At 43.6% G+C, this 144,179-nt stretch overlaps 3 protein-coding genes across 3 annotated transcripts; 1 reads left to right on the top strand and 2 right to left on the bottom strand.

Moving 5' to 3' along the window:
* Positions 1–26,260: 26,260 nt before the first annotated feature.
* On the top strand, positions 26,261–42,755 carry ATP6AP2 (ATPase H+ transporting accessory protein 2). Its single transcript, XM_048493281.1, has 9 exons — positions 26,261–26,415; positions 31,247–31,377; positions 32,083–32,211; positions 33,237–33,332; positions 33,512–33,649; positions 34,166–34,219; positions 35,428–35,577; positions 39,873–39,989; positions 40,947–42,755. The coding sequence occupies exons 1-9, from the start codon at positions 26,358–26,360 to the stop codon at positions 41,139–41,141; spliced, it is 1,068 nt and encodes a 355-aa protein (XP_048349238.1). The 5' UTR covers positions 26,261–26,357; the 3' UTR covers positions 41,142–42,755.
* Positions 42,756–46,774: 4,019 nt separating this feature from the next.
* LG04HXorf38 (linkage group 04 CXorf38 homolog) lies at positions 46,775–66,593 on the bottom strand. Its single transcript, XM_048492303.1, has 7 exons — positions 66,319–66,593; positions 63,612–63,746; positions 62,466–62,588; positions 55,652–55,801; positions 51,113–51,280; positions 47,828–47,996; positions 46,775–47,247 (listed from the first exon to the last, which is right to left on the bottom strand). The coding sequence occupies exons 1-7, from the start codon at positions 66,532–66,534 to the stop codon at positions 47,213–47,215; spliced, it is 996 nt and encodes a 331-aa protein (XP_048348260.1). The 5' UTR covers positions 66,535–66,593; the 3' UTR covers positions 46,775–47,212.
* A 12,597-nt stretch (positions 66,594–79,190) lies between these two features.
* MED14 (mediator complex subunit 14) lies at positions 79,191–141,103 on the bottom strand. Its single transcript, XM_048493573.1, has 31 exons — positions 140,729–141,103; positions 139,176–139,202; positions 127,516–127,621; positions 125,263–125,436; positions 124,137–124,266; positions 122,390–122,518; positions 121,070–121,177; positions 119,645–119,777; positions 115,073–115,223; positions 114,659–114,770; positions 113,358–113,483; positions 112,476–112,554; positions 110,523–110,682; positions 108,683–108,877; positions 106,921–107,055; positions 99,813–99,889; positions 97,279–97,439; positions 97,041–97,187; positions 96,843–96,934; positions 94,601–94,753; positions 92,529–92,798; positions 90,893–91,027; positions 90,258–90,369; positions 89,424–89,555; positions 85,505–85,690; positions 84,913–85,148; positions 84,395–84,574; positions 83,696–83,803; positions 83,472–83,597; positions 82,336–82,525; positions 79,191–79,775 (listed from the first exon to the last, which is right to left on the bottom strand). Exons 1-31 carry the CDS (start codon positions 140,908–140,910, stop codon positions 79,702–79,704), a joined length of 4,326 nt encoding a protein of 1,441 aa, XP_048349530.1. The 5' UTR covers positions 140,911–141,103; the 3' UTR covers positions 79,191–79,701.
* Between the last annotated feature and the right edge of the window lie 3,076 nt (positions 141,104–144,179).

Below are 144,179 nucleotides of genomic sequence, written 5' to 3'. Positions count from 1 at the left end.
GAGAGCTCTGAGTGCCACCTCTGGCACCAGTGCCATAGGTTCATCACCACTGTTGTAGCACAACCAATTGTCCCCTACAGGAATTTATGAGGCAGTAGCTGGAGCCCTTTGAGCCTAAATGTATGTTGAATCAAACAGAATTCAGCTGCTTCAGATGAGACTGATGTTTTTTTTCCCCTGGGAAGCTGGAGAAGAGCTCATTACACCATGAATCATGTCAAAGCTATAATAAGGGATTGTTGTTGTTGTTTGCTATCAAGTCACCGTTGACTTTTGGTAACTCCTGGTAAGGCTTCCAAGGCAAGATATGTTTGGAATTGATTTGCCATTGCTTGCCTCCAGAGAGCAACTCTGGTATGCCTTAGAGATCTCCCACCCAAATACTAGTCAGGGTCAGGGCTGTGTGACTGGTCCAGGGGGATTTGAACCTTGGCTTCCCAGGTCCTAGTCTAACATCTTAACCCCTACACTACTTTGGCTCTCATTTTCATCCTTCTCATTATCTTATTTCAGGAAAAATATGCATATGAATATTTTTCAATGTACTGCAGGTACATTGCTATAAAGCGTTTTTTAAACTGCCAGCATCCTAGAAGTATGAGCACACTTAGTAATGATTGTGCCAAGGTACATCAGTCAGTTAAACATGAAAGAGGCCAAAATTAACAAACGAGTAGCAAGGATATAGTGGAAGAGGAATTCAAGAAAATCATCACTAAGGAAGCAAACCTCGATCAGGAGCAAGAGATGATCTATAGGTGCTTCATCCCTTTGATAAGTTGCTTTAGCAATAGCATCAAGAGAAGATTGCCAGAGGGATCCTCCAGGTTGTGTGGAGGATTTCTGTGCCAACAACAGCAACCTACAGAACATCTAAAACCAGTGATGGAATGGAAATATGCCATGTGATTGGGAAAATCCTAAAAGCAAGCCACACGAATGTAACAGCAATAGAAGTACACATGTAGACCACTCCCTTCAAAGCAGCGAAAGCAGTGAATTGAAATGCATACAGAATTCTAGGCTACAGGATAGGAATGCCAGCCTCCAGAGGCAACCCGCGGATCCCTTGGAATTATAGTTCATCTCCAGACTACTTTACAGGGTAGACTCCATGCCACTGTATCCCACTAGGGTCCCAGTTCTCCCCAGGCTCTATCCCCAAATCCTCAGGCGTTTCCCAATCTGGATCTGGCAACCCAACCCCCTCATCCCCCACCAGTGGCCAGAGGGAACCTGGAAACACTAACACAAGAGCAGTTCGGAGATGAGAAGTTAGAGGACAAAAGTGAGAGAGGGATAGATGATGGATTACTATTGATCATTTATATAGTCATTTCCATCATAGTCCAGGAGTGCTTTAAAATTTAATATTTGTCTATGTCTGCAATAATGTAGGGTATTCGATAAAAAGAGATACTTAATAGCAGAAATGCAAAGTAGCCTCCTGTGGAAAGAGAGCCAGAGATACCTTGAGTTGTTTTTTTTATAAATGAAGTTTACTAAACTTAAAATGGTAGGGTTACATGGAATAAAACAAATAAACGCTGTACTGCTCTGTTACATATTTACAGTACTAACTATACACTCAGAACTGCATCTTCCTGCTTTTCTCTGACCATGCGGTCATCTCCTCGTGAACTGTTGAAACAAAGAAAACTAGTTAACTCTATAACCTCTAATATACGTGTTCACTAACATGTAAGTAATGGCAATTTACTGACCAATCATTAGACCAAGTCATAAACAGTGACCTCAGCAACTTGTTCACATAGTTAACCCTTTTGTAACTGAATTGTGACAGACACTTGCAAATACCAACAAACTCCTTCTCAAGTGTCAGTCACACAAATCATGCAAACACAATTTATCACGAAGATTCTCAAACACAGCAGTGGCGTAGTGGTTAAGAGAAGGTGTACTCTAATCTGGAGGAACCGGGTTTGATTCCCCACTCTGCCGCCTAAGATGTGGAGGCTTATCTGGGGAATTCAGATTAGCCTGTACATTCCAACACACGCCAGCTGGGTGAACTTGAGCTAGTCACAGTTCTTCTGAGCTCTCTCAGCCCCACCTACCTCACAGGGTGTTTGTTGTGAGCGGGGAAGGGTAAGGAGCTTGTAAGCCCCTTTGAGTCTCCTATAGGAGAGAACAGGGGATATAAATCCAACTCTTATTCTTCTTCTTCATCTTGGTTAGTGGCCTAGTAAAAATGTCAGCCACCATCTCTTCTGAAGGACAGTACTGGATATCAATGAGTTCATTCTGCAACATGTCTCTCACAGAAGCAATCTTGATCACAATGTGCTTGTTTCCTTTGTTGATGCTTCACTAAAGCGATGCAGGCTTGATTGTCCTCAAACAGGGTGAATAGTGGTTCGGGTTATCTATGCCAAACTCCTTCAGTAAATAAATGATCCACTCCATCTCTTTGCATGCATTACAAGCAGATATGCACTCAGACTTTGTTGTTGATCTGGCAACCACAGTCTGCTTTTGACTAGTCCATTGGTTCTCAACCTTCCTAACTCCGCGACCCTTTAATACAATTCCTCATGTTGTGGTGACCCCCAATCCTAACATTTATCCATTTTACAGATGGAGAACACTGATGCAGAGAGTCTTAGGTGACCCCTGTGAAATGATCGTTCGACCCCCAAAGGGGTCGCAACCCACAGGTTGAGAACCACTAGACTAGTCCAACTTATTAAGTTGTCTCCATAAAAGAAAACATGTCCACTTGTAGACTTGTAATCCAACTTGTCTTCACCCCAATCTGCATCCATATATCCCATCAGTTGTGGTCTGTCAGAGAGTGAAATCTTTAGTTTTAAGTCCATAGTTTTAATGAGATATCTGGCCACACTTTTTACAGCATTCCAATCATGGTGATTGGGTGAATTCAACTTTCTGCTTAGAATTCCAACAGCTGCAGATATGTCTGGCCTTGTGACTGTACTCAGGTACAGAAGCTTTCCAATTGCTTGATTGTCTTTCAGTGGTTCTCCATCTTGGAGATTCAGGTATGCAGGGTCCATTGTTATGCTTTAGCATCCATCATATTCACAGACTCCACAAAGTCCACAATCTACTGAGAAGAAAACCTCCATCTTGGGTTCTCTCCATTTGTATTCCCAAATACTGCAGTGCTTCTCCCAGATGCTTGACTTCCACAAACTGGTTCAAAGTATTGGCAATTTTTACTGCATCCTTTTTATTCTGGCAACACAAAAGCAGATTGTCTACAAAGGTAAGCACATACTGATATTGTCCATCTTTCATCCTTGAGAACAAGCATGGCTCAGCTTGTCCTTGCTGAAATCCTTGATTCTTTAGTAGTGCTGTTAGCGTTTCGTCCCATGATCTGGCCGCTTGCTTTAAGCCATACAGACTTTTCTGAATTGTCCATTCTTGGCTTGTGGAATCCTGTGGTAATTTCATGTAGATTTCCTCTGATAGTTCTCCACTGAGAAAAGCATATCTAGATGCTCCACATATCTAGATGCTCCACGTGCATCCCTCTTGACGCTGCAATGCACAACAGTGTTCTGATAGCTGTGTAGCTCACAACTGGTACAAATGTTTCAGAATAATCATATCCATACTTCTGAGTAAATCCTTTGGCTACCAGATGCACTTTGTATTTTTCTACACTTCCATCAGCATTGCGCTTAACCTTGAACACCCATTTGCATCCCACTGCTTTCCTGCCAGGTGGAAACTTGGTGAGTGTCCAAGTCTGATTCTGCTTCAAGGAATCTAATTTATCTTTCAGTGCTGCCATCCACCTGTATCTCTCAGGTGTGGGTAACTGCATCATTTTCTCCCAGCTCATAGGCTCAGACTCAGTTTTCAAATTCACATAACAAACATAGTCACTGTATTTCTTGGGCATAACTCCTTTGTTAGCCATCTGTGATTTTCTCACAGTAGATGAGATCTCTCCTTCATTTGGCCTGTCCTGCTGCCCCTTCTGACTGGGTATCCTCCAGCTGACCTGCAGTTACAAGTGACTCACTGACCCATTCTGTGAAGGTGATTTCCTTAGTCTCTTGGCCGGCTTCTTGCACTGCACAACCTTGGTCAGAGACCTTTAGGATATTGCTATCATCCACAAAAGCAACATTGAACACTTTTACTTCATAGGTTTCAGGATTCATAATGCGATAACCCTTTGAATTTTGGTTGTAGCCAACAAGTATTCCAAGCTTTGCTCTTGGGTCTAGCTTTCCCTTTCTTTCTTTGGAAACGTGTGCCTAGGCTTTTGCCCTAAAAGCTTTCAGGTGTTTTAAACAAGGTATTTTATTGTGCCACATTTCAAAAGGGCTCTTTTCAATGGCTTTGCACAGACGTCTATTGTGCAGATAAACAGCTGTATTTACTGCTTCTATCCAGCAGGGGTCAGGCAACTCTGCCTGCATTAATAGACAGCGGACAGCCGCCATTAAAGTTCTGCTGAACAGCTCTGCAAGGCCGTTGAGCTTTGGAGTATATTTTACTGGTCAGGCATTCTGTCTGCCTTCATTCTCCAAGTACCTTTGGAACTCACTGCTACTATTTTCAGTTCCATTGTCTATATACAAAAATCTGTGGAGCTTTGCCAAATTTGTTTCTCATAGCAGCCACATAACTTTAACATTTTTCTGGAACTTGGTCTTTAGACCTGATGAGGTACACATTTGCATAATGACTTACACTATCAATAAAACTCAATGCATATTTAGCACCACCAAATGAGGGGACTAATAGCGCAATAAAGTCACTGTGCACCTTTTCCAGAATTTCAGTCTCTACTGCCTCACATTGGCTGGAGTGTTTCGGTGCTGTAGACTTTTCCTTTACATAAACCTCACATTTCTGATTACTTTTATTACATTCAATCAACTTTAAGCCACAGTTCAAAATGTGATTTTTCACAGACTCAAAATTTTTGTGCCCCAATTTCAGATGCCAGGCACAAAGGCAGTTTGTATGAGAACAGTCTCTTTTATGCACAGTAAAAACTTATTTTTGGTTCCCAACATCTTTCAAGTAGAAACAACTTCCACATTTTTCAGCCAGATATTTAACTTCATGACCATTATCAAAAATCTCACAACATTCCTTTATCCATGAAAATTTCATGTCCTCCATTTAAGAGTCTGGGCACAGAAGTGAGATTTTCTGGAGCATTTGGGACCAGTAGTGTATTTAGCATTGTATGTTCAATTCCTCATTATTAACATGACAAGCTGCTCCAGTGTCTAACAAGAAAATGGTTTTCTTTGCTTTAAAACTCTTATTCGTAATAACATAAGCTGGAGTTGAACCATGCCTCTCTTGGTTTCTGGGTGAGGGGGAATTCCTCCCACTCCCTCTAGCCAAGGTGGAAGTTTACTAAACTTAAAAGGTTAGAATTACATGGCCTTTGTTATTCAGATACATCCTTTTATCATGATCACTCTTTCTGGCACTTCGGTTAGTCCCTGCCCATTCTTGCTTGCAAAATCTAGCAATGTGACCCGTCTTTCCACAGACAAAGCATCTCACACTTTTCCATTTGGCAAAATTACCAAGCTTTAACACAGACATTCTAACAGAAATAGCATTTTCTGGTCTCTTTTCAAATTCATCTCTTAAGAAGGTCAATGTGTAATCTACATCCACAGAATCTCTCGTCACCAAAACAAAAACTTCATTCGCATATGATCTTGACAAGCTATACAGAATTATGGCATTGACATCATCATCTGCAATCTGAAATCCTGCAGACTTCAGCAAATTCACATGGTGCATGATCTTGTCTAAATGCTCACATAAATTCTCAGATTCATAGTCAACACATATATGGCTCCCTTTTTAAGATGTGTGCCTGTTTAGAACTTTTAGCATAGTATTTATTTTCAAGTTTCTGCCACAAGCTTTTGGCAGTCTTGCAATCACTCACTAGATAGCATTCAGAGTCACTGATTGAACACAGAATCATAATCCATGCCTTGCAGTTTGCTTTCATAAATGTTTTCTTTTCTGGGTCTGATTGGGGCATCTCTTGTGTAAAAATATTTAATACTTCATGCATTTCCAAGAGACACAGAACTCTGCTTCACCACATTAAATAGTTCTCAGAAGTTAATTTGGGAAGTTGCGGGGCAGATGGGATTAGATTCACGGACTTTGAATGTGATGTCTGTTTCATCTCATGGGATTCCTGCAGGCTCTTTGTTTGAAGACATGTCTCCGTTTCTCTGGAATTCCTTTTCAGCAGCTCGCAGCAAAAGATTAATCCACACAGGAACAAAAAAGCTTTCTTCTTCCCTAGCTAAAATTTAGCAACTTACTTGTTCAAAAAAGGCTCATCTGCTCTTTTCCGCAGCAGAGGCTATCTGGGCCAGCATAACCTTTGTAGGGTATTTGATAAAAAGGGATACTTAATAGCAGAGATGCAAAGCAGCTTCCTGAGGAAAGAGAGCCAAAGATACCTTTAGTTGCTTTTTATACGTGCTCACTAACATGTAAGCAATGGCGATTTACTGACCAATAGCTAATCAGTAGACCAGGTCATGAACAAGGAGTTTAAGCAGAGATTTAGATTGAGGTCTTGAATGTTTAACATTACCCACCGGACAAGACTGACTCTTAGTTGGTATTTCACAGTGTAACAAAGCAGTTTTTTAATACTGGCTTCATTCACAGACGTCCATGATGAGAATAACAAAATCTAGCCACAATGTTATCATGATATGCAGAGTTGACACTAACTCTACATCCATACTATAAGGCAGCGATTCCCAACCAGGGTTCCGTGGTGCCCTGGAGTGCCGTGAGCATGTCCCAGGGGTACTGCGGCAATGCTACTGGTCCCCCTCACTTTTGCAGTGTCTCACCAGCAAGGATATGGAGCTGGCCCAGGGGGCAGGGCCTGCTTCAAGGTCAGCAACCACTTCCCACCCACCCCCACCCCCCGTGCCTCCCTTCATCCTGGGGGAGGGGAAGTGGGGGTGGCAAGCAGGGGAACTGGGAGGCGAAGGTGGGGGTGGCAGGGATACCGTGAGATATGAAGAGTGAGGTCAAGGGTACCGTGACGTTGAAAAGGTTGGAAAACACTGCTGTAAGGACTGGTTACATCAGTGAAAAATAATAACATATATGAATGCTATTCATTTAGGACTAAGTAGGAAGCAACAAACACATAATTTACAATACTGATTTATTTAGGCCACAATGCTACAATTAGTATTCTTGAGAAGGTAAGTATGACATGGAAACTTATATGAAACCAAAAATGTACTTTAGTTATGGTTAAAAATATATATCGCCAGTTAATATCAGAAAGGGAGGTATATGTAGTTTAATCATTATGTTTACTTGTTTTTGTAGCATTTCTTTTTCAAAATGTGTTTAGAGTCAAGTTTCACGTTCATTTTACAATGATTTAGTACTGGTGGTTTTGTGCCAAAAAGCATGGGGTCTAAATTACTAAGAGGTAATGTAAAACCAGCATGGTATAGAGTGCTGGATTAGGATCTAGGAATTCCCAGCTTTGCCACAGATACTTGATGGGTCTCCTTGGGTTAGTCACACATTTTCAGCCTAACCTGAAGGACAAGTGCTTTCATCTTGAGGGATCAATTGTCTGATTCAGTACAGGGCAATTTTACATATAATTCAAACCCTATTTCTTTTAGTGGAGTTTAACTTTTGCTGGATTGAGCCTTGGTCTTTTGTAATGCACTGTAAGAAATATATTTGAGCACATTTTTAAAAATCCACATTAAAAATGAAAGAAAACAGCAAAAGACAGATGTGCATGCCATGCTGAAATGCTAGTACACAAGCACAAAACAAAGGAACTGTGGATAAAGTTGCTAAGAAAGGGAGAACACAGGCACAGAGGAACATGGCTTCTCTCCTGTCACCCTTCATTCCTACAGTTGCCAAAGTGAGCAAAGGCAATCTCTAAGGAAGCCAAAGTAGGTGAAAGGTGATAAGTGTTAAGGGCAAGGATAGGAAGATGAGAGAACTGCTGCTGAACAAAGTGGCTGATTGATATAAAGTAGAGCAAAGGAGGCAAAGATAGCCAGGATTGCAGTAGCTGCCATGTCTCAGAGGACAAGACAAGCATAAGCATGGCATATCCTGCCACATACAATGACCAGTAGACTTCTTTGCCTTGAAGTAGGGAGGAGAACAGGAAGGAAGGGCTTCAACTCGTCACAGATTTATATATAAAATCCAACTCACATGTTGCAGGGCAAAAGTGAAAAAAGAAATTCTTTTTTAAAAACCCTGAACATTACTTCAGATTTTAAACTGGACATTGCTGCAATGAAGGTTTAAAACACAACAAATGAAACATCAAAACTCAACTATAAAATTTAATCAGATGTAAATTCCCAGAGCAAACACACACACACACACAACTTGTGACATTTACGAAGACCTGGAACAACCAACTGTCACACCCATGACTGTTCAACAACAAGACTCTGGTTTCAATTGATTTCTTTAATATGAAACAGCATCAGGAATGAGCAAGCCAATATTGCAATCACCATTGTACCCCACGTCATCCCCTATGTCCTGTCACCCTGCCATACCCAACCAATTTCTTGAGGGGGAGGGATGGCACCCCTCCAGTCCCATGGTCTGCTGGAGGAAGGAACCACCTTTCCCCACTGGGTGAAAACCTACATTCCACACTACTGGGAGGGGCTGCAATAACAGGTGGCTAATGAGCTGATAAAGAGCCTGAGAAAAAGTAAAGCAGTTTAACTGAAGCAAGGGGTGTCTGAACAAAACCAGGTTCCCAGGTCCCAACCAGGAGGTGAAACATGGCAGGATCAAACAGAGGCTGATCATGACACCAAGGTTTTTTCATATTTCTCTGGATGAGCTATAAAATAATTATTATTATTATTGTTGTTGTTGTTGTTGTTGTTGTTGTTGTTGTTATTTGTAGCTGGGCACTGAGAAGACTGTTGCTTGGGTCCCTGTGAAACAATTTTTTGAAAGAACGGGAGCCTACAACAAAGCTCTCCTGGATGGTATCAGCACTGACTAGGATCAACACATCATTGCATGATGTGCTATTGAATTTTTTATTTATTTAGAAAATTTCTATGCCACTTCTCCAGGAAACCTGGAGATCAATTATTTACCTAGTGAATTTTCCTGTCTGGATAGGAAACTTTAGGAGGTGAATGATTATAATAGCACAATATCCAAAGATCTGTGGATCTGGTGTTGAGCTAGTTTGTACAGATGGGAGGCAACCTTTCAGATACTTTGGATCCAAAACATTCAAGGCTGTAAAGTTTATAACCAGCAAATTCCAGGAACAGAGAACCAATACATAGTTGCTAAAAATCCCTGGAATTATAGGTTCACTGAAGTGGTTGTTAGGACTCTAAGAACATAAGAACATAAGAACTAGCCTGCTGGATCAGACCAGAGTTCATCTAGTCCAGCACTCTGCTGCTCGCAGTGGCCCACCAGATACCTTTGAGAGCTAACATGCAGGATGTGAAAGCAATGGCCTTCTGCTGCTGCTGTTCCCAAGCACCTGGTCTGTTAAGGCATTTGCAATCTCAGATCAAGGAGGATCAAGATTGGTAGCCATAGATCGACTTCTCCTCCATCAATCTGTCCAAGTCCCTTTTAAAGCTACCCAGGTTAGTGGCCATCACCACTTCTTGTGGCAGCATATTCCAAACACCAACCATGCATTGCAGGAAGAAATGTTTCCTTTTATTTGTCCTAATTCTTCCCCCCAGCATTCCCCCCAGGAAGCCACATCGGCCCTCCAGGTCCAACAGGGCATAGCCCCCTGGCACAGAAATGGATCCCAAACAGGGGTATATATTTGAGTGTGTGTGTGCCCATACACACAGACACCCTTTCCCGCAATAAGATAAGTTTCACCTCAACTCTTACACCTGCCAATCTCCACAACAAGGTTGCTGATTTTTACTTTTAGATTACAGAGGTCTCTTCACTAGCCCCTTTTTATCATAAATGCTTCAGCCTGCCAGAAGTGGTAACTGGGGAAACAGCAGAGAGGAGGAGGGAAGAAGTGGTGTGCATGAAACTGCTACTGATGGACTTTGGAAGGGGGGAGTTTTTGCCCAGTTAAACTTTGGCGGGAGCGGGGGGCACTCTGCCCAACCAACAAGCCCCAGGAAGCAAGTCAAGATGGCTCCAGAGATACAGGAAGGAAGGATGGGAGCTGGAGGGTTGAAGAATGGAGGGGCTTCTGCGAAAGATACTGGAACAGAGGAGGGGATAGGTGTGTGATCCTTAATTGTGATCAGGACATGCTTCACAATAGTGCCAGTTAGGCCACAGGGGCCCTTACATAGATGAGGGTGGCACTGCAGGAAGAGAGAGAAGAAGAGCAGAAGAGGGGCGGCGGGGGGGGAGAGAGTAGGAAGGTTCTGAAGCACCGAAACCTAGCAGCCAACTATCAATTATTGATGTGTGGGAGTAATTTATCAGTCAACACAGATGAACGCACACATGCACTTCCCACAGGAAGAGAAAGAAACCCTCCACATATATTCACACATGCACAAACGTTTACTTATATACAGTGTGTGAAGAAGTGTTTCCTTTTACTAGTCCTAATTCTTCCCCCCAGCATTTTCAATGAATGCCCCCTGGTTCTAGTATTGTGAGAAAGAGAGAAAAATTTCTCTCAACATATTCTACCCCATGCATAATTTTATAGACTTCAATCATATCCCCCCTCAGACACCTCCTCTCCAAACTAAAGAGTCCCAAACGCTGCAGCCTCTCCTCATAAGGAAGGTGCTCCAATCCTTTTAGCTCTAGCTGACAATCTGAACCAGTGGACATCTTTAAATGTACCTCACAGAGTTTATTATCCTACATCTAATGCTGAACCTGACTTCTCTGCAAACAGACCAATAGAATCTGCTCAGGTTTGGGGGGGGGGGGGCATTCTTCTGAAGATTCAGGTGTCTATTACTTTGTGGGAAATTTGAGCCTCCCCCAAATGAAGGACTGTACTTATACAGTCAATTTAATAGAGCAGTGGTTCTCAACCTTCCTAATGCTGCGACCCTTTAATACAGTTCCCCATGTTGTGGTGACCCCCAACCATAAAATTATTTGCGTCTCGGTTCCTAAGACCATAGGAAATATGTGTTTTCCGATGGTCTTAGGCAACCCTGTGAAAGGGTCATTCAACCCCTACAGGGGTCACAACCCACAGGTTGAGAACTGCTGTAATAGATTATCCTACTGTGGGCGGCTAGGGGCAAGCAAATGAGCAGGAACCACTATATAAACCGGGTGAGGGAGATGCTGCAGCTTATGCCAGGGGGACAGGAAGAGGGAAAAGCTGGAGCCACCACAAATTCCAGGCAAGCAGAGGTGGCAATAATGAGTACAGCTGGAGGGAGGAGCTGCTCCCATGACACATGAGTTAAGTAGCCATGTGCTTTGGAGGCAGGTGGGCTAGCCAGCAAGCAGGCAACCCAGCAAAGGAGAGGACAAAAAAGATGCAGATTCCCACTTATAGTAGTCTAATCTGGATGTTATCCAGCAGACAACTTTCTCCCAGAATAGGTAATAACCACCATAAGCTGGCAGAAAGCTTCCCTAACGAGCTCCATGATCTATTTATTGAGAAGCTCTGGAGCACCTCCAGGCAACTTGACCTTTCCAATGGGAATGCAACTGTGTCCAGAAAAGACTGGATTTCTCTACTCGCTTTGTTCCTGAATAACATGACTGACACCTTATCATTTTTGCTCAGTCTGTCTCATTTCCACCACCTCCCTAGAATCTGATGCGGGGTGGGGGGGGGAGAGAGAGAGAGAGCTGCATATTGAATCAAAGAACACAGAGAGCCCAAGACATGATGTGTTACAAGAGGAAGGAATCGCGGCGGGGCTCGGGCCCAAAAAGAGACACCTAAGCCGCCTTTAGCCCGAGGGCCCTAAGCCTCCGTTGCTGGGCGCCCCTTAAAAATGTGGCCGATCAGGTTCCGCAGCTGACCGGAGGGCCCCCTGCGGCCGCTCGGAGGCACGCGGCGAGTCTCGGCGCTCCTAAGACTCCGTTGCCGGCTTCCGTTTAAAAATGAGGTTCGGCCGAGGTCTGCGGAGCCCAGGCAGTTGCCGGTGCCAAAGGATGGGCCGCGACTGAAAGCCACCTGGCGAGGGCTCTCTCCCCCTCCCTGCGAGGGAAGATCCTTACCTAAACTCGCCGAGCCTCACGCTGCAAAGAAAAAGGCACAGCAAGACCTTATAGGCTCCTGGCCGGCCCTTCTTGTTGACATCACAACATTGCGCTGGCGTTCTGACGTTTCTACTCTTTTCAGGCATGGCTGCCGCCAGTTTTCCGCCCTTCCAAGGGCAGGTGGAGCGGGGTCTCTCTGCTGTGCCATTCCCGGCCAGCAATGGTGGGCGTGGTGACTCGCGGCTTTCTTTATGTTTTTTTTTTAATAGTCTTGTTAAAATTTAAGACAGCTTACAAAATTGTAAAAAGGGCAATAAGGCCAGTATAAGATATACAACAATGTACTAAAACTGGATTACAGATTAGATAATGCACTGCCCCTCAATACCACAGTTTGTGTTTGATGATACATGTTCCCAGTAAGAGCTAGTGGACAGGGAGGAACAAACAGCAACAGCACAACCCCAAGCAGCTTTCCCCTGCCACAGCCTGGGAACAGGTGGGGGGAACAGGACATTCACCCCTTCCCTAGCAAGGACCTGACTGGCAGCACAGTGCTGCCCAAACATGAAACAAACAGCCATGTATGGAAATGAACAGCCATGCAAAGGGAGAAACCAAGATACAAACACCCGATATGTATGATCCCAGTTCTACCTCAGGGTAATTGTGACGTGCAGAAAACGCCCAGGGCATCAATAGGCATGGCTCTATGAAAAGGCACTAGGATAGCATGACCGGAACTTTTGGGTTGTTTCTCACATGGAGAGGCCCATGGCAACAAAAACTTGAGGCCTGATATTTTACCTTGCAAACTGCAACAGGTGGAACAGGATGGTCTAGCTAGCCCAGGGGTCGGGAACCCGCGGCTCGCGAGCCGCATGCGGCTCTTCTGCCGCTGTTCTGCGGCTCCATGAGCCGAGCCGCTGGGCCCATCTTTCACTCCGCACTTCAGTAGCGGAGCAGGGCGGGCGATCACTCGCCTCGCTGGCCGGCCAGGCCGAGTCCTCCAGACCTCTTCAACTCCGCCTCTGCAAGGGAGCAGTGGGCGGAGCGTGACATCACTTGCCCGCGGCCGGCCAGGCCGAGCCGCCGGGCCCCTCTTCAACCCGCCCTGCAAGGAGCAGGGCGGGCGCATCACTCGCCCACGGCCGGCCAGGCCGCGCCGCGGGCTTTGTCTCCTGCCCTTCCGGCGGCCGGTCAGGCCGAGCTGCTGGGCCCATCTACGCCTGCCCTGCAGGTGGGAGGTGTGAGCGGGCGGGGGGGTGCAAGCAAGCAAGTGGGCGGGGGAGCAGAGGGGGGGGTGAGCGAGCGAGTTGGGGGTGGGGGGGTGAGCGGGGGGAGGGTGAGCCAAATAGCTCTTTGAGGGGAAAAGGTTCCCGACCCCTGATCTAGCCTACAGAGCACCCTAGACATCCATCATTTTGGAAGGGATGCCATTGCAAAACCCCTCTATGCTGAACCCATGGTAGCAGCTCCCTTGTGTCTATCTTGGATCCTCTGCACATATATCACCCAACTGCATGGATTATCAGATGTCAACACTGCTGGGGTGGGGGTGGGGGAACCCAAGACTACCTCCCATGTTCTGGAGCAGCCAGACATCCCCTCAGACCACCCACCAGCCTGTTCTCCGTGCAAGCTGCACATTGATTGATTGATTGATTGTTTAATTTTCTATACGACCCTATCCCCGGAGGGGATCTGCAGAACATATGTGTGGGCAGGAGGTGGGAATATGTAAAGTCAGCCTTCAAGGTGTCACTGGACTTCTGCAACTGAACAAAACAGAAGTGCAGTGGCACCAGAAAGATCAATAACAGCGAACCAAGCATGAGTATCCTTGAGTCAGAGATCACCTTCTTGGACATGTGAAGTGGCAGCCCTCAGGAACATACACCATATTGACAGAAAACTCTCTTTTTTACAGGACTGTTAAATGCTTCAAACATGTATAGAGAAAGACTCTATGCAGAAGCAGCCTCTCAAATGCATACTAGATGAATATTTGGTGCTGAAACCATCAGGGAGCAAAAATGAGACCAAAGACTGTGTGCAAGCAGTCTTTCGGCCACTTTCTCAGGCACACTGAGCACGGTTGTGCTAAGAAACTATAAAAACATCTTAGCTGCTAATGGAGTAAACAAAAAAGGAAGAACGACTTAGGGATGTCCTGCCAGGGCTCCACACTTTTCAGAAGATCAGGAAAAGGGTACAAAAATGTGAGTAAGCAAGACTACAATTTTTATGTTTTGTCTGCTATGCCAAATTGCCAGGAGATCAGTCACACCTTGTAATTATCAGAGATTCTGAAACAGTCCAACTTTGCTGAATGAAAATCTGTTATGAGAGAGTCTGAGATGAGCAGAAGCAAATTCAAAAGGGAAAATAGTATAAACAAAATTCACATTTTGAAATGGCTGCAGAAAAATAAATTGTATCACTGGAAAATGGCATGGTCCACAGCCATCTTTAAAACAACCAATTTCTATTTTTATATAAAGCAGAAGTAATGACGTCCTTTTTCTATATTTAGCATCTCTGTTCTTATGCAGGAAATCAATAATGACAAGGTTGAAACAAAATGCAGAATAGGTATGGCAATACATCATCGGCTTTACTAGAGCTTGCACTTCTAAGTTAGTTGGAGTTTAATCTGGGACATCAGACAGAGTAAAATTTGATCCTAATATATGTAGTGTTGGGGCCTAAATAGTCCATTATAAAGTAAGAATAATCTAAAATGTAAATTTAGATCTAAATGTAAAAAATCAAGAAAATCCAGGCTGAATAATTCTCAGTCCCAATGGCCGGAACAGTAGTCTAAATGCTACACAGAGGACTGTGAAAGTAGATGAAATCAAAGCTACATCTAGGCCTAATTACCTATTACCTGGATGCCACATTTAACAGTCAGAAAGTACTCAATAAAATATTGATAAAATATTGATTTCAAAGCTTGGGATTTTCCCCTGAACTTTCCCCACAAAATATTAACTGCATGGAGTTTAGCTTAATTAAATATTCCTATCTATTTTAATATTTCTATACATTGTTATTAAGAACAAGCCTTCTCATAATTTTGCAGGAGACTTGATTGCTGAAGACATGACAAGAAGCCATCATTTACTACACACATTTATAATATGTAAAATAAATTTACACATTCATGTTTTCACTATGAGGGGACTGCACTGTGAGTCTCACTGAAAAGCACCTTAACACTAAATATCTGCAGTCATATATTTGGACTACCTGTTAACAAACCCCAACATCAGCATCTACATGACTGTAGAGCGAGATTCAAATCCAGTAGCACCTTAGAGAACAACAAGATTTGGGGGGGGGGGGGTATAATAAACTTCCAAAAATCAAAGCTCCTCCCCTCCTCCTCCTTCACCCCAAAATCTTGTGGGTCTCTGGGATGCTACTGGACTTAAATATAGCTGTTCTAATGAATACCAACATGACTCCAAAGTCACTTTTGAATCAGTTAAAAGAGACATTTGTGTTTCAGACTCTAAGTAAACCTTGTGTTATTTATTAAAATCTAATCAACACAATTAACACTGTGTTAAATCTCATATTTCCCTGGACTGATTTGGTTCCTTAATTTGGCCTGGTTTGGGGCTCAGGTAGAAAAAGAACCATTGGGGCATCAGAGATATACATTATTTGTCCTGGAATTACGAAAATACACGACTGAGGTGCACAGGAACAGGCAGTGGAGTGGGAAGCAAGGATAAAATTCCAGGGGACCTGGAGGAACTGGGACAGACATGTGACTTGCTTTTATATGATGCTTGAGTTGGGTGATGTGAGGGGTGTCCCAAGGGAATCTTTACGTGTGAGGCTGTGGTGGCTGCTGATAGACCTCCTCCTAGAGCAGGGGTAGGGAAACTCCAGGGCTCGAGAGTCGCGATGCTGCTCTTTCTGCCTTCTGCACCGCGGCTCCACCAGAAGCTTGCCCGCTGGCCCCATCCTTGCCCGCCCTGCACGCAGCAGGGCGGGTGCACCAACTGCCCGCAGTCGGCTGGGCCGCGCCGCGGGCTTCCCCTCTCGCCCGCCCCGTTGGAGCGGGGCGGGTGCTTTCCCGGTGGCCGGCGAGGCCGAGCCGCCGGCTTCATCCTTGCCCGCCCTGCAGGCAGCAGGGCGGGCGCATCCATGCGCTTCTCAGTATGAGTGGAGTAAAAGGTAAACCCTCCCCCCCAATATATACAGTGTTATCTTTATTTTAAATGTCAAAAATTATTTGCGGATCCAAGTGTTTTCTTTTCCCGTGGAAAACGGGTCCAAATGGCTCTTTGAGTGTTAAAGGTTCCCTACCCCTGTCCTAGAGTATGGAGCTTCCTTTAAACTTAGAAGCTGATTGGAATAATCATAATGAATGGGCAACCTGTGTATGATCAGTTTCCTGGAATGTACGATGTCAAACTGACTTATAGGATGGAACTCGTGGGGAAAGGCTGAACATTTTTGAAGAAACTGTACTTATGTTGCTATAAATTAGACATTACTTGTGTATTTGCATTTGTGTCCACTCAACCTGTAAATGTGCAAATAAATAATTATATGAAAAAAGTCCTGTGTTCGATCCACCAAACCTCGAAAAGGCTGCACTATGTAAGGAGGAAAATTAAACAATGAACATTTTTCTGCAGTATGTATAAACAAATATATTTCTTTTGAAAGCAAGTAGCAGAAAATCTCCAGTTTGCATAAGGTGATTTTGCACAATGGAATCATTTCTCATTACAATACAAAAAAGTATATACTCGTTTTATAGAATTTTTTGAGTGCTGCCCCTCCCTTCACTCAAAACTGATGCTTATTCTAACAGATTTTGGGTACAAAAACTGGCATTAGTGACGCTCATTTGCAATGCGTTTTTCTTTGCCTGTTTCCACATGGATATTTTGCTCTGCTTTGGCTTCATTAACACAAAACTATTTTCGGGAGCATCCATATGACATCTTCTCCTATTCATCCTGCTTCTGTGTTTTCTACATCTTTGCTATTATTTTTCTCAAACCTGGCTTAGTATGATCTTTGTCAAACGAATGCAGCCAAAGCACCTTTGGACTCCATTTAAATGGAAATATGCACATTTTTAGAGATCCCGCCCACACCAGCACCATATTCTTTTCCTTGGACCCCATGCCTGCCATTTCCCCCATCAGGGTTACCTACACTGCTTCCCCAAAAGAAGAAGAAGAGTTTGGATTTATATCCCCCCTTTCTCTCCTACAGGAGACTCAAAGGGGCTTACAAACTCATTTCCCTTCCTCCCTCACAACAAACACTCTGTGAGGTGGGTGGGGTTGAGAGCTCCGAGAAGCTGTGACTAGCCCAAGGTCACCCAGCTGGCGTGTGTGGGAGTGTACAGGCTAATCTGAATTCCCCAGATAAGCCTCCACAGCTCAGGCGGCAGAGCTGGGAATCAAACCCAGTTCCTCCAGATTAGATATATGAGCTCTTAACCTCCTATGCCACTGCTGCTCCTAGGTCTTAGGTTTAATGCTAGGTCTTAGGTTTAATGCCAATAATCTCCCTGAAATAAATACAGTATTATCACACTGGGGGCCTGGCGAGGGAAGGGGGAGGGGTATGGGGGCAGAGGGAAGTAAAACTTTCATTTTCTGAAACCCAATAAACCTCCCACCACAAAACAGAAGTAAAAAAAGCAGTCAAGGGGATGAACAAACAAAATGTGTTCCTTTCCAAACACCGAGGAAATACTCAGACCCAAGTTTTTTGCCGATCGCCTGGGCAGATCAAGCCTAGGGGGGAGGAACTGAGATGCATTTAGGATTTTTTAAGCACGAAGGTCTTTCCTTCAGGGGCTGCTTTTTATTTTTCTGTTCCCTGGCATTTTTTGTAGGAAGTCAGAGTGCTGGCAACGCCATATGAAGGAAGAAACTGAAGGTCGGAACGAAACACCACCAATTTGGCACCACAGAGTTATTTCACCCCTCGCACTTTGCTTGCATTGTTTGGGAAAGGGGCACATTTCATTTTTGCTCATCCCACGCCCGGGCAGCAGCCTCCAGCCCCAGCCAGCCCTCCACAGCAGGTCCTAAAAACGCTCCCGCCACGTGCCCACAGAGAGGGCTCTGAGTGCCACCTCTGGCACACGTGCCATAGGTTCGCCACCACTGTCATGAGGTTTTCCAAGCAAGAGACAAAGGTGGTTCTGCCTTGGACTTCTTGGAAGTCTCCCATCCAGGGACTAAACCAGGGTTGACCCTGCTTAGCAGCCAAAATCTGAGGACATCTGAGTAGCCTAGGCCATCCATGTCAGAGCAAAAAGCAAGGGTTTTGTGAGTTAGATTCAGGAGCCATTGGGAGAAGCAGCCCATCTGAATTTCCTGATTGCCAAGGATTCTATCTGGGACCTTCTGCATGAATAGCATGCCATGCATAGCAGATGCTCTATTACACCACTATGCCCTATGATTATCTATATATATATAAAAATCTAACAGTGTGTTTGTCTCTGATGGTCTCCCTCAGAAGCTGCTGGACGGATCGCCCCCAAATTTTCACAGGACATCCCTCCCTGTTGCGGGCAGGTACTCGGACCTTCAAACCGCCGACAGTCCATACCTGAGCCAGGTAAAATGTCTTTTTCCTGGCTCACCAGGCACTGGCGTAATGCCCATTGGGCAAGGTGGGCAGCTGCCCAGGGCATCACCTTGTGGGGGGGCATCAAAATGCAGGGTTCGTTTTTGGGTATTTTAGTGGTTTTCCATTTTTTTTTATGCAGGGGGCGGCGTAAAGTTCTTAGGCTAGCTTGAAGCACCAAAGGAATTTCAGCATATCATCAGGAGACTGTTCTTTGCTATGATACCCCACAAAGTTTGGTGAGGAAGTTTGGTTCCAGGAGTCCCAAAGTTGCTTTGTGGACTCCCAAAGGGGGTGCAGCACTATCCCTCGATTGACTTTCCAATGGATGCTAATAGGGAGATGGGGGCTACAGTTTCGAGGGTCCATGGCACTTTGGCACCCCCTAGAACCAAACTGCACGTATTCAAACCTAGGAGGTATCGTGATAGGAGCAGTCCTCCTTATGGCGACCTCCGAAAGTTATGAGACTGTGCCTTCAGAAATGCTGCCCCCCCGCTGTGCCTGCAACCCCATTGACATCAATGCAGAGAAACTCAGTACAGAACAAAGATTCTTGGGCAAATTTCAGGATGTTCTTGCAGGGAGGGCATTCTTAGATCATATCAGCACACCAAGGAACTTTCAGGGTATCATCAGTTTAGTTCCAGGGGGTCCAAAGTTATGGACCCTCAAAAGAGCAACCTCCATCTCCTTAGCAAAGAGAATGCGGGATGGGGCATTCCCTTCTGAGGGTCCATAACTTTGCAGACCCCCTAAATCAAACCGTAACTGGGAACTTTTGGGGAGTTACCATGGGACAGTTTCCAGATGATACCCTGAAATTTTGGTGCTGATATGTCTAAAAATACACCCCCTGCAGGCACCAATGTCCTGGTGCAAAAAAATTGGTCGTGGTGGAGTGGCCACCCATGGCGGTGCGACATCCAACTCTCAGGTTTTGCCCAGTGGCCTGCCAGCCGTTGCCCAGGAGCTGCCGTGCTTTTAACGCCCCTGGCAACTGCAGGCCAGGGGAAGCTGTTTGTGTTTAACCGTCCACCCCTTAGAATGTCTTCATGCAGCATATGCTCCGGCAATCGAGTGGAGGAAACATTGTTATGAGGGAGCTTAGAGATGTTTCGGTGCAAGATGGGCAGAGATGAAAGCAGGTAGAAAACAGTAAATAGAATTAATACTGTTGTGCAGAGTAATGACGAGTGGAAGTGAAACACATTTCAGGCTCCATCCCTGGGTTGTGAGCACATAGAAAATTAGCCATGTTGCAACCAAAGCAAAAGTTTGGTCTCAAAGCACTGCTTTATGATTGTCAGGAACCTCTTTAATTTTACATTTCTAGTCTTATAAGCTAAGTCAGATCCAAAGGCCTAAAAAGAATCAAGCATCATGTTTAGGGAAAAACCAGTAAGTATGTAGGGCTATTCATTTGTACTATGGCCTTGTTTTATGGCGTTCCTGGATGAGACTTCTGCACTTAACTCTTCCCAGTCTGGCCTCAGGCCTGGTTTTGAGGCTGAAACAGCACTTACTGCTGTGGTAGATGACCTCGAATTGGATCAACCATCATAAAAAAATGGGGCTCAAGGAAGTTACATGCTGATGATTTTAGCAGATCTGTTGGCAGCATTTGTCATGGTTGACTATTTGGTCTCATTTGTTGAGGGAGGAATGGGGTATAAATGTGATAAATAAATAAAAAATAAAGTAGGCAAGCATTTTCTAAAACCTAATGTAATGCTGTTTCCTTAATTTGGTTGAGCTAAAACCCAGAAAGTGAATCCATACGTAGATACACATGAACAGAGCATGCAAGAAACAGCCATTCCATTATTAATCATTTGCACAGCCCTTGTTAAACGGATAACTATTTCCCAGTCCTTAAACGACTCATCTTCACAAGCCCTAACAGATTTCAGAAATTGTTTGCTCTAGTTCATTTTTTAAAATACATTTTTATTGTATAGTTTGAAATTTCAGTACATTTATACAATATATGCATTCATATTGACATATTCCAAATCATATTTTCCCCCCTTTTCCCCCTTTCCCCTCTTTCTCATTTATTTAAGCAGCAGTAAGTTCATTCTTTGTATTCTCTTCTCCCATATGTCTTCTTTGACTCCGATATCTTTCATCCAGTCCATAAAGATGTTGTCCAGATCTTCCAAAATGTCTCTTCGTTTCCACTTCTTCTTTGCCATAAATTATTTCTTTGCCATTATTTCAAAAAATGCTCCAAAGTTGTATTTGTTCCCCATATATAGCTACCTGAAGCCATTTCAAAGATGGGTCCATTTCTTATCTTTCCATGCCAATGCTATTATTGCCACGTAGGGTACGAAAACTCTTATCATCCTTTTATACATTAAACCCATATTTTAATCCTATTTTATTCTCTCCTCAATTATTCCTGTAAACAGCAAACGCGCTTATTTAATGCTATTTTACGATACTTCACGGTTTCTCTATATGCTTACAATAATGGCTTTTTTCCCGTAAAATCTTTTTAACCTCTTTACATTCAATCCACATATGAGTGTAATATGCCCCCGGTTCTCGGCAGTGCCAACATTTTGGACTGTCCTCTAATCATATGAGCTAGTTGTATTGGAGTTCTATACCATTTAAGTATTATTTTTCTTTCCATCTCTGCATACTTTTCTATTTTTATATTATTTATACTTTCCAGTATGCGCTCTATTTTTTCATCGTCTAACACTTCTCCCTTCTCCCATTTTTGTTTTAAAACTCTTTTCATGAATTCTTTATCCTCTATCATACAATTGTATATAAAACTTAGGATCTTTGTTTTGTCTTTCTCATAGGCTCATTCCGCACATGCAGAATAATGCACTTTCAAACTGCTTTCAGGTGTACATTTGTAGAAGGCTTCCACGGCCCGGAATCACGCCGGTCATATGTGGTTTCAGGGCTGTATGGCCGTGTTACTAGCGGCATTCTCTGGCGTTTCGCCTGCATCTGGCTGGCATCTTCAGGGGAAGATGCCAGCCACAGATGGTGGCGAAACGGTATCAGGAGAGTATCGCTACTGTGAATTTCATCGCCATATGGGCTTGAAACCACAACTTCATAACTCAAAGTGCTACTTCAGTGCTCTTTGAAGCTGTCGCCGGAATGGCAAAAATCCACTTGCAAAACAAGTTGTGAAAGTGGTTTGAAAATGTCACATTATTTTTCGCGCGTGCAGAAGGGGCCATAGTTTTCAGATCATTGAAATGCCCGATTATACATATTCTCCTTTTATTCTTGGAAATTGCCTTTATTCTTTCCCCAAGTCCCTCTTAGCACTAACCAATTCTCTGTACCATCTATTTGCTATGATAATATTCCTTGTAATGTCATCAAATCCACCTTCCTTCCCTCTATTAGAATTTGCTACTGTATGTGTATTCCCCTGTTCTGTCAATTTCCTTACATCCCACGCTTTTACACCTTCTTTTCCCCTCCCATGCTTGCCAGTGGTGCGTAGCCGTAGATCCAGTGGATGCCAGACGTCCATTTTTTTCTTCATTTCCCCCATATTTCCGACATCGCCTTTCGGTGTCAAATTACTCTTTGTTTTTCTTTATTCCTTATCAATCTATAAATATTCCACCTACCTACCCATCCAACCATTTATTTCATTCTCAAATTTAAACCGAACAATATTTTGTACCAGCAATTTCCGCATCAGAACTCTTAGGCTGATTCCGCGTAGGCCAGAAGCAGGCCAGGTGTGAAAATCCGATTTGCCAAAAGGGTTTGAAACGGTGTAAAAGGGTTTATAATGTTTTCACACCGCTGTTTTTGGCCCAAGCGGAATCAGCCTTAATCTGAAATGCTTCATAATATTCTTGCATCTTCGGAATGCCCCAGCCTAGAAGTTTTTTTTTTGTCATATATATAACTTTATTCATTAGTCTTACTGTTTTTTGGTTGAATACCCATACTTTTAAGTTTGTCCCATTCCTCAAAACATTTATTTTTAATGTCTAGCGGAAGCGTTCTTAAAAGATAGAACATTTTTGGCATTATGCACATCTTTAATGCCTTTATTTTTCCGGTTATAGATAGAATCTTTGTCTCCCAATCCTTTATTTATTGTTTCAAAAAAAATTTCCAACCTTTTCTCATAATTATAATTTTATCATTTTTTCCATTTCTGTAATGTTACATTTATTTATTCCCAGCGATATTTTGATCTTTTTCTTAACTAGCTTTTTATCTAACTGCTTTTTTTCAATGTTTACTCCTAATATTTCTGTTTTTTTTCCAAATTAACTTTTAATCCTGAATATTTCTGGAAATCTTCTAAAATTATTTTCAATTCATTCATAGTGTCTACTGGATTGGTTTTTATGATTAGTATGTCATCTACCAGAAATGAAATTCAATCTCATTTTATTCCTGCTTTAATTACCATAACCTTTTATTCTTTCCATTATTTTTAATCTCTTATCTTCGTCAAAAAATTCCAAAACACTGCACATGTCCCCAGACAGAGTATCGGAAAGCAGTGGGCGAAAGCCTTTGCAATTTTACCCCTCTTTCAATTTTCACCACTCCTGTCCATCCTTCATTTATTCTAATTTTCGATTTTCCATCCTTATATAACCCTCTTAATATTCCTATAAAACCCTTACCAAATCCAAATTTAGTTAGTGTTTGAAATAAAAAGTCATGTGCCACTATATCAAATGCGTTGTATACATCTAGTTTTATCATTGCATATTTCTTGTTTCTCCCATGTTCTATTACATTTAATACATTTCTTAGTGGATGACTTATATCCCGCCCTTTAACAAATCCATATTGATCTTGTTCTATTATTTTAGGTAATATACTTTTTATTCTATTTGATAAATTTTTTGCAAAAATTTTGTCGTCATCATCAATTGTTCTGCGTGATGATACGATCATGTATTACGATTTTAGCAGACTACTATTGGCTCCTATATAACCTCACTTTGTTTTGCTAGGTTCACATTCTTTGGTTTTTTAATATAGTTATTATCTCCGCCTCCCTCCATGGCTTCCCCAGAACTCTCTAGCCCTATTTTTTCACATACCCTCACCCATTGAGACAATGTATTTGCAGTTCCTAGGTAATCAATAGCTTCGCGTCATTTCTTTATAAAGGTTCTGCAGTATATATCCGGTCTACTTCTAGGGATTTCCCATTTTTCAATTCCTTTATCACTAATGCTATTTCTTCCTGTGTTATTAGTTCTTCCATGCGAGTTCTCTCTTCCTGTGAAATGGTCTTATGTGATTTTTCATCACATTTTTCATTTTGTTCATAACAACTTTTTATAAGTTTGCTCTAGTTCACACACAAACACATACACATTCTAGTCAACACTTGATTCAGACATTGGCTCATTCTGGTATTAACCTTTACTTCCTTTTTCTTGCCCATAAAATAAAAACAATATATACAGTTTTAATGTCATATAAGATTCAGTATTTCTGAGCGTTGACCAAGTTTATGTAATATGCTGTTACTTGATTTCATTTTTTTGTTGAACACCTGGAAACACCTTTCCCCAATTTTCACTTACCTTTATATGACAATTGTTTACCTCAGGGACTTTTGCATCACATAGACTTGCATTTCTTTTGAAGTATTACAAATTCAACTGTATAATGATTTGCTGTTTAGATCATATACCATTTACTGGTTTGCTAAGCTATATCATTAGATGTTAATGACACAAAAATTATTTCTTAATGTTTTGTTGCTGCTCAGCAAACTACTGCTCTCGGTCTGTGCATTTTAGAGCTCGTCATTGACAGATGTATAAAAAGTTATCAGATTGTGATTCATGTTTTACAAGCTCTCCCTTTTTTCAGAGCACAAACTTTTTAGATTAACTACATGTTCTTTTTGTGTTGTCTAAAGCTGTACTATTATCCAGTTTTTAACTATTTTTAAAAAGAATAGCTGTTTTATTTAATTGTATTTTACTTCACTTTTCAGCAAAATGTTGGTTACAGTGATAAACATGCCCAGCACAACAGTTGCAGATCTGTGACAATATCACCATGTAGTATCCTTTACTACCTAATTCCTGTCTCCAGGTGTCCTCAATAGAAAGTTAAGCCTCAAATAGCTGTTTCCAAACATATGCTCAGAGCCTTTGCAGTTGCTCCTACTCCAGTGAGGTGGAGGAAACTCAGGAAAGCCACAATGGGTTGTCTGCTTTTAGGGATGAAGCAAATGGCAACTCAGAAACACACTGATGGACCATACTAGGAATCACTGGCTCAGACTGTATCGTCAGAAACACCCACGAGTTAGTTCAAACAGTTCAGGAACTGTAATGACTGCCAGCCCACTTGTGCCTCTGAGATCTACACAAGAAAATCCAAGAAGAGAATTAGCCCACTGTCCAATAATCTGTGGTACCAAACACAATTTGTAGTCATAGCAACACTTTTCAGGGCCACAGCACTCTAGTAGACGTACATGATATTCACCACTCATACAAATCATGCCTCCGATCGGTCTGCATAGTCCAGTGCAAATGTTGTGTAAGCTTTCCAAGTCCGGACCAAGCTAACCAACTCATTGGTTCAATCCAGTGAAGAACTGGGATTTTATTGATATGCAAACAAATATATCCGCAGTGGCCAACAGAACCAGGTAATTTAGCAGCAATTCTTTAGGAAGAGGCTCCCTTTTTAGCAATTTAAATGTTACATTTTAAAACATCAGAAAAAATAACGCATTTTACAAATTAATAAATCCGGTCTGTCTGGATGAATCTGCTATCAGGTCTTTACGAAACCATCCATGTTCCTCACCGCTGAAATCTGCAGCCTTTCCTCAAAATGAAACAATCCATAACCTGCGCATGCGCGGACACCCAAAAGCAAATAATTCATCAGACAGACCCTCCCACCGTTGTCAGTCCCCAAGCCGTCCCCCTCCCTTTGTCAAGTACATGTCAAGCTCTCTAATTGCATTGGAACACAGAGGAGATCCTTCAGACTTTCATTAGTCCCTCCCTTGTCAATCTGACAGCAGAACCCGCCTATCTCTTTATGTACGGCCTGTGGAAAAATATTTAAGCGCGCGAGGGGGGTGAGAAGGGGGGATCCCTCCCTGGTGTTTCGATTGGTAAAGTTTTCTGCTACTGTGTGAGAACAGCCCCATCTCCGGCCGTCGACCACTTTTCATCTGCGCATGCTTGATACTCTCTCGCCAAAGAGAGCGTTTCGAAGACAACAGATCGTTTAGTTTTTGAATGGCTAATGTGGCCATCACTCAAATTCGAAGTCCTGCCTTCTACGAGGGCAACCTTCTTTCAAGTGAGTCCCATGACCCACCTTAGGACGTATAGACGGTAGGAGCACGTGGGATTGTCTTTGCTGGCGTTATCATTGGTCCGAGGGCTTTCTTACGTAGTAGGCCCGCCTTTTCCCCCAGTTCCTCATTATATGTGAATGGGTAGTTGTCTTGTCAATCAGAGCCAGAGGCCGGCTGAAGTTGAAGGCTGGGAGCAGCATACTTCCTTTTTCGCCTGATTTTGGCTAGGTTGCCAGTAGCAGTGATGTCGGGGCTGAGGGGCACCGGGCTGGCGCTTTGTGCGGTAGCGGCGCTTGTGGCAGGTAAAGCTCTCGATCTGCCGGGGTGCTCCACAGCGATTACCGCAGGCTCAGTCGGTAGTGATCCTTGTCCGTTAGACCTTTCGCGGGTGAATGAAGGAGGGGATAGGGGTAATCTAGTCGCGGGCGGTCAAGGCGCGGAGCTCGGGGTGGAGGCTGTGATGTGGATCCCCCCCTCAGTGGAAACCCACAGGTGAGGGGAGTGGGGCTGCATCCCTGTTGGTAGTAATAGGTTGGGAGGTCAATAGGCAGAGGCTTAAATGCTGGGGGTGGGGAGGAATACGGGAAGTTCTGGCATCTGGTGAAACCGTTTTGCAGTTATGGTCTGTCATCGTTCATTTGTTTCGGTTGTAATTTGTCTTCAGTTTTTGTTTCTCATGGCGGTATTAGAAATTGTAACGTGAGCCATTTTGGGTTCTTCCGATTATCTTGGCAACCAGTATGGCATCTCTAAGAGTAAAAATAAAGGGAGCTGTTAAGTATATAACAACTTAGGGTATATAACCACTTAATAGCAGCTTAAAAGCAGCGTTAAAAGCAGAACAGGCATTGAATTTACAGTAAGTAAAGCTGTTTGGTGCCTGTGCATTCCAGTCTTTTACTCCATGTAGGTTCTCCAGTATACTGCTTGCACTAATGTGAAATGTGGTATCGGTTAGCCAAGATAGCTGCTATGGGGCAGTTTTGTATAAATAATCACCTTTAAAAAATGGAAGGGACCTATGGATGGCTGCAAAATTTTACTGAAAAGGAGGGAGAGGCTGCTTGCTTTGGGCTATTTTTCTGGTAACATCATACCATATCCTTGCTGCTGCTGCTGCAGGTACGAGGAAAAATACTTACTGGTATGTTGTTGAAGGCTTTCGCGGCCGGAATCATTAGGATGCTGTGGGTTTTTTGGACTGTATGGCGGTGTTCCAGTAATATTTTCTCCTGACGTTTTGCCTGCATTTGTGGCTGGCCACCGGCAAAACGTTAGGAGAAAATACTACTGGAATACATACAACCCAGAAAACCCACAACATCCTACTTACCAGTATACTCCCTCCCCCACCCTTAGTGCAAAAGCAGCAAAAGAGTTGAACAGCTCATTCAGCTTGCCCTCCTTTAATTCAAATTGGCATTCTCTTAATCTGCTTTTTCTCACTGTTGAGAAGATATAAAACTTTTAGGTTACCCCTTAGTCTCTCAGTAGTAGAGGAACCATTATGGAGAATAGCAGTGACTGCAACCAGTCCTAGCTTGCACTTTTTGAGTTCTGCTTCTGCTAGTGTAGTGTATTTTCATATGTGCAGACCGTTAAGAGCAGAACTGTTGAATTGGAAGGAGGCTGTCTTGTATGTGGTGAAGATTGTTGTCTAAGTGAGAACAAGTTCCCTTTTAAATTCTTGGATTAATTCATTCCTATGATCTACACAACAAGCTGGTTTAGCCATATTCTGGCTGCTATCAATCTCATGGTACTGCACAAGAAATTATCTCTGTTTCTTTCCATTGTTATCAGTATTGTAAAAGTTAATAGATATACATTTCCAATGTGGTGGCTCCTACCTCTATCCTATGACATCTCTGAGCAAAAAAAAATTAGTACTTCACCTTTCCTTTTAAAGGCTCAAGTTTGAAGACTTCCTTTTGTCAGTGCCACTGAGGTCAGAGGGAGTCTCCTTATGCTGGGGGAGGGCTATCTGGAGGAGTTGGATCCATGCCATTGTCTTTCCATTAAGAGAATGACTATGAAAAGTCTGTAAAGGATGTTATCACCTGATAATTGGTCAAGATGGCAGCTGCTGGAACAGAGTGCTCTAAAGATTAAAGTAGCAAGTGCTGCTTTTCTTACCATAAATTGTTGGGTAGATGTTGCTGTCTTGAGTTTAGTGATGAGGAAGCACATTCTGCTTTGGTTTCTCTGTTTTAGGTTGATATTGCATCAAATATTTGGATGGAATTACACTGGGAAAATTGTCTGGTTCTTTTACAGCCTGCTGCAAATATAAGTTTTCTCTATCAGGGAGAAAATATGATAAGCTTCAGATTATATATACAAAGATCCCAAGACTAGTGGAGTAGTTTAATTAAGTTTCACTTTAATTTTTACAGCTTGCACCTCCTTCCTTACACTTAGCTCCTTGTGCAGATCTATTCCACTCCAAACAATATTTTTTATTGAACTTCTCAAAACTTAGCACTTAAGAGGTAAGGGGCTGAGTTTATGTACAAAGATTTGCAAAGGAGCAATGGGATTAAGATCTTTTCTCAGCTCTGTATGTTTAATTTATAGTATTTTTGCCATGAAGAAGAGGCATCTTGTCTCTGCAGACACAAATTCACAGTTTTGAGAAGTGCAAAACCAAGCATCTATGATAATATTTTCTAGGTTGAAAAAATTGCCATAAATAATCTTACAGAAACCTCTGGAAGAGTATAATGCAATTCATTTAGCAAAAACTTTTTAAACATTGCCTGAATATATAGGCTCATGCTACATAATTAAAAAAACTAATCTATGTGTCATGATGAATAACCTTTGGACTAAACAGAAAAAAGTGTCTTTAAATTGATTCCCCCCCCCCCTCAAAAATCATTTTATTTAAAGTCTGAGTAAAATTTTAAAAATCTAATTTAAAAAAATCATTTATTTTTATCCACCCTGTTTATTTGTATCTGTTGAACATTCATCTGTCTTAAGCTGTATAAAGATTTTTAAAAGTCTCGTCTTTGAGGGTAAGTACAGCTACCATAATCTACCCTATTAACATGATAAGATTCACCTTAAATGCTGTACTTGAGCTACTCTATCCTGAGTCAGCTGCAGTTCAATAGTTTGAAAGTGGATTTTGCTATTCTGCACAGTAAAATTCAGCTTCAAAGTGCATTGAAAGTGCATTATTCTGCGTGTGCGGAAGGGGCCATAGCTCCCAAGCTGTTAATCTGGTGATTGGCGAGTATGTCCCCACTCCCCTTTTACTGGTACAGAGAAGCTGCACCGAAACAAGATTGCAGTTTTAGGAAAGTAATCTTGAATCACTTCCTTCATCTATATTCTAATGACCTGAGGGGTAGAAAATATTTACAGATGCCATACTGGTGATGTAAATGTAGAAGGGCACATGTTTACAGTCAATATCTGCTTTGTTTTTATATAATCTTACTACTTTCAAGGTTAACTTGCTTAGAACAAATGAAGGAGACTGTGGTAGCTGGAGAACTGAGCCTACTGGAAGTTCTTGGTGTCAGTCTGATAGTATAATTCTGTTGTCAGAATCCTGGGCCAAATACAAACCTATCAGAGTTGCTAGCTACCAGTTTCCAGAGTCAGAGGTAATGAGGTGTATACGGATCCCCAGCATGGTGCCATGGTGCCTGCAGAAACACTTTTTTTAGGAAGTAGGTGAGGCCAAGTAGAGCTTTTACCCAGCAGGACTTCTGATTGACTGTTGGATATTTCATTGGCTGCACACATTTTTTAATTTGCCTTGGCAGCAGCTACAACTGCAGCACAAGAATCTACACTGTGTTCGTGAAGTTAAGCTGTGGCGGTCATTTTATGGCTGGCTTTATGGCAGGGGCCATTTTGTTGCTGCTCCCACCATGCCATGTTAGAATTCCAAATGTCCCTGCAGCCTCAAAAGGGTTGGAGACCCCAGGTATGGGGGATAGCAGTAGAACTGGACATGCCAAGTTGTGGTTGTTACTGGGTTTTTTTTAAGTTGTGATTCAAGTGCTAGCTTGCTGATCTGACATTAAATTCCCTGGATGGGAATGGAGGGAGCCTTCCCTAACATCCAATCCATGCAGTATGTGCAAGGTGCCCTTTCAGTATCCTTGTGCCAGTGCTTCCTTTCTAGTTTCTGTGCAGGACAGCTTTGCTAGGAAAGAGCCTGAAAATTGCTTGAAACTGGATTGATCTGCTTCCATATTTAGTCATCCGTTCTGGTATCTTTCCATTCCATTAGTGCCTGCTTTAGTAGTGACATAGTATAATCTTGTAGGTAAAAGAGAACTCAAGTTCAAATGATGTTTTCTGTAAATGTTGTCTAACCATGCATCAGAATGGTATAGTAGAATGTCAAGTACTAGAATGGGCTGGAGGTAAGAAAGTGTTTTTTTTAAAAAAAATATGTTCCTGTATTTGAACCTTACTATAAATAGAAAATAAGCATAACAGGCAACATGTAGGGGTGAGCCCGCGAACCCAGCAGAACCGTAGAAAGAGCGCCTGGAATGCCGGTGCCAGCTACGGCCTTCTGGGCGCACACGCTCCCCCAACCCCCGCTCCCCCGTGAGTCATGGGTCATGAACTGCCTGACTCGCGGTCACCAGGTGTCCCATACAAAGGGACAAAAGGGCCCTTGCCCTCAGGTGAGGATTAGACCCAGACGCGGATGCTTCCTCCTGCACGTAGCAGCCTGATGAGATCATGCATCACATGATGATCTCCCGCTCTCCCGACCTCCCGCCTGTCCGACCCCTTTACACGCCCCTAGTGAAACCCTAATAAAAGGTGCAAGGGACGAGCACACGGCAGAGTTGCCAGGATCACGGGATCCCGCGCTTCCTGTTGCTGGCTCTCTCCACCAGATGATATCTCCGCGTCTCGTCTCGTCCTTGCGGCTTTGCGGGCACGACTTCAGCAACAGACATTTTAGTCTGATAAAGTTGTTTTCACTGTGCAGACAGATTAATTTTTACATACAGGAATGTTGAAAATTAGATTTCCCTCGCCTGTAATCTGAAGTGATAGTCTTATTCTGCAGCTTGCTGAAGATCAGCAAAAGGATTCTGTGCATGTTATTTCTTAAAAAGTAATTTTACCAGGCTTTTCTTTCTATTTCAGGTGTTTTTGCTAATGAATTTAATGTATTACGATCTCCTGAGTCAGTCATTTTCCGTCAGGGAAGCTGGCCGATACCTGGAGAACGAATTCCAGACCTGGCTGCATTATCCATGGGCTTCTCTATTGAGGAAGTATGTAGTTCATTGTGTCTCTCTTCAGTCACAGTAATCGTCACTACTTTTTATGATTAAAGTTGTGTATCTCATCACACTGTGCTGTTTGGGGAGTGGATTTTGCTTATGTGAAACATGTTTAGCCAAATCATATTTATTACAGTTTTATCTTTTGTTGCCCCTGCAACTGAAATTGGTCTCCACTGGGTATCATATTTGCTATATGTAGGATTACATATATTTTTATTCTCAAAACAACCCTTTGAGAATGGGTGAGTCACACACTCTAAGGAGCAGCAGTGGCATAATGGTTAAGAGCAGGTGCACTCCAATCTGGAGAACCGGGTTTGATTCCCTGCTCTGCCACTTGAGCTATGGAGGCTTATCTGGGGAACTAGATTAGCCTGTGTACTCCAACACACACCAGCTGGGTGACCTTGGGCTTGTCACAGCTTCTCAGAGCTCTCTCAGCCCCACCTAACTCACAGGGTGTTTGTTGTGAGGGGGGAAGGGCAAGGAGATTGTAAGCCCCTTTGAGTCTCCTACAGGAGAGAAAGGGAAGCTATCAATCAAAACTCTTCTTCCTCTTCTTCTTCTCCTCCTCCTTCATTATTATAGATTGGAAATAGGTTTTTCATTTGAGCCTAACTTGCATTGTTCCTTTTTCTTCTGCCATTTCTTTTTAAAAGCTTAATGTGAAGCACAACCTCTGTTTGATTATAGGACCTAGCCTGGCCTGGCCTTGCAGTGGGTAATCTCTTCCGACGTCCTCGAGCTACGGTTCTGGTCACAGTAACAGGGATAGATAAGTTGACGCTACCTGAGAATAGTATCTCTTACCCAGTTGAGAATGTAAGTACTAAAATGCTGCAGATGAAGTTGTTTTTCTGTTTGCTTCTATCTGTGTACACATATAAAAGAGTTTTTATAAAGCAATACTTGTTCACTTCTTTTGCACTGAATGCTTCAATTCTGTGTGCCAATTTATAGCTAAGTTGCAAACTTTGGTGGAAAACCACAAGGCACTGAGATCTATGTATTGACTTTTGAAAAGCTTGGGTTTTTTTGTAAATCTGTACTGAAGCCTCTTATCTTCTGTGTGAAAAGGCACTGTGAGGCTTCATTGTTGATACCTCCTGTTCTTGCAAGTTTGTAAAAACTGCTTGGGTTAGAAAGTACATTAAATTTCCCTCTGTGACCAGTCACCTCTACAGGATCCCCAGAAGAAATATTGGTTCATATTTCCATAAATATCATCTGCTTGTCTCTTGCAGAGGTAATCCTGTTTGGCAAGGCAAAGAAAATCTATAATCCCCCCAATTCTTTATAAGTATCAGAATTCTTAAAAACGACTGGAGCAATCCAGTCTCGTCCATATGTATTGCTGCATTTAGTGGATTATTTTGGCCCACTGCTAGTCCTGCCCCCCACCCTCCCCCTGCCCCAAACACCAAGCCCCAAACACCAAATGGTAGCCCAGCTTTACCATCTTCAAAACAAAACTGCTGTCAGTTAAGACTTCCTAAAGCAAAAAAAGTTGGGACAGCCCATTAAAAAGAAACCAACATGTAGTCAGGAGGCAGGAAGTCCAAAGTCTTCATTGAAGAAAAGTGCTAAAATGATGCTAAAAATACACGTTGATGCATCTTCATCTTTAATGCAGTTCTTTTAACCGTAACTGTAGAATTACATGTTTCTGTAACTTTCGGGGAACTAGCTAGTGTAGTTTTTGCATATAGATACCCTTACTACAATTAAAGCAGAATTGGTTTTTCAGAAGTGGCTGATGACTGAATATGGTTGTATATAATGCATAAACAATTAGGCAGATGTACAATGTTCTCATTTCCATAAACTGGCATTTTATATTGTTCTAGACAGTTCCTTTCAACCTGGATAGTGTTGCAAATACCATTCATACCTTGTTTTCTGAGGAAACCCCTGTAGTAGTGCAGCTTGCTCCTAGTGAAGAGGTAAGTACCAATTCCTTTCTGAAAGCACTTGACCCAAGTTAAAATGTTAAATCATTCTGCATAACTTTAAAAAAATCCTATAAAAGTTATATTGTTTGAAATGAGTTGCTTGTTCTGAATGTCTGTTCTCAAAGCCATTTAGTATGAATGCACTGTTGTATTGTACAATTTTTTTTCAGAGAGTATACATGGTAGGAAAGGCAAACTCTGTGTTTGAGGACCTTTCGGTCACACAGCGACAGCTTCGGAATAGATTATTCCAGGATAATTCCATTCTGGCTTCTCTACCCCTCAATTCTCTGAGCAGAAACAATGAAGTAAGATATGACTACATATTGGACGTGAATTTTCTTTTAAAATCCACACGTGTTCTTTATTTAAAATTCTTACCTCTGTTCTCATTTTGCAGAATGAAATTTTCAGAGGGTGGGGGTTTCTTCTGCACCATCTGTCACTGTTTTATCCATTGTCAAGTATTAGGTATATATGACTAATGTTTCTGTCTTCATTGTGAGGACCCGTTGGCATTATTAGCAAGGATAGTTGCTTAACTTCCAGCTATGCACAGTGCAGAGCGTTCCCACTGATTTAATTCAGTCATATCAGTCAGACATGAACATTTCAAGGTATGATTTAATCGTAACTGAAATCCATTTGTCACTGACTTAGTAATTAAATGATTAGTTGGTAAACAGAAGTGTGATGATGTTGGCTCCAATGCCAGATGTGAGAATTAATTTACTAACAGAACATATAAACTTACTTGGACTCTTCACCGTGAATTAAAAGTTGTCATTTGATTCCTGTGAAAAATAAGTATATTCTTTCCTTAGGTGGATCTGCTATTTCTGTCAGAATTACAAATCCTGCAAGATATCACAAGCTTGGTAAGCAAAGGCTCTGTTTAAAAAAAAACAAAACCATTTAATTTGACTGTGGGATTGACAGCTGGCACCCCACTGGCAGAATCTGGACAAAAGAAGGCTGCCATTTGGCCCCAGGCTCAGTAGCAGTAGATGCTATGTAATTTTCCAAACGTGTTAACTTTTCAGGCCAGCTGGCTGAGAAAACTTTGAACTGGAAAGAAGAAACAACATGTATAGTTTCTGAATAAATGATATTTCCAAATGAACAGCTGTAGAATACAGACATCCTGGTAGATACTAGTTTGGCTGTCAAGCAGCAAGATTATTTTATTTGTTAATCATAATCCACCTTTTTTACTGGGATGCAAGGTAGATTGCACAGGGTAAATTAATACAATCAATAGGATGATTCATCTAGTAAGCAATGTAAATAGGACTAGGAAGTGCAGAAACCTGAAGCGGAGCTGCAGTTTAAAAGTTCATATTTATGCTTTATTTAAATAATGCAGAATGTGGTATGTCAGAAGAAACAGTGCATTTTCCTGGACTGACTGTTACCATGCAACCTTATTATCTTTATAACAATGCCCTCCTGAACAATTCTGTTTTATGCAGCTTGCTTTCGTAGGAGCGGGAAGGCTTTCCTGGCCTCCTCAGGCAGGCTATTGCATAGAGTGGGGCCACTACAAAGATGGCGCATGTATGGACAATTGTACAGATTTTGTCCATCTGCAGATTTTTCTGCAAAACAGCTTTTCCTCAGATCCATACACATCTGTTTCAGCTGTTCATAATCCCACTCTCCTGATTTAAGTATCCACAGATGGGGCTATGTTGAGGATCAGAGACATTAATGATAGTAAGTTCTGGCACTCTCTTCAACATCCCCTACAACCTACAATAGGGTTCTAACATGCAAATCTGTCAATTAAGAGCACAACTAATAATTTAACCAGTTGGCAGGCCTAATTAAAAGTGGTAATTTCCCCCACCAGTGCCCCAAAACGGGTCATATCGTCCCTTTCATATTAGTATGCCAAAAAGTGCACACCATGTTACAGTTTGAAATATATTCATACTTTAAATTTTCCATTCGCAAATTTGTCTGTGAATTAGACAAATGAATACATTTCTCCAGAATGTAAAAAAGGTTTTTTAATTGAAAATATGCTTTTCATTTTGACATTTTTCTCATTCCCCCTCCTTATTTTTCCCACTCCTGTCTCAAGCTTTCCAGGCACAAGCATTTAGCAAAGGATCATTCACCAGACCTGTACTCCTTGGAACTTTCTGGGTTGGAAGAAATTGGTAAGCGGTATGGAGAGGACTCTCAGCAGTTTAAGGATGCCTCTCAAATTCTTGCAGACTCACTGCAAAAGGTAAATGGAAATGGTTAAATGAAGGATTTGCTGGGTAACAGAAGCACTGGTCAAGCAAGGGAATGTTTTCCTTTTCCCACGACCTGACTGAATGCTTCCTCCTTCATTAACAGATTGTGTAATAGTAGGTTGGGTCTAACCATCTTTTTTTTGTTGGTGACAAGGAAGGAAGCATTCTTTGACTACCCACTAGATCTGAGTATGTAAAAACCAGGTGAGAGGATGTGGTAAATAGGGATAGATATCAGTGGATGAAAGGTCAAATCAAAATCTGTAGTCCTGGTGGACCTTAATAATGCATTTGTAAGTGACTGGTAGATCACCGTTACTTGAGGAAGAAGTATACACAATGTTGGAAGAATCTGTTTTGTCTGTTCTGTCTGGTTGGGTATTTATAAATTAACAACTGCAAACAACAGAAGACAATCAGATTACTCTGGGCACATGTTTTTGAAGGAATTCCAGGCTTTCCGACGCCATCGAGGTGATTGCTCCCCGGCATCCTCTACACTGCCGCGCTAGGCTCTCTCCATGGTACACCGAGGAGCTACGCCGTATGAAACGGGAGCTTAGACGACTAGAGCGAATGTGGAGGAAGTCTCGTGACAAAGCTGCGCGAACATCTTATAGGACGTTTATGAAGGCCTATGAGATGGCGACGAAGGGGGCAAAGAGAGATTACTTTTCCTCCTCTCTTGCATCTGCTAGCTCTCGCCCAGCCCAATTGTTTCGCATTATTCGATCTTTGTCCTCGTTAAATGAGGGCTCTAAACATCCCCAGTTGGCTCTTGGCTGTGAGGGCTTTATGAGCATCTTTGCGGATAAAGTCACGTCGCTCCACCATGACCTTCCTGCCACCCTTGATACAATTAGCGAACTGGAGTGTAGGGATGGAGCCCGCGAACCCAGCAGAACCGTAGATAGAGCGCTTGGAATGCCAGTGCCAGCTACGGCCTTCTGGGCGCACACGCTCCCCCACCCCCCAGTCCCCCGTGAGTCACAGGTCATGAGATGCCTGACTCACGGTCACCAGGTGTCCCAGACAAAGGGACAAAGGGGCTCTTGCCCCCAGGTGTGGATTGGACCCAGACACGGACGCTTCCTCCCGCACGTAGGCAGCCCCATGATGTTATGTGTCATATGATATTCTCCCGCCTATGGGTCCGCCCATATTGCCTCCCCTATTGTAAACCCTAATAAAAGGTGCCAGGGCCCAGCACACGGGAGAGTTGCTAGGATCACGGAATCCCGCGCTTCCTGCTGCTGGCGCTCTCCACCAGATGATATCTCCGCGTCTCGCCTCTCCCTGGTGATCCTCGCGGGCATGTCTTCACTGGAGGCTCCGTGGCCGTCTTCAGGTCCTTATTTGGACCAGTTTTCCCTGCTCGCCAAGGCCAGTGTTGACAGGGTCCTGGCTGCTTTTAGACCTACTACCTTCCCTCTGGATCCGTGCCCCTCGTGGCTGATTAAAACCTGCCGTGAGGAGTTATGGCCTCACCTGTTGAATATCATCAATTGCTCCCGTGAGCAAGGAGTGTTTCCTGGTGGGCTGAAGGAGGCAGTGGTCCGCCCACTCTTGAAAAGACCATCCTTAGATCCTAGTGATCTGGCCAATTACCGCCCCGTTTCGAATCTTTCGTTTCTGGGGAAGGTAATTGAGAGAGTGGTGTTGGAGCAGCTTCAGGGCTTCCTGGAGGACACATCGGCCCTTGATCCCTTCCAGTCCAGCTTCTGTGCTGGGCATGGGACAGAGATTGTCCTTGTTGCCGTCACAGATACGCTCCGTGCTCAGCTTGACCGAGGCGGATCGGCGCTGCTGGTGCTCTTGGATCTTACCACAGCGTTTGATGTGGTCAATCACAATCTTTTGTGCGGGGTGCGGGGCACTGCCCTTCAGTGGCTTGCCTCGTTTCTCCGGGAGCGAAGTCAGCAAGTGTGGTGCGGGGACCAGGCCTCCCTGCGGCGCCCACTTACTTGTGGTGTGCCTCAGGGAGCTTTGTTGTCCCCGCTGTTAATTAACATCTATATGCAACCCCTTGCTCGGCTGGTACAGAGCTTTGTGCTGATCTGTCATCAATATGCTGATGACACTCAGCTCATTCTGTTGATGGAGGCGGGGACGGCCGCCGCCCCTGCAGCTCTACAGCATTGTCTGGAGGCGGTTGCTGGTTGGTTGAATCAGAGCAGGTTAAAACTTAATCCAATGAAGACGGAGGTCCTTTGGCTGGGCCGTGAAGGGGGGGCTGGGGGTTTTCAGCCATGGGTGCTGGAGGGGGTCTCTTTGACATCAACCCCTTCCGTTCGCAACCTGGGCATCCACCTGGATTTGTCTCTTTCCATGGAGACCCAGGTGGCACATATAACCCGGGTTGCTTTCTTCCATCTCCGCCAAGCCTGGCGACTGGCCCCCTATCTCTCCCAGACCGACCTGGCCACGGTGATCCATGCAACAGTCACCTCCAGGCTGGATTATTATAATTCGCTCTACGCGGGCCTTCCCTTGCGGCTGATCCAGAAACTGAAGCTGGTCCAAAATGCGGCAGCTCGCCTTCTCACAGGGGTCTCAGTCAGAGACCATATCACCCCCATGTTGTGCCGCCTGCATTGGCTCCCAGTGGAATTCCAGATCGTCTTCAAGGTGTTGGTTTTGACCTTTAAGTCCCTTTACTGCCAGGGGCCCTCATATCTACGGGACCGTCTCACCCCATATGTCCCGAGTCGCGTCCTCTGATCAGCGGAGGCGAATCGGTTGGTGGTTCCCGGGCCCTCCATGATGCGGCTGGCCTCCACGCGGGCCAGGGCATTTACTGCCCTGGCCCCTGCCTGGTGGAACACTCTTCCTCCAGCAGTTAGGGCCCTAAGGGACTTCAGAGAGTTCCGCAGGGCCTGCAAAATTGTGTTGTTCCATCGGGCTTTTGGGGGGGCCGGCCACTGAGCCCACCCCTCTTTTGTTGCCCACGCACTGGCTATATATCTGACCATCTGCCTACCCCCGCCCACCCAGGGTTTGTCCACTGGGGTTTGAGCCCAGACGCCTTTTATTATCATTCTTTTTTGTAGGTTACTGCTGCTATAGTTTTAATAGTTTTAAGGTTTTGTATGGTTTTAATTGGGGCTATTCTATTTGTTTTATTGTCTTGTTATTTGCTATTGTACACCGCCCTGAGCCCTTTGGGGGTAGGGCGGTTTATCAAATCGAATTTAAAAAATATATTGTAGCCACATACGCTGAAGAAGTGAAGAGGGTTGCAGTAACACCTTATAAGCAAGATCCCTTGTAAAAATCTTACAATGAAAGAAGAAGAAGAAGAGTTTGGATTTATATCCCCCCCTTTCTCTCCTGTAGGAGACTCAAAGGGGCTTACAATCTCCTTGCCCTTCCCCCCTCACAACAAACACCCTGTGAGGTAGGTGGGGCTGAGAGAGCTCCGAGAAGCTGTGACTTGCCCAAGGTCACCCAGCTGGCGTGTGTGGGAGTGCACAGGCTAATCTGAATTCCCCAGATAAGCCTCCACAGCTCAGGCGGCAGAGCTGGGAATCAAACCTGGTTCCTCCAGATTAGATACATGAGCTCTTAACCTCCTACGCCACTGCTGCTCCTTGAATCATTTCCTTAAAAATACTGTGCTCCTTGTCACCTAACAGTGTTAAAATGTTTTTAAGAAAGCCTCACGATTTACAGTTCTCTTTTCTTTGCTTAGGAGAAACTCACTGTGCTTCACTGGTGCTTTTGTAGCAGCACTTTTTCATGTTGCACAAGACTTCTATGAGAGGAAAACCAAACTGGGAAACTTCTCTGCACTTTCTTGCTTAAAGTCCAGCGTCACCAATCCTGAACTGAGAATAGGGGGCCTGGAGACATGCAGAATAATGCACATTCGATCCACTTCCACAATTGTTTGAAAGTGGATTTTGCTATTCCGCACAGTAAAATCTAGCTTCAAAGTGGATTGAAAGTGCATTATTCTGCAGGTGCGGAAGGGATCAATGTGATAATCCCACACTACCTCTTAAAATTGTAGCTTAGAGACAGTTTTCCTGATTGTTCATTTTTTCTTCAAGTATTTTCCAGATTGTATTTGTGGCCTGTCTCATTGTAATGGAGGCAGGGCTTCAGTCCTGATGGGCAGACTATTCTATCTACAGATTGCTGAGGCACATTAACAGATCTAGAAATGAACAGAGCTTAAGAGGGTCCCACACTGCTCTTGTCAGTTGCAACTAAATGGTACACCTTCTGTCACATGATCTGTCTTCTCTTAATGCCATACTTCATAGAGTTTTAAACTTTTCAGTTTGCAGATAAGATGTACAATCTCTATGGTGGCAGTGCAGTGGTGGAAGTTATGACTGTGAAGACCTATGACACACCTTTTGTGAGGAAGTCACGATCTATCTTGGAAACCTCAAAGGTTCGTATAACCGTTTAATCTTAATGCAGCTTTCCACTTCAGTCCAGAATTCTATTCTGCATTTTAGAGGCATATCCAAGTAAGTTATTCAAAATGCAGTATGGCAATAATAAAGTATCTACATCATTCCTTGAGCTTCCTTGGTCTCTTCCCTTTCCCAGCCTTCCTTTTAAGAACTTTTAAGTTATTTTTAAAGTTATTTTGAAGATATCTGAGTGTGGTTGCTTCAGTTTTAATGTGAAGCAAGGTTTATTCAGCAGAAATTTCATAAAATAACAGGCTCTTACATCTAATCTACTTACCTGTTTTCTAAAATTTTAATCTACAGGCACACAATTGCAATACATGCACTTGCTGTGCAACTTTTTCTGAAGTGATTTTCAAATCAGAATGAGCCAACTGTCATTCTCTAAAATTAAAATATTTGGGCTAGTCTAACTTTCAAACTCTTTTGCCACTGTAGTTTTAAACTTCTCCTATGAATACTAGAAATGTCATTAAGAAGTCATAAATTTCAGAATAGTAATTCCTGAAGTACGTTGTCCACTGCCAGTGTTGAAGGGAGGGGAAAAAGTGCTCAGCACACAAACTGCCTGCACTCCCCCCAACACGTCCACACACACACACACACACACACACACACACACACACACACACACACACACACACACACACACACACACACACACACACACACACACACACACACACACACCCCCCGTGCCTGCAATGGCGGCGCCCTGGGTGAGCCGCCCCAGATGTCCCCATTGCAGCTCCACCTCTGCCCACTGCTGATGGGGAAGAGTCGTTTCATTAGAAATGTACACTGGTTGCAACTGTAAACTTGGACAAAGCGCAGTTTGTATTTACCCAGAACATTTTGTGTATTTCTTGGGGGCAATCTGTATTTTTCTGTCTGAATATTAAATAATAGTTTTTTTTCTTCTCTTGCCATAGACCATCCCTGAAAATCAATATAACATAGGATATCCATACAACTTTAACTATGCTGTGGTCTTCAACATATGTCTGTGGATCATGATAGCCCTGATCATAGCTGTGATTGTCATTTCCTACAACCTCTGGAATATGGATCCAGGCTACGACAGCATCATTTACAGGATGACCAACCAGAAGATCAGGATGGATTAAGCACCAGCTAATTGAAATCTAAGGAAGACTAACAGTGCAACCCAGAACAGAATTACTTCAGTCTAGGCCACTGACTTCAATTGACTTAAGAGTGGAGTAACTCTTTTCTGGATTGCACTAGAAGTCTCCTTTCAATTCAACCATCTCTGTGAAGTTTTGTTAATTTGAACAGTCAGTTGGCAAAGCTGGGAAGTGCAATGGTTGTGAAAGTATGATCTACTTGCAATGCACTGAAAGTAAGTTAGCAACTTGTTTCATGTTAAATTCCTTACACCGAGAGTTTAGGATGTTGAGCCAATGTTAGGTACTGAATTAATTGTGAATGTTCAGTGTAAATACTTTGGACTGCGTGTATGAATCTTTACTATATAAGGTCCTTTGGTGGAATGCCTTGTTTTAAAATCTGGGTTCTGTGTTTATACTTGTGAGCTACCGTATACAAACTTTGAATAAAGTGAACATTTATGTGAAAATTTCATGCAGAAGTTACCCAGAATAAGGAAAAACATAAGCAGTGATACAAGTTACTGCCTAGTTGCAATGGGATGAATTATTTTAGAGAAGATTTCATTAGTAAGCTTAGCTTTATTAATATCTTATTCTATGCAGAGGACAATTTGAGAGTGACTATGGACTGTCAAAAAGACACTGCCATCCTGTTAAGTGTTCATCTAGTCTAAACCTGTTGAAATAGGCTTGAAGTAGATGAACTCGGTCTACAATTGCAATGAGGCGCAGATGTGAACTTGATTGCACATTTGTTAAGGTGCATGGTGCTTGTAGCAGTCATGTGTCAGATATCCACAAATGTTGTAGTGTGGAAAGTAAGCTGTTTTGTGAAAGTAAGCAAACATAGTTTCTCAATGCAAATTGAAGGTTGTATATACTTGCAGAATTGAGTGCATATGCAAGTCACTCAGTCATTTTTCGTATACTGATAAATATCCAGAGCTGGATAGCCTCAGCTAGCTGATATGAGAAGCCAAGCAGGGGCAGCCATGGTTTGTTTGAGGATGGGAGATCACTAAGGCAATGGCAAACCACTGCTGAAGTCTGTTGCCTTGAAAAGTCCCTGTGAGGTCACTATGGTAGCTGTGACTTACACACTTCACAGACACAGGCTAATACCACCAGTAGTCCCTGAATGAATAAATTTTAAAGTAGATCCACCTCAGGGTTCTGAAGCAACGTAGTTTCTTCCAAGAAAGTTAAGTATTGTAAACTGCACAGCAACCCTGTGCATTACTTTTTATCTAACGGTGTGATATTTCCTATGTCCCTCAGCATGTTGCAACACAGTCCATGTCATGTTGACCTTGACAATTAAAAGCTGCTTCAATATGAAACACTGAATGGGTAACCTAGAACTATCATTGTTAATTTAATATATATTTCATATTGTAGAGCGATAGGTGTAAACTTTGTTACATATACAACTTGGGCTTTGGCTTGATACAGACTATCAACACTACTAAAAGAAGGGATTTTTTGATTTAACAAAAATGTCACCTTTACTCAACCATTGTCTGATATTGTGTTCTTGCAGAAATATGAGATTTGCTCCCCACTGCTAATTTAATGACATACAATAAATACATGATTATCTCCTGGTTATAGTGGGGCTATTATGGTATTCATGTTCTCAAAGCAAACATCATTTATTTTGTAAGCCCGTTCTAGTATGCTTAAACTCTTATTTTCATAGAGAAACAGGAACTTTATTTCTGAATTGCTTAGTGTAACAACAAAACATGGGACACCCAGCAGAAAAACTCCTCTGCCATTAAGCTGGTGTGGCCCTCAGATGAGAGGGAAGAAAGTGTGAGAACTGAGGAAGAATGCACAAAAACCTAGGAATAATTTATTACCTACATTGAAAAGATCTATAGAAAATTGTGTGAGAGTGTAATAATGGAATGAGCACATGTGTAAGATGACTCTGAACCATTTAGTCCAATTGAAATTAATGCACTAACTGTTATCTCTGAATTGTGGAAGACCAAATACTGTTAGGATAGGTCAGGTGGTGGGTTTGCTAAACTTGAGTCTTAAGCATCAGCAATAGTAGAATGAAGTAAAGATCTGACCACATTAGGCTTTGTAGCACCATTGTGACATAGACCACTTGTCACTGATCAGCTATGCTGCTGGAAATTTTAAAATTTGGGCATATTAAGAGCTTGCTTATCCTGTGTCTTTTAGGGTCCATATTTTTGTGTGCCTGTTCCCATTTACAATGCATTATAAAATGTCTTCAAATTGATGTGAAATAATCTTTGTTACCTGTATCTGATGGCTATTCTCAGTTACTGCTTTTAGTCCCTCATTTATTAGAATGGTTCGATTCCTAAATAATTTAAAATAGTGGCTTATTAGGAAATATATTCTTGTATAGTAATAGTGAAAACAGCATAAGCTCTAAATAGAGCAAGACCCCATCCCACCTTTGTTATGGCCTTTGGTGACAATGAGGAACAGCTGAGGTATTCCAGCACTTCCCTGAAATGAGCCGGAGGTTCAGTTCTTAATCCTGTTATGTTCTTCAGACAGTGAAAGAACACCCTAATGCACAATTGTCAGTACAAGGCCACTTTCTGCACGTTAGCCATTGTGCTGTAGGAAGGACTAAGGAGACAAGGATTCATTTGTTCTGTCAAGAAATTTGATGGATGATTGGACCAGCCTCCCTCTAACATACCTCATGGCAGTTGCAAAGGCTGAAGGGAAAAAGGTGAGAAAAAACGTTCACTATAAGCTCAAAACCAATATGCAAAGATTTGTATTTGCATACTTCCAATATGCAGAGCAATTCCAATAGTTTATTGCTTATTTCCTGTAACAGATGTGTTCCACTTTCCAACTGCCAAGGCCAAGCAGGTACAAAAAAAAATTGTGTGCCTGCCTGTTTCTTACTTAGAGCTGCAGTAAGCAATCCTGAAAGTGTAATTATCAAATAAGCAAGCCTCATTATCAAATAAATAATCCAGAGACATGTAACTGCTATGACAGTAAATTAGACTGACAGCCAGCTCCCTCGGTGTTCTTCATTCTTAAAGGAAATTTTGGACAAGTCCTGAGGTAACAGTTCACTTTTGCATTTGGCTGTCCCTGAGCCCCTCCTCAGTGGGACAGAGCAAGGCTTAGTGCTGCGGGTGTATGGGGCAACTATAGCATTAGAACTCATTTGATGGAAGAGGCGGCAATATCTTGAAGCACTCAAAGCAGTACTTCAGAACAGCTTAGTTCACAAGACATTTTATATAGAAATCAAACATGAATAAAACAGAAAAAGGTAAGTCATGGACTAAACAGACAAGTAGATTGGGGTGCTATGTGGTTTCCGGGCTGTATGGCCTTGTTCTAGCAGCATTTTCTCCTGATGTTTTGCCTGTGTCTGTGGCTGGCATCTTCAGAGGATCTGATAGTTGGAAAGGAAAGCAAGTGGAGTATATATACCTGTGAGTAAAGGTCAATAGGTGAGGGCATCTGAATAGGAGTGGCCTGGCAAGAGAGTAACAATGAAGTGTAGCATGTGAGTAACAATGGAGATAGCAAAGTCAATAGGTGAGGCATCTGAATAGAAGTAGTCTGGCCTTTGTTCCCTTTGATTGTCTATAGTTATCCTGTGTCTTTGTGGAGCTGATTAGTCACTGTCTTGACTCTAGTGTTTTTCATTAAGAGAACCACTGACCACATAGGAAAACTGATGAAGAAGCATAACCTACAAACAATCTACAGACCCACTAAGAAAATTCAACAAATGCTACGTTCAGCAAAGGATAGGAAGGATCCTCTAGCTACTGCAGGAGTCTACCGCATACCATGTAGCTGTGGACAAATCTACATAGGAACCACCAAATGCAGTGCTCAGACACAAATCAAAGAACACGAAAGGCACTGCAGACTATTTCAGCCAGAAAAATCAGCAATAGCAGAACACACAATAAACCAACCTGGACACAGAATATTATTTGAAAACACAGAAATTCTGGACCACTCTGACAACCACTACGTCAGACTACACAGAGAAGCCATTGAAATCCACAAGCACATGGACAATTTCAACAGAAAGGAAGAAACCATGAAAATGAACAGAATTTGGCTGCCAGTTTTGAAAAACACTAGAGTCAAGACCAGGGGTAGGGAACCTGCGGCTCTCCAGATGTTCAGGAACTACAATTCCCATCAGCCTCTGTCAGCATGGCCAATTGGCCATGCTGGTGAACTGATGGGAATATGGATTCCTGGTATCGGAAAACATTCTAGTCAAATTTAGTGACTAATCAGCTCCACAAAGACATAAGATAACTATAGACAATCAAAGGGAACAAAGGTCAGACTACTTCTATTCAGATGCCTCACCTATTGACCTTGCTATCTCCATTGTTACTCACATGCTACACTTCATTGTTACTCTCTTGCCAGGCCACTCCTATTCAGATGCCCTCACCTGTTGACCTTTACTCACAGGTATATATACTCCACTTGCTTTCCTTTCCAACTATCAGACCCTCTGAAGATGCCAGCTGCAGATGCAGGAGAAACGTCAGGAGAAAATGCTGCTAGAACACGGCCATACAGCCCGGAAACCACACAGCACCCCAGTGATTCCAGCCGTGAAAGCCTTCGACAAGACAAGTAGATTGTAGATCAGGTCAAGCCTGAACTCTCTACAAGCTAAAATGATTTTAAAAAATGATACTTCAGTCACATTATGAGAAGAGTCACTGGAGAAGACAAGGATCATTCTAGGAAAAGCTGAAGGCAGCAGAAAAAGGAAGACACAACATGAGATGGACTGACTCAATCAAGGAAGCCAGAGCCCTCAGTCTGCATGACCTGAGCAAGGCTGCTAATAATAGGATGTTTGGAGTACACTGAATCATAGGCTGACCATAAGTCAGCAGCAACTTGAGAGTACTGAACACACATACAAAACACAATCACAATTTTACTGAGCATGCTGCTGATCAACCTCCATTTTGTTTGAAACATACATTATTAAAAATCAATGCAGCAAAGCAAAACAAACCAGACAGCATTATACAAAAAGATTCCTTGCTAGCTGTAGCTTTTGGGAAGTGGGGGTGGGTTACTGGGTTGTATTCTGAGTATACTATGAACATTTTTAACACAAGAAAATCTTACAACAGAGTCATCTCTAAGTATTCCTGAGGAATCATGTATACTGAGACTTCAAAGGGCATACAGTCATTAAATCAGGGCTTGGACAGATTTATGGAGAAGAAGTCGATCTCTGGCTACCAATCTTGATCCTCCTTGATCTGAGATTGCAAATGCCTTAGCAGACCAGGTGCTCAGGAGCAGCAGCAGCACAAGGCCATTGCTTTCACATCCTGCACGTGAGCTCCCAAAGGCACCTGGTGGGCTGCTGCGAGTAGCAGAGTGCTGGACTAGCTCACATGCAGGATGTGAAAACATTCTAATCTGGAGGAACCGGGTTTGATTCCCGGCTCTGCCGCTTGAGCTGTGGAGGCTTACCTGGGGAATTCAGATTAGGCTGTGCACTTCCACACATGCCAGCTGGGTGACCTTGGGCTAGTCACAGCTTTTCGGAGCTCTCTCAGCCCCACCCACCTCACAGGGTGTTTGGTGTGAGGGGGGAAGAGCAAGGAGATTGTAAGCCCCTTTGAGTCTCCTACAGGAGAGAAAGGGGGGGATATAAATCCAAACACTTCTTCTTCTTCTAGATGGACTCGGGTCTGATCCAGCAGGCTTGTTCTTATGTTCTTAAATTGGCTCTCAAAAACATTCAAGACACCCTGCTACTGTCCAATGGATACTCTGAAAAGTTTAGCACTGCTCTTTGCACACTGAGAAAATTGCACACGCTTCATTTCTGTGCACTGTTTGACACTGTGTTTCTACCAATTAACACGCATGAGGACCATCTGTGAAAATCCCAGCAGAATGGAGCAATCCATTTGTAATTGTTCTTTCCTATACTCCATTAGACAACGGGGTTCTACTGCTCAGTTGATGGTAGCATGTCCTGCCTCAGTTCCATTGGCAGAATGCACCTTCCTTAGTTGAGCAGAATGATAGGTTCTTCATACCATATGCTTCCTTTTTGGTAAAGGACAACCTAAAACGTAAAACAAAAACATGGATAACATTAATTTCATGGCGCACGGATTTATAGAACATGTCAGTATTACTACATGTCTAGTAAAATTCAGTGAAAACAAAACACTTCACTAAAGCACACTGTTACGCACTTGAGGTTCAAGTGGAGCTTTAGCACTGTTGGAAGTGCTGATCACTGAATTGAAGCAAAGCCTCTCTCCCAAATGAATCACACAGTCCAATTAACACTCAGGCCACAGCATCACAGCCAGCCCCACATAGAACACATGGCAGTAGTCTAACCCAAATGTTACCAGGACATGCGCCACAATGGCAAGAGCTTTTCTGTCCAAGTATGGACAGAAGTTGCTGAACACATTGATTTGAACTAACCCACCAGTAGTTTTGAAATATTTGACATGTACTAAATTTGCCTGCTGGTGTTGACATAAAACTTCGTATTCTACCTTCTGATTTAAAGAAGTTTTCATATGACGGTATATTTATTTTCAGGTATTTTATAAACATCAGAAATATAAAACATCATATAATGAAGTTAGAAAGATATAACTGACTACATTTTAAACCTAAACACTTGCCTTCGCCTTCTTCTTGTTCATAATTCTCTTCTGGAGTATCTTTTGTGGATTGCTTTTGACTGTACAGTTGTACCAGATCTTCTAGATTCTGTATTTCTGCTTTCAAGGTTCTTTGTAGATCATGGTTGTTCTTCAAGAAGTTCCTTAAAATCTGCATTTTACTTAAATCCTAAAACAGAAAATACTGTGTTAAACTCTGAAATATGCATTCATTTGCACCCCGCTCCTTCACCCAAACTTATGGCAAGCTAAATGGAGATATTTATCCATGGCCACCCAGACAACTTCACAGTGGAGAAGTGATTTCAACCTGCACTGCTTATCTATACCCCCAACTCCATAAACACTACACCAAACAATTTCTTTGGTTCATCCAGAGGTGGAGCTACAAGGGGGCCGGGTGGTGGTGGTGGTGCGCATTGCACCAGGTGCGTGCTTGGGGGGGCGGGGGGGGGGAGCTAAAAATTCTGGTTTGTTTTTGTATTTTTTAGTGTTTTCCAGTTTTTGGCCTGCAGGGGGCACAGTTTTTAGGCTAGCAACACCAAAATTTCAGGGAGTTTTCGGGGGTCTCTCCTGATGATACCGTCCAAGTTAGGTGAGGTTTGGTTCAGGGGGTCCAAACTTATGGACTCCCAAAGGGGGTGTCCCCATCCCCCATTGTTTCCAATGGGAGCTAATAGAAGATGGGGGCCACACCTTTGAGAGTCCATAACTTTGGACCCCCTGAACCAAACTTCACCAAATCTGGGTGGTATCATCAGAAGAGTCTCCTAAAGATACTCTGAACTTTTGATGCTGCTAGTCTAAAAACTGTGCCCCCTTCAGGCCAAATACTGAAAAAAAAACACTTAAAAATACAAACACAAACATGCAGGGGGGAGCAAAACTCAGACTTTGCACCGGGCTCCATTTTCCTTAGCTGCGCCTCTGGGTTCATCTGTCTCTTTAATTCTTCTTGTAAGATCCTGAATTGCTGATTTTAAAAGTTTTCCACAAACTAATGGAAAAAGCTTGCATTTTCTGACAAGTTTTTTTTTTAAAAAAAACCTCCTGTTTTCACACTGCTTCACTTTACATGCATCTTCAGAAGTTGTCGATGTGAACTAAAAAGTATACGGTGGCACAACTTGCCTTTCATTCGCACAGCTGAAACTAGGATGCTAGTAGAAGAAAAAGGCATGACTATTTGACAGTAAATCAAAGAATGAAATGAATAATACCAGACGTCTCCCAGAAGCACAGAAAAAATAAATCATGCCACAATTTCTGAAAGCACAACCATTTGCTGACTGCACTGTAAATCGTGTGGCAGATGAAAGGCAGCTCAAGGAGGTTCTAAAATTGTATTCCAAGGCAGCAAGGAAGATAACCCTTCCCCCTCCCACCCAAAAAAAGCCTCGAGATTTGAGGAAACATAGTGAGTAAGCCTCTGGCAGCACAAATGGCAAACTGATGCCAAATCTGACTTTAAAAAATTCCACTGATAAGAGAAAACAAAAGCAAGACTATTATGGCAACATCCACCTCATAGCTGACATAAGCTGATGTGATTCTATCGTGCTAACAAGAAGAAAAGTGACCTTGTAAACTCCTTTCCCCCTACTTGTTGGAATTCAGTGGTTCAGGTCTGGATGGTCTCCAATTCTTACCCTCTTTCTAAAACAATTCAAAGCAGAAACTAAAAGAGGGATTAAATTCCCTCAGTTCTAATAAAATGTCTATGCTATGGGAAGGGACTTTACCAGTTCACAAATGACAATGCAGTTCTTTAGGTGCCACTGCTCTTGAGGTTTACCATTAGATACTAGTTTGAGATAGCACATTTTTATCTTGCCTTTCTGCTAACGTGATCAGGATGGCATGCATTTATCCTCAACAACTCCTCTTGAGAGGTGGAGTTACACTGAAAGATTATCACAGGTTGCCCAATGATTTTCACAGTTGAGCAGGAATTTGAACAAAGGTCTCCCCAGTCTTCAACAAACACTTTAACCACTACATCCCACTGGCTTTATGATGCTTTTATTATACTAATCTTTTATTAATCTAACATTTGTATTAAGTTAGAAAAATTTTGGTATGATATGTGCCGTCACTTATGGTGACCCTGTAGGGTTTTTTACCCAATAGATGTTTGGAGGCAGTTTGCCCTTGCCTGCTTTCGGAAGGGAAGGGAAACAGCGTGTTCCCGGCGGTGCTGTTCGCACCGCGCCGCCGGGAACATGCTGTTGAAGGAAAAACAACCCTTTAAAGAGTTGTTTTTCAGAGCGGCTTGACGCCGCCCTGGGGGAGAAGGAGCGGAGTCAGGTCTGTGCGAATGGCTCCCTGGGGAGGCGTTTATCCCGTCCCCAGGGCGCCATTAATGGGCCGTGCGGAAACGGCCTATGAGATCAGGCTAGATGGGGCAATTCAAGCCAGGGTTCAACATCTCTTAATTCAACTTAGAAATAATTTCCAGTTCTGTTTACAGATGCTCTGATGCCTAGTTGTCTCTGATGTATCTTTGGGAAATGGCTAGGATCCATTGGGAAATGGCTAGGATCCAAGAAGACAGGACTTCTAATACAATGAGGGAATGCCTCAATTTTCACTGATTTTCCTTTCCTACTATAGCTCTGTCACATCACTGGTACTTTAGAACCACTCTTGGGAATGGCTTTTCAGAGGCAACACAGAGACTTAGAATGGAAAGATGAGGAAGCCTAATTCTATGAGTAGAAATCTGCACACAGTTTGTTGAAGCTCAGACTGTATCTATGTTGTTCTTTAAAAAGGAGGTTCATCAAAGTAACCAAAACTGTATGCCACATTGCTTTAGTTGGGTAGAACTTGTAAATATTCCCTGGAAAAAATGTATGCAGGCCACTGAAGATCTGTTCTCTGAGAACTAAATCTTTACATAGGATTCCAATTCTATAACCTGGCTGCTAAGATTTTACCTACATTCACAGCCATAAGGGAGAAAGGGAAGGAAGGAAGCGAAACTCAGGGATTCTGAATTCTTGTAACTAGTACAAATTTCAGAACTTACATTGAATCATAGGATACTGAAAAATTCAATATAAAAAAACCCAAATTCAACATCAATAAACATCTGCATATTTGTACCCCAGAATAAAACTCCCCAGCTGTAAAATTTAATAAAATTCAGTAGGGGCATTTTTTAAAAGCAGCAAGATCCTTCTAGTATACACTGATTTAAACTCAAAATAAACTCGGTTTATGAGACAGGATTAAGTTCAAAATTTAGTAAATTCCTGCTTTGTTGTTTTACACTTTAGTTACCTTTTCCGACATTGTTCCTTGTGCTTCCATTGCTAGGCTGATCTCATGAAGTCTCTCTTTTATCAATTCTGCTTCTATTTCACTGATATGGCTTTGACTCATTTCTCCTTCCAATCCATCAAGCTGATCTTCTCCTGGTATGTAAACAGCCCAGTCAGATGACAGAAGCTATTAGATTGGTGAGAAAAATGACAGTACAAGCTGATTAGTGAGAAAATGATTTAAGGGATTGGATTTAAAGATCCAGGCCCATAGGCTATACTGGTATTGCTTAAATACTCATAGTGCAGTAGTTGATATACAAGGAATATGTGACTAATTCTTCACACTGTAATTACTCTGTTGAATGTGGTTGTATGATGACCGTGAGGCACCTAATAAGTGAGCAAGACCCAAACACGTTCAAGAACCTCAGTAAGTCCCATGGGATTTTTTTACTCCCCATTCCCACTCTCACGCCCTGAACATTAGAATCTCATCCCTCTGGTCACATAACTGATAGCTTTAAAAATTCCAAACCAATTTCAAAAATGGACTCTGCCATCTGGCAGTGCTGCTGTTAAGCCTACAAACATAAATGGTTACAAGCTCTCCAAGGAGACAATTTTATCATACATTGAATCCTACTGAATGCCAGACATGTTCACAACATTTCATTAGAGACTATAGTGGTAATGTGAGTGTACACATTCAACTAGTTTGTTAATGGTTCAGAACAAGGTGGTTAGTATCTCCATAGCAATGACCCAGCAATTTTTAAAACACAGACTTTTACTTTATTTTGAAATACAACAAATTGTTTTCAAGACAAGGAAATTTTTACAATCAATTTTTCTACCAAAGTACAGTATATTTTGCAAAGTTTTTTAAAAATCCATTACCCTATCTTTGGACACTCCTGAAAGAGGGATTTTGAAAGTGGGTTTTGTATTCTCTCAAATATGTACCTTACCGACTAATTTTTTGGCAGTAAAGTCGGGGGGGGGGGGGGGGCGGATGCTATCGCCTAAGCAATTAGCTGCACCACAGTCAGTCCTGGAACGGTAAAAGAAAAAGGCAACAGAAAGGAAAAGGGCCACGGTGCAGGATCACTGGCACGGAATGTGTGGGACAGGGGCCCTCACTAACAGGCCGGCAGCCAGCAGGGTGTGTGCATGTGTGTGTGGGGAACCAGGAGAGGAGCAAGAGAGAAGGCCAGGGATGGGGAAGGGTGTGAACAGCCAATGCAGGGTGAGGTGAGAGGGGGGTGGTCCTACACTAGCTCCAAAGGGGGCACCACAGAGTGGAGGAGGGAAAACTCCCTGTGGCAGGCAGACCTTGGTGAAGCACTGGGGCCTGGGGTCTATGCAGGAGGGCAGTGGCAACCTGCTGCCCCAAGGGACAGTCAGGCTGGTGAAGGGAACCACTCTAGACAAGTCCTGGGGTGCCTATGAGATGAGGCAGATGCCCCAGGGATCCACAGAGTGGGCCAGGGTATCCAAATCCTGTCCCTCAGTGGCACCTCGCACCACCCCAAGCAAGTCCTCAAGACAGCCACACCTTCAGCCATTAGGGCCCCACACTCTTTACTTGCCCTGGCAGAAGGAGCCATTCCACCACTGCACCCACAATCTTGGCGAAGCTGCAGGGGTCTCGAGTCTAATGTGTATTGGGATGAGGTCTGTCTCCTCTGGCAGGAAGGGCACTTGGTCGCAGAAGTTCACCAGCATTGATTCCAGAAACCCATTCAGACAGCAGCAGGCGGAGGATGGGGAGACCTCCAGGACCTCAGCCACAACACCTCCTGCTGCCAGGAAGTGCAAGGGCAAGAAAACCCTATGCAGCATAGGGATGGCTTGGGGGAGAGGGGTAGTTGTTCAAAGCACCTCATGCCCAAATTCCCCAGGAGCATCCACAATGCCTAGATCTCCACAAACAGCTCCTGCAGGAGTAGCTGGAGGACAAGAGATGGCTGCTGGGTGAGTAGTGAGATACCCCTCCCCCCAGAACCAAGGCCTTGCTGACAGCCCCTTTCTCTGCTGACAGCTCCTTTCTCTAGATGGAGGGCCTGTCTACATCAATACCCAAGGGACAGCATTTCTGAAAATGGACAGAGTCAGTCAGAGACTGGCTGAGAAGTATGTAAGGGTGTTGGGTGAATGCTGCTGAGCCTGCGTCTGGTTTGTCATCGCCGGCCACACCCTCTAGGTCCAGTCTCTCCACACCAGCCCTCCTTCCCCTGCTGGGCTCTCAGGGGCACTCCACAACTGCCTGGCAACCCATGATGACTCTGGCTCTTTTAGGGAGGGGGGAACTGATGGCAGCCATCAGGTGCCAGTGGCTGTCTCTGGGTAGGACTTGTGGGTGAACGGCCCCAGCCATCAACATGCACCCACCCTCCTCATAGCCCTGACAACAACTCCACAACACATCTCTCTGCATACTTTATTTGAGGGAGGGCCTGGAGGGGATACAGGACCACACTGTTCTGTCTGTAGCTGCAGGTCACTGGTCTGATTCCACTGGCACCAACCCTGCTTCGCCTCACCGGACAGCCACCTCCCATGCCCCCCAGCTGCTCCCACTTCCCAGTAACCTTTGCGGCTGGGGACAAGGTAGGCAGGTCCTGTGACTGTTGAATGGTCCCGCTTCCTGAGCCTTTCCCAGCTCCATAGCTCCCTGTGACAGCTTGTGGAGACATGAGAAGAATGCACAGCCATGGTGTTCTCCTTCCTGCCAGGTGCCCGGGGGCTGCAGAAGGCTCTTTAATTTTAACCTTTAACTTTACTTTAGATTTTTATCCCACCCTACCCCAGCCAAGTCGGGGTCAGGACGGAAAACATCACAATACCAATAATATTATACAGTCAATCAAATCATTCTGCTATAGTTAAAGCTCAACCATATAACATTACAATCTGACAAAAAAAATGCCATCAAGAGGTCTTAAGATTCTTAAAATCTCCCAGTGGTTCAGGCAAAGCAAAGAAGGTGTCCCTACAGCAACCCTCTTCTAACAAACTACACCCCCACCCCACAGAGCTTAAAACTTGTCTACTGCTTATCAATAGGACAAAATAGGGGAGGGGGAAGAGCAGGGAAGGGAAAAGAAGGACAAGGAATGTGGATTCCTGTCAGACACATTCAGAAGCAGTCCCCATTTTCTCATGCCTCTCTGCTGGCTCCTCACTGGCTACACACCAAGCCACTGGTAGATGTTAAGGGAGTCCTCAGCTGTTCTGCTTGCTATCTGTCCACGGAGGGTGCCACAGCCCTGAGTTACCTGCAGGGAAACACTAACTGGACCCTGCCTCCCCTGTCCCCCCTTCCCTCAGCAGGGGCATTGTGTAGGAAGGGTTGGGGGTTGGCTGGGCAATGGTCTCTCCTCCTTCTTCACTCAGCCACCATAGCACTGTACACACACATAGCAACTTGGCATCCAGGTGGCTCCTACCTCCACAGTTGCTGCAGCCACTCTGCCTTCCACATCTGTGCTGCAGTCATTGGATACTGGGTGCCTGCTGGGGAATAATGCTTGGTAGATGTAGTGATGTAGTGGTTACGAACAGTGGACTCTGATCTGGAGAACCGGGTTTGATTCCCCACTGTGGTAAACTGGATTTGTTTCCCCACTCCTACACATGAAGCTTCCTTGATCTTGGGTGATCTTGGGTTAGTCACAGTTCTTCGAGAATTATCGCAGCCCCACCTACCTCATAAGGTGTCTGTTGTGGGGCTTGCTGGCATCTTCCTGGGTTTGTGAATTTCCCAGAAACTGTCTACTGGTTCCAGGCCAGGGGCATTGTTACTGCTGGAGGCCCTTGGCCCGGGAGCTGGTTGGCTTCCTGTTCACTTTGGCTCCTTGCGGGCGTTGCAGCATTGATTGTGGGGCTGCTTGCAAACTTGTTATTTTGGATTCCAACATAGTTTTGGCAGGAGTAAATTTGTGCCAAAACAAATGGACATTCCTGGGTCAAAAGTCATTAGGAAGGTGACTACCATTGGCCCTGGCCCCAGAACACCCCCTCTTGCACCAATTTGAACCCAGTGCCAGAGCTGCTGCCCCTCCGCTGTGCTCCACCACAATTTTCAGCACCAGCACCACCCCACTGCCAGCGTAACTGCCCCTTATGATGGTGCAAGTGGCGCTTGCACTGGAGTCAAGGCCATGCTGCTTCCATGGCATTCCCTCCCCCTCCCCCGCGCATGGACAGCTCTATATATATGTCAAACAGCAGTAACGTGTGCCACTCAACAGAAATGTTATCTGCCCTGCAGCAAGTTTGCCCTGACATCTGTCACATGTCGACTGAATGTAATATTGACAATGAAAAGTAATTACTTTTGAAGCAAAACTGCAATAGTTAAATCATATCAGTCTAAACAAAACTCCTGAAAAAATACATTCTGATATAGCCTCAGGTACCTCAACCAAATAATTGTGCAGTTAAGCCATCTGGCTTCATATTCTGCCATTTCTGTATTTTCTGCCAGGAAGGATAATAAATCAATCAAAAATAATAACAGCCAAAACAAGTGGTGAAGGGTGGCAAGTATTACCTTCTCTATTGTTGTTTGAGCCCTCTCAGCCTCTGGAACATGTTGGAATTCATTTAATAAATTCTGAACATGATTTCCAAATGTTTTCAGCCAGGAAGAAGAGACTTTCATATCTGATGAATGCATTAGTTCATTGCGGCACTTAATCACCTAAAAGTGTTAATATGGAGCAAAACAAGTAGACCTATTAGGGCAACAGTGAGCATGAACCAATTTTCAAGTCACAGCTCTGGCTTGGAGGCCAGCAGTTTTCCTGATAGACTCACACACAGCCCTTTCTGCATAAGCCATTTAGAACATTTCCAGGACAATAATGAAACATTTTCTCCTTAAACTTCCACACTAAATTTCCCCTTATAAATATTAAGGTTCCTGCATGGAGGTACCATGTTTCCAGGAGCATCACTCAGAGAGGATGTTACTTCATAATCTACTAATCTGCAATCTATCATGATGTATTTTGTACTTGTATGCATGCACAGTACTAAAGTGATCAGAATAATACTTTGAAACAGATTCTGCCTTTTCTGGAAGTATAATCAATTCATTAATTTAGAAAGCTGTTCAATAGCACTGTTAAGTGTGACAAACTGTCCTAGTAACTTAAAGTATGTCTTCTTCATTTGGAATGACATGATAAAGAAAGTGATTTACAAATCATTTTTAGCAAGAACTCAAAATATCCGAAGTCACATAAATACAAAAGCCTTTAGACCACAGTAACAACCATGACAAAAGCAAACAATTGCTCAACAGATGTTCCCAACACAAAACCTTAACAAGTGAACTTATGGGGTTAGATCCAGCAATCCACTTATTAAAGAGCTACAGATCTTCCCTTCTTCCTCCTCTCCCCAATAGGCCCCCCCATCCCCAACAAAATCAATTCATAGTGTGGGGACGGGCCAGAATGTCTATACATTTGTATTTGATTAAGAAATATGGAAGTTGCATGAACCAAAGATGCTAAGAATCAAAATGGAGTTTCTGTATAGTGACTAGAAGCCTGCATGTTTTGTAGCAGGTCAAAAAGGCATGTTACAAGCTTGTCAGTGATTATGCAGGCAAGCAAAGATAAACATCTTTAAGATCTTGACACTAAAGGTTAAAACGTGACAGAAGACATATGCATTTATAACTTTGTTTTAGGTTAGAACTAGCTATAGAAATGAGATTAGTTAAATAGGAAAAAGTGTTTTTCTATATATTGTTAAATGAACACAGAAATGATAATGAGAGATTCACATTTATTTGTATTTCACTATAATTCTATTGTTTTGGGATCAACATTTGTATAATCTTTTAAAGGTAAAATCATTTTTAAAAGGGAAGTTTTATGATCCTAAAGAATGTAGAATGTCAAACATGCATACCCTAAGGAAATATCTCTCTTTGGGAGCAAACTAAGAAAACAGGTTTTTCTTGGAGGCAGAGGTTAGTTTTATTGCTGCCCTTTGCATATGGGCAGAGAGGGCCACGAGCTAACAGCATGCAGCGTTTGAATAACAGAAGGAATGTGACACGTAGAATAGAGGCTGTCTTAATGTGACAAGGACACAGAATTATCCAATGGGATTTTAAGGTTCATGCTTATAGCACGTGAAACAATGGCTTATAATACGTGAGTAAGAGGATGAACTGTGTGACGTATGTATTTTTGTATCTATAAAGACTAAGGTCTTTCGTATGGTGGGCGTGTCTCTCTGTTGAGAGCACCCAGAAGGGGTTTACCTTCTGTCAGAGATCTTATGTTCTTATCTATATTCTGCTAAGTAAAAACTGTCTGTTTGTTTCTGATGTCAGATGTCTTTTGTTTTTTTTTCTCTAATCTATCTTTCTCAAAACAGCTGAGCAGGCCGGACTTGAGTTCTGGCCTCACAATAGGGTCATGGGACCTGTATGAAATAGCAGCCAAACAAGTTGATGGGGGGCAGTGAGGAGAGGGGAGAGGAGGAGGGGGACATCACTCTCTCTTCCGTCAGTGGAGCTCTGCTGACCAAAGAGACACGAAGGGCAATTTCACCCCTGCCGCGTCCCTCACTGCAGCCTACCAACCTATTACAAAGTATTATCCTACTCATGGGGAATCACTATTGTTAAAACAGGCATGTGGAATCCAAGAGTCTATTTGTTCCAAAGCAATGCATTCTCAGCTAAACTGCAAGGCTGTATTGACATCACCACTTTAACAATCAACCTCTGACAGGTAATCAGCCCTCTGACTGTAGAGAAATCAGAAGTTCATTTATTCCAGGAGTCAAAGAAAACATTGTATCCCTGCCAATTTAAAATAAGTGTAATCACTCTGGAAATAATTAAATAAAAATCACAATCATACAAAAAAACAACAACCCCAAAACAAAACAAAACCCAGCACTAGCATATGTCAATTAAATTATAAATATAAAGCATACAGGTCAATGCCTATCCTATCTTAAATTTAAAAAATAAAATACAATTTCTAAGGTTCTTACCAAAAGTGTTCCCAGAAAAGATAGTCTCCCTGAAACCAATTTCTGAGAGATTCGGGGATATTAGGCTGTGGCTATCTTATACGTGCCCAATTATATGAACCTCACTTTGCTTTATTAAACCATCTGATTTATCTCCTCTGAAGGTTTGATTTAAGACACCTCTGATCACTGAGTGACATTTTGCCACGGAATACTCATGTCAAGCTGTGTTCTGCTTATTCTGCTCTGGGCCATTCATTCATAAATCGTCTTTCTCAAGTAAGAACAAAGCTGAAATTAAGAAGGTTTGCAATTTGAAAACTAAAAAGCAAGTTCTTTTCCCTACTTTGTTCAAAACTCTATACTATTATGGTCAAAGTTCATGACAAACCCCTACAGTTATCATTACATGTAGGTCCTGTAACCCTGGGAATCAATTTTCCTGGATTAGAAAGGGAAAAGCAGGAGAGCAAAACCAGTCAGATCTCTAGTGTTCAGTGCCTTTCACTGAGGGATGGATGGATTTAATCCATAATATACAAGGGTCTTATGACACCCTAAAAATTAACATATTTTTATTCCAGTATAATCTTTTTGTGAACTAGAGCCCATTCCTTCAGAGGCAATGAATAAATCCTCATTATTTCATGTTATATAGCTGTATGAAAAACAAACAGTGGGGTCAAGAAACCAAGAAATGCAGGGGATACAGGGTAAAATATAATTATACAAAAATAGAATCTAGGCAAGAAAAATATAGATGCTTTTCACTAGTCATGCTAAGAGAGTTAACACCTGTAATGAGCAGGGTGTCCCAGGTTTTGCTAAAGATATTTAACAACTGTAATGAGTGAGAAATCCTAAGTCTTGTTCAAGCCGGGGAGGGGAGAAAGTGGGAAATCTCTTAATTAATCCCAATTCAGCAGTTTCACACTGAAGTGTCTCTTTGCAGTTCTCTTTCAGGTCAGAAAATATGCCCATTCACGGCATTTAAAAAGTCAGCGCTAGTTCACGAAGGCTTATGCAGGAACAACACTTTGGTTTCTTGAAGCTTCCAGAAGACATGGCTCCCCCAAGGGAACTTAAGAAAATATCACCAAGGCAAAAACAGTTTACCATAGTTGATTTCAAAGAGCTCAGTGGAAGTAACTAAGTTTCCACTGTAATGGATGTCAAATAATTTAGGCAAAGTCATCAGACAGAGTGTGAAAAGAACTTAAACGATTTTTAAAAATTAGGATCCTTTTTATCATAACACAAGTACTATAAGCCCTGCCTCTCAAAGAATCATAATTGCATAAGAAAATTTCTTTTCTGGCAATTTAGCACAATGGGCAGAAATGTAACACTTTTCTCTTCCAAGTATAAATCTGAGGACATGAGGCAGTAGATAGCCCTGTAATCACTGATTTCCCCATGTAGTGGTTCTTCATTCTCACTGCAGCCTTGATTACAATTTGATAATCTATACAGATACACAGATTTCCCAGAAAGAGAAGCTAAGACTTCCATGCAGGTAATTCTAAGAACCAGAGGATCATACATTTCGGTTGGCTTAATAGCCAGCCATTATTTGTGGTTATTTTTTGATACCTTCAGGCTTCTCCTCCAAGCACTGAAAAACCCGGTTTGAAGGGAGAAGCAAAGCCCCTTCTGAGTTCTCCACAAACAACTTAAAACTTGGGCAATAGCAGTGTGTTTTCACACGGGACTTTGGCAAGAGATGGATGTAGTTTTCTTAGCAGAAACCCTGATAAGAATTATTAATTCAGGTCTACTCCAGAAACTCCAGCTGGTGCAAAATGCAGCTCTGCAGGTCCTTACAGGACCACGTGGCAGATGCATATCCAACAGGTGCTGCATTAACTCTGGGTGGGGTACCAAATTAGGCTCAAGGTTCTGGTGCTTACCTTTAAAGCACTAAACAGTTTTGTTAGCACGGGGTAAGAGTAATTAAATGTAATTAAAATGAGAATTAAAAGCTGGCACAACTGCATGGCCAATTTCTAGAGAAGATCAAGGACAAGGTGGACAATGTGGTTAACAACCAGAACTTTGAAAAAGGAAACTTAATCTTTGATTTTAACTGCTCAAAAGCAAGCAATTAGAACAAATTCAATCAAGGCCAGAACCCAAAGATCCTTATATGATGCAAAAAAAAAATGCCCATACTGAGTATAAACAGAGGCACAACTCTGTGGCCAAGATGATCTGCTGGAATTTATGCAAGAATTATAACATCAGGACAGCTAAAAACTGTTGGGAACATTGCTCACAGAAAAACATAACAAATGAGGTTAAGATCTTGTGGGACTTTTGAATCCAAACAGACAAAGTGTTGGCTTATAACACACTGGACATCACAGTGATCGAGTACAAGAAAGTGACCATCATCGACATAGCAAGATCTAGTGACAGCAGGGTCAATGAAAAAGAACATGAGAAGGTTACTAAGTACCATGATTTGAAAACTGAGATTCAGAAACTATGTGTCCCAGTGGTAATTAACACCCAGGGCGCCATTCCACTAACACTGGGGCTGCACTTGAAACACCTTTAAATTGACAAAATCAACATCTGTCAGATTCAAAAGGCAGCCCTGCTGGGATCCACACAAATACTATGTTGATACATTACAATATCTATACTCTGGTTTCTCTTCAGATCGTATAAATCTTACATTACAACATCTTAGGTCTCTGGGTATGGTTCAAATTGTAACAAAAGGCCAACAACCAGCTAAAGAACTGGCAGCTGTGATATTAAACAAAATATAATAATAATAATAATAATAATAATAATAATAATAATAATAATAATAATAATAATAATAATAATAATAGAAAAACATCTGGAAAGCCTAAACTTGGACAGAACATCAGTCCACGTGCTGCAGAAAGCAGCACTTCTAGGAACTGCACATATTCTACGCAAATACCTCTAATATCCTAGGTCCTTGGGAAGGACTCGATATTCAGAGATAAATTCCAGACACTTGTGCTGTGCTGTAATGTGTATAATAATAATAATAATAATAATAATAATAATAATAATAATAATAATAATAATAATAATAATAATAATAATAATAATAATAATAATAATAATAATAATAATAATAATAATAATAATAATGAGGTGAAGAACAGACGTTTGCTGAAGACCCAGGAAACCAAACAAGAATTCAGAAAAAGTGTGATGAAAATGAGGACCGAAAGCTGGCACAACAAAGGTCTGCACGGCCAATTTCTGGAGAAGATCAAGGATAAGGTGGACAACAAAAAGACCTGGCTGTGGTTAACAACTGGATCTTTGGAAAAGGAAACTGAATCACTGATTTTAGCTGCTCAAGAGCAAGCCATTAGAACAAATTCGATCAAGGCCAGAATTGAAAAATCCTCGGATGATGCAAAATGCAGATTGTGCAAAGAAGCTGATGAAACTGTAGATCATGTCCTCAGCTGCTGCAAAAAGATTGCCCAGACTGAGTACAAACAGAGGCACAACTCAGTGGCCAAGATGATCCACTGGAATTTATGCAAGAATTACAACATAAGATCAGCTAAGAACTGGTGGGAACATTGTCCAGAGAAAGTAATGGAAAATGAGATGGTCAAGATCCTGTGGGACTTTTGAATCCAAACGGACAAAGTGTTGAAACACAATACACAAGACATCACCTTGATCAAGAACAAGAAAGTGACCATCATCAACATAGCAGTACCCGGTGACAGCAGGGTCATTGAAAAAGAACACGAGAAGGTCACTAGATACCACAATTTGAAAACTGAGCTTTAGCATCTATGGCACAAACCAGCTGAGGTCGTCCCAGTGGTAATCGGCAGGCTGGGCACCATTCCAAAAACACTAGGGCAGCACTCGAAACACCTTCAAATGGACAAAATCAACTTCTATCAAATTCAGAAGGCAGCCCTGCTGGGATCCGCATGAATACTACACCAATACATTACAACTTCCTAGTCCTCTGGGTGAGGCTCAAATTGTAATGAAGGCCAACAACCAGCTAAAGAATTGGCAGCTGTGAAATCAACTAATAATAATAATAATTAGCAGTACCCAGTGACAGCAGGGTCATTGAAAAAGAACACGAGAAGTTCACTAGATACCACAATTTGAAAATTGAGCTTCAGTGTCTATGGCAGAAACCAGCTAAAGATCTGGCAGCTGTGAAATCTACAACATCAATAACAACAACAACAACAATAATATTAGGATCTATGATTGGATCATGAAATGCTTGGAAACAATTGCAATGAATGGCCAACAACCAGCTAAAGTTCTGGCAGCTGTGAAATCTACAACAATAATAATAGAAATATTGATATTAGTTGTTGGATTACCTCTTTGACTTTTATCTGATCAACACTGCTGAAGTGATCACAAAAATTGAAGAGGTTTAACAGTGCTGATGCATCACACTTGTCTGGCCCAGAAATGTCTGATTTCCCACGAGGCATATATGCCTATGCAATAAGGGAGAACAAATGGAGTCAATGTCTACATTTTTGTATTTATTGTATTTTGGAATGCCAATAAAGGCTATCATCATCATCATCAATGTCTACATTTATGTTTCAGAAACCAGCAATGTGCAACTTCTAAGTTAACTTATAGTTATGCCAGCTATCAAGTTCAAAGGAAAGAATAGCAATCTTACAGCTATAATTACTGCTTCTAGTTTTATCATGAATTTAGCAAGCAAAAAGTTTAAAAAGTGATTTGATTAGTCACTTCATATTCCCATTTGCTACCTTCAAAATGCTTCTGATTACTCACACAATAACATTTCACACTAAATAATAAGACACAGTCAGGACTTTTTTCATCTACTATTACTATCACTGTACAACTGAGAGTGATGCACAGAACACCTTCTAGAGAAGCTGAATCATGTTTCATTTCTCAGAAACCGATTGCAAAAAATTTTTTTAATATTTGACCCCCCCCCCCCCCCGCCAAGTACCCCCCTGCAGCCTGGGGAGAGCAGGAGCCGTCCTTCAGGGCATTCCCCCCCGCCACATTACCAAAAGGCCTGCATCTGGGAACATGGATGTCCCCATGTCTCTAGGCCGGTATGCCCCTGGGCAGAAGGAAGCAGTGAAAGTTGAGCATATGGGTATTGCCAAGAGGAAAAAATGTGGGGAAGGGGATATTATGGGAAAGGAAGTGCCCCCTGCAAACCTTTGCAGATTCTTCACTGCACAACAGTGGTGTAGTTTTCCTGGGTAGAGACTGCGAGGGGGAGGAAAGGATCTAAGCTGGAGACAGGGGGTCAGATAAAGGTAGGTTGACTAGTAGGAGAGAAGGAAGCAATAAAATGGGAGAGGGTATGAGAGCTTTCCATGAAGGGCAGGAGGAAAAACTGAGTAAGAGATCATCTTGGGCCCTCCAGCTGTGCTACCCTAATGCACACTTTGTACCAACAGATTACTGTGTAAAGAAAAGTGAAAATTGCAATCTGATTAATAAAGATGACTTAGTATTACCTTTGCAAACTCCCATGAGTTAGAAGGCCACAGCCAAGGTCTGCAGTTTCCCCAGTTAACCTCCCCATTCCTGTGCGTGTGATGATTCAAAATCTCCTTCTTCCATTCTTTACATAAGGAGCAGGCAGGCTGAAACTACAAAGGAACAAGAAATGTCATCAGTTGAAATGATCTCACGACACGTAAGCTGATATTTAAACTGGTGGTTTACTGTTCTGACCAAAGGGAGGCAGGGGAGAAAATCCAAGTTTTATTTGGAGTTTTCTCAATCCCAAGGAATCAGAACAGGTAACAGAACTTTACAATATGAAAAGAAATAGTTTGAAGTTCTAAAAGTTCATAACTACAAACAAAGGACAAAACATAGAGAAGTAGATAGAAAAAGAACAATGGACAAAATATAAATCAAATCCATCTTTTCTCAGAATTTTTCCAAAAGAGTATCACACAGCCTTATTGATGGCCTGGGGATGGGACTCTCTGCCACTGACAAAAAATGGTGTGGGGGTGGGGTGGGGGTGCGGGTGGATACATGCAAAGATGTTGAAGAAGCAGGAATGTTGAATGAAGGACTATAACCTTACTGGTTCTCTACCACGGCTCTTGATTACTGACTGCAGTGGATAAAATATCCCATGTGCACAATAAGAGTTGCACAAATACATAAGAGTAAATATAAAGTATCAAATAAAGTCAGACAGTGTTTTGAAATAACTCTGCCCTTGGTCATCCTAAAATTCTACAGAAGCTAAAGATTAGGGTTTTTTTTTCTCATACTTTTCTTTCCTAGAAAGGATCCTGTACTTTTAAGAGCTTTAGGACAAGAAAAAATTCAACAAAAAGATAAGGAAAAAGACTTGAGCTGCATGTTGAATTTCATACTATCATCTACATTTTAAAAAGCACCAGAGTATAATGTATAGGCTCCCTTTCACCACAACACTCGAAAGGCATTGTGATACACTGGGTTAAAAACATATTAGGGGGGCAGAGCTCCTGTGTCTTTAAAATTCACCAAGTATAGCTTTCCTTGATGGAGAGAGATTTGACTCTAGAAAGCTCATACCCTAAAAATCATGTTGGTTTCTAAGGACTCATATCTAACTTCTACTGCAAATTAACATAACTACCCTCTGAATTGGTGAGGAAGGTTACTGTTAGAGTTTCTGCTTATAACACAAACATAAAACCTGTGTAATACCTTTTATTAGGACCATCCAACTTGGCACAAAGCACTGTGTAAACTTTCAACAGGTTGCAATGTTACACATTTTTTAAAAAGAAAGATGAGCAGCAGATTTTTCAGGTGATGATGTTCATCCTGATCTTACAAACAGCTTAACCTTATTGGTCCTGTTAGGTTATAGCATATGCTCATGATGGCATCCACTGTTTATTTACTCCTTGGAAGTAAATAAAGACCAGGCAAAGTTAATCTACAATCCATTCATATGCTGGTCCTTTCCAGGCTAACAACAAACTATCTGATACTTTTTATAGTAAAGGTGTTTGAAACAAATTGAAGATGATGCACAAGATATAAAAAAAGGTGTTACAAGGATTTTGTTCTTATGTTTGGATTTTGCATGGACCAATATGACTATCTGCAATGTTTTCTGCTTATGCCTTATTTTCTATTTGCTATGTTTTCTGCTTATAACACAGCCTTGTTGAGAACAACCTGGCTGAATTGGATGTGTTCAAATCCCCCAGATCAGATAGTATGCACTCAACAGTGCTCAACAAACTTTCTGGAGAGTTTAGAGAGTCTTTGTCCTCATTTTCAAGACCTCGTGGAGGATGTGAAATGTGCCACAAGACTGCAGGAGGGGGAATGGTATCCCATCAATAAAGGGAAGAAGGATGATCCAGGAAACTACAGACCAGTCAGACCTGGAAGAAACTGTGAAAGGCATAATGCTTTTGGTTCCTGTACAATATTTTTCACAACCCTCAAAATGGGTTATCTTTTTAATCCAGTATTACAACCAAGCAAATTTAAATCTTAAATCATAGGCTTATGGCTCCTGTTAAAGAAATTGGAAGTCCCGGTCTGAGTTAAATCGGTTATTTCTGAACTTATGCTCTGCGAAGAAGTGCTCCCTCATTTGTGACAAACTGGTTAACATCTATTGATATCACCATAGTAGCTTCAGGATTATCTGGGACACTGTCAACTTCCTGATCTTCGTCTATTAGTATCACAGTTCCTCCCTCCCCGAGGCCTAGAACACTAGGCAGGCTTTACTTCACATTCAATGAACGATATATATAACCATATATACAGCGCAGGTGGCGGGTGGATGAATAGTCGTGCCATCGTCACCGCTGGAGGGGCTGTTTCGAGGTCTTTGTTTGCCCCAGACTAGGCGTGCCCCAGGAAGCCGCGCGTCCCTCGTTTCAAGAGCTGGGGGGAGGAGGAACGCACAAGGCTTGTTTGTCTCGTGCCCTTTTGTCCCTTTCCCCGACAGGAAGAAAAACAGTCACGGAACGAACGAAAATCGGCCAGGAAGGACAAAAAACCCCAAACATACTTCCCCTCTCCCGTTAACAAAACACCTCGAGGGAACAAAGATGCAATGCTTGTTTTTAATTGGCAAAATGAGTACGTGACCATTCCCTCGGTCTTTTTAGGAGGCGCGCAAACTCTGCAAAGCGCCCCCTGAGGAAAAGAGGCGCCTGCCGAAATCCCCTCGGGCTGCCTCACCTGCCTGCCTCGAGGGGTGCAGCTCCCTGTGCAGCCGCGGCCTGACGGCGCGAGGCGGTCGGCGTGGCGGGCGACGAGCTGGCGGTGGAAAGCGTGGATTTGCTCCCCGACATAGCGCTGCAGGGCCGCCCGCAACAACAGCAGGCCGTGGCCGGCCTTCACCCAGTTCTTGTACTCCGCACAGTTCAGACGAGCGGCCAGCTCTGCCAGCGCCATGGAGCGACTTGCCCTGCCCTGCGCGCTGGGGTGGGTGGGCCGGCCTAGACGCCGGAGCCTGCCTGCCTTCTTTTGCTTGCCCCTTTTTCGTCAACGCCCGCGGGAAAACCGAATCTGATCCCTACGGTGAACATGAGTGCTGGACTGCAAAAGCTCCTGTTATCTGCCTTCCAGTTATACTCAGCTGTCTTTTTAAGCACAGCGTTTTGCCCCAGTTTCTCAAGCTCTCTTCAGAACGGCTTTAATGTGCTGCAAACCTTCATTTGCATAAATCAAACAAACTCTGACTAGGAGAGAAAACAGATTAGGCAGTGGGTAAAGAGTCTTCCTTCTTTTTTCTCAGTTATATTTTTGGAACGTGGGTTGCCTTATAATAGCTTTGAGATGGAAACGCATACAAAACTTTAATTTCAGCCTGATGGGCATGTTAGCACCTTACGGCAAAAAGTGGTGCTACAGTTACAAATGTGTCAGCTCTTAAAGCACCACAAGACATTTGTTTATCAAAGTTCTGATAGCGGAGCCAGGAGAAAATCCCGCTCCTGGACTATGTCTGAATTAAAACGATTGGAGGATTTATTCCGTTTTGTATTTGTTTAGGTAGAAACTGATTTGTATTAGGTAGAAATAGGATTTGTAAGTTTCCCTGTATTTGTGATTGTATGGAACCTCCTTGGCCCAAGGCAGAGAGCCATCTCTGCCCCACCCGGACCCTTCCCATTCACGTGTAAAAGTCTCCTGATGCATGCGGACAAAGGGAAAACCTCGGTCGAAGCGCCTTGCCCTGCCTAATCTCGTCAGCAGGCAGATAAGGGGACTCACGTCATCGCTCTTTGCTTCCTGACCCTGGACACCTGGAGAAAACCTTTGTGTGTCCCCCGTCAGTGGACACGTCATCGCCTCGCCCTGCTCTGGCGCAAAACTTGAGAAGGGGATGCCTATCGGACACTGATTGGATCCTGCATGTTGCAAATGAATGATTGGTTGTTTTGAATTTTGTTAATGAATGGGCAGTGCGTGTCTTTGGTTCTCCGGGCTTTACGGCGGAGTGTATAGAGGTTGCAAAGCTGCTAGGCAGCGCAGTGTTTGTCTTGAGGAAGGGAGGTGCTGACACTTAGGTCAGCATCTCAATAAATCACTTTATTTACATCCAAGCCTTGGCCAGGTCTTGCTTGGGTTCCTGAAGCGCGAGGCGGAATACCTCTGGAGCGGAAAGTGTTTATCCTGAGCAGCGCCGGTATTGCTCTGGTTAGAGTTTCGTCCGGGATTTTTTTTCTGGACCCTGGAGAACCGGTATTGCTCTCGAGGAACCGACCCGACTGGCGGAGTGCGAGTTTCAGTGACAAGCGGCAGTGAACTGCAGTTAGGATTCCGGAGATCAGAGTCTTCGCTTGAGTGGGAGGGATTGTAATGGGCGCCCTCTGCAGGACAGGTAGAGGAGCCGGACCCTCGACCGAAGGGAGAAGGAAACCGGCAGGAGATGTGTCCAGAGAGGATTTTCATTCAGAGCCATAAAGAAGGAGCGAGGAGGGCCTCGGCTGATAAAGAGTTGTTAGTCCGGGAAGGGACAAAGAAAAGAACCTGATTGCCAGGTTTAAACCCCAGCGTGTCCTTGGAGGCCCAGGAATTTGCTTAAAAGCGGGTTTTGGTCCGGGGGAAGGGGCCAGGAACAGAAACTGAGGTCAGAAATTAGCGAGCGAGCAGAGTTGGTTAGAAAATGAGAGCCTGTGGTCTAAGGATGGAAGCTAGAAGTCTCTCCCAGAATCCACCCGTTGGCTTGCGTCCTGGCATAACTGGGTCTCAAAGCTCAGTCATAAACTGGCCGGTGTCTAAAGAAAGTTAGATCGTAGGTAATTGCGAGGCCGAATGGACCAATTACAATTTGTCCGCGGCTCCTGGAGCAGTAGTAACGAGGCTTCGTTTAAGCTGGCCCAGTCCCTCAGAGAATTGTATCAAGGTCCTAAGAAGTACTGGAGTTAAAAAAAAAAACGTGCTAAGGCACTGGAGAGGACCTTGCCGGAGGTTTACAGAAACCCACAAGAGTTATGCGCTGTGTTCAAGGAACCAAGATTATGTGTAGTGAGGGTGGAGCCGAAGTCACAGGGAGTCCAAATGTAGATTTTAGGGGCAGCCCACATGGATATCCTGCCCCTACTCCCCAAGATGATCTATTAAAGATTTCCCCAGTAAAGCGCCAAGCATGGCACTCAACCCACGAGGAATTGCTTGGCTATAGCGGAAAGCCACTCCAGCATTTGGAATGGCAGCAGAGCTGCCCACGTTTCCCCGAAGATCTCTGCGGCTGATAAAGCGAGACCTCCTTGAGTGGGTGCGCCTCCGCTTGCCCCTCCCCTCAGATGGGGGATGGCCCCTCCTCTTCCTGGCTCCGCAGCTCCGCAGCGACCAAGCCTTCCCTCGGGGAGGGAGATGCAGCGCCTCATCCCAATTAGGAATTGCCAGGGTTCCTCAGGGACCTCCTCCCATGGGGATCCCCAACAGGCCACATTTAGCTCCAGATGCTGGAAAGGAGAAGTATGGCTCTACAAAGTTCTCATGTGCAATAGATCTGTCCTCAAAGGAGTTCCACGGGTCACATGGCTCCAGCACCAGTCTTCCCCGCAGTCAGGTGCACCTCCCTCTCCCACTGAGATAATTCCGAGACCCAATCACCCGTCTTTCAAAATTCCGCGTCCGTCTGACGAGCACCGGATGGCATGCTTGCTACTGGCTTCGAGGCGCCGCGCCCTCACAGAGCCGATCTCCAGGTGGGGAGTTGGAGAGTCAAAGAGTACCGAGAGAGGCGGCATCGGCGACATGTTTCCATCCGTGCTCAGATAGGAATGACGGCTAACGACCAGCGAGCCCACGCTCCCTTTCGTCGCATATCCCCTTTTTACCTCCCGAGGGACCTGTATGAGTGTTGCCGGAAGGAGAGGTGCGCTCCATTTTACCGCTTTGGATCCATAGCCAGCCTTGGCCAACCCAACTTCGGTAGAAGAGTCCATTTCACGGCTCACTTGCACTTGCTTTTGCCCACTTTTAGGATATTCAACGCTGCTCACGACTCAACTTTTGGCCGGGGAGAGAGGGTTTTGAATGGGTATACGGGCAGCCAAGTATCGAAGCCACCACAATATGCCAAATGACCATCAGGAAGGAGAAGCGCACCCACGCCCGTTGGCTGCAGGAATTGTTTTCCCAGGGTAGACCGGAGATTGGGATGTAGAACCGAGAGTCAGACCAGGGATAAAATTGAGGAACTCTCGGTAACCTATCTGTTCGAGGTCTCCGAAGCCATGGCCCATTTGATCTGCCAAAGCTAAATCTTTCATTATCCACAGCTGAGCTCCAAGGCCAAGGATGAGGTCCACCCGCTTGGCCTTTATGGAGCAGCATTACGTTCAGTGTATTGCCAATAAGCGGTCACTGGTGGATCCATGAAATTCCCTGTTTCGCCTTCTAATCAATGGCGTGTTCATGAAATTTGGATATTAGAAAAAGAAGGGTTCGGATAGAATCCCGGACAATACCCTTAAGATCCGGCTGATCTCCTGAAAGCATTAATAATGCTCCTGTATGTATTTTGGCGGGAAAGGGATGGCGCCGAATCTGAAGATAGGCGAAGGCCCGGAGACCACTACTGCCCAGCTGGTGGGAGACGCCTTACCAGCTGACTGCTGAGGGCACTAGCCCGAGGAACTGCCTGGTTTTGAACACGTTTTTAGATGGTCTTATCGGGGGAAGGTTCCCAGGACTCTCCCCGCATATGCTTCAACAACAACCCGGCCTTGGAGCAGATTCAGAGTTGAGTTGAGGGAAATGAGAGTAAGATTGCCCTCCCCAGACCACAGCAGCGGAGTGAGAATCGAGATTGCAATTGAGGAAGGGCTTCCGGGTTGCCAGGGGACTCATCCGCAGCCCGCCACCAGCCTTCCAACCACGCCGCCGCTTTGGATGAAGATCAGGTAGCAGGTGTTGGCTTAACGCTAAGCATGGCCACTTGTGATTAAGTGTTAACTAACCAGGGGTGGTACGTCGGGAGGGCAGCCCTGCCTCATGGCAGGAAGCAGGGCTTGATTACTGGTGGGCCTCAGCCCGGTTTTCAGGCCTCAGTCCCCCCTACTTTGGCCCGCAGTTTCCAGGGTACCTCCCGAATCTCCGCTGGAGGTCAGGCCGGAGTCACTTTCTGGAGGCGGAGCCCCCCAGCTGCCGTGCGTCAGGACCCTGGAGACGGGGCTCAACAGAGGCAGGCTCTGGGATCACTTTTGGAAGCTTGAGCGAACTGCCAGCTCTCCCCTGCCGCAGTTTGGAGGAAGTGCCCTGCACCATGTTTAAGCGTTTCCCCTACTGAGGAGTCCAGCAGCCGAGGCTCCGAGGTGGAGTCTCTTGCCGTCTCCGCGCCAGAATCCTTCAGCCCAGCCAGCTTGAAGGAGAAACCCTACCTTGCCTGCCCGAAACCCCTACTTTGAGAGCCCTCCTGCTACTCCCTATCGCCCCAGCGGTGATCCGCAGAGGTTCTCCGGCCCGGCCTGAGGCTCCGAGGAGACGTAGCCAGAGCCCTTGGCCGCACCTCTCGAACACCCGAGGTGCCCCCGCCCGGAGGATTCGAGCGCCCTCTCCCAGCATGCCGACCCCACGCCCCTCTGCCTGCTCCACGGCCGCCCAGCCCTACGGTGCGGCAGCGGGACTGACCCCAGTTGCCTGCCCTGGCAGCTCCACGGAGTCGGCCGGGATGTTTCATTACCCGTGGTGGCCCGAGTCGCGCCCTGCAGCTCTCCGCATCTCCGTCTGACCCCATCATCCCTGTCTCGGTGAGGCCTCCTCGAGTCCCTATGCTGCGGTGGAAACCCCGGGGGGCCCTCCCTGCCTCTGTGTTGAACTCTACCGAACATTCCATTTCAAAGCGCTTACTGCAGGAAAGAGGAATTCAGATGGAAGTAAAGGTGAAATTCGCAGTGAAAGCGAAATGCAGCTTGTTCCCTACGCCTGGCAACCTACTCCCGTCCTCTGTAGCCTGGCCCGTAGCAGTTAAAGGCACTCTTTTCTAAATATGGAGGGACTGCCCGTCTCACTCCTGGAGTGCGTGACCTGCCTCATAAGATGAATGCCTCCATTTGGGACCATTCAGGCTGCTTTCGCTAGGTTCTGGACTGAGGCAGAGGGGTCCCTGGGCATGGGCTCAGGACTCGGTCCCTTGCCTGCTCCCCATTCGAGTCCGTGCTGTCAAACAAATGGATTGCGATAAATCCTGGTCTTATTCCATAACGGCATCTGAAAATACTTTGATCCTTCCCGTCATATCAGCTTGAAACCGGTGCCTACTTGTTTGCAGCTTGACATCATCATCTATCTACGGCGGTGAGTGCTGGGTCCCAAGCCCTGAACCGATACCTCCCTCAAATCAGTAACTTTTGGTTGATGTCCTCACCTTACATGCTCAGTCATTTGGGATGGAAAGCGGGACGGCTCCTCCGGTTAATTTTACGAGCCTCCAAAGATGCTTATGGATCACTTTCGGATCCTCCATACGTGATTGCTTCATCCGTGCACCTGGGCATTCTGGTGCCTCCAGGGACCAGCTTCATGTTTACTCGTGCATTTGGCCTGGAAAAAGAACCTTTCTTTTAGGTGCCGTTACTTTGCCCTGATCTCGTCCATGTTTTGCCTTTCCGAATGGGCTTTCCCTGATGGCGTGGACTCCCGTTCCAATGGTGCTTTCTTCTAGGGCTTCAGAAGAGCCCCAGCCCTTATACGACACCGCATTCAAGAAGCCGGTTGCGACTCGGGATTATGGCAATCCGTCGTCGTCCAAAATCCATGTGAAGACAGAGCTCTCATCCACTCGAGGAGCTACTTTGGAGATACAAGTGTGCCCGACTGTGGAGGGTTCCGGGTTTCCCAGATCCAAAGCTTAAATCAATGCTGAACCCGATTGTTTGTATTTGGGATACCATGCCTTCGGGGAAAAGGGCCCTCGGGATACTCGATAGAATCCGGGTATCCCAAATCAAGCTACCTGTGAAGAAAGCTCAAACTGAGTTCTTGGGAATCAGGCAGGAATTGCAATGGCACGGGTCCTAACTAATGTATGCCTCTGTCAGACACCTCTATGACAGCCTTAAGGAGCCGGATCGCGGGTTTATGGAATGGGCCGTGAACAAGGAACTCCGCTGGTTCAAGACATAAACGCACTAATAGAAGGCGGCGTTAGGATTACCAGATCCCACAAACCGGACTTTTTTTCTTTGCACATTACGAACAGTCGAGGTTGGCTAAGGATGATACTGACACAGAGTTAGCGACACCCACAGGCAGTAAGCGATACCTGTGTCAAGCAGCTGGATTTGAGTCTCGGCTGGGTGACCAACCACTGGGCGTGGCAGCTTCATACGTACGTAGGTGGAGAATGGCGTTCGAAGTTCGTTGCAGGGCCCTCTTACGATCTATGTACTTTGCCCCAAGCTGTTTCTGCGAGTATTGGAACCAAAAAAAGGGCCCAGTGAAAATCACACAGCAACGCATTGACTTCAATTATCAATCAGTGCTCGCCAAGGGCGGCCGAGGTTGTTGGCGAGCTATACTTCGCGACTAAAATCCACTGCTACGCTTTTGCGGTCCAGTCAAACTGACCGGAGCATGATTGCATCAAACTCTGAATCTCAGCTATGCAGCTAGGGTGGGCCTCCAGAGTCGCCCCATTGCTAAGATCCGGTAGGAATTTCGAGGCCGGATAGCGGCAGCTTCATGGGGAAGGTCAGACTCGCTTCACCCGATTCTGCAGGTGAGATGCCCTAGAAAGGACTTACCGTTAGAGGCTGCAGGCGTTACTATATCCCCTTCGACTCAAGCAGCCCGGGCGAATTTGATTTGCCTCGCTAAGGGCCCCTCGAAACTGACCGGAAAGGATTGCACCGGGTTAACGCCATACAGATTCACGGTATTAACTTCGAGGTATTTTATGCATTCAGGAAATGTGGGGCCCATGAGAAGGATGTTACGGCCTCCAGTAGAGGGAAGCGGTCAAAAATACTGGCCCACTTCGCTAAATCCAGCGCCCTCCTGAATGGCGGTTCATCTGCCAGCGGAAGTGGCTGTTGTCACTGCAGAGGCCACAAGAGGACTCGCGGTTAATTCAGAACAGAGCGGGGCCGACTGAAGAACTGCACCAGCGGACGGCGCCAGGGGCGGGAAGAACACGATCCTCCCCTAATCATCCCTGTTGTGCGGATCTGGATCCTATCTACACTTTGGTCGGAGGATGGAGTTGCAGAGGAGGAAGGGATGGAAGCGAACCTTGAAGGGGAATTGGTGGGTGCTGCCCAGGAAGGTCTATGTTTCGGGAGGAATGGTGTTCCTGGTGCTGAAGGTTTACATGAGAGGCACTTCGTAGCCAGGGAAAGGTCCTGGCTAATTGGATTTACCGACGCTTATTTTATTACAGGGAGCCAAAGATGCGCTTTTAAGCAGAAGCTATTGATAGAACTGTATGCTGTCGCGTGGCGGGATTGGTCAGGGAACCCGGTCCGACATGGCAGGAGTCGAAGTGTTGGGGTAGCCACCGGGGAAGCGGAAGTTAGCAGTGCTTGATTTCGAGACTCCCACCAGCATGGGGTTGCGATATCTGTTGGTGTTTGTGGACACCATGACCTGGCTTCGGCCTGGCTTTCCTTGTCGCTGTTAAGCTGAAGGAGGGTGGTACGAAGGGTCATATGAGCGACATTCTCGGTGTTTGGATTCCCGTGGGAGGGGCATAGACTCCTGATACTTGCGCCCCGGCATTTTGCCTCCCAGGCCATGCAGGAGCTGGCGATTTCGAATATCGCCGAAATACGCATGGCTCACTTAGGCGGCCCCAATCTAATTAGGATCGTGGAACAGATGAACCAGATTCCCTGAAGAAGGTAGCATTGACAAAGATTGCTTAGAGGAGACTTCTAAAATGGCCACAAAGGCGCACTCCCTTGCCAAGGCGTTGCTCCGCGTCCACGGACTACCCGGGGCGCATAAAGTTGTAGCCCGCTTCGAAGGCCCTCTTGATTCACCCTATACAGACTGGGCTAAGTCTAGAGGGCCGCGGGAGGTAGAAAATCGCTGACTACCAAGAATTTCATATTAATAGCCTGGCGTACAGTCTCCACCCTATCGAGACCTTAACCACCCGAGCTGCGCTCCCCATACTGAATTTCTCGCCCCCTGCATCCGTTCAACCCTGGAGTTAGGTCCTACCTCAAGTCCCTGGAAGAGTCCAGGCTATTGGAGCCAATGTGGAAGGGTTCAGGTTTCCTACTCACTGCGTACTCTTGACGGGCGAAGCTCCGCGGAATCGAGCCCACCGGGTTCACTACTGTGCGTTTAAAACGAGCAGCAGCTTCCTGCACTTTCGAGGGGCTGAGAAAGGGACCGATCCGCGGCCCGGTAAGCCCTCTGGACCTCGGAGTAGAGTCAAAGGGATACCACCCTCTGTTCCGCCGTCAAATTACTGAAAGGACCCGAGGCGCCCGTGATTACCTTGACGAGGCCGGGCGAGGAGGACAGACGGCGGAGATTTCGCGATTACCTCACCTTTCGGATGGCCTTTCCCCTTGCCTAGCCCTAACGGGTTTTGGGCAGCTGCCGGAAGCTATTAGGCGTCAGAAGCGCTCATATTACTCCTGGACTCTGCCAGCGTTTCCGCTTTGCCGTTTTCGAACTCATAAGACTGACCGCCCGCCCTGGCTGGGATGTTTTCCGAGAAGATGAAGTGACACAGGGATTGATGCTGTTGCGCCTCTGGTGATGAGGAGCCTTGTGAAATCATGCCGATGACCTACTTCATTGCCAAGATGCTGAAAGGCGAGTTGCCTGCATGCCTGTTGGCGAGCCAAACCTGGCGTCCAAATGCAGAATACGGGGGGAGCTGCCTCCATTGGCGTCTAGATTTCCATCCACCATTCCGTTATACCCCGGTGATCGATACCCCGTAGCCCGGTCTCCTCTGGGGATGCCGAGGATTCTCACATTAGCGCCAAGCCAGATTCCCTGGACTGAAGCGTGTGCGTGTGATGGGGGTTTTGGTGCCGGAACTGTGATCTGTAACTGCCGTCTCTTCGCTGGCGGAGACCGGCTGTGTTCGAAGCGGATCCTGGAGTTTCTACTGGTCCTCATCATCGGACTTCCATCCTAGACCAGCGTTTCTGCCTTCGGCGTTGTCTCAGCTCCAGCCCTTCAAGGTCTCTCCGTACCGCAGAGGAATACCTCAATAAGCCTCGCTACCTGCACTAATGAACAAAGCGTTTCACTTGAGATTGCCTGGACTACCCCTTTGTTCTTCCTTCTTTTTTGTTGGAAGGGTTTTCGTGTATGCAGTTTCCCTGATTTATAGGTGTACTTTGATGCTCTGTTATTTTGTATGTGTGTATGGTGTGTTCTTAGCCAGAAGGTCGACGTACTCCCAGCTGTCATGCGGGACCTCTTCGCCGCCCGCAGTACACTGCGGATTACCGTGTGGCTAGGGCCCACCTCCCGAATTACTCGGTTATTGCAATTGTCTGGGCATCCATGCTACGCGATGGCCATGGCGTGAAAAGCTGAAAGGGGAAATTAGAACCAGGAGAGAATCCAGCTCTGGACTATGTCTGAATTAAAAAAAGCGATTGGAGGATTTATTCCGTTTGTATTTCATTTAGGTAGAAACTGATTTGTAGTAGGTAGAAGCCGGATTTGCCAAAGTTTCCTAGCATTTGTGATTGTATGGAACCTCCGCTTGGCCCAAGGCAGAAACCATCTCTGCCCCACCCGGACCCTTCATTCCGCGTGTAAAATTCTCACCATGCCTTGTACGCGGACAAAGGAAAACCTCGGTCCGGCCTTGCCTGCCTAATCGTCCAGCAGGCGAGATGGGGACTTCCGTCATGCGCTCTTTGCTTTTACCTGACCTGGACACCTGGAGAAAACCTTTATGGTATTGTCCCCGTCAGTGGACTGTCGTCATCGCCTCGCCCTGCTCTGGCGCTTAAAGAGCTTGAAGGGGATGCCTGTCCGGACTACTGATTGGTTCCACATGTTGCAAATATGAATGATTTAGTTGTTTTAGTTTTTGTTAATGAATGGTGGTGAAAGGCTGTCTTTGGTTCTCGAGACTGGCCGGGGAGAAAGTGTACTTAAGGGGTTACGCAAGGCTGCTGAGGCAAGCGCGGTGTTTTGTCTTGAAGGGGAGGTGCTGACACTTAGGTCAAAGCATCTCAATAAATCACTGTTTATCAAGCCAGCCGAGGGTCTTGCTTGGGTTCACTGAAGCATGCCGAGAGCGGGATACCTCTGGAACGGAAAGTGTTATCCTGAGCAGCGCGGTAACAGTTCTAGTTTTGAAGCAGATAGTCAAAACGATAAACATAATCCATCAGACCTTAAATAAGGCTTTTGCACCCAGAAAACTACTGAAGCTCCTGATAATCACTTAGGTAAACTTTCCTGTTCAAAAAAGAAAGTTTAAATTTACGTTACCAAAAAGGTTTTCAGGGCGGATTCAAGCTTCGGGTTCCGGTTATGGGTTTTCCGGGCTATTATTGGCCCATGGTCTGCATTAGATCTTGTTGTTCCACTAACGTTTTAGCCTGCATCTGTGGCTGGCGAAAATCTTCAGGAGGAATTAGTATCAGAGAGAAGTCTGTTACCAGAGGCATATCTAGGGAAAATGGAGCCCGGGGACAAAAATCTGAATTTTGCACCCCCCACCCCCCATGGGCGGCTGCCCTCCCCCACCGTGACCAAACAATTATTTTTTACACCAGGTCGTTTCAAAGTCACCATAACATTATAGAACATGCCCCAACTCACAAATCTGAACACAGCAATGGGCAATGCCACACAGAAATAAAAATTTTTGAAACCGTTTTCAAAATATTTTATTACTGCTGTGAAAACATTTTATGGTGTTGTATCCAGTCCCCCCAATTGGGGAAAACAGCATCCCTTTCAAGGTTATTTAAACTGGGGACCCCAGATTCTCCCTTTTAGGTGGATTTCAAAGGAAAATCTGGGCTCCCTAGTTTTAACAAGTGGTGCTGGAATCCACGCCCAAACAGCATCATTTTCAATGGTGTTTAAACTAGGGAGCCCAGATTCCCCTTTTAAATCCACCTAAAAGGGAGAATCTGGGGTCCCCAGTTTAAACAACATTGAAAATGCTGTTTTGGGGTGGATTCTCCCCCACCCTGAAACAGCATCACTTTCAATGTTTAAACTGGGGACCTCCGATTCTCCCTTTAAATCCATGCCGAAGGGGGTGGATTTAAAAGGAGAATCTGGGGACATTTGGGGGGGGTGCCTGCTGTCAGGGGTGCAATTAAGATAGCAGCACCAACATTTCAGAGTACCTTCAGGTGATCCTCCTGATGATACCACCCAGGTTTGGTGAAGTTTGGTTCAGGGGGTCCAAAGTTATGGACCCTCAAAGGTGTAGCCCCCATCTCCCATTAGCTCCCATTGGAAACAATGGGGGATGGGGCACCCTTTTTGGGAGTCCATAACTTTGGACCCCCTGAACCAAACCTCACCAAACCTGGGTGATATCATCAGGAGAGCATCCCAAAAAATCCCTGAAATTTTGGTGCTGCTGGCCTAAACACTGCACCCACTGCAGGCCAAAAATGGAAAAAACACTAAAAATACAAAAAACCACAAATAGACTGCATTTCTGGCACGCACACACGCACACCCACACGGGGGCGTGCAGGGACATTTGACTCCCCATGTCTCCATTGCAGATACGCCACTGCCTGTTACACACTGACATCTACCGGACCACGGCCACACAGCCCGGAAAACCCACAACAACCAAAAGTTTAAATTGTTTTCCATGTTTAAAATAGGGCAACTTTGTAAAATAGATGCATGTTATTTTCACAACCTTCTTTAAACAACTCTGACCAATCTATAGTTTATTACAGGTTTCCTCAACCAGCACTTCTGCTGGATCTTTCCTCAACCAGCACTTCTGCTGGATCTTTTTCCAAAAGTGAGCAGTTATTGTTATTGGTTGATCTTATTAAAATGCAAAGGTTTTCCATGGCTGCAATAGCAGCTACAGCCACTGAAGGATGAGAACTGGAAATCTGCCAGGCTTGTGGTGCCATTTCCTCTTTAAAGTTTCCTTCCATCTTTCTCTTTCTCCTTTCCTTCCCCGGGCTTGCCTTGGTTACTTTTTATTCCCCTTCTGCTATTCCTTTACAAAGTAAGGAGAAAGGTACGGTCTTGCCGCCTATGGCAGCCACTGGTGCTACTGTGGAGATTCAAAACTGCTTCTGTAACTTCTCTAGATTTCAGATTTCTTTGTCACGTGATACAGGATAAGGCTTTTAAGTAGTCAACAACTGTTTGCTGGGCATACTGGACCAGTTTCATAGCTCTGCAAGCTGCTGCCTTGTGACACTATTTGCAAAGCATGCCAGGTTATGAGGAGTAATAAAACACACGTGTACCTTCTACTTTAACTAGTCTTTTTGAGATCTCAGCCAACTTCATAAGGAGCTAGCAACACCCAACTACTTAGTCTAGTTTGCTGAAGATGTGTTTAAGCAATGATGCACCTCCCACAAAAATCATGGCATAACATCATATTAGCAATTTAAGATTAATTTCATATGTAGGTGAAACGTTCTTGAACTGGAAACGGACACAAATTTTTAAATCTAGTTTATTAAATATTGCTTTTGGGGGGTCATGTTTACAACAAGCCCACATTTTAAATGTAAGGATTCAAAGCAGTCATATCAAAATACAGATTCAATATAAAGTGTGTCACAGTCTTAACAGTATTCAAAAAATTACAGACCTGCCTTGTAAAAAAAGACTATTACACCAAGACATAAGAAAAGCATTTAAATAAACAAGTTTGGCATTTTCATAATCTTTGCAGTATAAAACAGAATATTAATTCTATTTACTGGCAAGCAGATACATAAATCCATTACTAGTTTGAAATGTTTCCTTAAAACATTATACAGAGCACTGTACAAAAAAAATCTGATGAAAGTGCATCCCTGAAAGTAGGCCAATCCATTGCATTAGCTCTTTTAAAAATGTGACACGCAAAAATGTCTCTTCTTCCTTATATAACTGAAGGCTTTATTTCAGAGAAAAAAAATTTTTGCTGCTTCATCTCATTTTTACCCTTTGTGTAATAATAGCCTATGGACGCCCACCAGGGGGCAGTGTGAGGTTAGCCATTAAATCACGAACAGCTGCAAAGATTGTACATTCACCTAGAACAAGGGAAAGAAACACAAGTTAGCTCCCAAAGTCTTGGCAGTGATAAACTTAATCAGAGACACTAAGTGTATTAAAAAGTCATATTTTCTAACGATGTAATTACACTCATGTGCAACACTAAATAAGTAACTTCAATAACCATATGCAGCAACTATCAGAAACTCTTCAGCCAGCCAGTTTGAAAACAAAAATCTGCATGTGAACAAAGCACAGGCTTCCTCACATTACTATAACTGGGCTGGTTTCTATCTCCCAAGATGGCCTGGAAGCTACAAGTCCCCTTGGATAAATGTTTCTTGATCTATCTTCACTCATATTGTTGTCTGAGAATGTAACACAACCTCAGTTTTTGATGTATGAAGGTCCTTGGAGGAAGGGAAACAAACATCAGCAACACACAAACAGGTTTATTTTAAATATGTAAATACTTGGTTTTTCCTGAGCATCTTATAACCAAGGTTGGTTGGTAACAATATAAAACAAATTTAATACATAATTATATATGTATTATGCATTAGTACTGCTGGAGAAGAACAGTCACCATTAGGAAAGAACTATACCATGAGTCACAGTTAATAGTGGCCTTCTGTTTAATTAAGATTCCCAGAAGATTAACAGACAAAAAGGCAACTCCTGGCTGCTTTAACACAAATAAGCCTAGCCTTCACTAAACTTGCTACTGCTGTTGGTGGTATAAGCATAAGGCCTTCCCCCAAACCCACCAAATACTATCATCTGGCAGTTCTCTTAGTAGCAAAACTAGTGTTTAAAGCTACTTGAACAATCAAATCAGAAAAGCACACCTCTGATGTCACTGACATCAAGAAATCAACTTCTGTATTCCACAAAAGCAGTAATGAAACTGTTACGAAGAATGAAAGACAGAGATCAGCCACCACTGCAAATCAATCAGCTCAGCCAGAATGATTCTTGCTAGGTTAATTTTTTTTAATTACAAGCAATGCTGCTGGTTTTTAAAAGTGTGATTTTGTGGTATTCTTTTCAAAGATTATGAATCTGTGAGGATCTGTGGAAATGTTTTAACATTTAAACATGAATAATGCTTCATTTTACAGTTTTTGAAGACATCAAAGCAGTGAAAAAATGGAATCTTCTTTAAACTTCAATTTAGAATCTTAGTACCAATGTATTTTAGGATAACTGGCCAAAGTACAGACAAATTTCAAAATCCAATTCCAATCATTCTTATCAATAAAACAACTTGAGAAAACCACATGATGAATGACTTGTTAGTAAAGAAAACGTTTGTTCAATAAACATTTGTTCATCTTGAATTGCATTTTTCTTCCCAATATTTTCACTCCTTAAGCATCTCGATGTTAGGAAGTTTTTTCTTTTCTTTTTTGGCTCATGCATGAATGATGGATAGCATGCACAGTATTCCAATTGCCAGTGACACAAAGCATGGATTTTGAATAACTCACCTTGAACCTCTTATACCCAGTTGGAAACACATGGCTAACCACCCTCCCAAAATCAGTTATCTCAGTGATGATCAGGAGGGGATTCAAGGTTGTGTTTGCTCAAAGCAAAGGCAAGCACTTGAAGAAGAGGCATTATCCATATCACCTGAATCTTATAAGCTGCTCCAGTGAAGTCAAATGGTACGAGCCATTCACACAGTGCAGTTTTAGAATCAAGTCTATGATCTAGTGCTATACGAGAAATATATTGCGTTTTTACAAATTAAGGCCTATATAATGGTCATAACTATTGCACGAACAAGTAATTAACAATAAAATGTCCAGCAGTGGAGGGGAGAAAGAATCTTGTGTGGAGAAGTGTCTCGGGTAAAGTTATACGTCCAGCCAACTTTAAAAATTTCATACCCAAGAATAAAACTGTTCCCCCCAAAAAATCACTTTAAAAAGTTTCTAACACTTTTATTAAAGGAAAAGTAAAACTGGATACAAAAGCGTTTCTCAAGAAAACAAAGCAGGCAGCACAAGATAGAAGATACAGTCATGATAAGATGTTAGTTATGGGATACATAAAGAATAAGCCAATGCTATGATGTGTTACTTTATGGAGTAATTTATCAGTAGTAGTTCCATCTTCCTGGCCCAGGCTTTCCTCAGAGGAATGCAATTGAGAACAAGAGAAGTAGTCAAATCTTGTAACAGTTAAAATTACAAGAAATGGGAAGACACATTCCTACAGTGGAAGATGACTAACAAGCACTAGTTTTTACAGAAATATATACACAGGGCTCACGTGACAGTGTTAAAAGAAGAATAGTTATGACTACAATAGTAGGAGCCAAGTTTTTAAATGTATTATGCTTCCTTGGTCAATGTCAAAGTCCATGTTGTGCCAATAACACAATTCTTCTGGCACCCCAAAAAGAGATATACTGAACAATATATCACTACATGCATTAACCTTTCCCCACCCCCACCACAGTCTTATGATAATTTTAAATTAAACCGATAGAAATAAATAATGAAAGAATTCTGCAGTTTAAAAACAATACAAGAGGGACCCTGTCCATTCACACATGCAGAAGAATACCCTATTGGATGTGTACAGTACCTGGCCGTGGTGAATTCAGTTCTGCAAACCTCTTTAAAATATTGCTAACCATCATGGGAGCAGCCACTGAAGAATTTTGCTGTCTGGGAATGTCTGCCTGTTGTGTGGTACCTGAAGCCATATCATATATGATTGGGACAATTATGCTTACGGCTTCCTGTGAAACCGTGGTTTTCTGTGTTAGCTGAAGCTGTGAACAGAATGAAACCCAAATGAGTGAAAACAGCAACTCTTATTTGACTTCACTGCTCTTTTCTTAGCTTAACAGAGAATCGCAGTTGGCAGCAATTGGCTAGGAAAACATGACAGTTATTCAAATCTGAAATCAGGACATCTGAAGATATGGTTCCATAGCATCTGTGGCTACATTCCCTATTTTGCCTTCTGAGGTAATATATAATTTTCATATTCTATATTACATTATATAGTAGAAAAACTGGAAATATAGGAACATATTGATTTAACCATTGTCTGTCTATATGAAACAGTGTAAAAATCATAAAAATGAACAAATCTAAGTTTATGTACACCATTCATCCTACTTACCTTGGGGTTCTGAAGCCTAACATTTTTAAACTGAGTAACCTCACTGTGTATCCTTTAAAGATGACCACTGCTACCTATCTTTTGTTTAACTGACAATCACATTACTGTGAATACCACTTGTAGCTTTCCTAATAGCACCCATCTTTACAAATGCATACTGTGAAACCCACATTTATGGAAAAGTGCAGGTATCGGTTACATAGCATTTTGAAACATGAACACGTAAGCTAAAAATCCACTATAATCCACCTTAACTGCAGAGAAACTAACTTTTTCTAAGAAACTAAATGTTAAGCCAAGGCCTCTGGTAGCAAAAAAGACACACCTAATTCAGTAAACAACAGTGCTCAACCCCAATGCCAGTAATGACATTAAGCATATTTAACTATGTCATAAATGGCTTTCTGGTATAATCCAGAACCTTATAATGACTAACTTCAGTAGGATGTGGGTAATATGTACTTTACTAGGTATCCTAGTTACAGCTTAAGCAGTAGCTGAAAGCCTGTGAAGTCCAAGCAGTAGCTGAAAGCCTATACAGTCTAAGAGGCAACAAACTTGGAAGGAGCTGAATCAGTTGCTATACTTACAAAGAACAACATTTTGGATTTCAGCACAACAGCAGGTGTTCCTGGAGGTGCAATTGGTGGAGCACTTGGAGGAATTGTCAGACAGAATTGCACATTCCATTTCAGCTGGCTTGCCTGATCAGGGAACTGTTTTAATAAAACATGCCAAAGACCATGGTTAGCCAACCATAAGTAAACCACTCTGAATCTGTGTTTTTTAAAAGTATGAAGTAAAACCAAATTACCAACTCTAGCTTCATAATATGTACACAGTCACGGAGAATATGTGGAGGTGCACCTAGCAACTTTGTAAAGGCTATTAAAGTGTTGGCTTTGAAAGGAGGTCCAGCGACCTGCAAAAAAAAAAAGTCATCACTTTGACAATCCCTGATTATGAGCACCATTTAGTCTTTCTCTGATACTCTCTAAATGCATACCCTGAGGCCCACTGAACTAAAGAGTGCAAAGATGATAGATTTTTAGCAATTTCCACAAAATCCCAGGAGCCCAAGCTTTCATTTAAGATTTTAATATTCATGATGGCAGAAACTATACTGAAAGTATCATAGTGGCCTAGGTCATGAGTGATCCAAGCAACATAGGCCCATTCCACTCAAGTTCAGTAACATACAAAGTAGAGAAATATAATGGAAGGGACAGATCATAAGGGACTTCAACAGCAACCTTGGCAGGTCAGAGGGAGTTGTTGCACTGGCCTGCCTTCTGCACCTTTCTTTCTGACTGCTCAAGACACTTCACAGAACTTCCTCTGCTCCAGTTCCATAAACACGAATGAAAGTTCACCAGCATCTTAGCACTTTGCTCAAACAGCCTGTGGGATTTTTTTGTATTAGTTTTGCTAATGTTTATAACATGAATCCTCTCAGCATTTAATGAAAATCAAGAAGTTATTCGATGACTAATTACTAATTAAAAATACATACTCTGGTTTCAAAGAATTTCTCCAAAACTTGCAATTCCTCTTGTTTCCACTGCCCTGCATTTTCAGGTGCTACTTTTAATTGCAAGGTCTGGTTGGTCTTAGGGTTCAGGGCAACTCTACACTTCAAGGCATCTGTCTTGAACATTATCACCCCAGGTTCATTGGAGTTGATTAGTAGCAGCTGTTGAAGAAGCAAATGCATTGAATTGGAACATTTCCTGCATCTTATTACATTCTGAACCAAGGCAACACATTTTCCTAGCCTACTGTGGTTGACGAGATGTACCTTGAGACAGAATCCTCTTTGCCAGCCCAAAACACCAAAACTCACACAAATTTGCCTAAAGCTAGGAACAGTTGACTGTTTTTGTAAAAGTCTCCACTGACTTTTGGTCCTGCAAATCACTGTCCCTACTAGAAACAACATACTCTTCTATAATTTTGTGACCAAGTTTCCCCTTATCTCTCCTGTCTGAGTCTCTCACTTCAACTACTATACTACAACACTAGCTTAGGTACCGTTTCCTGCTGGATAATCCTCTGAAGATGTCTTCTCATAATAACAGATCCAAGGAAACGTTCAAGTGGAGAGCAGAGATAGCTTCCAGCCAAGCCTGGCATAAGTCCAGGAGTTGGAGAGGGCAGCAGTAAAATGTTCAAGGCACTGTGAGTGAGGATTGTGGGTATGGATGCAGCCCAAGAACGGTGAGGTAGTTTGCGAGGCGGTGGCATATTTGTTGGCATTGCTTGGGAACCTAGTAGGAATAAGCACACCTTATAAGTACATACACATTGAGGAATACATGATTAGTTATACATTCACACTGCTAGGGAATTTCCAGGAAAACATAGGACAGGGGCAAATAAAACCCTCAGTTCCCCAGTTAAGTGATCCACAATGAGAAAATTTTTAAGAGCTGTGCATACAGGGAAAATTGAAGGATATTCTAATTTTTTACAATTGGAACGTTTTACTTCACACTGTAACTTGTCTCTCATTTTACATGGCTTTCTCCCTCACTGAGAGTTGCAACCCTGACCACCAATTGCCTTTATTGGCAACTGTTACCCTTCTGTGCAAACACTCTCTTCCAAAAACCCTGTCACTTACTTGTTCCAGCTCGTGGGGAATGCGAAGCATCTGGTACTGGCGAATGTAAGGAAGGGTTGGCTGGTGACATTCCAGTCATTCGTGTTGTTGCTGAAGAGGGCCCAGACACCTGAGGCGAGCCTGGCCAATTTCCTGCACGTTGACTGGGGGACATCATGGTATACGGTGAACTAGGATCTATGGTACCTAAGAACAACAACAAAAGTTTGAAAGCTGTTGTCTGAAGCAGCAGAAATATTAGTAATTAACTTTTCATATTCCAGGATGACCCAGCATCCATAGCCTTTAGCTCTCTTATTGTACTGTCTAGCTAAAACCTGAAGGAACACACTGATTATGACTGTTTTATCAACTATTTAAATGTTATTCTTGAAGATCAGTACATAGCTTTACTGATATAGGAACTCAATTCTCCGTCGAGCCAGTGATGAGGGTTGAAGGACTGGGGCCACAGCTCTGTGCCACAGAGCATGTTTCATACGTACCTATTTGTTAATTTTTATTTAAGCCTGAGGTATATAACACCTAGGATTGACAGCCTTTCCCCTCCCAGCAAGGATTCTGAGCCTTTGATAAGTGGAAGGCAGACAGGAATGGATCTAGCCGGCCAGATAGACCTTATCAAGGTAAGAAGCCATCTTACAGGCTAGGCCAGGGGTAGGGAACCTGCGGCTCTCCAGATGTTCAGGAACTACAATTCCCATCAGCCCCTACCAGCATGGCCGATTGGCCATGCTGACAGAGGCTGATGGGAATTGTAGTTCCTGAACATCTGGAGAGCCGCAGGTTCCCTACCCCTGGGCTAGGCTGAGTTGATAGAAAACTTTTTTTTTGGCTGCTGCATTAACTGCTTCTGAGGTAATAAAGTTGGATCCAGTACATCCCCAAGATCTTTTAATTGAATCAGCAAGGGTCAGCTGAAATCCACCAAAAGTGGAGAGAACAATGTCCTTAAGCACCTCCAACATCTTTCTGTCCCACCCCCTTCCATACAACATTGCTGCAGAGGGACCTTGGAGGTCCATCCAGAACATGTCATATGGCACAAAGAGCTGTAGCAATAAGAAGAGGAAGAAGAGTTGGTTTTTATACCCCACTTTTCTCCACTGTAAGGAATCTCAAAGCAGCTTACAATTGCCTCTTCCCCACCCCCAACACCTACAAAATGTACGCTGTGAGGTAGGTAGGGCTGAGAAAGTTCTGAGAGAACTGTGACTGGCCAAGGTCACCCAGCAGGCTTCATGTGGAGGAGTGGTGAAACTTGGTTCCCCAGATTAGAGTCTGCTACTGTTAATTATTACACCACACTGGATGAAATCACTCCCCTTTCTTATATATGAATGCAGCCAAATGTTGTTTTTTCATGTTGCTGCTGTCCCAATGACCTCCATTCTCAGAAGCAGTTTTCTGGAGAGGGTTTATGCAAGAGATAATAGTAAAAACTGCTTCCAGATTCACTCTTTGTAGAAGCCTTAGATGTAATCCAATATTAGAATTGTGAATCCTGAAAGTAATAAAAGCCCCCCTCGCCCCCCCCTCCCCCCCGGCTTTGGCTCTCTACATCTGAGCCCTTCCATCTAATGGGATTCGCCATCTCTCCCTCCTGGGAAGGATTTTTTAAAAATGGAGTTTTAGCGGATGCCTCTGCTTATTATTATTTTTACTGTTGATTTTAAAGGTTTTAGAAATGATATTTATAATTGTATCGAGATTTCATGTTGTGCACCGCCCGGAGCCCCTCGGGGATGGGGCGATATAAAAATCTAACTAATAAATAAAATAAATAAATATATAATAAATATGAAGTAACTTAATAGAAAGGGTTACAACATTACAAGGTTCCCTAGGAATTTGACTAGAGCAGTACAGAATTGTTACCGTATATACTCATGTATAAGTCGAATTTTTCAGCACATTTTTAATGCTGAAAAAGCTCCCCTCGACTTATATGCGAGTCATTAAAAAAATTGTGTGTTTTTATTTTGCCGGCCAGCAGGGGGCGCAATTTTTATGCTAGCGGCACCAAAATTGCAGGGTACCCTCAGAAGACTCTCCTGATGATACCAGCCAAGTTTGGTAAAGTTTGGTTCAGGGGGTCCAAAAGTTATGTGGACCCCCCAAAGGAGGTAGCCCCCATTTCCCATTGTTTTCAATGGGCGCTATTAGTAGATGGGGCTACCGCTTTTTGAGGAGTCCATAACTTTGGACCCTTCTGAGACCAAACTTCCACCAAACCTGGCTAGTCTCATCAGGAGAGTCTCTTTATGACTACCAGCCAGGTTTGAGTGAAGTTTGAATCAGGGGATCCAAAGTTTCATGGACCCCAAAGGGGATGCCCCATCCCCCATTGTTTACAATGGAAGCTAATAGTAGATTTTCCATTTCTGATAATATCCCTCTTAAAATCTAAGTTGGGTTACATTTGGATATACAGATGATGATGAGGAATCCAGTTTTGAAGAATTTTAACTCTTGTGTTTTAGCTTGGTTGCTGGTTGAGCTAAGGTTTTTGTACTTTTAAAGTTATTGTTGATACCATATTGTTCTTGTTGACCCTTTTTTCCGCTTACAGAGCTAGTTTACTGTTTTTATTTGAAATAAATATTCAAAAGCATTTAACCTACTGATGCCTCAATTGATGTAATTTTATTGGCATCTATTTTTATTTTTGAAATTTACCAGCAGCTGCTGCATTTCCCACCCTCGACTTATACACGAGTCAATAAGTTTTCCCAGTTTTTTGTGGTAAAATTAGGTGCCTCGACTTATATGCGGGTCGACTTATACGCGAGTATATACGGTACATGACTAATCAAATTATTTGTAGCAGTTTTCTAAGTTTGTAAATGGTTGGCAAAGCCCTAAGGGAAGTCAACAGCATCTATTATTCTACAGAAAACTAACTACTGTACAAGCCTGTATTTCAAGTTTGTCTAAGAAAGCATCAATTCTAGCTTATGGGAGTGTTGCAAAGAAATTTTGACTTTCATAATTTCACATACTAACTGAAGCTGTTGGGAGAATACTTTGGGGGAAAAAAGAGGAACCTTCATTTGATTGACAGAAGAAGGACTGCATCCTTCCTACAGGAGGCCATGAAGTCCTTCTCTCTACAAGTGAACAAACTACCTTGGACAGGACTGACAATATTAAAACTTCAGTATTAGCAACAGACATGGCAGCTAGAAAACCAGAATTTTGTGGAGACCATCCATCCCGGAAAGAAATGAGCAGCCCAACTCAGATGGAGGGGGAAGTGGCTCTTGGAACTGGCATGGGACCATGCCAGCGTGTTTGCCCACTCTGCAGGCATAAGTGGTGCTTATGCCGGTGGGGAGGGAAAAAAGGGAGGTGGGCGGATGCCACAGAGCTCCTTGGCACCCAACTCAAAAGTGGCCTCCGGCTCCAAGAGTTGAACCAGTCTAAATAAAGACATCGGCACAGCTGGGGTGGGCTAGGGGTGTTCCTGGGGGCAGAGCTGAGCTTAGTTGGCTTCCACCAGGGCAACATCCCTGGTGTAGGAGTCTGATGTACATGACTCAAAAGGGTGGCAGGTCAGTTCTGGCCTGTGAGGATTCTCTGGTGGCCAGGATTTTTCTTTTTTTCAGTGCCTTTCCGAACTGCCTAGATCCCCCTCTGGAGGCAGTGCGGCGGTGGTGCTGGCCCTGGCCGCTGCAGCACTCTGGACTGGACTTTAAGCTTGTTTCCTACAGGTCCCTCAAAAAGCTATTCTTGGCCAGGTAATATGGCATTTGGAAGCAGCAGGGTCTCCCAACTAGGCAGGAGTGTTGCTACATATATCTTCAGAACTGGTTGCTGAATCCTAATCTAGCACAGAACTAACCTTTTGCAGAGGCAGAAAAGGAACAGTGAATTTAGTGTCTTCTAAAGTTTCAGCCAGTACTGGTCATAAACTTACCATGTGGGCTGGTAAAGTTTGCACTTTGTCCCATTGTGATTCCAAGAGAGGAAGGAGAAGGTGTTGGGCCAAATGATGCGGGTGATGGTGCTCTTAAAGCACCACTTGGCGAGTTCGCAGCATGCAAGGTTCCTAAACATGACATTAAGACAGCAGTAAGTATTTATACATCTAATTTATGTAGTGTGTGTATATTAGTGTTTCATGTATCTAATTATAAGATTGACCCCACTGCGCAAATAAAAGAAAAATTGCACAGCATAGCTACACAAGAGGTAGGAAAGATTTTTCTTCAAACATGGTAGAACCCTTCATTTTTGAAGAAAAATGTTAAAAGGCAGGGGTTAAAACCCTAGAAAAAGTAAAAAGAGATGCCATTGCAGGAAAAAAAACCCCACAATACTTGAGTGGCATTTTAGAGTGCTGCAGTAATCCCCCCCCCCCCAAAAAAAAAAATGGTAGTCCACAGTCCATGTTCCCAACCAGGAAGTCAGGAAGAAAGGAGAGAAGAGAATAGTGAAAGCTGGGGTGTAGGACACTAAAAAGGTAAATGATAGGAAGGAAGGAAACAGGAAAAGGAAAGAACCCGTGCAGGCTGTGAGAAGAGAAGGGTACAAAAACCAAACAGTGGGGAGTAATGGGAACTCTTTGACGTTACCAGCTTGCATTTTCTAATTATTCTTCTCAGAGCTTGAAGACATTTTTTAAAAATTAGCAACCCGAAAGCACATCTAATTTTCACATTTAACATCATATTTAAATATATGATTTATGAAGTACCATAGGATCTTTGAAAGCCTTTAACAGCTGCTGCCAATAAAAGAGGAATCTTACCTGGAGACTGGGTGAGCATCATTGAGGGCGATGGGGTGACCGTGCTGTGGTAAGATGTGGGAGGTGATGTCAAAGGATAAGCCCCTGGTGCTCCTGCCTGTTTTGAAGATTGCTGAAACAAAGTTATTATTAGTCATAGTAAAACATATACTTTGACAAAACTAATCCTTAAAAAGTTAGTATTTGGAGAGGCATCTGATTTTGCCAAAATATTTCTCATCCACTGGGAAGACCAAGTGGCCCTTAACAACAACTTGATATTCATTTTAATTTCTAAAGAATAACATTTCCTCAATCATGGGTAATTTATCAAACAATTCTTCAGATATATATCTCTAAACCAGCCCTGAAACTCTCATCTGGGCCTTTGCCCTCCTTTGAGAGATACTGTTGCCCTTCAGTCTTTGTCTTTAGTACATTGCTTTGAGAACAGCAGTTAATGGTGGCAGCTTGCACATGAACATCCTACTGTACATACTGAAACACAGTAAACTCTCCTATGGCCCTGCTCATGTACTACTACTTTGTTGCTGTCAATACTCCAGACTACACAAAGCATATACACGTACCATAATCATAACTGTTTAGCTTACATGTGCAATGTGAGCATTTATACTTGTACATATAGATACAACCTGCTGTTGAGGTTGAAGCTGGGATATTAATGAATCCATCATGTCCCCTCCAATGGGAGATGGTGGATTATCATCTTCATTGACAGATCGTCTTCGAGCATCCTGATTGCTGTCCACAAACATGTTCAGGAATGTCTGCAGAGGAATTATTGAGATTATTCAGTGTACTAGAACTACAGAACAAACTTATGACCATATTTACCTTTTAGCTACGTTAAAGCAACATCTCTGTACATTTCCTAAGATTAAAACATAATCCAAAGATGACCAGTTTGCTAACAGTGAGGATACCATTTCTTCTGGCAAGCACATTTGGGGCAACCTGTCCACCTCCCCAAGTTACAGATGAAAAAAGGCTCATCCCTGACCTACTGTAGGACTTCAGAAAGAAGGGAAAGAATGGACTCATTGCTTCCCTGTGCATCCAAAGCTAAGCAAGAAAACAGGCAGTCTCTCTCCTCACCCCTGTTCCTCTTGGAAATGGCTCATCTTTATAGATGTAGTGCACTTCAAAGGCACTTGAGTACAGCAAGGCGTACTCCCTCCCATTCAGACACCAACGGCAGAATTTCAGGCCATCAGGTGCCTATCAGAGACCCCAGATCAAAATTCCCATTGTACCCTGCTCACAGTACCCAGAACTAACCCTAACATTGTACAAAAAAACCCCAAATCACATGCTTTGGCCACCTCCCAGGGGCCCCATAGTGATCTCTGGACCCCACAGGGTCTCTGGAATTTTGTCCCTTGCCAGCAGCTGAATTTTGGTGGCAACCACAAATTTGGGCTGCCTACTTAGACCAGCCAAAATTTGAGAATTCCTGTGGTTGAGAAATAGTTGCTCTAGGGAAGTTACAAATCCTTTTTGTTCAAAAATAACCTATGCTACTTCCCAAAAAACCCCGAACAAAAGTAAAACATCTTGATAAAATCAACGGTGTTATCCAAATCTCAAGACTGCAGTGTTCCTACAAGGCCTGTGCCAAATTAAAGAAATAAGAAACCAATGCAGACACAGAACAATGGGCTGAAACTTACAAATGAAGTACAATGAATATTTGGGAGGGGAAAATTAGACGAACTTTAAAAAGGCCAATTTACATTGACAGAGCTGTTAATTCATTAGTTGACCTGTACCTACAAGAAAAGGTGAAACTATTTTACCCAAGTTAGAACATTAGTTCATCTACTGTCTACACTGTCAGCAGTTCTCCAAGACATCACTGTTGGGGTCTCTCCCAGTCCATTCACCTGAGATTCTTGAAACTGAAAAGGGCAGGGACTGAACCCAGGATTTCAAGCATGCAAATCATGTATTCTGTTACGGGCTCCTCTACTGGTACTGAACTCTCACATAATCTAGTGCAGTGTTCCAAGGTATGCCAGCACAGATAGCATTTGCAGGATGTCACCATCCAACACTCTTAATAGACATTGCCACTGTGCCCTCAGAAATGACTGTTCCCTCACCAACAACCTAAGAGTAAAATTAAAGTGGGATTGAACAGACCTACATTGAAGTCATCCTGATCTAACGGGGATGTTCCTCTTAAGCAATATTTCTGAAATACTCATGGGATTCTGCCTACAGCCCATCCTAATTATTCAGAAGAATGCAAATACAAATAATACTCACCTTTAGACCAGGGGCAGGATAAAAGCCTTCAACAATTTTGCTGTTGTCAAAAAGACTATATGCACCGTCACGAATTGCAACAACCCCTCGGCTCTGGCAGTAGATGTCAATGCAATACATATTCCTAAAGGCCAGTCTAATGTGGGTGGGCGACTGAGGCAGAATTGAGAAACACTGGTAGGCCGTGTTGGTGCGTGGTGTCAATCCCAGCATTGGCACAGTTGGGAGCTTATTGATAGCATTTAACGGAGCCTGAGTATCATACAAAACCTGCAAGTGAACACAGAAGTCATTTAGTTTCATAACAGCCAACCACAGTTACTGAGCCTTCTGACACACACAGCCATTGTAAATGCTACTTTAAAACTATTTTCATCTCCAGTAATACTCTATTGGCTCATTTACTATTAAATACTCAAATCATTAATTTCTCTGCTGAGCAGTTTTGGATCAAAAGCAACCCATCAACAGTAGAAGATTTCGTCTTAGCAATCCCACATCTTATTGTGGCCTCTTGGAAAAACATACAATATAGATAGAATAACAGAATGTGTTCCTTTTGTATTTCAGTGGCATGATAAAATGGGCAAACCATGTTTTTGGAATGATACATGAATATACTGCAAAAAGTATCAGGCTCATCCAGTTTCTTCTCCTCTTGCACACTGTGAGTCAATTAGATACTATCTAGGTTTTGCCAATTCACTGTAACTTCTGAACCAGAAAACTACATTTCAGGCTTATATAACCAAAACTGTAAAGTGGAAACAAACCACAGTTTGTAATTTGCAGGGAAAGAACAAACTATAGTTTGTGAATTCAGGTGCAACAGCGAACTATGACTTGGCAAAAGCAAAACTGAAACTCCTTCCAGGCTCTTCCATACTGCATTATACTATGACTTGGTGGTACATGTGAAACAAGCCATTAGCACTGAAAGAATAACTAGTTTTTAGGTGCAATTCAGACCATTGCTTCTTCCCTTGAAGACTCTAATCAACTTGGGGCCACAGTATTTGAAGAACTGTGTCCCCTCCTACTACCACCAGTTAAGATCCTCTGCCCAAACCCTGTTCTTTGTGCCCCTGCAGATAAAAGGTGAATGGCAATAAGAAACAGGGCTTTATCTGTGGTGGCATCTTGGCTTGGGTCCACTTGTCCAAGGATAGAAGGGGCAAACCCCCAGGAACAGCATGAGAGGGAAGTCTAAGGTCTGCAGCTGCAGTAGTAAATGAGTAAAAAATCTTCCTTCCTGTCCATATAAATCCTCCATTGGATTCAAGTCATTGACTGTGGAATTCCCTCACCATTGCAGATTGCCTGGCACTTAATTAAATATCTGTTAAAACATTTTTCTTTACCCAGGATTCCAACTGAAATATTCCATTTTCATTAGAGGATTTATTTTAAAATTGCTGCAATCAAAGGGCTGCTTCATGGATATCATTTTAGACAGCTTACAGCCCAATCCAGAGCCTCTAGTCAGGGATGGCAACGCTACTGGGCTGCCCTGCTGTCTCCACAGGGCTTTCTGACAACATAAGGAGGCAGAAAAGCCAACCCCACTGCTACCACCAGAAAGTCCTCCAAAAAGCTTAATGGACTTATGCCACTCAAAAGGGATGTGTAAGTGCAAGGCCCTGCGGCACAGCGCAACTGGCTGGAAACCCAAGGTGGAAGCTAAATAATGTTGGCTCGACCCCTCGGCATGCTTATGGCATGCCCCCACTGTACTGACAGGGGTGCAGGAGTGCTGACCTGACACCCAGCACCACATCTGGGCATGCCAGAGGGCTGTGGCATCCACCCACTAGCATATTTCCTCTTTGCCAGGTTAAGTGTCCTGAGGAAGACAAATCCGCTGACATGGGTCCTCGTCACCTCTACAAGTAGATTCGCCCCTCTACTTCTGGATTAAGCCATTAATATTGTTTTCATGTCAAGTTCTGTCTTGTTTTAATGTTGATAATTTGTATTGTTTCTTAGGATTTTACTGTATTTGTTTTTATTTTGTAAGTCTCCTCTCAAGAGGCAGCATATAACTTTTCTGAAAAAAATAAATACAGACATACTTGTAATAGCTGGACTACATTTGGTGATTTATTGAACATTTCCTGGAGCTGATGTAGGATAGTATTATGACAGTTACTACATCCTGAGTTTGGTCCAACTGTTCCCAGTGATATGTGGAACTTCTGATGTGCAGAATTCCACTGTATGCTGATCTATAAATATAAAAAAGTTTTAGAAAGCCAAAGCCAAAGAAAACAACCCTTTCGTAATACTTGGTACATATTACCACACAATTTAAAAAAGAAAGTCTATATTGAGAATATCCAGAGAATCCAATAACCATAAAACAAAAAGGAATGTATCTGGAAGAAACAGATTCATTAGAACATTTTAAATGAAAGCAGTATTCTTATGGGATCACCTTACCACCACATAACTGTATGAATACTCTATTCCCAGCCTTTCCCAGACAGCTCCCAGCCCATTCAGGAAGATGGGGCAGAAATTTAGTTCTTGCCCCTACTTTCTGATGGTGTGCCTCTACTCCTGGTAAAAATCTGCCCCTTTCTACTGATGTCACCTGAGGTTGAAACCACAGGGTTGTATTTCTTTAGTGTGCAAATGTCAAGATGGTGACTAAGTATGCAGACACTTTAAACAACGTTATTTCTAGAAGACAAATTCAGGGTAGCTACAAGACAGGTTCTAGGTAGAGCTAGCAAAATAAAGAAAAGTTACGGGCTAGTTATTTAACAATCCTTGGAGTACCTGATATTTGCAGGTTGTATGGTACCCTACTGTACATGTCCCTAGAAGCATAATTCCTCTCTATCATCTTTCATAGAAAATGCATAGAAGTGTGCCCCTCTAAACAACCACCATAAATACAATGACTATCTTTACAAAAGGCCCCAAAGGAACAGCTCCCCTTTTCAGACACCTCCCCAGGTGAACTCCTAGGGCCTCAGACAATCTGCGTGCCAGGCCCCGGGGCTCAAGCCCACCTGAAAGTGAACTCCACAAACAAGAGGTGTTAACACATCAAAGAGTTAGCATGTTTCCCCTTTAGGCTGTAAATGGTACTTTCTATTTAGAGGAGTACATTTTTTCCCTATTCTTCTTTCCACAGGGACACCAGTGCCCCTTTCCATCACCATAACTGTCACAGCATTTCTTGCCCATCTGCTGTTCATCTCACAAAAAGTATGGCTAATTATTGCCTGTATTGATAGGTTGATAATCCCACCTGTCTAGCTGATTAATATTCTGAGAAATCTAGTATGCAAGAGAGGGCAACTGCCAACTAGCACTGCTCGACACCCAGAAAAGAAGGGAAAGAATAGACAGTAATGTTAATTAACATTATTCCACAATCTAGTGGCATCCCAGGCAGAGAGGAATTCTCCATTACCACCCCTCTGGTACTGTCAAGTCCTATGTACTGAAATCAGGTAGGGGATATAACCTGTATCTTGAAGTCAGACAAACCCCTGACAGTATTTCCCAGTGTAGGCTGATTTAAACAGGAAAGAGAAACAGCCTATGTTTGTGGTTTTCCTTTGCCTGCTTTTACCTTTGATTTATGAAAACATTGCTTTGGTTGAAGCAGTTACACAGTTGTTTTTGAAACAGCTGCAGTAACTTCTAGAAAATGGCAAAAATAGGGTCTGAACCTTGGAATACCTGCTTTATGTTCTGCTGGTGGAAACTGGTCTTTCCTTTCCCTTCCTTCCCTATTCCCCAGCAACCTCCTGTGACCTCTGACAAAGCCTCAGTGAGAAGCAGGAGACCCACATAGTCAAAAACCCATGTGAGTCAATGGGCTGTGGAGAAAAGGGGAAAGGAGCAAGATCAACCCCTCCTCCCTCTTCAGGCAGTGGAATACCAAGAGAATTCAAACCTATTTTTATATCCGTACAACATTCAATTCTTGTACTACACTCCTTTTCAATGTAAATCAATATGAAGTCCCATCATTCACAGCATGTTTGGGGAGAGTTTAACATACATATTAACTCTAAGGTATCGAAGGTACAATACCTTTTCAACTGCTTCTGACCCAATATCAACATTACAGATTAAGAGGTGAACAAATTTAACCAAGTACCCAGAGTGCTAAAGTTAGAGCATTATTTTGCAAATAATATTCCAACAATTTACAAGGAGATTTCAGATAGCTCTTCAATGTCCAGTACCATTAAGGAAAAGAAGAAAGACTAGTGAATGGTCACTTCTAGTAAGAAACCATAGCACAGAAACAGCACAAAACGTAACAACATTCATAGCCAAAGTAGTACTTACAGAACTTCCCTTCGTAGTTCCATAGCAAAGAATTAACTTCCGATAATTGTAGATACGGACCTCTGAGAAAATATTTAGGTGGCTGGGTATTTCTTCACAAGTGAAAACAAGGGGGAGAAAAGGTAAATGCAAAAAGAAGGCCATTGTTTTATTAGAGTGTATACAAAAATGCAAGAATAAAGGAAAACATCTTTATACCTGGCAAGGAGCGTGCAAACTCCAATACACATTCGTATAATCGAGCAATGCTGTTCCAGTCATTGAGGAACATCTCAACTACTTTTCGGCCACCAACTGGTTCAGACAATTGACTTTCATAAGTCAGGTATACATGTCGAGTTGGGCCTAAAAGATTAAGCAGAAGGATCACATTATTCTGACACACAGAAGACATAAGCAGAAAGTAGGAAATATGAAAGAAAACTGTGAAACTAACCTTGCTCCCTGGAAGAGGTACTAATAAGCGGACAATTTGCAAATACTAGTTCAGCTACCCAAGTGCGATTATTTCTGCCTTGCAATCGGAAAGTGCAATCAAGAAGGGAGCGGTCCAGGGACTTCTGCGTTTCCTCACTTGTACCTTTACATGGTGGAATTCTGTTGAATAAGAAGAAAGTTTACCACCACTGTATCATGCTTGCAACACAGAATAGAACATTCAACATTTTCAGACAGATACTTCTCTTATACAATGAAATGTCCTGGGAAGAAAATCTGAAAGGAGCTGAAAAACACAGAAGGCCAACATGTGCCCTCTTTCAGTTTTTTTCAGTTTATCTGTAGAGTTCTGACCTGGATAGCCCAAACCAGCCTGATCTTGTCAGATCTCCAAAGCTAAGAGGTTCAGACCTAGCTAGGATGGAAGACATCCAAGAAGTACCAGGGTCATAGTACAGAGGCAAGCTGTGGCGAATCAACTCTGAACAGCTCCTGCCTTGAAAACCTTACAGAGTTGCCAAAAGTCAGCTGTAATTTGACAATTAAAAAATCACTGTAGAAAGAGGAGGATGACGTTATGGCTTGTGACTTGAAAGAAGCAGAATATTGTTATGTAGCTATGGTATTCATCATGGGCTTTTTGGCAGATAAAAATTAATCAAAAGTTAGGAGACAAAACACAAAGAGTGTTCAAATTAATATAATACACCATTACCCAATTCCCTTTCAGGATCAATTTCATTCTTGGGTGAAATTTAAGAATTGTACAATCTGGCATGAAATCCAAAGTTAAACAACCTAAGTGACAATAACTCAGCAAACTAGCTTTTATTCAGGTAACTAGCATCCAGTGCCGTAAAGGGGGAACTGGTGCCCAGGGAAAAATAACGCCCGCCTCACTTACCTCAAAAAGTTAAAAGAGCAGCCTGCTCCGGTCTGTGTGGACTGCTTCGGGCCATGGAGGCTGCTCCGGGCCGCAGGGGTGGCCTGAGGGGAGGGGTGGGGGGAGCGATTCTCCACCCCACCATGCTTGCACCTGGGGCATTTGTCCCCACCCCACCCCGTCCTGCCGTAGCATCATTTGTTAGTTTCAGAACACAGAATTCTTAGATCTAGGAGATACAGGGGCATTTGGGGTTCATACCCTTTTACCTGGAAGGTTCTTTTAAAAGTCACAGAAACCATGAAATTACAAAAAGAAACTCTGGGTTTAGATTAATGTAATATGAGAAATAGGTTCTTGTTAGCCTCTTCCAAGAGAGTCAGAACAGTGCAATGGTTAACAGCAGGTGGACTCTAATTTGGAGAACCAGGTTTGATTCAAAACTCCTCCACATGAATGGGAGACCTATCTGGTGAATCAGATTTGTTTCCCCAGTCCTCCATTCCTGCTGGCTACCTTGGGCTAGTCCAGGGGTCTGCAACCTGTGGCTCTCCAGATGATCATGGACTACAATTCCCATCAGCCCCTGCCAGCATGGTCAATTGGCTGATGGGATCTGTAGTCCATGAACATCTGGAAAGCTGCAGGTTGCAGACCCCTGGGCTAGTCACAGTTCTTCAGAACTCTGTCAGCCCCACCTACCTCACAAGATGTAGGTTGTGGTGAGAGGAAGGGAAAGGAATCTGTAAGCCCCTTTAAGTATCCTTATAGGAGAGAAGGGGGGGGGGGGGCTATAAATCCCAACTTCCCTTCTCTTCTTCTTTTCTTTTGACAACTCCTACAGGGGCGGATGGGCCTGCAACTTTGCCAGGTGGGCAGACCCATCCAAACTCAGTGGCGGACCATGGTGAAACCGCCCCATCACTCCCATGGAGGCTTCCTTGCAGCCGGGGGAGGCTTGAACAGTAAAAGGGCCTCCCCGCCCTCAAGAAGCCCCAATTAGGTTGAGGAGCAAGTCTGAGGCCCAGGCAGTCAGCATAATGCTGGCAAAGGCTGGGAGGGTCACCGCAGCCTGCCCCTGCTATGCCGGCAGCAGGGGCAGGGGCCTTGGGATACTGGCATGCCATCCAGCGTCGCATCCCAGCACTGAGGAGGGCTGCAGCAGCCACCGGTGTGGCCGGCGAGGGCAAATCCCCGGTGTGACCACATGCCACTTCCATGAGCGGATTCCCACTCCTTTGAATGGGGCCAAAAATCTTGGTGGGTTCCTGCTCTGGGGCCAGTCCCAGCCCTGCTCCCAGTGGCATGCCAGAAAGGAACATCCTTGTGCTGATGAGTGCAGCGTGGCTGGTAAGGAGAAGCACAGCACTGGCACCTCTCTCTTCAGCGTCTCTTCCATCAAATGAGGGGGCCATGGTAATAAGGCCATTTTGGCTTCCCAGTCAACCCCGAGTCCTACTGGTTAATAACAGAGCTTCACTGAACTCATTATACAAATGAATGCCAAAGCTCGGCAGTCTTGTGCTTCACTCAGGGATTCAGGTAATATCCATGCTTAAAAACAGTTCTAAAGTTTTAATTCTATGGTATGTTGCATACTAAATACACTCATTGAACACTGCAGTTATGTAAGAAAAGTGCAGACTTACTTTAACAAACGAACAGCATGACTGAAGCCATCTGCTTCAACTTGGAGTCCTTGATGTGGAATCTCCATACTGGATAACTAGGGAAGAAAAACCACACTGAGAGAATATTCTGGGTTGCTGTTTTAATCTCATAGCAAAATAAAGGTCTCTGCTAAGCAGTATCTGGCTACAAGTGGTCCACATAAGTCTTCTGAAGTAAGTGACAGTGAATACTGAGAGCCTCTTCTCAAGCTGTGCTGTCTGCACTCCCACCTATAGAAGTAAAGGAGTGGTGACCAGAGAGAGGGCAATGGTGGCACCCATTTTGAAATGCTGTTTCCCCTCTTGAGACTCACTTAGCACCTACTGTACTCTCCTTTAAGCGCCAGACTAAAACATTTTTCTTTCCGCAGACTTTTCACTAAAGGGTTTCTCCTTTTTTAAGCTACTGTATGGTCTGCCCCTAGCCTGGTGACTGTTTTATCAATATCATTTTAGACTTATGAATGTTGCACTTTTTTCTGGCATGCTTGTATTAGATGTTTTTATTGGTATATTTTTATTATTGACTTGGGATTGTCTGTTATAATTATTGTTATAATTTTTGTTATAATATTTTGTTATAATTACAAATCTCTTGTAATGTTTATTTAAGAACTTTGTGGTCAATAGACACGTACAAAAATACAAAACCAAATATCAAGTTAGCCCACACAACCAAATAAAGTGATAATAAACCCACAAATATTTAAACATTAAAAACAATTAGTGTCCAACAATCACCTAAGCACCTACCATCAAGGTGATACGAGAATTCTTATCCTCTAATAAGAACTTCATGCAAGGCTGTACAGAATCTACACTTAACCTTGTGAATAATGAAAGTCAACCTATGTCCCTTACATACATAGCAACTGCATGTTAAAATAATGTGCAACAGGGTTTCAGGTTCCTGAAGGTTACAACTGCACAGTCTAGACTGATACAGGACCTCAGCATATCTGTCTTCGAAGACGGCAATGGAAAGACATTTAATCTGACTCTGGTAAAAAGCTAGTGATAATGGGAGGATGTTAAGTTCTTTAGATAAACTGAACAGCAGAAAGACGTCGTGTAACTGATGTTAAAGAAAGAAGGAGTGTATATGAAGGGGGAGTGCATCCAAAGATATGCAGATGTGATATCCTATAATCTAGGTTTAACTGACTTGAGAGCCGTATCATAGCCCAGTTGGACTAGAAAGGAAGGGGACAGAGTGATAAACTTTATGTACAGCTCGCTTTGCTCAGCAACTGACATATTCATCCTGGGTCCAGTCGGTTAATACAGTTTCATACCACCCAGGGGGTTTGGGAGGGGAGGGGGTGTCTTGCTCCTGAAAGGAACCAGTCAACTTTGCTAAAGTTTGCTTGGGAGGGGCAAATGCTGTTGGCACCTAGTTGAAGGTGAACCTGATGCCCTCAGAGTGAGTGCCCACCCATCTAAACTTTAGCAAAGTTGGATGGTTCCTTTCAGGAGACTTACACGAGCAGCCCTGCAGGAAATTTTATGCCCATACCCAGAACAACCCCTGCCCCTCGATCCCTCCCCACAAATCTCCAGCACAGAGCCAGCTGGGCCTAACAGCAGGCTGCACATTTTTTAAGATAGAGGCACCAGACTTTCAAGGTGGCTCCAGGAGGCCCTCCTGGTAATAGCACCCAGGCTTGGTGAACTTTGCTTCTGGGGGTTGTGGGGGGGGGGGGTGAGAGAGTTCTGAGAGAACACGGCCAAGCAGACTTCATGTACAGGAACGGGGAAACAAAATAAGCCTTTTGGGGGCCCATGAAATTGAACCCCCAGAAGCAAGTTCACCAAGCCTGCATGCTATTACCAGGAAGGCCTCCTGGAGCCACCTTGAAAGTCTGGTGCCTCTATCTTCAAAAATGTGCAGCCTGCACAGAAATTCCCCATTGGGTACAATGGTGCCAAGGAACTGCAGAGCAGAGAATCTTGGGCAATTTCTTGGGGTACCTGTCAGGGTTGCATTTTTAAAGCCAGTGGCACCAATATTTCAGAGGCTGTCTTGATACTACTACCTGAGTTTGGTGAAGTTTGGTTCAGGGGGTCCAAAGTCATGGACCCTCAAAGGGTCCCATCTCCTGTTAACTCCCATTGGAAACAATGGGGCACCCACTTTGGGGGTCCATAACTTTGAACCCCCTGAACCAAACTTCACTGAACTCGGTTGGTATCATTTGGAGTGTTTCTGGATGATTTTGGTGCCACTAACTTTAAAAATGCACCCCCCTACAACCCAAAATGGAAAAAAAAACCAAAATACAAAAAATTCCCAAATTTTTCAGGAATACTCAAATATTCTGGTATATCCAAATATGTTATTTGTCTTATTCGGGCATACAGATAATTTTATGCCCAAATAAATCCGAATCTGAATTTTACCAAATTTCTAGGGTATTGATGAAACCTAGTCATTATTTAAGATGTATTGATGAAGCCTAGTCATTATTTCAGGTGGAATTTAGGAGCATAGACCATGCCTTAGCCTTGGCTTCTTGTCTTTTATAAGCCAGCAATTTCTTTTATTCTTTTGCAAGTTGCCAATAAGATGGGGGTTGACTGCACACTTTTGACATTCTGAATGCCCGATAGGAACCTCTTAGGGCTCTTTTCTTTGTCTGGCAGTCAGCATCAAAGCAGGCCACACCCTTATAACCTGTACAAAGTAAATCAGCACCTCAAAAACATCAACTGAAGTTTCAGGAGGGGGCTTGGAGATGGTAACTGACCGTACTTGGATCTTTTGGTGGAAACGGGTATAGTAAAATAATTTTGTCACAAATCATCTTTAAGGAAATACCAAAGGGTATCTGTTCACATCTGCCTAAGTTGGCAACTTGAGCTTTCAAGGAAGCTGAAATTAATATAGCAAGACCACCGCTCAGTCTACTTTTGCCTTTGGCATGAGCAGCCTTTAAACAGTAAGCAGTAAAACCATTTAAGTCAATAGCCCATGTTTCCTATAGGAGAACAATATCAAAAGATGATAGATACTGATAAAAGGAACTGTTCACTCTTTTACTGGACCAGCCTGCTATGTTCCATGAGACTATTTTAAGCATGGAACCTATATTGTCTGGTGTTGGCATCAATCCATGGGCTGATCCTGCCCAGCTCTAAAAATGCATCCACTGTGATCCAGTATAGATGATAATGGCTTGGAGGTAAGGGCATAATCAATTTTATCTTTGTCCTCCTGATTAATATGCTGCAAGGCATTGGTTGTATCAATATTATCAGTGCCTGAAGATACATTTAGATTAATAACGGGCAAAGAGATCTTTAAACCCTGGGGCAGAGATAATGATTCCCCTGGGGTAGCCCCTTCATGATGATCATTTATCAGTTTCTCCAAGGGGACCAACAGTTATAGCGGCTCCGGGCTTAAGCTGCCCTCCCAAGACTCCAGCAACTTATCTCTGAGTTCACCTAAACGGTTGGTAATTGCGATTTGTTCAGCCACAGGCAGGTTTCTGAAGGATTGAGGCAAGACTTCCTCTGTTGAATTTTCTAAATGGCTTGTTTCACCAATAGGCAGGTTAAATATTGTTGGGCCATCTCCTTAGGATCCCCTTTAAGCCAGACTCTCCTTTCGTTTGAGATTTTGGGATCGGAAGGGGCACAATAATTGAATTGTAGGAGGAAATAGGCACATCTGATTCAGACTCCCTAGACAGCAACAACAAAGGGATTTTTGCTATCCTGAAGGACAGTAGAACTTTCTGAGTCAGCTTAGGGTTATTTAAAAGTTCAATTGCATGCAAATCTATAAAATTTGTCCTCAGCATAAGTATGTAGCATAGATGCCAATGACCTCCCTTCTTGTTTTCTATAAAGGTAAGGGCCCTCTATATGGACAAACCATCAAGCAGACTTTGTTCCTTTGTAAAATAAGGTTTTAAGAAAGCAAACTTCTCCCATGCAAGTCATATTTAGACCATCTGAAATGCCTAAGAGTTGGCAATGAAGGATTTGAAGCGCTTGAAATTTTGCCTGGAGGCAGTTCCTGCTGTTTCTCCTTAATTAACAGCTCTACCATCAACAGAACACCTTCAGGCATGGACGTAGGTAAGGGGGGGTTCTTGGGTTTGAACCTCCCCCATTCATGTCCGAAGCTCCGCCCACCCGTTTGTGGGTTTTTAAAACATTTTAGTGCTTTTTTTGCTTTGGGCCTGCAGGGGGCGCATAGTTTGGGCTAGCAGCACCAAACTTTCAGGGATTGTTTGGGGGACTCTCCTGATGATACTACCCAGGTTTGGTGAGGTTTGGTTCAGGGGGTCCAAAGTTATGGACTCCCAAAGGGGGTGACCCATCCTCTATTGTTTCCAATGGGAGCTAATAGAAGATGAAGGCAAAATCTTTGAGGGTCCATAACTTTGGACATCCTGAACCAAACTTCACCAAACCTGGGATGTACTATCAGGAGAGTCTCTCGGGAGTCTGGATACCTCACTCCAGCCTAGGTTTTGTGAAGTTTGGTCCAGGGAGTCCAAAGCTATGGACTCCCAAAGGGGGTGCCCCCATCCCCCATTTTTTCCAATGGGACCTAATAGGAGATGGGGCTACACCTCTGAGGTTCCATAACTTTGGACCCCCTGAACCAAACTTCACCAAACCTGGGTGATATCATTAGGAGAGACTCCTAAAGATACCCTGAAAGTTTGGTTCTACTAGCTTAACTATTGCACCCCTGACAGCAGGCACCCCCCACATTTCCCCAGATTCTCCTTTTAAATCCACCCCCTTCGGCATGGATTTAAAGGGAGAATCTGAGGTCCTCAGTTTAGAAGAAGAAGAAGAGTTTGGATTTATATCCCCCCTTTCTCTCCTGTAGGGAGACTCCAAAGAGCTTGGAATCTCCTTGCCTCTTTTTGCTCCCACTCACAACAAACAATACCTCTGTGAGGTGAGTGGGGCTGAGAGAGTCTCAAAAGCTGTGACTAGCCCAAGGTCACCCAGCTGGCGTGTGTGGGAGTGCACAGGCTAATCTGAATTCCCCAGATAAGCCTCCACAAGTCAAGTGGCAGAGCATGGAATCAAACCCAGTTCCTTTAGATTAGAATGCACCTGCTCTTAACCATCACTATGCCAAGCATTGAAAGTGATGCTGTTTCAGGGTGGGGGATAATCCACCCCAAAACAGAATCACTTTCAATGTTGTTTTAACTGGGGACCCCAGATTCTCCCTTTAAGGTGGATTTAAAAGGAGAATTTGGGCTCTCTAGTTTAAACATCATTGAAAGTGATGCTGTTTGGGGGTGGATTCCAGCATCACAGCGGCTGCCCGGGGGGGGGGGGGGGGGGGGCAAAACTCAGATTTTGCACCAGGCTCCATTTTCCCTCTATGCCTCTGCCCAGAGGGGAGGGGCAGGGGAGGGCAGGGGAGTCTGCCATCCCCGACTTCGGAGATCTGCTTTTATAAGCGCTAGGCATGGGGCGGGGCTTGGGGAGGCATGGCCATGCCCTAGGGGCGGTTGGGGGTGTGCCCCCCCGAACCCCCCCTAAAAAAATCTATATTTACTTCCCTGCCTTCAGGGCAGATTGTCTTTCTTTTATGGAGTCAAGAATTATGGAAAGTGTTTTGGCTATTACTTCTGCATAATTGCTTTTATTGTACGCTTGGTTTTGTGTTATTATTGTGAGCCAACTTGCACAGGTCTGGAGAGGAAGCTTACAAAGTAAAAAGGTTACCTTCTTCTGCACATGATAAAGTCAGTTTCTGCTCATAAAACTATTATTTTACTAAATCATCATTGTGTTTGCTATGAACGTCTAAGATTAATCATATATATTCCCATAAAATGGGAATAACCTCTAAGATTAATCATATGTATTCCCATAAAATGACAGTCACTAGCAAATACCACAGCTGCTGTAAGTTAGCATTTCCTGTAACATTTTTTCATTATTGACATTCAGCAGCCCATTTTCAGGACAATGCTGTTTTCAAAGTATTCCTAGATAATGCCACAAGTTATTTGCCAAGTCACTAGGCTTTTCAGTGAGGTCATGACCAACAAACTGATGAAACGTTAACCACTAATGGATCTGTCATGGGCTGGCCACAAAGGAGGCACGAGGCAAAGTGTAGAGAATACTCACAGCTTTACTGATACAAAATAATCAAAGTAGCTCACCGCTCCGTTGGTGCTGCAAAGGTCACACAAGCTCAGTTCCCAAAAACCAGTTCAGCAAAGTCCATAAGGTCAGGTTTAACACAAGGTTCAGCAAAGTCCACAAAGTCAGATTTAACACAAGGTTCAGCAAAGTCCACAAAGTCAGGTTTAACACAAGGTTCAGAGGAGGGGAGCCAGCAATGTGAGCTGTTGCCGTCTGCAAAAGCATGAAGCAGCAACCAGCCCTCTTTATCCATGCAGGACTAATTGCCAAGCCTCAGGGGAAGTCTGTGAGCACTCACATCTTGCTTAGGGAGCCGAGTATGCGAGCACTCACATCTTGTGAGCAGCCAGTCTAGCTGATTGCCAGCGCTGCTCTAGCAGGGTAGGGAAACTAGGAGGAGTGCAAGCTGGGGGCGGGGGGGCTAGAGGTGAGCTCTGGGCCTGTTCTGGGGGTGCTGGCTGAGCTGGCCCTAGGTCTGTAAGGCCATCAGAGGCCGGTGTGGCCGCAGCTGGGTCCTCATCCTCCAATAAGGTATTGCAGCTAGGTGTTGCTGAGTCAAAAGACCAGCATGACAGGCTATCATCCTCACTGTCAGACACAGCGGGGGAACAGACCTTGACACGATATTTATAGTAATACTTATTACCGCAGTTTAGGAAACAGTTCATCAATTCTCTACGACAGTCTCTCTTGGCCTGTGACAATTCATTTTCAGTAAATTCTTTGCACTCTAGCAAATTCTAGGCTTATATGCAACAGACACAACAAGAACAGGAAACACAAACTAGAAATCCCAGCAGTGAAGAATTCCCCGTCAACACCCTCATGGACAAGCAACTTTTTCCACTGCTGCAGAACCTAAATCTGGGACCCATCTGCAAAGCTGCTGATTAAAAGGAATCAAATGATTACCAATCCAACCAAATCAACAGAAATCGGTGTTACTTACTTCCATCCGAAGTCCTATAAATGGCATATTTGTATCACACATTGCTACAATATGAGCTAGAACTTTATTGAAGGCACAGATTTCTCCAGACCGTTTTGGTTTCTTGGGTTCTACAGCACATGGGTCACCAGACAGCTAGAAAATAGCAACATCTTTTAGTAAGGTACTAGTTCCACTGACTGCAAAACAAGATCACAGTTCAAAGTTTAAAACTATGAGCATCGGTGATACAGCATGTAAGCCACCAGTTTTGAGTGAACTACGTAAGCTGCCTTTTCTCCAAGGATCTCTGGACAACTTACATCAGTGATGTCGAACCTTTTCAAGACCAAGTGCCCAAATCGCAACCCAAAACCCACTTATTTATTGCAAAGTGCCAACATGGCAATTTTACCTGAATACTGAGGTTTTAGTTTAGAAAAAACAGTTGGCACCAAGGCACGCGTTACTCGGGAGTAAGCTTGGTGAAGCAACCATGCAATGCTTCGAATGGGTGAATCATGACCCTAGAGGGTTTACTCAGAAGCAAGCCCCATTGCCAGCAACCAAGCTTACTCCCAGCTAAAGGATCGCACTTTAGTTCTTCCTATGAAAACCAGTGAGGTTTAACAGCGCTTAACAGGGTTACCTACACTACTTTCCCAAAACTAGGTCTTAGGTTTAATGCTAATAATCTCCCTGAAATAATTACACTATTATCACACTGAGGTCCTGGCGGGGGAAGGGGGAGGGGTGTGCAAGGAGAGTGAAGTAAAACTTTTGCTTTCTGAAACCCAATAACCCCAAATTTAATAACCCCATATAACATTTAATAACCCCAATAAACCAAAATTTAGCCCCAAGGTTATACATGGAAGAAAATAAACCCCTGAAATTTCCTATGTTTTGAAAACAAAATTGTAGACACCAAGACCATTTCTAGTTCACCTTCTAAATCAATACATTCTACAGTTAGCTTGGAGGGGGATCGCAGAAGAGCTTTGATGTCATTTATGGGGCTCAAAAGATTATTATCATCTCGATGCAATAAATATGGTAGTTTCTCAAAGCAATGACTTCATTCCAGAGTCTGAGATTTGCACATGCCAGTCTCAAGGTAAACAATATGCTGAGTCACGTGTCCAAATCTGCGTCCCAGATCTGATGCATGAAAGCTATTATGGACAAAAAAGCTTTTTTTAAAAAGCAAATTTATAAGTTCAGAATACATTCTGATTTTACAAATTAGCTCAAAGTTTTACTTTACTGAAGTGTTAGGAGAGCAAAAAGCACTTTCCATAAGCCAACATAAATGGAACAGGAAAAACAGCAGAGGTAGAATACTTCCTAAAGTTTTGAAAGTGAAGACCTGCCAGTGGTGGGATTCAGCAGGTTCGCACCACTTCAGCAGAACCGGTTGTTAAAATGGTGCTTGTGAACAACCAGTTGTTAAATTATTTGAATCCTACCACTGGAGCCAGTTGTTAAATTATTTGAATTCCACCACTGCCTGTTGCGGATAAAAATTAGGAAATCCCTGACCAGACATTTTTCTTGATTTCAGGAAGTATGAGAATGTTTCACAAAATTCTTCTTTCCGTACACAAGTACCTGCACAAATCAATAGCACGAGTTCTCCCAAACAACATGGCAGACACTGAACCAAACAGGTTATTGGCTTATGAAGTGAAATATCCTTAAAACAAGTTAATACTTTCAGTAAAGCAATACCAAATTATTATTGGGGTTTTTTTTAATTCAGAGCCTGCTGTCATCTTCATACCTTGCGTTTTGTACCACTTTTTGTTTGCCTCCTGCTTTTGGTGTCTAAAACCAGTTCTTCAATATTCGGTTTAAACTGCTGCAACAGAACTGCAGTAGCAGGGTTGTCATCTCCTTCAGGATAGCTCACAGAAAGAAAGTAATATTTGTATTCCAATTGTGTGGGGTTGCTGGGAACATCAAACATTTCCACCACCTACGTTGTAACGAAAGAAATGGCACTCAGTTTGAAAAATGTTCCTGCTCACAAATTGTAGAGTTATCTCCTTGTAATAGCACCTGTTGCTAAATAGGTACCCTAAGCCCACTGAGAAATAGGTCCCCTAAGCCCACCAGGAACACAAGGTTTTCAAAAAGTTTACATGCTTTAGCTCAAACTGTGTAGTTTTGTATTCTTTTTACAAACCACGGCAGAGATCAAACAGCAGTTGGTAGAACACATCTGTTCAGGAATTATTTTTCTAAAATCCATTCAAACAAGTGTAAAAAAATATGAGACGCTTATTGAAACATGAAACTATTTTAATACTAATGATTTCAGAAACTATAGGCACAATCCAAGTATGTCATAACACTTCTGCATGCCAAACAAATATTAAAACGTGTGTTTATGGAACAGCACCCCTCCTTCCCCCTCCCCTCATTCAGAAAAGTGCTTTTTCAGGGGTGTTAGAATTGCTGATGACAGTATTGCTGGGGGAAAGAAGAGTGGCTGTTTAAAGAAAATGTATGTAGGCACACAGACAACTGTATGTATAAATCTAATTTTTTAGTATTATAGCCAATAGATTGTGAAATTTTACTTGGCTAGTCTCTTATCCCCTGGACCAATGATTCTCTACATCATGTCAGTATGTTTCCAGGTGGCTGTTTCCTCCTTGAGCCTTGGGGGGTAAAATCCAAAGGTCTCTCAAATGGAGGGGAGGCAGGGAAACCCCAGGGAATTTTGAGTTACGCCCTACCATCAGACCAACCAGCAAAGTACTTAATTCATCCCAGCAGGCATCTCACAGGAATGCACATTTGGCTTGACTACTGACATTGTGCCTCTGGTCTTAGAAACCTTTCCCTGTAGCTCTGCAGGGCGTAAATACGCCTTCTGTGTGAAATAGAAAACAAGCAGCATCTCTTCCATAAGGCAGAGAGCTAATCCTGGCCTTCTTCCATGTCCTTGGTTCAGGAAGCCTTTATACCTGTAGGTAGCATCTGGTTGCAAGCAATTGTCTGTAAAATTACAAGACGTTTGCCTTGGAAACAGCCAACATTTGGGACTGGCCCCACCCCAAGGCAGTCGAACCTCTTCTTCAAAATTCCAACTGCCCACAAGCTAAACAAGATTTCAAACTCCTGACTTGGACCATGTAGTAAGCCAGATCAGGTCCCAACTTTATCTGGTTGCTGGTAGCCCAGCTTTGCTTTAATCAAAATATAACAGGAGCTTGCCCACAGTTTCATTCATGAAAAGTTTTCCAAACTATAAGAAAGCTATTCCAAATGTCACATTTTGTATTGATATTCTGTGTAATGTGTGCGTAATACGTAAATGCCCAGAGAACTGAGTGACTCTGAGAACAAAGAAGTTGCCCATTGCTGCCTTAGATTAACTACAAGGAAATAAAAAGAAAATGTGGCAGTTTGCTGGACAGGGAAAAAGCAGTAGACTAAAGGTTTCTAAAAATGGATTGTAGGCCCCATGTTGGCAAAGCAAAGTGTTACAGTTAAAGATCAAAGCAGTAATTACAACTAGCTTCTTTTCATTCACCTTCCACTTGACAAAAAGGCCATTTTGCTTACTTTATTCCTGAGTCAAAGTTCACAGGAAGACTTTCACTATCACTTACAATGTAGTACTGTGGAAGTCGGGTGAGCTTGATGAAGAGTTTGTGATTGGAGAGAAGTCCCACAGGGTGAGCAGCATAATTAGATAGCTGCAGCGTTTCACTGCTGACTGTGGGCAAATGTTTTATTGATTGCTTGCAATGCTGCTGCCCAAGCCAAAACCTTAATAGGAAAAAAGAAGGAAAAGACACAAAATCAGTGGCATTTATACACAGCACTCCTTACTTGCCTTCTAGCATCTAGTATCCTGTTTTTAACTATAAACAATCATACAGAACCCAGCTTTAACTGACAAACAACCCTCTCATGGAGTCAACTTATACAGACTGATTTCAGGTGTTTTACACATACACAAAATGTGTGTGTGATTGTGGCAGATGTGTTCAGGTATTTCTTCCAGGTACATTTGTCAGAGCCTCCTGCTGCCTGTCCATCATATATGCAACTGATCAATGTAACAGAATACAATGTAAGTAGAAATGGAGGCTTTTATTAACACACCATAACACAATCACAGAGTTCTACTGGATTTTGTGTGTGTTGGATTGTGTGTGTTGTCACGGGTTGGATTCAGAGGGCAAAATGGTTACTGGTGCAGGAGGTGCCACTGGTAACAGCCAGGGACAAAGGTTTCACTTGGCTCCCCCTAAATCACTGTAGTTCATCTGGGCTGTTTAGTTTTTTTGCGTAAGTGGGACCCCTGTCCATCTGCTTCAACTTTTCAGGGATCTTCAGGGAAGTGGGGAACATCCACACTGGTAACACTCTTCTGCTGGTGCTCCACTGAATCCAGCTATTCACATTTACAAGTGTTCAGTTCTCTTCTTTATGCTATATACTTCAATCAGGAGCTAAAAAATATTCCAGGAACAAACCAACCACTATCAAAAGCAAGTAACAAACTAAATTTTTTTCAAAGACCAGTCTTCATCAAATGAAATGGCACAGTCTGAGATGTTTATACCAACCTCAATAGTATGTAAAAGACATCATATGCTATCAAAGTCATTTACCAACAGTGCACAAAAGTTGACAGCAGTGATTAACTTATAAATTCATTCACAAGTGGTCCTGTAAGAACTCTTGATTAAAGGTTTTATTGACAACTTCTTCACTAACTTGGAATCTAGTTTTGTAAAAACAACATCCCGTTGATAAATGATATTTTCAAGAAGCAACCTGAACTGTGATTTTGTCTGCAACTTTGGCCAGACCCAAGGAAAGTGGAAAACATGAATTTGTGCTACCATGTTTTCCCGAAAATAAGACCTACCCCGAAAAGAAACCCTAGCATAATTTTTCAGTATTATTGGAAGATGCTTGAAATAAAAGCCCTACTCCAAAAATAAGCCCTAGTTACACAGTCCCAGGCACTACCATTGTAGATCACATGGGGAGAGGTGCAAAATGGCCCCACTACAAGGCCATGCCCCCTTGGTAGGCCAGGCACAAGCACCTCAGGCAACGAGGCTACACACAGGCCTGCTGGCTCTGTGCATTTAAAAAGGTTGCCTTTTAGCAGGCATGGTCCTGCCCTTGGGCTATCTTTTAAGTTATGGCGAGCATGTTTAAAATTATTATTTTTAACTGTAATGTAGGTTTAACATGTTGTTGCCGCCCTGAGCCCTTCTGGGATGGGCAGGATATAAAAATAAAAATGAATTAAAAAATTTTTAACAGCAAACCCATGAGCCTTTGCTAAGCAAACCCTGTCTTATTTTCGGGGAAACACGGGTACTAGGCTTCGAGGAGAGAGCAATGCAAGGGAAGAAAAAGAAAGCCTTGGCTGGTTGCTAAATTGGCATGCTTTACAGGGTAACATATCTGTGCAGCTGCAATGGAGATTGTTAACTGGAACTCTTAGCTTCATGATGCTGGAAGAGAATAGGAAAATTGTAGCAACACATAACACATGTAGATGCAGTTAAAAGTTTTTAATACCACAGCTTACTCACTTGAGCTGCTGAAGCCAAGTAATGATACGCTTCATGTCATCATTGACAGACTTCTCTATGTCATTCAGTGTTTGCTGGTCTATAGAGAAATGCAGATAGTGATCTTTCAAAAGTAATATCATTTACATTTATTTGAAAACATGAGTTTGGGACTTTTAAGCAAGAGATGTTAGTGAATGAGGTACACTTTAAGGTATACTTTAAGTTCAAATATTTGGAAGGGATTCCCATTGTGTTAGATCTAAAAGTTTAATTTGGCTCAGTGAAACCTCTGCATCAAAGGAGCATTGGTACATGTAGAAAAGACACACTGCATTGGGAAAAGTGTCCACTGTTTGTGTTCACAACAAACCCTATGGATCCAGCCACTGTCTCTTTCAGAAAAAACAAGCAAAACCTGAATGTTTTGTATTTTTGCCCCTTTGATCAGTGAAGCTAGCCTGTTGAAGCTAGCCTGTGCCACAGAAAGACCTCAGGTTTTGTCAGATTATACTGGGATCTATTGTGGTCCATCTACCAAGAAAGACTTGGCAGAGGAAAGAAATGGCAAACCATCTCTGCTTCTCACTTGCCTTGAAAACCCCTAGGTCAGGTCGCCATATGTCAGTCACAATTTGTGGTCCATATGAAAAGAAAAGTATGTTAATTCAAAAAAGTATCACTTTGGCGTTATAAAAGTGCAAGTCTTTTACAGTTCAAAGAGTACTATGTAATACACAAACAGCTTCTCTCGGGTAGAACCAGCCAGATCTACATTTAATTTCTAGTAAAAACCCTAACCATACGATATTTAATTCCTTCTTCTTTAATACTTCTCAGTTGGCAATTCTAGAATGTGCAAAGCACAATGATTGCTAATTCAAGCATTTTAACTTTACTTACCAAGTCCATAAAGCATTAGTTGAAACATTCCAGAATGAAGGTCTACAAAAATGTGTAGACACTCAGAGCGACCACATGGCTCCAGAATAGGAATCACAAGTGTTGGGAGAGCTGTTTCTATAAAAGCTAGATTAAAAGATCAAGAGTTAATGAACTGAGATATAAAGTTTAGTCTGGTTTAAACAGGCAGACAAATCTACCAGTGCTAATACTGAATTTCCAGGGATTCTTCCTTAATCACAAAATAAATACTTCTGAATGAAAGCTGTTTTATAGAATCAGTGTTAAATTTTAATTGAACATCAATACAAGAAAACCAACTGAATGATAAACAGGTATGCCACTTGGCACATTTGCATTTGTTCTATCTGGCAATGCCCTTGCTCACTCATCTGAAAATATGCTTATTGGTAAAAAGGTTAAATATCAGTCAATATGCTTTTGGTGTATTAAGTCTGTTTCCTTTTTGCATGAGGTACAAAATCCTGGCACTTTCGTTTAGGAGACTCAAATGAGGACACTGGGTCCTGTAGAAGCAGTTTCATGTATATAAACAGTAGTCTTCACCCAGTAGCTATATACCTTGTGCTTTTTACATGAGAAACAGTTTTAGGGTACACTCCTGACTTCAGTTAAATGCAAGTCAAATGAAAAAAGAACTTCTAAAAATCCACCATTGTGAGCAATGCCCCTGTGTTTCCCCGAAAATAAGACAGGGTCTTATATTAATTTTTGCTCCAAAAGGTGCATTAGGGCATGGGGATGTCTTATTTTTTCCATGATTTTGCACCTCCACGTGACCAGATCAGCTGTGCTGGGGAATCTGTAACTAGGGTTTATTTTTGGAGTAGGGTTTATATTACAAGCATCCTCCAAAAATCCCAAAAAATCATGCTAGAGCTTATTTTTGGGGAAACAGAGTATCATTAGATATATAAAGTGCTATTTAGTCCAATAGACTAAACCGGGAAAGACAACTGGTACATATTTAGTAGGGATGCATCTTCCTCATAAAATACAAAAACATCAGCTATTAATTTATTTTTAAATGTATCTTAAAATATATTTAAAATGTATTTTGAAGCGTACTTTTCTGTGAGATGTGAAGTAATGTTGATCAAGAAAACCCACAACTCAAGTAACTTCATAGAACAGAAGAACATTTTCTTCTGAAATAGGTGGAGTTTTCTCCTACCAAAGCTACCAATTTGGGCCTTATAATGAAAAGTAAATTTGGTAAGGCATAGGAAACAGAACCACCACATTAAGAACAAATTCAGTGAATTTTAAAGACCGCATACAATTGTCATTGGCATTGTAAGTCTTAAGAATGGCTTTCAGTTCCTGGAGTTTCTGATGTGCTCTTGCATGGACACTATCTATCAGGAGCTTCTCTACAGATAAGTGATCTATCTGAAAAATAGAAGAAGGTAAAGCAGTTACTTACAAAAGGAGTTACATTACTATTATAAAAAATAAAATAAACTAACAGTTGTAAATGGAGCATTTAGCACTGAGATGCCATAGCAGCACAGGCAAGTATTAGTGATCCTGATTTTTCAGGTTTTTAAATATTCTAAATTGTATTACAAATAACTATATCGACATCCTCTGTTAATACAAGTAATCCTGAGCATATTTTAATGGAAAGGGGGCATATAAACCTGCTTAATAAAACAGATACATTTACTTAAACTGTAGATCATGATATTTACCTTCATAGCTCTTTCAATTAGCTTGGAATTACAAGTTGGAAGTGGAGGTTCATGAGAAATTTGCAAAGGTTTTGACACATCGTTTTCATCAATCTTAATGGTAACCTTATGAAGAGATGCAGTTCCTGTTTTTCTCCCAACCACCTGTTGACTTAAGATAGAGAAAATACATGTAGTATACATGTAAAGAACCCTAAAACTACACTTTGGGAATGAGAAGCATTTCATCTGTTCTATGGAATTTATGGCATATTTAATTTATTTAACTTGTATGTATGCCGCCCTTACTCCATCTTTGGTCAGGAAGAGTGGGATATAAATTCAATGAAATAAAAAATACTATATCAGCCTGCTTAACTGTTTAAAAATAATGGTCTAAATGGCAAGATAGGTTATCAACTTTTATTTAGGCAAGATTCTGATTTTCTGTGCCTGTATTAAAGATTGCCTTATGCTTATCTCACAGTCTCACAACAGATTCCTCTCTATATTTGCAAGCTATCCCAACTTGCTGTTTCTAATTCATGAGAATTTTCTTGGATGTGGGGACAACATACAGTCTGATATAGGAGAGTGCTGCCAGTCTTGAAGATTACCATAATCTGCACTCTTCTCATGCCTCCCATTGAGGAGTACATTGGAATGAGGTAGCAGAGTGCTGAAGTAGAAGAACACACTAACCACTTCACCATTCAGATGAAGGATTACATTTTTCATGGATTCTCTACCTTAGCAACCCTGTATAAATGGAAAACCAGAACAGTGTGACAAGCTATAACCATTCCTCCTCATGCAAATTTTTTTTTATTTTGAGGGTGTTTTTACATGAGGAACACTTGCAATGTGGTTCTTTCCAGCTGCAATATGAAGTGGTACTGTCCATTCTACCAGCTCATGAGTTTGCTGCACATGTGAACTAGGTCCTATCCTATAGGGGGAAGGGCTGTGGCTTAGTGGTAGAGAATCTGCTTAGCACACAGAAGGTCTCAGGTTCTCCACTCAAAAGGACCTACTGGTGAAGTGAAAGACTTCTGCCTGAGATCCTGGAGAGCAGCTGTCAGTCTGCATAGATAATATTGACCCCTGATTGACCAAGGATCTTGTTCAGTATAAGACAGCTTTGCAAGTTCATATGGCCATTCCACAAGCTCTACTTCAGTTGTGTAAGTTCACCTTCATAATTCAGTTCACCTTCATAATTGTATGAGCATGCTTGCTGATCAAACCCTTCATTACAGTCTCTGTTCTTTATTCCCTTACTTTCCCAAGCTAAATGACCGAAGGCAGGGCCTTTTTGGGAGTGGCAACAACACTCTGAACTTCACTGCACAAAACTCGCTCAGTTCTAAATTTACAAGATTTTTGGCTCTTGCAGAAGTCATTTTATTCTCTGAGGTCTTTTAGATTCCCCCACTACCACTGGAGTTTTATTAACTGATTTATGAATCAGATGGTGTTTCTTTTTCCATAGTTCTTTTAATAAGCTGTTTTAAATCACTGTATTGCATTTAATCCTGAACATAAATGATCACACAAAGTTTGTAACTCTGTTTCCGTTTTTTAGAACTGTTATTTGTAAGCTGCTTTGTAGTAATGTTCAAGAAGTTCCATGGTAAATATTTCAAAAAGTTAAAGAACACCAGAATGCAAAAAGAATTCCTCTCTAGCCTTTTATGAGACACAAGGGAAGAAACAGCAAACCAAGGACTGTGTGCTTCTTCCAAGCTTCCTTCCTTAGTGACAGTAGACTTCTTCACAACAAGATTTACTGTCTGATCTCACACTTATGAGTTTGCAAATTCCAGCCTGTTACTTTTAAGGGTACACAATTTGATGTAGAAGCTGCTCATAACAGGATAAATTTCAGACTGGACAGAGTGTATCCATTCCCCTTATAGCAGAGCCTCTTCCTGACACAAGGCCCAACCACTGGCAGAAGATATGTACCGTGCTGCCAAAAGGCTGTGATCTTGCAGAAAGTACGCTATGTTAGCTGAATGTAAATGTTAACTCCAACCTATAGCTATTTAAGTCATTAAACTTAAGGGCAATAGTCCCAGTTAGCATAGTCCCAGTTATCTATCTATCTATCTATCTATCTATCTATCTATCTATCTATCTATCTATCTATCTATCTATCTATCTATCTATCTATCTATCTATCTATCTATCTATCTATCTATCTATCTATCTATCTATCTATCTATCTATCTATCTATCTATCTATCTATCTATCTATCTATCTATCTATCTATCTGCGAATTCCACTCACTGACTTACTCGCCAACAGAACTCAAAAACCGCTGAACCTACACACTTGAAATTTGCCATGCCAGCTCCTCATGTGCCTGAGGCGCTCAATAAGAAAGGATTTCCAAAAATATTGAATTCAACTTGAGATATTAGCTATTTACTGTTTTTCCTATTCATCTCTGCCTATCTGCCTGAACATCCCGTGGAGGACAGTTGAGCACCAAGGCACTTCAGCTGGCTTCCCAGTTCCTCTGATGAGTCACTCACTCTAACAGTGATTGGTACTCCGCATTTACATCTACAGCTTCCTGTCACAGGACTTTTCAGTGACGGCCATGTTGCTGCTCTAACTCCACTATCCCCATCGACCAGCTGTGGTACTGCCCACCAAACAACAGGCACGCTTGATCCACTGGTGCAATGCCTTAAATACACACAGCAACTTACACATTGCATTACACACAGACAGCACCAGAAAGCTGCTGCAAAATATGCAAAACCCACCACGCCACGCCACAGGCATGCTGTGAGAAAACACGCTACATGTCACCCCTCAGTTCACAAACACACTGTACAGAACTATGCTGACTATCACCCTGAAATTCACAAAGACACCACTCTCACCAACACGTAGCGAACCATGGGTGCCCTGCTATCCAACAGCAACCTGTTCCTTCTGCTGAAACTGCTACAGGGGGAACTCAACAAATTCATGCAGACGCTGTGATCACCAACACGTAGCGATTCACAGGGGCCCTGTCTAACACCGCGCTCCTCAGCACATAGGAACCTGTTCCTTCTGCTGAAACCGCTAAAGGGAGGACATGCTCCACTGCTGCACCACCTGCCTTCTAACACAGCACTCCTCAACACATAGGCTGTGCTGAAGCATGCGCACTGTCACCCCGAAATTTACACACAGCCTGTGCGGAAGCATGATGAATGTCACCCTCAGGACAACCAACAAGTGAAAGAGCAATTTCATACCAACATTCAAAGTGCACGGACAGGTCTACCACAGGACAGGAAGCCTCAAACCAGGACACCAGCACCATGACTGCACCATGTCTCACACAGGAGGTATTGAGGCCCTAAGTAGGAAGGTCCAAGATATTACTGGCCACAACTGTTTTACGGGTGGAGTTCTTTGCATTTCTTATGGGTGGAGTATTTGCATTTCTGCGTTCCACTTTTCTCAACTCCCCGTAGCGAAGCACGGGCACCCTGCTAGTACGACTATATTTATGACAATTTAGATAATGGATTGGATCCACCAGAAGTTTTCCTCTACCAGATTTTTGCTAATTCCTTCCTTCCACTGCAAATTTATCCCTCAAGCTGTCCCTGGAGAGCTGCTGCCCAACAGAAACTTTTTTGGAGAGTGTTTTGAGCTGCAACAAGATGGATAAGGCAAGGAAGTCCAGTTCTACCAATGTAAATTGCTTCTACTGAACCCAGACCAATATTTATAACAACCCCTTTCACTATATAATGGAAAGTGCCTGGCTGAATGATACCGCAAGGAACATCCTGGAGCACAGTTTTAAGCTATACTCAACATAATTAAGTCAGAACAGCATTAACAATCATGCTTGTTAAGAATGAATAGCAGGAACAGCCTGATGACGTTATTAAGGGTAAGAAATTGTGACAAAATATTTTACCTGATAGAAATTGTGCATGGCCTGATTAAACTAAGCTACAGAAGCACTACCAGGGGAAGCCCCATTTAAATGGCCAGGCAGTTGGCTTCAGTGGCATGGCGTCACTCCCAGAGAGGCTTCCTAGTGACGTGGAGAGGCTTGCAAACAGAAAAGCCCTCCCTGCCACCAAGAAGCCTATACGGGGCTATATATACTTACTGCCTTTTCAGTAGCTTAAGTCTAAACCAATCACCGCCAGCATAAGGCAGCAAACAGCCAAGTTGGCTCCTCCCACAGCTACGTTCCTGGACCGCCCCCCCCCCCCCCACTGTGCCGCTGGCAGCAGCACAGACACAGGGACACTGCTGCAGTGTCCTACACCACACCCCACTACCAGGTAGAGTGGTGACAGCTGCACGCTGGTGGTTTCACCCCTCTCCTGGGGTAAGTACCCCAGGGAAGGAAAATCCACAGGAGTGGCTACACACTGCTCCCATGGGCAGATTTGGCCCCACCTTTAGATGGGGCTGTAAATCCTATAGAGCTATAGGTGAACATAGTAAAACTAATATTGCATTTCCTAAAGTTTCAGGATTTGGGCTTTAAGTTTTCATTTCAACAATTATGCTGGGGTCAGCCAAATTTCCTTAGGGAGCTAAGCAATTCTTTCACTTACTTCCAGACAGAGAGTGACAGACATTTGCCTGCATGGTAGCGCTCCACTTGCACGAGGTCACCCCAACGTTCTCGAATCAACATTAAAGTCTGTGAATGTAGAACCTCCAACTGCAGTGATAAGCAGAACGAGTCTATAGGAGTCAAGTTAAGTTAACACGGAGGGAAAAACTACTGCAGCTTTCAACAATTTTCAGTAATATTTTGGCTGATATACAACAAGCCTTTGACCTGCTTTAATCACAAAACAACTTTAACAGCGGCAATGTTTTGAAGCTACAGTTACCCAGCAGATTAGAAGCCGTTTCCCACCTACTGTGTTTGCGATCTGCATTATTTAAAAAATCTAGTTAAACACAAAAATGGAATATTGTATTTATCTGAAAACTTTGCATAAACACTGACAGAAGTGGTAAACTCTGAGGAGTTTGTAAGCCTCCCTGGCTTATATATTAACGTTTCACATGTGATTGGAATCTCACTTCAATTTACTCCCTCTTTTCTATATTAGTTTTTTTACAGAGACATAAGAGGCCGGGACTTGACCTGGTGTTTTATTTGGCAGTACAATATGCAATTATTTAATGTGGGTTCAGAAGGCAGCAATTTTTTCTCCAAGTCACCCCTATATTTAGTTGATATTTGTTTACCTAATGTATATGCTGCTTCCCAGAGGTCTTCTTAATGTGGCTCACAGTGTAAAAACCAATATGATACAATTATAAAACTACTACCATAATAACATCAATACTAAAGCAAGCTACAAAAGACATAATCAAAGCCAAAAATGCTTCATAAAATAACCCTCAGGCTACAGGAATACCATAAAATAAGATGGAATATTTCAGTTAAAAACCTGGGCAATGTCACAGTGTTTCCCCTTGGTTCCCCTACTTCCAGATTCAATTTTCAACAAACATCAACAGGGACAAAAGGCAGAGAGAAGTCAAGTACCGCTCTACTGGGCCTAGATGCAAGCTCAGCTGAATGTCCCTTTCCTACAGAAAATGTTTATTGAATGTCAGAAGTATTTGCCCTTTTTTCATTCTTGAGAATTTTGATTAAAAAAAGGACAAAAAAATAAAGGAAAAAACCAAGATAACGTACATTTCCTTCTCCCCTAGACAGAAAGGGCATGATAGATAGAACACCTGCAGGAATGCTAGATGTCCACTTAAGCACCCGGGTAAGGTAAAGTTATCTTTGTTTTTCTCTCCAGCTTTGACTGGAGTAAGCCCAGCTTAGAAAAGGACAGGAACCAACTAATACATTAGCAGCAGATGAGACCCAGTAAATAGCTGAAGCTTCTGCAATCTTCCACAAATTGTTCATCCAGCTATTCAAACAAGCCCTGTCATTTGCGTGTAGTTGTTTCCTAGGGAAAGGCTATTGATACCAATTCATAACACATTTTTAGAAAGGATACGTAGGCAACTGTACATGTCCTGCAGTGGCTTCTCATCAGCAAAGAGACGTGACTGGACCAGCTGATGGATGAAGCTGATCTGCATGCTGTGAACCAAGGCTCGACCATCTTTCATTAAAATAAAAACAAATCCATAACTTGACACATCTTAAAATTATTACATTTTAACCCACTTTCTTTTATGCAGCTCAAGACAGCCTATATAGATCTCCCCCATTACTCACTGCACCCACACAACATGCTGAAGCAGAGGAGGTAGACAGACGTAATTTGACTGACATAAGGTCACCCAGTGAACTTTAAAGCTCAGTAGGAACTTGAAAACTGGGGTGCCCTGTTCTAATTCAATGCTTTATCTGCTAAACCTCTCTTGCTCTTATAACACTGATATATGGAAAGTTTGTTCAAAGCCCCATAGATTGCTGGAAAGTAACAAGTTTTTTGAATGTGTACAGAGATGTTATTGATAGTGAATTGGTTATGAACACACAGCAAAATAAGCATAAGCATAAGCATAAGCATTTTATTGTCATTGTGCACGCACAACGAAATTTACAGCAGCATTCCTCGATGCACACAATTTCAGACTCATACATCATCCTCACTTTCCCCTTCTTCCACCCATCCCTACACAGCCCCAAATACATCAATATGAAGCAGAGGAGTTTAGCATAGCCACAGCTCTAGAGTAGAAGCTGTCTCTAAGCCTCTTTGTCCTAGTTCTGAGGGCCCTGTATCGTCTGCCAGATGGTAACAGTTTAAAAAAGAGAGTGTGCTGGATGAGACGGGTCCCTCAGAATATTTTGGGCTTTATTTAGGCTTCGGGAATTATAGATTTCTTCCAAGGAGGGAAGAGGGCAGCCGATAATCCTTTGTGCAGTAGTGATCACCCTTTGGAGCGCCTTCCTATTCGCCACTGTGCAACTGGAGAACCATACACAGATGCAGTAGGTTAGGACACTCTCTATAGCACAGCGGTAAAAGGACACCAGAAGTTTTCCATCCAGTTGTTGCTTCCTTAAAAGTCTCAGAAAGTACAGTCTTTGCTGGGCTTTCTTAACCACCGCGGCAGTCTGTACGCCCCAGGTCAAGTCCTCTTTAATCATAACGCCCAGAAATTTAAAACTAGCCACCCGCTCCACTTGATCTCCATTTATAGTCAAGGGCTGAATTTCTGAGCTATTCCAAAATCCTGAAAAAGACATCAATAATATTTACAGAGGCTCTCAGAGCAAGAGTTAATGGAATCTATCACTGTGGGGTCATCTTTCAAACTATAAAAAAGCATTAGAGCCACAATAATCTGACTGCTGGTATTACCTCCAGTCTCTTTGTCCTCAACTAGAATTTCCAGTTTCAGAAGGCGCCATGGGACATCAGGGTCATCTCCCATCACTGTTAAGGTGGCTTCAAATTCACCCTCAACACGGAACTTTACACGACCATTAGCTAAAAACAAACAGATTCTTTTAAAATGTTTACACAGGTCCTGCTTTTGAAATAACAATAAATCTCAATATAGAGTGATTTTTAACACACATCCCTCCCTCTTTAGCTTTGTTAAAACCACAGTCAATTACAAAGTATTGTACAAAAATACGAAAAGTCTATACAAAATATTTACATATTGCACAACAACACAAGACTATAAATCAGAGCCAGGACACATTGTTATCCAAAAGTGTATTCATCATAAGCCTGACAACATACCGTACATACTCGTGTGTAAGTCAACCCGCATATAAGCTGAGGCACCTAATTTTACCACAAAAAACTGGGAAAACTTATTGACGCGCGTCTAAGTCGAGGGTGGGAAATGCAGCAGCTACTGGTAAATTTCAAAAATAAAAATAGATACCAATAAAATTACATTAATTGAGGCATCAGTAGGTTAAATGTTTTTGAATATTTATTTCAAAGAAAAACAGTAAACTAGCTCTGTAAGCCCTGATTCTCCCTTTAAATCCACTCAGAAGGGAGGGGGGTGATTTAAAGGGAGAATCCGGGGAAAATTTGAGGGTGCCTGTCAGGGGAGAAATGTTTATGTTAGCAGTACCAACATTTCAGAGTATCTTTAGGAGACCCTCCTGATGATACCTGATGATACCTGGTGAAGTTTGGTTCAAGGGTTCCAAAGTTATGGACCCTCAAAAGGGTAGTCCCATCTACTATTAGCTTCCATTGGAAACAATGGGGAATGGGAGCACCCATTTTGGGGATCCATAACTTTGGATCCCCTGAACCAAACATCACCAAACCTGGCTGGTATCAGCAAGAGATTATCCTGATGATACCAGCCAGGTTTAGTGAAGTTTGTTTCAAGGGGTCCAAAGTTATGGACCCTCAAAATGTAGTCCCATCTACTATTAGATCCCATTGGAAACAATGGGGGATGGGGCACCCCCTTTGGGGGTCCATAACTTTGGATCCCCTGAACTAAACTTTACCAAACCTGGCTGGTATCATCAGAAGTGTCACCTGATGATACCCTGAAATTTTGATGCCGCTAGCCTAAAAACTGCACCCCCTGGCAGCTGACAAAATATTTTTAAAAATACACCTCACGCGCGTAGGGGGGGGGGGTTCAGCACAAAAAATGTGCTGAAAAATTCGACTTATATGCAAGTATATATGGTAAGCTATCTTCACAAGATATCAATTCATGTGCAATGAGGCAGCTTATCGAGCTTCCAGAGGAAGTTTTTCCGCTTTAGGTCCCACCGCTAAGAAAGTCAAGTTATGGTCAAGTAACTCCTCAGCAAGTTCATTTGCAATTATTTTTAAATCTAGGAGCTGCATATGGAAGGCAATTCCCTAACATAAGCAGGACCAGATCTTGAAGGGATTCGCAAATAATAGCCAGCACTTTCCACAGAGCTTTGAAGCCAAATTGTAAACAGTGCAGTTCAACTATAGCAGGCAAGGTTCACACCTCACCTCTATCCGCAGGAAAGCCATTGCCGACATTGTTTAGGGGTTCTAATCACCTCTATTTTTTTTGCTTAAATTCATACTAAAAATATTAATTAGTCTGAAGCAAAGTGACTGAAGTCATTTCAGTACTCACCAACTGTAAGATTTGCCAGCTGTGGTGGAAGATCTGTTGTTACCAAACGATGGCGAAGAATCTGGTTTAACTGATGAAGTGTGGCTTGTTTTTCAGTTTTTGTTATTGGGTCAGGGGGAATTATTTTATCCTGTTAAAAACAATTTTTGATTAGCTTATTCTGCTGTTCAGTCAAACCATATTATGTGTTTCACAGCAACCAGCCCAGGGGTCTGCAACCTGCGGCTCTCCAGATGTTCATGGACTACAATTTCCAGGGCCAATTGGCCCTGCCGGCAGAGGCTGATGGGAATTGAAGTACATGAACATCTGGAGAGCCGCAGGTTGCAGACCCCTGAACCAGTCAAATCGCTGCTTGGGTTTGCACACAGGTCTTCCATTAGTTCTGTAGAACTTTTTGACATTTTTGTTATTGAACAGATAAGCCCATGTCAATGCAATAAGCTGCTTTTACAACAGGAAGAGACTTTCCAAAGCAGTTTGCCATGTGGCTGCATCAGGAGGATATAAGGAGGAATAACTCAAGGCTCCCTTGTACCACTGGAACAAGTCACAAAATTATTTGGAGCCTAGCTACTTCATGAGGAAAAAACCAAAGCACAACTTGTTAGAATATTCTTACATTTGTTTGTTGTCAAAGTAAGCTCACTGATTTGCACAACCAAGGATGAGACAATCTATCAAAGTGATAACCATTGGAACCTCCGAGAATGAGCCTACATAGCTTTTCCCACCAATAGCGTATATATGTATTTTTTCATAGCCTTTGGGTGTTGCAATTGACACGCCTCTTTGGCCAGCCCAACATGCCAAGTAATTGGGCCCCCAACAAACAGTTATCAAAATAAATACTTAAATAGTTATCAAAATAAATAAATACTTGGCATTCATCCATAAGGATAAAACCCCTTCACTTGATGATTCTGTAGGCAAATTGCATTCTTCCCACCAAGGTAAAACAGATTGACTAAAATAAAAAATATTTAGCATGAGTTTCGGTCATTAAAATCTGTTAATCAAAGCATTATCAGAAATGAAATCGTGAAGAAAAACTTTCCCATGTGTGCACACTATGACAAGAATTTAAGGCAATATACTACATCGACTATTTTATGAAGCGATGTACCCTAATGCAAGTTGGCAGTCGTGGATATGACCCAGTTGTCAGCACATCAATAGCATAAGGGATAGCAAAGCTGGGCAGTCGAGCATGAACTAAAGCATCTCTGGCTAGTGATGCTAAACGATCCGCAGTGTCAACAAATAAAATAGCTTGCTGATCTAAAACACTTGATATCATCTGCAAAACAAAGCAAAGGAAATAATCAATTTTTTCAAGTTTTACTCCTTATAGAAACATCTCTATTCAAGCTACAAACCCACACATTTTCAAGGTGCCTTACAAAACAATCCAGTACCAAACTATTTTTTAATTACCAACTAAGATGCTGCAATCAAAACAATGTAATAGATACAAACAAAATATTAAACAAAACAAAAGCAAGCTAAAATAAGAAGAAAGCAAAAGCAATTTTGTGTCCTGCTGGAAGCCTGGTTATTACATTTTCTCGTGGTGCCTGATGTTCAGCAACCTTCATGTCAGGCAAATGGACAGGGGAAGTCCATACATGAAGTGTCATAACAGATAACACCTTGTACCTTACAGTCATGTTCATCTCCCCTAACTAATTTCCAAACTTATAACAGAAAATCTGTACCCTGTTCAAAATGACAAATTGTTGGTGAAAAATTATTGCCAACAGTTCTTTAAAAGATGATTTAAATGCATAGGTAAAACACAAATTTTAACCTGCGTATGAACATAGATTATCCTTATTAAAGATGCAGAAAAAAATTTCTTACAGGAGAATGTTTCAAAAATATATGAAGATGAAAACCAAAATACAGGACCTTTGCCGAGAGGTAATTTGGTACTGGAAGTAACATGTAAGAAACCAAGTGATCCAAAAAAGGTATTAGAAAGGAGGACATGTATCTAGCAGATAAAAATCTGTGCTGTGCCTCTGCAGTAGGGTCTGCCCAAGGATACTTTCTGTCTCATCATTCTTCCAAGTATTGATGGCAGCACCATACAGGAGATGCAAAAGGCAGTGCCATACAGGAGATGGCAACCTCAGACCATTAGAATGGCCACACACACAAAAAAATTCACATCAAGTATGCTCTGATCTTTTCCAGGAAGTTAAGTGCCACAGGCAAAAGTCAAATCTGCCTACCTGAAATGCTGTCTGGGTAAAGTGACAGCTGGGTAGGAGGAAAGGGAAGAAAGAAAAAAAGAGTAGTATAGGCCAACAATAGCATAGAGATAAAACCAAAGAGGCAAAGATCAGAGCCTTGCCAGGCCAACATTTTTGCAATTATAAATCATTAACCCAAGTCTATAAATAGAAGTGATCATGGCTGAAATCCACACATTTTAAACCAGCAAACTTTCACTTATTCACTTACAGGTTTATTGCTATAGGCTTCAAAAGAGCCAACCCAACCAATAGTAAAACACTGCAATAGAACGTAGTGACATTTTGCAATGGAACGTAGTGACATTTTACCCCAAAAAGCACCTTGCCAAGGGCTCAACAGAAATCTGGCCCATCACACTTCCCAACTGACCCGAACTACTTCTAGAAGAGGAAAGAGCAGGAAAAGAGTAGGCATACCCATACTATGCTTGCTTTTTCCCCCTCAAAAGAGGTTATATCAGGCCATAAAATGAGTTTCAGGAAAGGATCTTGGGCAGTAACATAATTCTCTGGAAAAGAAATGGCCTGCCATTGAGTTTGCCATAATAAAATACTTGCAATGATGTCAGGCTCAGTACTGTTTAAGATAAATCTACACTATGATACATTATTTGGTTTAAAGTATTTTGATTCAAAGCACATTTTACTTTTCAAGTTACACAGTTGTCCAATTGGCAATAGGTTGGATCCAAAGGCACCTTTGCGCAAAAGGAAGGCAGATCTGTTCATAGGAAGATGGGATAAATGTTGGTTCTAAAAGGCCAGAAGTATTTCTGGGTTTTCCAGTCACACTGGAGCCCCCTGCCTTGTATCCCATGCTGTTCTTGAAGGTCTCCCAACACTCTGCAGCAACTTTACAGGAGGCTGAAAGTAATACGGGGAACCGGAATAGACCTATTCTACTGTACAGTTGAAAGGCTTCCAGACTGAGACAGATTCGCTAGAAGCGAAAATTAGAGGATTTAATATTTTTTATTTAGAAAGCTATAATTAATTATCCCAGTTGGAATGTTGGAATGTTGATAGACAAGCTTCACAGTTATCTCAGTGACTGGAATACAGAAGCCATCTGCTCCCATCTTTTCAATTCGTACATTTTTCATTACTCTCAAGCTTACCGCACATTTTTCCACCTTTCCAGCATTATTTGCCCATTTCACCAAGGCTAACAGTCGAACAAAAAGCTGTCGGGTACGACTTGCAAACTGCACTATTTCAATTTTTCTGTAGAAAAACAAATAACATTTAGAAAACTTACAGTCCAGTTGCTTTGACAGAAACAATATATAAAAGCTTAGTAATAAATCCCACAGTTACTTTAGATTTAGTATGCATTAATAGACCTACATTGCAAGCAGGTACCTCAATACAATTATTTAAGATTACTGTGTATTCGCATTGACTGAGCTAAATAAATTGCATTCACTTGTGCATGAGCGTAAGCACTTGATTCCAAGTTACAGGTTTTTTAAAATCATACTGTAGTAATGCACTGCTGACCCAGCAGCACCGTGGTAGAACGTTGGAACGCCAACGGACCTACGGCCTTCTGGTCGCACCGCACCCCCACTCCTCATCCCCCTATGAGTCACGGGTCATGAACTGTCTGGCTCAGTCACCGGGCGCAGGGACAATGGTCTTGCCCCCAGGTGAGGATTAGGCTCAGACGCTTACGCTCCTCTCCGCACGTAGCCAGGTGAGATCATGCATCACATGATGATCTCCCGACCTCCCGCCTCCCGCTCTCCCGGAACTCCCCCCGGTCCTCCCTCCTACACGCCCCCGATAGAATAACAATAAAAGGTGCCAGGAACCGGCACGCGGGAGACTCGCTAGGAACACGGACCTCCGGGCTCCCGCTGCTGGCGATCTCCACCAGATGTTATCTCCGCGTCTCGTCTCGTTCTTACGCTGACCACGTGGGTCGACTACAAGCTGGTGCCGAAACCCGGGAATCCTCGAACCTCCACCCTGCTCACCGTCGCTTCGGGAAAGGGCCGCGATACCGAAGTCCGCTGGATCGGGCGCATCCAGGGACCACTGCTGGTATCGCCTGTCCTCTGGATCGGCGCGATTCAGAGACATCGCTATTCTAGGACACTCTCTCGTCCGGGACGGAACACCGGTGAGTATGGGAGCTTGCAAAAGCAGGGCTTATGACAAGCACGTTGATCTAACTGAAAGCTGCTAGCGAAATGCGGCAGGGTCCGTAAAGAGAAGGGAGCTGCGCCAAATTGGTTGAGGAGATTGAAGCTCAGTGTCCATGGTACCCAGAGGGGGACATTGAATCTTAAGGACTGGGAAAACATCGGGCGCACTCTTCGCACAGAGCCTCGCGGCGCCCGATGTCACTGCTACTGACGTGGAGACAATGTTATGTCGCCATCAGCCTGCAGACCTATGGCTCCCTTGCTGTAGGCCGCCCTCCTTTCGATCTTTCACCTTCAATTTCAACCCCGGAATTTTCTCTATCCACTAAATTGGACGCCTGTCCTCCTTCTGCCCCTTGCTCCTCCGCCCATTTCAAACTCTCAGCTGCTCAGCGCCCCTCCTTGCTCCGCCTTCATTTTCCAAAGCCATCGCACCTCCGTCGGCGCCACGTAATGGCGCTGGTTTTCAAAACTCTGCGAGAGCCGTATTAGCCACGATCTGAAAAGGAAAGAAACCCTGACGGAAGACGATGCCGATATTCTCGCATTGTGCCCCGTCCATTTCACAGATACCGAGGGAGAGGATGGCGTTGTCCGCTGGTTGTCGAAAATCGCTTAAGCTATAACATCCTCACTGAGCTCCGCAAAGCGGTGCGGGACGTAGGAGTCACCAGTCCCTCTGTGAGAGGCATGCTAGAGGCAGTCGCGAGGAATCACTTAATGGTTCCAGACGACTGGAAGACCACCTTCCGCATGCTCCTGAGCCCTGCACAATTTGTGATCTGGGAAAGCGAGTTCCGCCAGCAGTGCTTCAGCAAGGCAACCGCCTCTGGCGGCGCCTACACCGCCGCACAGCTTTACGGCTTCGATGCCTTCGGCAACCCCAACAATCAGATTGTCCTACCTCAGGCCATCCTTACGATCGCCTCGAAAGCGCCTACAAGGCGTTTGTCAAGGTTCCCAATGCCGGCCAGCCCACTCCAGAGCTTCTCCACCATCCGCAAAACCCCAAGAACCCTATGCCGAGTTTGTGAGCAGGCTCCAGGAAGCTCTCAAAAGGCAGGTTGACAACGAGGGAGGCTCAGGGCGAAGCCTCCTTAAGCGCCTTGCCAAGGAGAACGCCTCCGCTGAGTGCCGCAGCAATCACAGGTCTAGGTAGGAACCCTGAACTGGCCGACATGCTTAAGGCTTGCCAGGATATCGGGTCCTTCGCCCACTACGCGGACCTCCTGGCCGCAGCCCTCTCCATTGCTAGAAACAGCCCCAGGCAGATGTTTCAATTGCCACCAGTCCGACACTTCCGTAGAGATTGCAGGCTGCCCAGTAGGGGCCTGCAACCCAGACTGGGGTCTCCCCAGGGGAGAGGGACCCCCAGGGAGGCCCGTCCCCCGGGCCTTCTCCACCTTTAAACAAGAACTATCCCTTATTGCAGGGGCCACTGACCTCGCTTGCCCGGAGCCCGCGTACACCCCAATGTGGGCGGGTATCCTGCAGGAACGGCCTCACGAGGGGCAGCCGCGACGCCGCGGGCTCCTACGCCCCAAGAGCATCCCGCCGCCCACTTCACACAGTTCAGAGGCCCAGGTAAACCCCAGGGTGCAGAGAGCTCCGGCACGGCCATCGGCGAAGTGGCCGGGCGGCCTGATCAGTGGCCGGCTGGGGCACATTTGCGCACCTGGGAAGAGGGAGGAGCAGGCCACACCGGAAGCCCCCCAGGACTCGGGCGGCAATCATCGCCCTCCCCATTGCCATGGGAGAGCTCGAGGCGCAGTAAGCCCGCCCACTGCCCTCCCCTCACATGGACCACGAAGACCCCAGTATGGGTAGAACAGTGGCCACTGCCCAGAGAAAAATTGACTGCCATGCACCAACTCGTGGAGGAACAGCTGGCTGCGGGCCACATTGAGACCTCAACATCACCATGGAACACGCCTGTCTTTGTGATAAAAGAAGAGTGGCCGATGGCGATTGCTACAGGATCTCAGAGCAGTAAATGCCTGCATCCAACCCATGGGCCCTCTTCAATGCGGTTTACCCAACCCCAACCTTATCCCCTCGGACTACCAGGTCCTGATTGTTGACCTGAAGGATTGTTTCTTTTGTATTCCCTCTCTCCCGAAGACCGAGTACATTTCGGCTTTCACGGTACGGTGCTTAATCATCAGCGGCCCACGGCCAGATACCAATGGAAAGTATTGCCCCAGGGAATGCTCAACAGCCCCACCTTGTGTCAGTTTTTTGTCCATCACACCTCTAGCCCGCTTTTGCGCCAAAGCGCCCGGAGCCATAATCATCCATTACATGGATGATATCCTAGTAGCCGCACCGACCATCCCCGCAGTGGATAACGCTGCTGGCCGGCACATTAAAACAGTCAGGCCTATAAGCCATCGCCTCCCGAAGAGGTGCAAAAGAACGAGCCATTCTTGTATCTGGGGCATAAACTCCTCCACTCCTACTCCGCCCCTGTCATACCAGAGATGCAAATCCCAGACACCCCCACACTCCTCCAGCTGCAGCAGCTGCTCGAACCCTCAACTGGGTCCGTCCCTTCTTTGCCCTCACCACCTTCCTTGCTCAGCCCCTGTTCTCACTACTCCCGCTCGCCAAAAACCCAGGGGACAGGATCCAACTCACCCAAAAGCACAAGGACGCCTTTCGGGCAGTAAGGGAGGTCCTAGCCCGCCGATGGGTGGATCGGGTCCCCTCAAGGATCAACCTCTCTCCCTCTTCCTCTTGAACACCCCCCCTCTCCCAACCGGAGTCCTAGGGTACACTTTCGACCGCCACAAACCTTCTTGGTCGAATGGCTCTTACCTACCTCATGTGCCCGCAAAAAATCTCTCCACTCGGCCAGCTTTTACGCAGATCTCATCAACCAAGGGCGCCAGCGACTATGGTAATGGTGGGGTGGGACCCGAAAAAATCGTCATGCCTCTAAACAGAGCAGAATTCCAGCATCTCTTGAACGCTTTCTTCACCCCTCCAGCTGGCCCTGGAGGATTTCGTGGGGGAGATCCTCTTCCACCTCCCCCCAGACCCTCGCCTCACTCTCCTCCACTCTACCCCTGTCCCGTTCGGCCTTTAGCGGCCTCTGTCCCACTCCAAAGCGGCCCCACCATCTTCGCCGACGGGGGCAAACGCTATCGGCGCCATTGCATTTCAACAAAATGGTCAATGGCAGACCGCTTACACGCCGCCCCAAGCCTCCGCCAACGGAGCTGAACTTCGCCGCAGCCATTCTGGCCTTTCAAACTTTCCCCCAACCCTTCAACCTTTTGGTCGATTCCCCAATACGTATGACGCGTGATGAAAGCCCACCTACCCCGAGCCTACGTCGCCCCGACCGAATCGACTTAAACCTCATGAGTCTCTTTCCTGACATTACGGAACCTACTAGCATCCAGAACCTCTCAATACTTCGTAGGCCTATATGCAGCCACACGCCGCTCCCAGGCCCCTTCAGCGAGGGGAACCAGCGCGCAGACAACGCTTACCCACATCTCCACCCTCTTCTCCGACCCTTCCAGTCACACGATTTCTTCCACCAGGGGCAAAAGCACTCACACCGATCCTGTAGCATCCCCTCAACCAGGCACACCTATCGTTAAATCTTGTGCTCAATGCTCACGCCTTGGCCCCTCGTCAGACCCCGGGGTAAACCCGAGGGGGGCCCTAGGAAGTGTCTTGTGGCAAATGGACGTAACCCTGGTCCCTGCCCTGGCTGCCTGGAAGCACCTACGGGTAAATATAGATACCTACTCGGGATACGTCTGGGACACCCCTGTACGAGGCGAAACAACCAATCACGTCATCCAGCACCTCTTTGCATGCATAACCGTCATGGGCGCTCCGCCTAAAACGGACAACGCCGCCAAGATATTCTTCCTGCAGCCATGCTCCAGTTCTGCACCAACTGGGAATCGTGCTAACACACGGAATTCCCTACAACAGCACCGGCAAGCAATCGTTGAGAGAGCAAATCGCAACTTCAAAGAAATTCTAGCCAAACAATTAAAGAAAGGGGAGGTAGCCCCCCATTTAGGCCACATACAACAGACAGTATCAAAAGTACTCTTCACCATCAATCATTTAAATCTGCTCGCCCTACCATCAGGGCAACAGATCACCCCCGTAGAAAGACACTTCAGGCAGTCAGACCCTCCCCACGCCAAGGTCTACTACCGCCAGCTCCCAGATCGAACCTGGCGGGGACCGGCCCCCCTCATAACCTGGGGAGGGGTATGCTTCAGTCCTTCTCCCCACAGGTCCTCTATGGATTCCAGCCCGACATGTCCTACCAGCTCGAGGAACGATGCCAAACGAAGCCAGGCCACACCACTAAGATGGAACAGGTCCCCCCGGAGTACCCCGGCCCCATAGCTTCAGTAGACTTACAATCAGCATCGGAACGACCCGAAGATCCAGAGGGATCCGCCAGGCGCCAGAGCTACAATCAGCCTAACCGAAGACTCCTGCAGCAGCCGGCCCGCCTCTAAACACCCAAGAATCCCAAAGCTGCAGCCTCTGCGGCTATCGCTGCGGATTTCACAGCCATCAGCAGCTACTCACACAACTAACCCCCACCGGTGACCATCAGTCACCCCTTGCAGGATCCTCATCCACAGCCGCCATCCTTCTTTTCCTCCCCACCGGGCTGGAATTTGAATTTACAGCCGGGAACATCCCTGATAGGTTAACCCTTGGAACTCTCCGCTGTTTTCAGCCAGCTTTGAATATTGTCGAACACGCCTTCTCTTCACAACCTTTGCTCTCGTGGAGAATCACTGAACCTGCAATGCTAAAGACTATCAGTAGCTCTCTCTACGATCTTGAGAAATCCATGGACTCTAACGCCATCACTCTGTAGTTTTGGTAGTCAAACAGCAAGAGCCATGCATTGGACAATTATGCAACCACGGGTTGCCTTCCTTCCGTACATCATCCAGCCTATGTATCATTTAGCCATGTTTTATTGTTTAAATTTATTGCATGCCCTAATTTTTGAAGTTATGTTATTTGTTATTGCTGCATTTCCGCCTGAATGTCTGCCGGGACTCTCTGCTACCGCCTCACCATCGTCCTACCCCAGGCTCCACCCCAGGAGCCCGGACGCCGCCGCCGCCACTCCGCTCTGCCTTTCGATCCCTCCTGTCGAAACGACGCGGTCGCCCTCTCCAAAGCGGAGTTTGTCTCCCTCGCAACTTCCCTTGTGGGAGCCCCCGGACTTGTTTCCTGTAACACCAAGACTATTGGCCAGCTGGCCTGTGCCCTTGCGAAGTCCATCAACTCCACCTTCATTGCCCTGGATGCCCTGGCCTCCGAGCAGCAAGAACTTCGTCAAGCGACTTTAGATAATCGTGCCGCCATTGACTATTTGTTGTTATTGCATCACCAAAGCTGTGAGAATGTACGTAATATGTGTTGCTTTAATCTCTCTGATAATTCCCAGTTGATTCATATGAAAGTACGTGAGCTGCAAGAAGTTGTATCTAATCTGAAATATGATGTTTTGCCCCATTGGTGGTCAGCCCTCTGGAGCTGGCTGCCGGAAGGATGGTTGAGTGCTATTGTGCAGCTCTGCATTGGTTTAATTGTGTGCCTCGTTATCGGATCTTGTTTCGTTCAATGTGTGTCTAATATTGCCTGCAACGTGTGTAAGAAGCCCCTCGAATTTCCCTTACCCCGCAACCAAATTCTAATGTTACACAAGCAGCTCGGTCAGCTTGACCAGACGGCGGAGGAGACAAAGCGTCCCTTTAAATCACCCCTTAGCATTTCGGTCCCCCTTCTAAATGTAAAAAAGGAGGAGATGTAGTGATGCACTGCTGACCCAGCAGGACCGTGGTAGAACGTTAGAACGTCAACGGACGTACGGCCTTCTGGTCGCACCAAGCACCCCCACTCCTCTCTCATCCCCCTATGAGTCACGGGTCATGAACTGTCTGGCTCAGTCACCGGGCGAGGGACAATGGTCTTGCCTCCCCAGGCAAGAGGATTAGGCCTCAGACAGCTTCACGCTCCTCTCTCCGGTGACGTAGCCAGGTGAGATCATGCATCACATGATGATCTCCACCTCCCCGGCCTCCGCCTCCCTGAACTCCCCGGTCCTCTCCCTCCTACACTGATCGAGAATAACAATAAAAGGTGCCAGGAACCGGCACGCTGCGGGAGACTCTGGCTTAGGAACCACCGGATTCCTCCGGGCTCCCCGCTGCTACAAGCATTCTCCACCAGATGTGCTTATCTCCGCCTCGTCTTCAAGGCGTTTCTTCACGCTGACCACGTAATGCAGGCTAAACATCATACAACAAGATTTTATTTAATGCTTTCCAACAAGCTCTGCTAACTGACACAAGTAAGAAATGTATACCACAATTATAAGAAGGTTGCACTCTTTAAGTTTTATAGCATCTGCTTAGGACCACACAGATATAAAAATAGTACAGAGTGCCTTTGTCATATCTGCAAGAGAAGACTGAGCTAAAATTTGCCAATAAGCCATTAACAGTTTCAGTTGAATGCACAATACTAGTTATTTTAAAAATCCATTTTTACATGCACGAACACCAGAGTTGTTGCCATGTAACTGCTTTTCATTCATTCATACTATTTTAATTTTTAAAATCTATAGCATCCTTCAAGATTTATGGAGAATAATAGCATTTAAAAACACAAACATATTAAATAGCATAGTAATCTGGTTTCTATGATTCCATTCTGCTGGCACAAGTGTCACGTTTCACTGTTAGAAGAAAGGAATCACAGGATCTGACAAACTGTGTTTTAAATATTAATATTGGTAGCCTTCTAAGATTTATACCTTGCAGCAAGTCATGAGTGGAATACAAGTTTTCAACAAAGGTGAATTATCTCATACAAAAGAGGCATGTATTGACTGCAAAACTCATACTCATTCTTACTAGTACTGCGTTTGCTACACACACCTCCCCATGAACAGCCAGGATTCGTGCTCCTTCCCATGTATGAAAAAAAAAACTAAGGCAATGCATAAACTTTGACCTACTGGAAGATTTCTGCATACCCTAAAATCTTGAAGCAATCGGAAGCATGAAAAAATATTTATAGTGATCCCTTGCACTAAGTTAAATAGAACATATCCCAAACTATTTTTGCACTCTACGAGAATTTGTACAAACAATTGCCGGGCACTATCAGATGGGAGGAAAACAGTAGAGGTTGGAAAAGGTCCTGAACAAGTGGGACTGCTCTAAGTCCAGTAACATTTCTGCTTGCATCTAAGCCAGTATCTGTGGCAACTTCAACTTTTAAAGCAACTTCTCAAAGAAGTCTTCCACGAACAACAATTGGGTGCAAATTCTGCAACAACATAAGAGCCTGCTGGATCAGACCAGGGTCCATCTGGTCCAGCACTTTGCCACTCACAGTGACCCACCAGGTGCCTTTGGGAGCTCACATGCAGGATGTGAAAGCAATGGCCTTCTGCTGCTGCTGCTCCCGAGCACCTGGTCTGCTAAGGCATTTGCAATCTCAGATCGAGGAGGATCAAGATTGTAGTTATAGATCAGGAGGTAGGAATCTGCGGTTTCTCCAGATGTTCCCGAACTACAATTCTATCAGTTTCTACCAGCATGGCCAATTGGCCATGCTGACAGAGGCTGATGGGAATTGTGAACCCTGAACATCTGAGAGCCGCAGGTTCCCACCCCTGCCATAATCGACTTCTCCTCCATAAAATCTGCCCAAAGCCCTTTTACCCAAAGCCATCCAGGTTAGTGGGCCATCACCACTCTCCTGTGGTAGCATATTCCAAACACCAATGCACTTGACTGGTGTTCTACAATCGCGATGAAAAAAATGCGTTTCCTTTTATTAGTCCTTATTCTCCGCATTTTTCAATGCTTAATCCCCCCCTGGTTTTAGTATTGTGAAAGAGAGTATATTTCTCTGTCAACATTTTTCTACCCCATGCATAATTTTATAGACTTCAATCCCATATCCCACCTCAGATGCCCCCCTCTCCAAACTAAAAGGAGTCCTAAACTATGCAGCCTCTCCTCCTCATAAGGAAGGTGCTCCAGGTCCCTCAATCATCCTCCCATTGCCCTTTCTCTCGTACTTTTTTTCTATCTCTTCAATATTAACTTTCTGAGGATGTAGTGAATACAGAACTGAACACTCCAAGTGCAGCCTAATCACTGTATATATAAGGGACATGAGACACCTTGCAGATTTGATTCTCAATTCCTTTCCTAATGATCCCCAGCATAGAGTTTGCCTTTTTCACAGCTGCCATGCATTGAGTTGACATTCCCATGGAACTATAAACTAAAATGCCCAAATCCTTTTCCTGATCTGTGACTGATAGCACTGATCCCTGTAGCATGTATGTGAAGTTTAGATTTTTTGCCCCTATATGCATCACTTTATATTTTGCTACACTGAACTGATTTGCCATTTCTTAGCTCACTCACCTAATTTATAAAGGTCCGCGGATTTGGCGGAGCTCTTCACAATCCTTTGCGGTTCTCACCACCCTACATAATTTGGTATCATCCGCAAACTTGGCCACCACGCTACCCACCTCTACTTCCAGGTCATTTATGAATAGGTTAAAGAGCACTGGTCCCAAAACGGATGGAGGCTGATTTCAGGGATAAGTTGCATATTAAAGTGAGAAGATCAGCAATTTCACACTTGAGCTCTTCAATGCAACCTGGGCCAGGGGATTTGGTAGCATTTAGTTTATCAGTGGCTGTCAGAACTTCTTCCTTGTCTACCACTATCTTCGCTAGTTCCTCGGATTCACCTCCTAAGGAGCTTGGTTCGGGTGCAGGGATTTTCCTCACTTCTTCTTGGGTGAAGACAGATGCAAAGAATTCATTCAGCTTCTCTCCAATCTCCCTGTCATCTTTTAGAACCCCTTTTGTTCCTTCGTCATCTAACGGGCCTACCACCTCCCTAGATGGCTTCTTACTTTTGATGTATTTGAAGAACTGTTTGTTGCTGGTCTTGACGTTCGCAGCCATGTGTTCCTCATAATCCTTTTTTGCCTCCCTTACAGCCAACTTGCTTCTCTTTTGCCACCATTTGTATTCCTTCCTGTATTCTTCATCAGTCAAACTGGACTTCCATTTTCCAGAAGACATCTTTTTTCTGATAATTTCCTCAACCTCTCTTGTTAACCATGGTGGCTAACTTTTGGACTGGGTGCTGCCTTCCCTAACCTGAGGAACACATTCCAGCTGAGCTTTTATTACTGTGTTTTTAAATAACCTTCAAGCATCTTGGACAGTTTTGACTCTCTTGATTTTCCCTTTTAGTTTCCTGCACACTATCCCACTCATCTTTGAGAAATTTCCCTTTCTGAAGGCAAATGTAACTACATTAGTAGTTGTCACTTGTTTGCATTCAGAGATACTGAAAACAGCATTGAGGTCATTGTTCCCTATCGGCTCAACAACACTGACTTCCTGTACCAAGTCCTGGGTCCCACATAGAATTAGATCTAGGATCACCTCTCCCCTGGTTGGTTCCACAACCATCTGCTCTAAGCCACAGTCATTTAGCATATCCAGGAATGCTCTCTCCTTACTATGACCTGAACATGCATTTTTCCAGTTTATGTGGGGATAGAATGAAGCTAATTCTCCATGAAAGAGAATAAAAATATTTCATTACTTTAAAAGGTTAAAACCAGATATAATTTGCTTACTGGAGATCCACATTAGCAAAAAGGACATAAAATAGTTGTTCTCCAGAGGGCTTTCTGGTAGGAAGGATGAAACCCCCCCCAAAAAACCCCACCGCCAGAAAGATCTCCATAGGGCTTAACGAAGAAGAAGAAGAGTTTGGATTTATATCCCCCCTTTCTCTCCTGCAGGAGACTCAAAGGAGCTTACAATCTCCTTGCCCTTCCCCCCTCACAACAAACACCCTGTGAGGTAGGTGGGGCTGAGAGAGCTCCAAGAAGCTGTGACTAGCCCAAGGTCACCCAGCTGGCGTGTGTGGGAGTATACACAGGCCCCAATCTGAATTCCCCAGATAAGCCTCCACAGCTCAGGCGGCAGAGCTGAGAATCAAACCTGGTTCCTCCAGATTAGATACACGAGCTCTTAACCTCCTACGCCACTGTTGCTCCTTTTGAACTTATGCCACCCAAAATGGTGGCATAAATTCATGGCCCAGGCTACCATGTTCTTAGAGGCAATGGCACCTGGGTGGCTAGGAGAACCACTGTGGCTGTCCACCAGAATATTTGCCCTTCTACCAGGATAAGTGCCCTAGGAAGGGAAAATCCACCAACATGGCTCCGTTCCACCTCTATGAGTCACATAAGCCCTCCCACCCCAACTGGGCTGTAGTACTTTCAGATTGAGGTCAAATAAAGCTTTATTTCAAAATAATGTAATTGTTCAGGACTGTAAAAATGTTTTGATTTTCATAATATGGATTCAGTTAAGATGAGGTAATGCTACTGTATAGCATAAAGTTTAGCTTAATTTCAGTCTTTTCTACTTTGGCAAGTCTTGGCAAAGACCAGATTTGGTCCAACTATCACCCAGTATCTCCCACATACCTAAATTGTATTAGATTTAACTGTAAACATACCTTATTTTAAATAGACCAGCCCAGTCATTACTCACCTTTCCATGTCGGTCTTTCTTGGTAATCTGTTTTTGTTAAGAAAAGGATAAGACATTGTGAGATAGTAAAATTGTAAATTACAAGAAGTTGCACATTTCACATCTCAACAATTGTACATTATAATTAACATTCAATAAGCCATTGTATTTTGAAACAAATATTTTGTTAGGTTGAAGCTTGTCATTTGACTTTTCTGCTCTTCTGGATTAAGGGTTTGCTTACATTAACTGTTAGTATTTAATGTTGAAAGGGTTTAATAAAGTACAGAAACCTAAAACACTTAAGTTAAATAATTGAGCCACATTTCACAGTTGGCAAATAACTTGCTCATTTACAACCATGTTCTCTGCAGCACTTCAGTATGGTCACTCACTTGTCCCTTAGTATTTAGAAATGCATGCCTTCTTTTTCTCATTTCACATGCTTTCAAAGAACAACATTACAACTAGTTGTAAACAACCTGACACTATACATTGTGGGCTGACATTCACTGAGCTTCACGATTCCAGATTTCAACACTCTGTATCTTTACCTTTACTAGCAACATCATAAAGAGTTCATAAAACTTCTCACAAAACCGTTTTTTAAATTCTGATTAGAGTATACTTTCAACACAAGTCAAATTATGTGTTTATGTGTCAGTAAAAGGAGTACAAGAAATTATGAGTAACTATGAAGATAGCATAATCAATTGGTGAGGGCATCTGCATTGTAGTAGCCTGGCCTTTTGATCCCTTTGATTGCTTACTGCCTAGGGACATCCTTTGTCTGGGTGGTGTTCACTAGCCCTTTGATTGCTTACCGCCTGAAGACATCCTTTGTCTGGGTGGTGTTCATTAGTCACTGTCTTGATTACTCACATGCTAAATGGGTGGATCCCACCCAACACAAGCAAATCAAGCTTGCTAATTGCACCCTTTACACTTGTTAACAGGTAAATGGTTCTTTCTCCCACCCTGGACATTCCACAAGTATATACTCCACTTGCTTCTCTACCATCAGATCCTCTGAAGATGCCAGCCACAGATAATGGCGAAACATCAGGAGAAAATGCTACTAGAACATAGCCATACAGCCACACAACACTCCAACTTATTCTATAAATGCAGCAACAATAAAAAGTGAGTAACTATTTCACCAAAATAGTATGGGTGTCCTAAATAAATAGGTGAAGGGATGCTTTGGAAGTCAAAATACTACATCCAACTGGGTCCCAGCCTTCTAATTGTATGCAGACATGTATTCTTAACCCAACAATGTTTTCTTAGCCAATTTAAACACTAACATGACCAAATGCAATGGCCATTTCTTACTGAAAAGCACAAAACCCAGCTATGTCACCAACGGTATACCCAAATTTGCTGCTACTTTAGTTCTCTGCCAGATGCTTTCAACACTAGCTTGTCCCATTCTCGTTTTACATTTTCCGGACTACATTTCAATCTCAGGAATCCACGTGAAATCACAGGGCATGAAAGCACCTGGTTTACTGCTAAAACCAAAAGAACGGGGGGAGAGGGACAGGAGAGGTTTAGAGATCCAGGGAACTCACAAGTCTGCGAGCACGGTGAGTTCTGCATAAGTGCGATGCAACAGGAAGTCTATGAGAGTGCTCAGGCGGTAGCCGGGACTGGAGGTGGTTGTCGCCGACCCTGGCGGTGGTGGAGCCGGGGCAGAGGTGGACCCACTCCCAGCCGGGACCAGTTGGTGGCTTTCCAATTGCACCGGCGCCATCGCTTCAACGGCAGACGCAGAGACCGGTCGGCCGCCAGCAATAAGACCTCCAAGCCGAATCGCCGTTCTAACGACGGCGGGGAGATCGCAGAGGAGGACCACCACCCTTCACCCGGCGCGCCGCCACGAAAAAAGCTTCATCACCAGCACGACTACAGCTGCGGCCGCCGCCGCCATGCAAAGGCGAGGGCACCACACCGGAAGTGATCCCTAATAGCGGCGGACCGGAAGGAGAGCTCTTCCGGCAGCGTGTAAGAGTGGCAGTAGGGGTGGGGCGAAGCGAGTGGTGTTCGGTTGCCAGCAAGTTTTGGCGGAGCGTAAGAGGGGATGAATTGGGAAGGTTCTCGGCGCTGCTAGAGCCTCCACCTTAGTTGAGGATATGGAGTGTAAAGATCACTTTTTTGGAAAGGCTCCCCCCACCCCCGTAAAACTAATCTGTGCTAAAAATTGGATTTGACATATCTCATTCTGCGGTTACCTTCGTCAGGGAGCAATGACAACCCTAGAAAATATATGTATGACATCTAGTCATATTACTGAGACTGCAAACATTGTATTTTAGCCCCCATACACATTCGACATCCAAAATAATTACAATCCCTGGTTTCAAGCTATCTCAGCCCTTTTACTCTAAATAGAATACCCCTGAGGATTCCATGGCCCGGATTTACATATTTGTTTGAAGGGGAACAAAAGTACAAAATTACACCTCTATATATTTTATATTAAATATATGTATATAATGCCCCTATACATTATATTTATTAAATATAGGTACATAATGTATGTATGTATATAATCAATTATATATGGCCACAGGCATAGAGAGCTTTAAAAATAGATTGGATAGATTAATAGAGGAGAGGTCTTTCGATGGCTGCTAGCCAGGATGACTAAAGGGAACTCCATGTTTCGAGGCAGTCAACCTCTGAATCCCAGTGCCCAGAGGCAACATCAGGGGGAGGCCTCAGCCTGTATGCCCTGTTGTTGGTCCTTAAAGGAAACGTTTGGCCACTGTGTGAGGCAGAGTACTGGACTAGATGGACCACTGGTCTGATCCAGCAAAGCTCTTCTTCTGTTCTCATTTGTTAGGTCAATAAAAATGGCATGTTGATTCAGTTTTTATCAATTTCCTAATTGTCTTTCTGTATAGTGTATAGTTCTTCCATGGAAGCTTGCTGGATGATCTTGAGCCAGTCTTATATTCTCAGTCTAACCTACCTCATAGGAGAAAATGGAGAGATGGAGAATGACACTCTTGGGTGGTTTGGAAGACTCTGGATGGTTGGCTCTGCCAAACATAGAGCGGGGGGCCAGCAGTACCTCCATGGCTGACTTTGTTAGTTCTTCCCCCACACCCCACTTACGTGGCTGGCTGCTTGTGTGAAGGCAGGATGGGCCAGTGGGTGGTTGAGATGAGTGAGCCATTGTAGTATGATGATTAGGAGTATAAGACTAGGATCTAGGAGTCTCCAGTTCAAATTCCTTTTAGTGCCATGGAACGTAGCTGGGCGGCCATGGGCCAATCACACAGACTCATCCTAACCTCCCTCACAGGCTTGGTGTGAGGATAAAACAGAGGTGAGGAGAATGATGTAAGCCACTTTGGGTCCCCCTTGAGGAGAAAGGTGGGGTAAATGAATGATGTAAATCCATTTGTGCTCTGCGCCCAGGTATCTGGGGGAGGTGGGGCTCTGTCACCCATGCATCTAGAGGAGGTATCACTGGGAGACGAGATCATGGGATCCCCAGAGTCAACTGCTGGTGGGGAGGCAATGCAGTGAGCAGACTCAATGTCTTCAATGGAGAGAGCACTGGTGGAAGAGGTGATCAACTGACTCAGATCCTGCATGTTGTAGCAGGGCACTAGGAACCCAAGTGGGAGCAGGAGGAGGGAGGGATGCATTCTCCCAGGGCATGGAGAAGTTGGCAGTGTATGGCAGGCATCTGAAGGGGCTGTTGTCAAAAAGGACATCAAGGACATCCAGGTGCGCAGCAAGAGAGATGTACTGAAGTGAATAAGACAGCCCGTTGGGAACAATGGTAAATGCTAGAATGCTTATTGTATGTATTGGGAGCCAGGAATGCCAACTTACTTGCATGAACTCCATTGAAATACCTTATGTTACAAAAAAGTAACAATGAATGCAGAATGGATTTAGAACGATGGACTCTGAGCACCAACAGACTGGAATCGCAACTCCCAGAGTACAAGGATGGTGAGTCCAGTGCAGTCCCAGAACTCTTCTGCTCCACTGAGGAAGCTACTGAATAATCTGTTGGTAGTGTACATAACCTCAGTGCTTTGCCAGCTGCATTGGTTACCGGTTGAGTTCCAGATTAGGTTCAAGGTGTTAGTATTGACCTTTAAAGGCTTGAGTGGTCTGGTGCCCTCGTATCTGCAGGACCACATCTCCCAATATGATCCTGGAAGACACAATATTCCTCAGACAGTAATCTCCTGGAAATCCCCAGCCGAAAGGATATCTGACTGGCCTCAACAAGGGCCAGGGCTTTTTCAGCCATGGCCTGGTGGAACTCTCTACCATTGGACATTAGCACCCTGAGAACAGTTTTGTAGGCCCTGAAAACAGAGATGTTCTGCCAGGCCCTGGCCTCCCCTTCCCCTACTTTCCTTCTCTCCCCCACACCTTTTTTCTTCCCTTCCTCCTGTTCCTTTTCCCCTTTCTTTTCCTTTTACCTTTTTTACCTTGTTCTTCTTCCTTCCAGGACACACTCTGTGTTTTCCACTCCCCTGCGGCCCTGCCTCTCGCGACCCCTCCCCCCTGCACCCCCCACTTACCTTTTTCAGTCAGCAGAAAATAGCTTTCTGCCAAGTGAACACGGGCAAGGCTTGTGGGGTGGGGCAAGGATGATTTTCATGCACCCAGTGCAATGTGCACCCCCTCCCCGCCCTCTTGTAGCTCCACCACTGGCAATCAGTGTAAAAGCATGATGATGTCACTTCTGGTGCTATGCAGAAGTATGACGTTGCACCAGGTAGTCACACTATCACTTTCCCCAAAACTTTAGGGAAACCATAGAGTTTGGTGGCAGGTTCTAGATCAATGATGGCGAACCTTTTCGAGACCGAGTGCCCACATTGTAACCCAAAACCCACTTGTTTATCACAAAGTGCCAAACGGCAATTTAACCTGAATACTGAGGTTTTAGTTTAGAAAAAAACAGCTGGCTCCGAGGCGTGTGTTACTCGGGAGTAAGCTTTGTGGTAGTCAGCGGCTCTGCTTTGAAGCAACCGTGCGACTCTT

Source organism: Sphaerodactylus townsendi, linkage group LG04 (genome assembly GCF_021028975.2).
Source record: "Sphaerodactylus townsendi isolate TG3544 linkage group LG04, MPM_Stown_v2.3, whole genome shotgun sequence".
In the NCBI taxonomy this organism is placed as follows: Eukaryota; Metazoa; Chordata; class Lepidosauria; order Squamata; family Sphaerodactylidae; genus Sphaerodactylus; species Sphaerodactylus townsendi.
The sequence above is the reverse complement of the archived record's forward strand: the minus strand, read 5'-3'. Positions and strand labels throughout refer to the sequence as shown.

Coding starts and splice junctions, on each gene's coding strand:
- ATP6AP2 (XM_048493281.1), top strand. CDS start 26,358: ATGTCGGGGCTGAGGGGCACCGGGCTGGCGCTTTGTGCGGTAGCGGCG. Junction 26,416..31,246: donor GGTAGCGGCGCTTGTGGCAG/GTAAAGCTCTCG, acceptor TTTCTATTTCAG/GTGTTTTTGCTAATGAATTT. Junction 31,378..32,082: donor TGGGCTTCTCTATTGAGGAA/GTATGTAGTTCA, acceptor GTTTGATTATAG/GACCTAGCCTGGCCTGGCCT.
- MED14 (XM_048493573.1), bottom strand. CDS start 140,910: ATGGCGCCGGTGCAATTGGAAAGCCACCAACTGGTCCCGGCTGGGAGT. Junction 119,778..121,069: donor GGACATGTACAGTTGCCTAC/GTATCCTTTCTA, acceptor TGACTCCTATAG/ACTCGTTCTGCTTATCACTG. Junction 89,556..90,257: donor GATGCTCACCCAGTCTCCAG/GTAAGATTCCTC, acceptor TGTCATGTTTAG/GAACCTTGCATGCTGCGAAC.
- LG04HXorf38 (XM_048492303.1), bottom strand. CDS start 66,534: ATGGCGCTGGCAGAGCTGGCCGCTCGTCTGAACTGTGCGGAGTACAAG. Junction 47,997..51,112: donor AAGGAACAATGTCGGAAAAG/GTAACTAAAGTG, acceptor TTTCTGTTTTAG/GATTTAAGTAAAATGCAGAT. Junction 47,248..47,827: donor TGAACAAGAAGAAGGCGAAG/GCAAGTGTTTAG, acceptor TTTACGTTTTAG/GTTGTCCTTTACCAAAAAGG.